This window comes from Rhododendron vialii, chromosome 6a, assembly GCF_030253575.1.
Source record: "Rhododendron vialii isolate Sample 1 chromosome 6a, ASM3025357v1".
NCBI classification, from domain to species: domain Eukaryota; kingdom Viridiplantae; phylum Streptophyta; class Magnoliopsida; order Ericales; family Ericaceae; genus Rhododendron; species Rhododendron vialii.
The window spans coordinates 27,578,952-27,694,980 of NC_080562.1; the positions used below are offsets into that span (position 1 = coordinate 27,578,952).

At 38.9% G+C, this 116,029-nt stretch overlaps 2 protein-coding genes, 1 long non-coding RNA gene and 1 pseudogene across 9 annotated transcripts; 3 read left to right on the forward strand and 1 right to left on the reverse strand.

Annotated features, from left to right (window-relative positions):
• The first annotated feature begins 6,544 nt into the window (after positions 1-6,544).
• Positions 6,545-86,712, forward strand: LOC131330030 (probable LRR receptor-like serine/threonine-protein kinase At3g47570). Of its 4 annotated transcripts, none has more exons than XM_058363502.1 (3): positions 6,545-9,415; positions 39,674-40,102; positions 86,696-86,712. In XM_058363502.1, exons 1-2 carry the CDS (start codon positions 6,721-6,723, stop codon positions 40,090-40,092), a joined length of 3,114 nt encoding a protein of 1,037 aa, XP_058219485.1. In that variant the 5' UTR covers positions 6,545-6,720; the 3' UTR covers positions 40,093-40,102; positions 86,696-86,712. The 4 variants fall into 4 exon arrangements, with proteins under 4 accessions (XP_058219485.1, XP_058219484.1, XP_058219483.1 ...); XM_058363501.1 differs by lacking the exon at positions 86,696-86,712 and adding an exon at positions 60,264-60,380; XM_058363500.1 differs by lacking the exon at positions 86,696-86,712 and adding an exon at positions 40,762-40,894.
• On the forward strand, positions 42,545-91,827 carry LOC131328569 (probable LRR receptor-like serine/threonine-protein kinase At3g47570; annotated as a pseudogene).
• On the forward strand, positions 84,308-102,090 carry LOC131330031 (probable LRR receptor-like serine/threonine-protein kinase At3g47570). Of its 4 annotated transcripts, none has more exons than XM_058363506.1 (4): positions 84,308-84,366; positions 97,896-100,108; positions 100,997-101,431; positions 102,009-102,090. In XM_058363506.1, the coding sequence occupies exons 2-3, from the start codon at positions 98,344-98,346 to the stop codon at positions 101,419-101,421; spliced, it is 2,190 nt and encodes a 729-aa protein (XP_058219489.1). In that variant the 5' UTR covers positions 84,308-84,366; positions 97,896-98,343; the 3' UTR covers positions 101,422-101,431; positions 102,009-102,090. The 4 variants fall into 4 exon arrangements, with proteins under 4 accessions (XP_058219489.1, XP_058219487.1, XP_058219486.1 ...); XM_058363504.1 differs by lacking the exon at positions 84,308-84,366 and having other exon boundaries at positions 97,373-97,978; positions 98,069-100,108; XM_058363505.1 differs by lacking the exon at positions 84,308-84,366 and having other exon boundaries at positions 97,374-98,644; positions 99,257-100,108.
• Positions 102,091-104,020: 1,930 nt separating this feature from the next.
• On the reverse strand, positions 104,021-104,196 carry LOC131330036 (uncharacterized). Its single transcript, XR_009200939.1, has 2 exons — positions 104,108-104,196; positions 104,021-104,065 (listed from the first exon to the last, which is right to left on the reverse strand). It is a non-coding gene; the product is annotated as an uncharacterized LOC131330036 (long non-coding RNA).
• Positions 104,197-116,029: the final 11,833 nt, after the last annotated feature.

Here is a 116,029-nt window from a genome sequence, read left to right on the forward strand (position 1 = left end):
TCTTGTCGAGACGAATCAATAAGTCACAAAAGGTTGGCGCAAAACTAATAAACGTGACAAAAAAAAACTAAAATAAAAATTATAGAAATCAATAGAGTAATGTGTTTTCCCCTCAAAATGTATATTGGTTTTCCTCCAACTGGTCAGGTGTAGGCCATTTTAGCATTTCCGTCTGTTTTTAGATGGAAAGTTAACGGCAGGTGGAAAATTGATGAATTTTTAAGTCGGGTATTTTTTTGATAATATTAAAAGATCAAGTACATATGCGTGATTTGTGTGAAAAATCATGTGTTATTTTGAAATTTTCTCATAAAGTAATAATGTTTGGGGGCGATTATTCGCAGCCTCGTATTTTCTCCCTTAGCCCACTACATTTCGGCAAATAGTTGTTAAAAATCATACATAACATTTCGGTAAATAGCTGTTGAAAACAAGATTATATTTCGGTAACTACATGTCGAAAATGTATTCAACCTTCGGTAAACAACTGCCGAACATACATTTTCGGTAAATAACTGTTGAAAAAAATATTATATTTCGGTAATTGTATGCTGAAAATGTATCTCAATTTCGATAACTAACTGTCAAGTATAATTGAAATTTTTTAATGGACTAAGGGAAAAAATACGAGACTGCGAATAGTCGCTCTCTAATGTTTGTCACACTAACGCCTATTGAATTCAACCGCTTCTCCAGTGTCACTTTTATTGACAAGTGACGACCCGCTCCAGACGATAAGGAAGTTCTCTTTCGCAGTTGCCCACAGCCCAAACTCTGTTCCTGCCGGCTTTCCATTTCACACAATAAGCATTCCCCAACTTTATTAATCTTCCGCTGCAATTTAGATCATGGCAGAGCTGGTCATAATAAACTCTTATTGGCCTTAACATGTTTGATAAATTGCTTCTTCCAGAAGCAATAAACTCAATTCCCCCTTTGTCTTGTTGGTGGGTCGTCTCATTTTGGTTTTCCTCAGAAAATTTTTCAGTGTTGAGCGGGTACCATGGGGCGCTCGCTCGCACATCCGAGCCGTCCATTACGTGTTTGAACGGCTCAGATTTAGAGAGAGAAAAAAGAGAGAGAAAGTGTTGGGGTGAGAGGAGAAAGAGGGTTTCAATCTGAACCGTCCAACAGTGTATCGGACGGCTCAGATGCACCGAACGGGTACCACATAGGATATACCCACTTGGCACTGAAAAATCACTCGGTTTTCCCTTTTTGTTAGTAAGTAATCTTTCTTAACAAGTAGATAGTTACTACTTGATCAGAGGTCAGAGAGTAGTTATATGTCATACAAAACTCATTTGCCTATTAAACTAAGTTGACCAATTGAGTTCCGTCTGAGGTCATGTAGGCGCAACTGAAAACAAGATTTATGATCATTTCGACATAAAAAGTTTTTTTTCCTCATTAAGCTAAATGGCTAATGCAGGAGAGAGAGAGAGAGAGAGAGAGAGAGAGAGAGACGTAACAGCCCACAACCTAAAATTCTCAATTCTGCTAATTCAAGACAAACTAATACTATGGAATTAAGGGTCATCATTTGGCCCGAAGGCCCGCGGCCTGCCCTGAGCCCGCCCGCTCTATCGAGCTTTTACCCGGCTCGAGCTCGTGAAACGGGCGGGCCGGCCCGGCTCATAGTTTGTAATGGGTGGGCTCGGGCTTATAAATTTTTACTCGGCCTGCCCGTAGGCCCGACCCGTGAGCCCGCCCGTGGTACCCGTCCAGAAGCCCGCCCACGGGCCCACCCATTAGCCCCAAATTCCACAAAATCCTTTCTTTTTTCCCTTGCCCAAGGAAATTTAAGCCCGCCCGGTTTTTGGCCCGTAGCCCGTCAATTGGGCTAGCCCATGGGCCGGGCTTGGGCTTCAATTTATAGTAGGTAGTCCGGCCCGCCCAGCCAGCAAAAAAGAAAAAGCCCGATCAGCCCGGCTCGTGGGCGGGCTTGGATAGTGCCTTAGCGGGCTTGGCCGGCCAGGCCCGGCCCCCGGCCCGATGATGACCCTTATATCTACTTGACCTGAGATTCACTTGTTCGTATTTTGTAAGAGAAACTTGCTTTTGTTTATTAGAATCAAACCAAGGATTTTATTGCTAGAGGTGTGTACTTGAGATGAGGATCCCAAGATGGATGGATCCCAAGATGGATGGATGAAGAGACCCCCCCCTCCCCCCCCAAAAAAAAGTTAGAAAAATTGGCTGCTGCAAATTTTGATATGTTGGCGAAACCTCCACAAATGCTTCGAGTCACGACTATGTCGCTTTTCTAAAGACAGTATTTGCCCCCACCAGATGGTATGCCAAGGGTTACAGCAAATATGCCTTCAAGATAAATCGAAACCCGAACTCGAAGTTCTTTCCGTTTGCGTTTGCACTAACGAAACGGATAGAATACCTGCTTGAACGAATATAAGAACCGAGAACCACTGTGTTCTATTTTCTGCAGCAAAACAGAACACAGAATGAATGCTAAAAAATATAGAGAGAGATGTGGGAGAAATTCGGATTTTGTGTGTATATTACGAGCACTGGATTCTGCTAAGTAGTGGTGTAGAGACCCGTAAATTTTTTTATTAAATTTAATGTTTTATAAAGGGATAAGTGATGGTTTAATGTGAAAATAATGGTTGTGGGTTCATGTGCAAGGATTTGGGAGATGTGGGTGTCAGTGCAATTTGGTGTATATATGTGTGTGTGTGTGTGTGTGTGGCAGGGGATTTATTTCCCCTCTCCACCTCTCCACCTCTCGGTCTCTCACTCTCTCTCCCGATCTCCCTCTCTCGGTACCTTCTCCATCTCTCTTTCACTCTCACTCAAAATCCAACAAATCAACTTCAACCCTTCATCAATCAACCTCAAATCCTTCACCTCTATGCGTATTGGAGCTTGAATCGCGTTGGTAGGAGCTCGGTGACCCGTAGTTGGCTTGGTTTGGAGTTTGAAGTTCTAGGGCTTGTTCGATCTCTTTGGGTTCGGCTTGGGTAATCGAGGTAGGAAATTCTACCTCTCTTTATATGTTATTTGAGTGTTCTTGTATCATGTTCGAGCTTGTGTTGTTGGTTATTGAGATTGGATCGAAATCTGAAAATCCTGTCAAAAATCGTCTGGAAAACACTCTCCCTACCGGTAGGAACTTCTTGCCTACCGGTAGGACAAGTAAAAACTTTTTCCCTCAACCAGCTCAAACGTACTGCAGCAGCTCAAAAGCTGCTCAACGTAACAAGTTTCTACCGGTAGGAACTTCCTACCTACTAGTAGGTCAAGCTGCTCAAGCTGCCCCACGTATTCATCCACCTACCGGTAGAACTTATTTCCCTACCGGTAGGCTAAGTACAAAGTCGTTTCGTTCAAAATGTTGGCTCTTCTGTTTGCAGTTTCTACCGGTAGGATTTCTTTACCTACCGGTAGGTCAAGTGCCGAATTCTTCTCTTCTACCGGTAGGATTCAAGCACCTACCGGTAGGTGGTTGAGCTGCTACAGTCTTCCAGCAGCTTTTCAATACGTTCTTCCAAACCACTTTTTGGAGCCTTTCTTCGACTCTATTGGGTTCGTTTGCGCATTCTTTCTAGTGTTTGAAAAATAATACCTATTTCATACATAAATCGTGTCCGTTGGACTTGAATGAACTTATCGAGTTAATTATCATGGAAACTAGGATCAACGGATTGACTTTAATGGATTACGAATATAATGTGATATGTTACCGCCTAAAATAAACCGAAAACCGTAGTGAGTAGTTGATGCGTGGGTCATGGGTTTAACTTGAAGTGAAAGGTTAATAGAATGCCAAAAGGGGAATTAATGACGGTTTCAAAACAGGTGAATGATAAGATGACATAAAGGGTAGCTATTCAATGAAACGAGAAACATGTAATGTAAGGGTTGATTTCTGTTGAACCCAAAGTTGAGAACCAAATGTGTGATTTGGATATACGGGGTCTCGAGCACCCGGAACATGGATCGGATATACGGGGTCCTAAGAACCCGGAATGAGAATTGGATGTACGGGGTCATGATCACCCGGAATGTAAATTGGGTATACGGGGTCCTAATGCTCGGAATGTCTTTTGATTGATATCGTGATGTGACGATGTGAAGGATTTCTTGTGTGCCCATCAAGGATCCATAAGGAACTTATGATATACTAAGCGGTTGGAATGTAACCAAATGAGGTGGATGTGTGAAGATCGAAATATGAGTAAAAAGGAATTCAAAGGACAAAGATAGGGTAATTGACAAGAGTGAAGTGTTCGTTTACGTTCTGAATTTCTAATATAGTGCTTGTGTCTTATCCATGCTCCTTTGTTATCCGAAAGTCTATGTTTCATCAGCATCTGCCATCTCATTTGCATATAGAGTTTGCGTAGACTTTTTTACTGGGCTAGTGTAGCTCAGACCTTATATTATTTTCAGGTGCTAACCCGGATCAGTAGCTTGCATGACTGGAACGCTTGAAGTGTGGACATACCCCTTTTTGAAAGCTACTCGACGGAGTTACCTAGTCATCTTTGAAAATTTATTTTGAAAGGATGTATTTGTAACTTAAGTTGTGATTCTTTTGATTAAGGAATATTTGTAAACTCTCAACTCTCTTGACACTTGATGCCGTTGAGCCAATGATGTAATATTTTGGAAACTATTGGACTTTGAAATGCAATTACGGAAATGGGAATACTGGACTCTTTTGGGTATTGTACGAAATAATTGTGAGGTTTTATTTATGAAAATCATTTGTAATTATGTTATAAATTGAGGACGTGACAAGTGGTCTATTTATAGGCCACTACGCACCCATTGAGAATGGGTATGCACCCGATCTAATCTGACTGTTGGATCAGATCCTACGGTCTAGATCGATCAGTCACACTCAGTCACACCAAACTGGTGTGCTGTTTCACTGACACCCGATCGGATTTGATCCAATCCGTTGGATCGAGCCCATTCGCGGCTGACGGCTGCGATCGCAACTCCAGGGACCAGTGCACCCGTACGCACGAGTCGCACCCGATCGGAACCACCCCGTGTGACTCACCTGCCACGCGTGTGACACGTGTCATCCACGTTAGCGCCACCTTACTGCCAACTCGCAATAAGAAATGGCGCCAATAAGGCGACTAGCGCTGATGTGCTAAGTGCGCCGCTAAAGCGCCACAGTCCACGCCACACAGCCCACGCCGCGCGCGTGCGTGCTTGTGTACCGGCGGAGACCAAAGGGCTGCACGACACTAGATCATTAGTTACTTATATTTGGAATGTTTCTTAATATATACCACTTCAACATCTCTCAGCTAACCAATGTGAAACAAAGCTCACAAAGAGGAAAAACAAGCATTCTAAGGAAACAAAGGAATTTTACAAAACCAAAACCGACGACTCTTTTATTTTGAAAATCTCTAACAAAAAAGACGTAGACGAAAAACCTCAAAAGTCTAACAAGGATAAACATAATAGGCTAGAGTGGAGCTCTCTTTACTCTTCAAGCTCCGCCCCCTTACTAAGCCCCTCTCTCTCCATTAAAAAAGAATATATATATTATATGTGGCAATCATGCAAGACTTGTCAAATGACCTGAATACCCCTCAAATTGGAGAACTCAAGTAGCAAACAACAAACAAAACCTATCATTCAACCAAGGTATATTTTCGGGAAAACATGCCAAAGAACAAGCCATCCAAGAAGTAGTTTAATTTGCTACGGCTGGTGTCAATTTCAGAGGATTGCAGACTTGACTTTTGGGGCGTTCAAAAAAAGAAGATTGACTTTTGGGGCAAGTGGGAAGAGTACTCATGGCTTAGGGTCATAGGAGTTTCAACTTTGGTGTGCCCAAAGACTTGAAGGAATACAAAATCATGCTCAGAACATGCACCAAGGGGAAAATGAAGTTATCACCACCTTAATCATGAAATATGATCAAGACTTCGTCAAATGGGCCTTTTTTTGTGAACAGTTTTTTTCCTCCCCTGAGGAAAGGATTTCATAAGCTTAATCGAATTAACAACAAATTTGACAAGAATTTTTGGAGAGGAACTAGTGGTAGTATACTTTCCTAAACCCGAACGAAGTTTGCAAGCAGGAGTGCTAAACAACCAAACCCGCGGGCCTTACTTTTAACTTTCCTAAGGGGCTCTCTGGCCTAACTTTTTGGCATGTTTTTATTTGTTAATCAGAATTTTTACGAGTTTCGAATCAAATTTTTACAGTGCCATTCGCCTAAATGAGATGACTCGAAAAAGTATAGAAAATGTAGACCAAAGGTGAAAAAATACATATAAGATGACTAACTTTAAGGGTCTTTTTCATCATCTCATATGAATTTTTCCAATTCACATCTATAGTCTACCTTTGTTTAATTACTCCCACTAAGATGAATGATGTGGAGCAAAAATTTAACCCAAATCTTGTCAGAATTGAAAGAAAATAATAAAATATGAGAGGCATTCTTGTATTTTTTTTGTGTTTCTGGTCAATAATAAAATTGTCTGGTCAATAACAAAATTGTGGGACCCATCACACACTCGTCTAACTTTGCAACTGATATTAGTGTCTTCCAAAGACAAGATTTTCTATGCTTGTTTTCATACTAGCTATGTTCCTGAACATCTAAACTAAACATTTCTTTTAAGCTTCTGACTAAATTTCCCTGCACCAGCCTGTTCTTCTTCTTCAGATTCAAAACCAAGCGAGAAGCAAAATTTGCTCCACCGCACACCTCTACAACACATGGGTCGCTTACTGCCACCTTCATTTTTACTTTTTCTTTTCATGCATTTCGCTGTTCTCTTGCTTGTGGGCTCAGTACCCGACTCTGTGCACGGCGGGAACGAGACAGACCGACTAGCCTTACTAGCATTCAAGGCCGAGATCACTGGCGATCCTCTCGGGACACTAAACTCTTGGAATGAATCAGTTCACTTCTGTCAATGGGCTGGCGTAACATGTGGCCGTCGGCACCAGAGGGTCACTCAGTTAAACCTTACCAATTGCAAACTAACAGGGTCCATTTCGCCTCACATTGGAAATTTAAGTTTCCTTATGAACCTAAGATTGGATAACAATAGCTTGAGCCATAACATCCCCCAACAAATCGGCCACTTACGCAGACTGACATTCATGTCACTGTATAATAATTTAGTTACCGGAGAAATTCCGGCCAATATATCTCGTTGCTCTAATCTTAATAACCTTTGGCTTCATGCAAACAGCCTAACTGGAGAAATTCCAACAGAGCTCGGTCGCCTATCCAAACTCCAGAGATTGTTTATTGCAAGAAACAATCTAACAGGAGTTGTGCCTGCAACTATTGGTAATCTATCATCTCTGACATACCTCTATTTAGCCAACAATAACATTGGTGGGAGTATACCTGATAATCTAGGCCGATTGACAAACTTGGAAAGTCTTTCGATTGGAGTGAACAGGTTAGTCGGTATGGTTCCTTCCTCGTTATTTAATATCTCTTCCATTACGGGCTTCGATATCTTAATGAATCAAGTCCAAGGGATTCTTCCCTCAAACCTAGGAACTTCACTTCCTAATCTCCAGTTCCTTGGACTGGCTTATAACTCGTTTACTGGACCCATACCTAGTTCAATATCTAATGCCACCAACCTAGATTTCCTTGGCCTGTCGTATAACAATTTCACTGGGAAAATGCCAGCTTTGGATAAGCTGCGTAATCTATGGATGTTAGCTGCTTCTTCGAATCATCTAGGAACAGGGGAAGCAGATGACTTGAGTTTTCTGTCCCCTTTGATCAATGCCACCAAATTTGAACGGTTGGTACTGGACGACAACGGTTTTGGAGGCATGTTTCCAGAAGCAATTACCAATTTCTCCATTCGGCTTAGTAATGTACAATTGCAGAACAATAAGCTGTACGGAAGCATCCCAAGAGGAATAGGGAATCTGGTCAATTTGCAACTATTTAACGTACAGAACAACCATTTGACAGGTGAAATTCCTGCTAATTTTGGGAAGCTTCAAAACCTGAATCTCTTGGTGCTCGGAGGTAATAGATTCTATGGTGACATCCCGTCATCTTTCGGAAACTTATCCTTGTTACTAAATCTTGATCTATCTGAAAATAATCTTAATGGAAGCATCCCGCCGAGTCTGAGTAAATGCCAAACGTTGCTGAAGCTTACACTCGCAAAAAATAGTCTTAGTGGCACCATACCCATGCAAGTTGTTAGTCTCTCATCACTGATAAATCTTGACCTATCCTATAACAACTTGACTGGTGTCGTCCCTATGGAAGTCGGGGGTTTGAAAAATCTTGAAACACTAAATATTTCCGAGAATATGTTGATTGGTAATGTTCCAAGCACCCTTGGTAGCTGTGTGAAATTGGTATCGCTTATTTTGAAGGGCAACAAGTTCTCAGGAATCCTTCCATCAACTTTGAATCAATTGAGAGGCATGGAGGAACTAGACATTTCTATGAATGATTTTTCGGGCAAAATCCCAGACTATGTAGAGGGCTTTCATTTCTTAGAGAAATTAAACATATCATTCAATGATTTTGAGGGAGCAGTACCAAAACGAGGCATATTTATGGTTGCAGCAGCTATTTCTGTTGAGGGAAACAAGAAGCTTTGTGGAGGTATTCCTGATTTAAAACTGCGGAGTTGCCAATCCAAGGGATTTGCAAGGAAGAAATTCGCTCACGTCGTGAAATTGGTGCTTCCAATGTCTTTTGGGCTGTTATGTCTCGTTTTGATGATTTATTTTGTGTATCTTCGTTGGTTTAAAAAGAGAACAGAGGTACCATCTTTTTCCTTTTTCGGCCAATCGCTTGCTAAGGTTTCCTACTGGAGTCTAGTTAAAGCGACCAATGGGTTCTCTCCAGCCAATCTAATAGGCATGGGTAGTTTTGGTTCAGTGTACAAAGGAGTTCTTGATCTTGATCACGATGAAAAACTAGTTGCTGTGAAGGTATTAAACCTTCAATCCCGGGGATCTACCAAGAGTTTCTTTGCCGAGTGTAAAGCGTTAAGGAGCATTAGACATCGGAATCTTGTAAGTGTCCTCACGGCATGTTCAAGTGTTGACTATAAAGGTGATGATTTCAAAGCTCTGGTTTACGAGTTCATGGTCAATGGGAGCCTAGAGGAGTGGCTGCATCCAAATGCGAAAGAAGATGATGCGCGCGGCCAGTCACGGAGTTTAAACCTTCTACATAGGTTAAATATTGCGGTTGACATCGCTTCTGCACTTTTTTATCTTCACCACCATTGCTCGGAACCAATAGTTCATTGTGACTTGAAACCAAGCAATGTTCTTCTTGACGATGATATGGTTGGACATGTCGGTGATTTTGGGTTAGCAAGATTCCTTGTAGATGCGACCCCTAATTCTTCTGCAAATCAATCAAGTTCTATTGGCTTACGGGGGTCATCCGGTTATGCAGCTCCCGGTAAATGTACCCCTTAGACTCATTTTGTGTTTCTTTTCTCGTTCACATCCAACTGTTTTTAGATTTAATTCACTTATCCCTTGAGTCTAGTAACCCATACACAGAAATAGAGCTGCTGGTTCTTATGTTTTACTCCTCACTGCATCATATTGCTTTCAAAAGTGTTAGAGTTGTGTTAAGCATATGGTGTCTCGATTGTTTCTGGAAATCGAAGATGGAGTAAGATTTCTCCTTTGTTATTTCCAAGACACATTATTAGCCTACAAAATAGGTAACCAGAAATTTTTTCTTCTTAACTCCACTGGTACTTTCTTGATTACAGTATGTACCATTCCGATTTGTAATTCACTTGGGTTTCAGAATATTTTTGCCACAGATGGGCGACGTGCTAGTGCTAGAAATTACAATAGCTTACTAGGGGGTGTGATGCTTAGTATTCCTATTTCAATTTGGGTTTCTACTACGATTTTAGAAATGAATTAGCCACCATTCGTAAAACACAGCCTACTTGGGTTTCTACTACGATTTTAGTTTCTTAATTTATTTTGTCCAAAAATTCCGTGAACATCACCACAGTTCTGGTTTGGGCTTTTTAATGAAAGTGCATTTACCAAAAAAGAAAATCAATGTGGACCAATCAAGCATGGTTCAAATTAGGCGTCTCTAATGACACAAGCAGAATCGAATGTTTATTCTAGAAGGAAGCAACGAGACATAACTCTTTGTAATATTGCTCGACACGTAAAATTAGGAGTCTCCATTCAAGAATTGTGTTCTTTCTTACTATTCCTTGAGAGGCTACTTAATTACCAAGCAGATTTGTAATCTTATTTTCCTGTATGATGAATGAATTGTAGAGTACGGCACGGGAAATGAAGTATCAACGTCGGGTGATGTGTATAGTTACGGTATTCTGTTACTGGAGATGTTCACAGGGAAGAAACCTACAGATAGTGTGTTCAATGGTAGTATGACCCTCCACAACTTTGTAGAGATGGCTGTGGCTGAACAGGTAGCAAACATTGCTGATCCAACTTTGTTTCAACAAGTAGTAATGGGAGAGACAAGCTCAAGCATCAAAAGCTCTCAGAATCAAAGCCCGGCTAGCATTCATGAAGTTCAGCAGTGTTTGACTTCAATTCTGAAATTGGGAATAGCCTGTTCAGAAGAACTACCAAGAGATCGACCAGATATCAAAGAAGTTGTTACTCAGTTGCATGTGATCAAGAACAGTACTCTTCTCGGAGTTCGGAGTACACAGAAGGTAGGAGAGCTAGATATGCAGCTTGATCATGTGCAGGTATGAACCCTTTTACATTCCTGTAACTGCTGGAGAAAAATTCTGTATTTGGCATTCAAACCACCACAAGGCCGGCAAAACATTTTAGTTCTGCTCAACTACACTGAGGTTCCTAACAAGCATGATGTTTTAATTTCCACTTTTTTTCGTCAGATAATAAATTGGGCATGATGTTTTAATTTCTGTTGCTATGAACACGACATCAGATAATAAATAAAAAAAATTCCGTTTTTATTCAAACTTAAGAAGCAAAATATATTGAACTAGAACCTCAGGGTAAGTTTTTTTCAGAACAATAGAAAGGAGACAACAAATGAAAAGTTTAGTTGACCTCTATTGCCCCATTCCCATTCATGATAAACAAACCTTTAATTTTTGCAACGTCAATGAGGCGTGTTCTTGATTAACCTCTGCAGCTATCAATTGGGCATGTGTATGTGTTTTTCTCCTTCTTTCTTTTACTGGAAATTGGTAGACAATAGCAATTTTTTTCTATATAAATTCAATTGTGGGCAAAGATCAACTCATTATTCAGGCTGCTGCAACTTCCAACAAATTTGCATATTGTGCAAGTGATTATCTTCTGCCATCAAACTTCGTCACTGACTAATTTTCCTTCTTCCCTCGTAGGTGCTTCAGGTTTGATGGTTAGCTTGACGGTACGTATCTGTTGACACCACAACTTTGGGATGTTGCATATCGCTTTGGGTACGTGTTACATGTGCGAGTTTGTTGTTCAATTTTTGTATTTTTTTCAAGTTTATGTTCCTCTTAGGTTTTTAGTCTATCTCAAGCATGCATGCGAATTTTCTCATTTAAGTAATGTACTTTAAGTAAGACCACATTTCAAGTGGGACTCCGATAGCAGAGGATACATATTATTATTATCAAATAAAAAGACGTAACCGGCTCACGAAACTCCCGAATGTGGGGCCTAGAGAATAGTTAATATATGCAGGCTTAACCTTGCGAGTAGTGATCGAACCATTTGCTCACGAAACTCCCGAATGTGGGGCCTAGAGTCGAACCATTTGCTTTTATGCCACAATGGGCTAGTTCATCCTTGCGCTGGTCTGCCCATCAAAGGCAATCCAAATTGTGCAAGTGGAAATTCATCGACTGAAAAAAAAAGAAAAAGAAAAAGAGTGGAAGTTCTCCAAACAGCATTAACATAGTATAGATGAAGCGGCAGCCATGTGAAAATTAATTTCTACTATGTATTTCAAGGTTGTCTCGGGGTGAATCCAATTGCTTTCTCTATGCGTAGAGATGTGGTATTTATTGATTTCATCATTATATTGAATTGAATATTCCAGTCAATTAAACAATTCGGCACTAATTAAGGTGCATGCCATGTGTTATAATTTCATCATTACTGCACCGCATATTCCCGTCAATCAATTGCCCTGCCCCCAGGTACATGCCCGATGATACATGAGCAAAAAGTAAATGTTTCTTGATGATCTCTAATTTCTGGCATGTGCAAGGTTGTCTTTACATGAGTCCCACAAGCACCAGCCATATTGAGGAATTGCAGCAATATTCAACTTCTCCATTTGGTTACAAGCCTATATTACCAAGTTAGGCATTATTACTATAAGCTACAAATTCTAATTAACTTATTATAACCGTGGCAGTTGACACAACGGTTGTGTAGTTGTACTGAAGTACGGTTGTGAGTTTAAGTCCTGTAGAGAGGATGTTCATACTCTTGTTGATGGGTTGATTGATGAGGGGTTGGGGAAATATAGTTTCTTCAAAAGTACGACGATACACACACAAAAAATAAAAAAATTACTTATCGTGCCATAATTTACCAATGTGGGAAACAATACAAAAGTTTTACCGAAGCTGTCTGGGAACACTCAAGTTCCGCAATGAGTTAATTCCAGCGGTCATCGAATGAACAGCAATAGGTTCAAATATACCGGATATTGGCTTCTCTTTCCAATTATCTTTTGCTTTTGCATTTCAATCCCTCGATACGATGCGTATCAAAGCCACAGTGGGGCTTGGCCAAATTCCATGTCGATTCATATGCAACTGCTGAAATCTGAATTGTTTAGACAAACAAAACTAAAAATCCATATAAGTGCCCTTCTGCCTCCAGCTACCTATAATTAGGCTAAGTTACTATAACCCCTTTTGAGTCTTTGACTTCCCCTATAAGCCCTAACAGCTATGACCAGCTACTGTAAGTTGTTTTCACCAATCTATAAGTTATAGATGGTATATGAATGTGTGAAAGGAAAAAAGAGAGGGGAAAATAAATAGAAAGAAGTTGTGGGTTAGTGGGAACAAAATGGCAAAAAACAATAACTTGTAGTCCCATTTTTTTAGTGGAGACGCCCCCTTAGTTTTCATGACATATATGGTAAGTAAACAGTGCATTAATTCGAAACAAATCTTCAGAATCTTAGATTGTTAAATTGTCTCTAATGTTTAGTTGTACTAGATTTAATGCGATGGCTATTTTGTCAATAATTGAGAAGAACACAAAGCAGCTGATGTCTTTTTTTATTATATTTTTTATCTGTTCTTCACTAATTCTTCCCTTCACTAATTAAGAGTAGAGCCGTAAAGTGTTGGGATGTCATCCTATGAATTGAAGCGGAAAGTTTGGGACTGGATACTCCCCCAGGAGGTTGGGCAATCATGATCAATTAATGCAAAGAAGCCAAATAGGAGAGAATTTATCAGCACCACATGAGGGTTTTTTTTTGTTTTTTTGGGGTAATGCTAGGTGTCCCGCCATCTTGTGCGCACTAATCAGATTAATCCTTACAACCGTTTCATGAGGATGATGAGATGACCCCAAGAATTTCTGACAATGGTAATCGAAGCATCACATGAGCTATTCGTAGCCTGATTTTTGATTGGGCCTCACATGGGTTATTCCTAGTCTGATTTTCGATTAGACCTGGCCCATTTGATTTTTGTGTTTTTAATGTATGAGTTGGGCATTTTAAGGCCCATTATAGGTGTGGGCTTGTCCAAAATGGCGTGTATCCAAGGGCGGACCTACTCAATGGCAAGAGGGGTCAGGTGACCCCACTGGGTTGAAAATTATGCTGGGATATCTATGTGTAGTTTGGATATTTTGGTAATTTTGCTCCAAGAGAAGTCATACTTTACCCAAATTTCTCAAGAAAATTACAGCCTTTGCCCCAACATATGATTGTCCCATAAATAAAGCTGATCCAAAGTCTCTCTCTTCTCCCGAAAAAAACTTGAGAATTATTATCTTCTAGTCCACTTTTAAGTACAAACTCACCCACACTTTGTACTCTCTCTCATTTTGAGGAAGGCAAAATAACACCATGATCATTATCTAGTAAAATTTAATTCCTGGGCTCCAATTTGGAAGCTATAAACTGGAAAAAAAAATTTGAACAACAAATATAAACTTGAATTTTAATGGGGGCAACTTTGATTATCGCTCAAATTGACTTTGGGGGGTTAACTTTAGGAATTATATATAGCTCAGCAAACTTGAATGATTTGTGGATTAACAAGTCAAACTAAATTTTGCATAATGGGTAAGTTTTTCTCCTAAGGCTCGATTGGATGCATGATGATTACAAGTTTTTAAAAATCTAATTAAAAGTATTACTAAAATATCACTCTTCTGCATTTTTAAAAAGCAGTATTAAGTTCTCTTACTACTTTTATGTATAGGCATAGTATATGTAAGAGTTTGAAAAATTAGGAGCCCTCAAATTTAGATAAAATTGGGCTTCGAATGTGATTGCATTCTCGGCATATGCTTAAAATGGGCAGTGGTTCCATAACAAGTTCACAGAGTTGTTGAGTTATATGCGTTATATTGTGAGCTATTTTTATTCTTTATGTTTAGTTTAAAATTTGACCCCAGTGACCTAAAATCCTCGGTCCGCCCCTGCGTGTATCCTTGGTTTGTTTCTTGTTAACCCCTGATTTGGGTCTCGGGCGGGCATACGATTATTTCTTAGCTTTGTTATTCTGTTGGGTCTCGGGTTAGAAATATGATACCATCAATCATTGTTCCTATTAATTTTTGTAACAATTTCATAGATTAATAAAAAATAATTGCCTTAAAAAAAAAAGCTTTTGTTGATCAAGAGGGTTCCAAATCACCAACTAGCGAAGGAAGAAAACTGTAATTCATGATAATTTAGAACTTTATTTGACGTGTTTATGGGAGCGGCAAACTTGACTTGTGATTTTTGTGTGGGGGCGAATAGACAATGGTGTTTATGGGAGCGGCGAACTTGACTTGTGATTTTTGTGTGGGGGCGAATAGACAATGGATGAACGGGAAAGAAATTAGAAGAGAAAAGAAAAGGAAAAAAAGAGAGGCTACTTGACTTGACCATAGGGTACAAGTACATGTCATGTGTTACTATTACTATTAACTCCATCCTTATTTCATATTCCCGACACAAATAAACAAAGCGGGGGCATGTTGTACACAAGCATTTTGTTCACAATTCAAGCCGTCGGATCATGTAATAATTTGCCAATGTGGAAAACAATACAAATATTTTACCGTTGCTGTTCGGGAATGCAAGTTACGCGATGACCAATTCCAGCCGGCGGTCATTGAATGAACAGCAACAGGTTTAAATATACCGGAAATTTCTTGTTCTACTGAGTATTTTTTGCTTTTCATTTCAATCCCTCGATATGGCGCGTATCAAAGCTACAGCGGGGCTTGTCCAAATTCATAGTTTATTCATATGCAACTGCTGAATTGTTTAGAAAAAAATAAACTAAAAATCCATGTAAGCACTCTTGGCTGGGCGTTACAATTTTGTTCACGGGCTGGCCGTGATGAAGTTATTCTCTTTCAAGATAACTTGAGCTAGACTAGTGGCTTATGTATAGATATGCGTTTTTTGAGAACCAGGTGTTTGGGATAGCTAGCTTGCGCACACTTCGACTATCAATGATTTAAAAAAAAAAACATTTTTGTCAAAATATTCAAGACACGATGTCCAGGCTACAATAATGCTACAGACGTATCTCAACTTTTATAATAATTTTAATGCTACGATGTTCACACTTTACTTTTGACCGGTTACCTTTTTTTTTTTTTTTTGTCGGTTGATGTTACAACATTACTTATCTCTCAAAGTTGGGGATATCCACCCTCCCCCTTTAGTAAATAGAAAAAGACTTGGACTGACTTCTTCATGAATCACTTTATGGGTGGGGAGTACCAATTATAAAAAGACCTTACCAAGGACTTTACTAATTAAATGTTTTCTTGCTTCCCTCGTTTCACAATGTAGAACCCAGTCATCAAGGCATACAATTTGGTCCACTTTTGATTTCTGTGGGTCCATCCGGAGTTCACAACATTAATGATTAGGACGGTTCAATTTATAGAGCTAATTAAGTTATATATAGGTACGAGAAAATTCATGTTCCTCCTAATTACCGATTTTTATGACATCGAAAGACATTTATATGAAATTTATCTTGAAAAATACAATGTGCACATTTATTTGGAATTTCGTTGGTTTTAGTCTATGAATTTTTCGTACTAGACAAACATTTTGATTACGGTGTGGAAATAAAAGCTAAATATAGATCCCCCATAAAGTAATTTTGGAAAAGGAAAAGAAAATACAAGAGCGACTTTTTAATATTTTTTATGCTTCATCTCAATAAAAAAAAATTGTGGAATTCACATCTCTAACTTTTTACTAGGATTACTTTTTCTTTAAATTTTCTTGCAAATTTTTTAATAAATGAATGAAAAAAATAGGGAAAATGACGGCCCATGATGTATTTTGATAATTAATAACTGCCAAGAACATGCTAAGAACATTTATTAATGCTGAAAATTAGTATGAATCTGTCCACTTCTGCCAATGGAATGATATAACGTGTGGCTATCTGCACCAGAGGTTCAGTTAACTGCTGGAGAAAAAAATCTGCATTTGGCACTCAAACAGCCACAAGGCCAGCAAAACATTTTAGTTCTACTCAACTACACCGAGGTTCCTAACAAGCATGATGTTCATTTTCACTTCTTTTCGTCAATTCAAATAGTTCTAACTTGGTCTGTAACTCAGAACATGACATCGGATAATAAATAAATAAAAATTCCATTTCTATTCAAACTTAAGAAGCAAAATATATTCAACTAGAACATCTGTGAAAGGTTTTTTCAGAACAATAGAGAGGAGACAACAAATGAAGAGTTTAGTTGACCTTTATTGCCCCATTCCCATTCATGATAAACAAACCTTTAATTTTTGCAACTTCAATGAGGCATGTTCTTGATTAACCTCTGCAGCTATCAATTGGGCATGTGTATGTGTTTTTTGATCTCCTTCTTTCTTTTACTGGAAATTGGTACACAATAGCTAGCAATTTTTTCCTATATAAATTCAATTGTGGGCAAAAACCAACTCATTATTCAGGCTGCTACAGCTTCCAACAAACTTGCATATTGTGCAAGTGATTATCTTCTGCCATCAAACTTCTTCTCTAACTAATTTTCCATCTTCCCTCGTAGATGCTTCAAGTTTGATGGTTAACATGACGGTAAGTATCTGTTGACACCACAACTTTGGGCTGCATATCGCTTTGGATACGCGCTATATGTTCAAGTTAATTTGTTGTTCAATTTATGTATTTTTTCAAGTTTATGTTCGTCTTAGGTTTTTAGTTTGTCTCAAGCATGCATGCGAATTTTCTCGTTTAAGTAATGTACTTTAATTAAGACCACATTTCAAGTGGGACTTCAATAGCAGAATAGTTAATATATGCAGTCTTACCCTTGCAAGTAGTGATCGTTGTTTCCTAGAGTCGAACCATTTACTTTTATGCCACAATGCGCTACTTCACCTGTAGAGGCCCGTGTTTAATTTCAATAATTTTAATGTTAGAATAAAATTAGAATATTGAGGTAAAGAGAAAGTGTGATTTGAATATGTGATTTGGGTTGAATGTGATAGAATTTGGAAATTTGGGGTGAAATTGTAATTGATGTGTGCGGTGGTATAAATAGGTGAGAGTGAGTGGTAGAGAATCATTCTCACACTCATGTCTCTCTCTCTCTCTCTCTCTCTCTCTCTCTCTCTCTCTCTCTCTCTCTCTCTCTCTCGGTCTTCTCTCCCTCCCGCCCGACTCTCTCTATCTCTCTCACTCTCTCTCTCGAAATCAAGCCTATAAACTTGAGACCCATGAAGATTAACCTTCATTCCACCTTCCACACGCGATCTTGAGCTCGTATTTCGTTAGGTTTAACTCGGAGAGGAGTATTCGGTTGATTCAAGATTTTCGGAGCTAGGGCTTGCTTGATTGAGCTTGGGCTTCGTTCTTCGACTTTGAGGTAGGGATTTTTCACTTCTATTGTATGTTTATGTGTTGATTTGGTGTTTGAATCGTGCCTTAGATTGTTGGTTTGGTTGTTGAAATTATTCTGGTGAAATCTGAAAGTCGTGCACTGAAAATCCAAGTCCTACCGGTAGGAGTTTTGGCCCTATCGGTAGAAACGTTGTCCAGTGGTGTCACTTTGTGAAATTCTGGTCTCCTACTGGTAGGAGATTATGTCCTACTGGTAGGAAATCAAAAATCTGCATTTTTGGCAAAATTTCGAACGAGCATAACTTTTTCATCCGAACTCCGTTTTGGGCAAATTTTATATCGAAATTCATGTACCGGAAATTTACTTTCCAATGGTGGTGGTCTCATCTCCTAATTCTTCACCGATAAGGTTTGGTAGCCAAAATAAGATGGATATGTTTGTATACATTGGATATTCCTTTTTTCTTAGAAACGTTGAGCGAGCCACGTACGGACGTTCTTAAGTACGCCTGAGTACATAATTGAATGATAAGATGAGGTTAGTGGTATGCTTAAGGCTTTATAGTAGTCGTTGGGTTCCGTATGAGCCTATTGATACCGAAACGAGGGTTTAGAAAATATATGGAACATAGGTGAGCGAAGGTTGTGTGTGTTGACATGCTATGTGAAAAGCGAACACGTGGAACACCCCTTTGAGTTAAACAACGCTAGGCATGGATATATGAGACATTTTCTTATATTTGATATATATGTGGTACATCTCTTGTGTAACTGGTACGGTTTTATGAATTGCAAGGTGAAGATCTATGAATCGTTGTTAGGGAATATCCCTTGATATGTAAGTGCTTGTATGGTGATGAGAAACTAATTACGTAATGATAGCTAGTTGACTGAGATGAAATTATCCCTACTACTTCTTTGTGAATAAGTCTTTGTTGTGAATTCATTATATGTGATTGAGATGAATGGCTAAGTTGTGAGGTGTATTGGAGGAATTATGGTATGGTGATCTATACTATATGATGTGATTCAATTCCTTTAGTGAGGAAGGTATTTGTAGGGAGTAGGGAGACTCCATAAACAGCCCGGAAAGAGTACTTGCTTATGACGTGTGATGTGGGATTGCAACGGTGATGTATATGAGTAAACGACAGGGTTTGTTTGATGAATATACGAAAGAAATGATTGGTTGTCGAAACAACACCATAGAGTCATGTATCAACAGGTCCTTTTCTTTAAACGTGGGACGTTATGACTAAAGTGAAGTCAATGAGCGGATAGAGTATTCGGAATAGGGTGTGGTGGTTAGCCTAGAGTCTTGGTGTGTAGTCATGGTACTTCATTTATGTCGTCGACGTTGGGAAAATTACTAGTCGTGTTTTGTTTCTCCTTTGAGATACCGTATGTTGCCTCTGTTATTCATTCTACCTGTCATCCCATTTGCATATAATAGTTGTGTAGATTTCTCTACTAGGCTAGTGTAGCTCAACCTATCATTTTCAGGTGTGAACCCGGAGCAGTAGCATGGAGCGAAGTGCATGCATTCAAGTGCATATTTTCGAAAGAAATGGCAAAAGAGACTCAAGGACTTTTTGATAAAACATGTTTTGGAAATTTAATTGAATCTTAACTCTATTTCTTTTTATGATGTAATCTATTCAAACTCTTGGAGTTGGATCTGTAATTTAATGATTAGGACATGGTGGACTCTTTTGGGGTAATATGTAAGAAAATGTGAGTTTTATTTATGAAAAACTATCTTTATTTATATTGAAAATCGAGGGCGTGACATCATCCTTGCGCTGGTCTGCCCTTCAAAGGTATTCCAAATTGTTCAAGATACGAGGAAAGAAAGAGTTGAAAGAATGAGTCCATGTGGAAATTCATCGACTGGAAAAAAAAAAGATTGGGTCTCGGACTCAACATACTTGCCATTCTCCTTGCCGTTCAAAAAACAAAAAAAAAAAAAATAGTATAGATGAAGTGGCAGCCATGTAAAAATTAATTTCTACTATGTTCAAGGTTGTCTCGGTGTGAATCCAATTGCTTTCTCTATACGTAGAGATGTGCTATATATTATTAATTTCATAATTATTGAATATTCCGGTCAAACAATTCGGCTCTAAGGCACATGCCATGTGTTAGAATTTCATCATTATTGCATATTCCCATCAATCAATTGGTCCCCGCCGGATGACACATGAGCAAAGTAAATGTTTCTTGATGACACCAAACGAGAACAAACAGCCATATTGAGGAATTGCAGCAATGTTCAACTCCCCATTTAGTAGCAAGCCTACATTACCAAGCTAGGCATTATTACTATAAGCTACAAACTCTAATTAACTTATAATTATAACCGAGGCAGTTGGCCCAACGGTTGTGTAGCTGTACTTAAGTACAATGAGGGTATGAGTTCAAGTCTTGTAGAGAGGATATATTCATACTCTTTGTTAATGTTTTCAATCTCATGCTTGATTCTTGGCTTGGTCAAGATTTCCTATGATCAGTATATTAGTTTGGTAGGTTGTGATGAGTGTACGTAGGTGAGGAAAATTGTATGAATGCGGAAAATGTGACTAATTGACTTCAAAGTTCTTTTTGGGGGCGACTATTCGCAGCCCCGTATTTTTTCCCTTAGCCCACTACATTTCGGTAAATAGTTGTTGAAAATCATACATAACATTTCGGTAAATAGCTGTTGAAAACAAGATTATGTATTAGTAACTACATGTCGAAAATATGTTCAACCTTCGGTAAACAACTGCCGAACATACATTTTCGGTAAATAGCTGTTGAAAAAAATATTATATTTCGGTAATTGGATGCTGAAAATGTATCTCAATTTCGGTAACTAACTGTCGAGTATAATTGAAAATTTTTAACGGGCTAAAGCAGAAAATATATTTGCAGCCCCCTTCTTTTTAGGTGAGAGTACATGGAGACCCCCTCAACTATCATTTGTTGTCACGAAGACCTGCTAACATTTAAAACCACCCATACAGACCTCCTCAACTATATGAGGGAAAATGATGATTCTATCCCTTAAAAATCGCCTGCACTGACCCCCTTATCTATAAAAAAAAAAAAGGTCAACGCTGACCACTTCATACTAATGGTCTTTTTGACAGAAAACCGTTAATTGGTTAACGGTTATAGTTGAGAGGGTCTATATTGGCAAGTTTGAATATTAAGGGGTCTCCGTGAGAAAAAATGATAGTTAAAGGGTCTCTTTGTACTTTTAACCTTCTTTTTAATATCCAAATTTGGGGGGAGATGAGGCTTAATGGGTGCAGCTATTCGCAACCCTTTATTTTCTCCCATAGCCCACTATATTTCGGTAAGTGGTTGTTGAAAATCATAAATAACATTTCGGTAAATAGCTGTTGAAAATAAGATTATATTTCGGTAACTACATGTCGAAAATATGCTCAACTTTCGGTAAACAACTGCCAAACATGCATTTTCGGTAAATAATAGTTGAAAAAAATATCATATCTCGGTAACTAGATGCTGAAAATGTATCTCAAATTCGGTAACTAACTGTCGAGTATAATTGAAAATTTTTAACGGGTTATGGGAGAAAATAGAGGGTTGCAAATAACGGCGCCCGGCTTAATTGGTTAATTGGGGAAGGAGTACAATTTATGAAAAGGGTACACCCTGTCCTTTTTTTTAGTGAAAGTATACACCCTGTTCATAAATAATAATTGTTCCCTGTCAAAATTTCTAGTGTATATGTCAAGGTTGCCTCCATGTGAACCATTGCTTTCTGTACGCTGAATCTGCTTTCTGTGCATGGGAGTATGTTAGGGATACCAAATGAACTTCACTCCACTTGCAACTAGCCTTAGGCTTAAAAACAACCGAAATGTGTTTCTCCTTCTAAATAGTATCTTATTGCTCTGCCTTCCAATCCCACGTTATTTTGCGCGTTAAAGTTGAAGTGTGAATTGTCTGAATGTACTGTTCAAAAAAAAAAAAAATTTGTCTGAATGCAATGCCTCCACCAACCTATGATCAGCCTAACTTTCGATCATCTTTGACGTTGTCACGCCCTCGATTTTCAACATAAATTAACAATACCATTTGAAATACAAAGTCCTCACAATCGTACGTACAATACCCCAAAATACAATACAGTTTCCGATTCCATAAATTGGTCTACAAATACAATCTTTCAAAGTAGGAATTTCATAACAAAGTCGTTTGTTAAACAAGAAAAATAAAGTGCTCTCCAAAATAGCTTTAATCGATAATGTCAGCATGCACTCCAAGTACTCCAAGACCATGACCATGACCTGCAATGAACCTGAAATGGTAGGTTGAGCAAACACGTGCCCAGTAGAGAAATCTACACAACTATTATATACGAATGGGATGACAGGTGGAATGAATAACAAAAGCAAGGTACGGTATCTCAAATGATGAAACGAAACACAACTAGTAATTTTCCCAAGGTCGAAGACATAAATGAAGTACCGTGACTACACACCAAAACTCTAATTCAACCACGAGGACTTACTATCTATATGATTTTCTCATGACTGCCACTGTCCCTCATATCACTTCGAATCACCAATCCGATATCTTGACTTATGAAACTATCGTAATCAAAGAACCGCAACACCAATGTCTTTCGTATCACTTACTTACAATTTCACAATGATAGCCCATTTCCATTCACATCGTGTCACAATTTCCTCATCATTCTGTATCATGAGCAAAAGCTCCTGCCAGGCCAATTAAGAAATCCCGATACTCCCCACTAGTTTCGTCCTCACTGATGGAACTAATTCAAGTCACACATCAAAGGTCACCATACCACAATTCCTTCGATACACTTTACAATTTAGCCATTCATTCCAGTCACATATAATGAATTCACAACGAAAACTTATTCACATAAAAGTAGTACAGATAATTTCATCTCAATCAACTCGCAATCGTTACGTTAGTAATTTCTCATCACCATACAAGCACTCACACATCAAAAGATAAACTCTCATAGCGAGTTCATGGACTTCCACCTTGCAACTCGCAAAATCGTATAAGTTACGCAAGAGGTGTACCACATATCAAACACAAGGAAATGTCTCGGGTATCCATGCTTAGCATTGTTTAACTCAAGAAGAATTCTATGTGTTCGTTTTTCACTTCGCATGTCAACACATACAACATTTGGCCACATATACTCCTTATATTCTCTAAACCCTCGTTTCGGTGTCAAACGACTCATACGGAACCCAACGACCACTACCAAGCATTTAGTATACTACTAGCCTCGTCAAACCATTCAACTAGTACTCAGGGGAACCTAAGAACACCCATGTTTCACCCAAACGATTCTAAGGAAAAAGGATTTCCCAACGTATACGAATATATCTATCTTATTTTGGCTGCCAAATCTTATCGGTTAAGAATTGGGAGATGAGACCACCACCATTGGAAAGTACATTTTCGGTACATGAATTTTGATATAAAATTTGCCCAAAACAGAGTTCGGATGAAAAAGTTATGCCCGTTCGAAGTTTTGCCAAAATGCTGAATTTTTCATTTCCTACCGGTAGGACACATTTTCCTACCGGTAGGAGACCACAATTTCACGAAAATGACATTACTGGACAGCTTTTGTACCGGTAGGGCCAAAACTCCTACCGGTAGGACATGGGTTTTCACTGCATGATTTTCAGACTCCACCAGAACATTTTTAACAACGAAAACAACGATCTAGGGCACGATTCAAACACCAAATCAACACATACACACATAATAGAAGTGAGAAATCCCTACCTCATGGGTTTTGAGCAAAATCCGAGCCTTTGACCGAGTCAACCAAGCTCTAACGAGGTCCGATCATGAATTTTCTTGGATATTTGGAAAGCTCGTGCTCCGTATAACAACTTTAATTCTCTGGCCTTGTCCGGAATCACACCCTAAGTAGATGAAATCGAAGAGAGAAGAGAAGAGGGAGTTTTTCGGAGGAGAGGAGGAGAGAGAGATAGCCGAGAGAGAAAAAGAGAGAAAAAAAAAAATGGGAGAAATGATTCTCCTGGGAAAATTATTGGCATGGGGATTAATCCCATGCTCCCACCCCCCACACACACATGTGCACCTCTCGCACAATTACCGTTATATCCTCCCACGAAGATGTCACACCGAATATCCGCACCGTCTATCTCAACGAGCCGTACGATTGCAAAAGAAAAAATATAGTCTCAAAAATACGGGTCTCTACACCCTGCCCTCCTTAAAGAAATTTCGTCCTCGAAATTTGCCAACCCAAACCCAGCCGAGTCACCAATCGTACTACCAAACCTCATGTTGCAATTTCATACTTATAACATCATTCTTTCTTTTCTACGCAGATTCTTCCTTATCTCGTTTGCTCCTCAGAACCCTCACTAATGGTATGGTCTTATCACTCAACACTCAGCCACAAACCTCCATCATCTTTATCATATTTTCAAATCCTAACATCTATACCAAAATACTAGTCCCCACATATCTTCATGACAATCCCACCGAGATTCAACAGTTTATAATCTCACGTTCGTCGAACTCTAGAATTCCTCATTCTCATTCTTTTCAGTTTATTCCACTAAGTATCTCTTGAACTTCCCAGAAGGACATACTAAACTGCTTATAATAACTATAATTCTAATACTCATAAGCTTCATTTTCCCAATACCAACTGATAGATCAATCCATCAATATTTTTTTTTGAATACCCAAATACTCTCCACTGTAATAAAACCAAGAAACCCAAAACTCAATCACTACATAACGATCATCACCATTTGCTCAATTTTAACACCAACTCACCCTCGTTGAACGTCTCACATTTCAAAGCTATTAATACATCTTTCGTCTCCAAAAATAAAAATAAAATAAAATAAACACACCCCACAATTGATTCAATTCTATCAATACCATTGATAATAGATAGTTGCATTATTCTCTTTAACAATCTCAAATTATTTCACGCACCTCGCTACTCACTTCCCTTTCTCAAAGACAGGGTTCACCTCCCTTGGTACGACGAAACACACCTAACACAAAATCATCAACCTTTATCTCTGACTCACATTTCTGTTTACCAACACAACTTTTATATCGACTCTGCACAAATCTCAAACATTTTTTTTTCGGCCATTTAACACTCAAACACAACTAAGAGTTCAACACTACTTCATATTCTCTAGCCCACTCTGAATCACTATCGGTTTCTATTTTCGAAAATCCAAACTCTCCCCTATTGTAACGCGTCCCTTTTACATAACTCTTCACAAGACACATTAAAACCATTCTGGTAAACTATCAATCCACTATTTCCTTAAACCCAATTCTCCAAACATCGTTGTTGCTACTCAAGAAAGGCATACACTCATAGCAACTACCCACATAAGCATCACTGTTTATTCTACATCATATACTTAAAGCAAATTTCACGCATTGAGATTACATAATAAATCAAATATGTAGGTTAGAACTAAACAACAGCACATTTCATTCACGAAATATTTCAACAAACCCACAATGCAATTTAATAGCTTACACAATGCCAGACACATCCACGCATTAACAGGCTCACTCAGTATCCAGCAGATTCACCAACTCACAAAGTATCCAACGGACTCACCAAGTATCCAGCAATCTCACAAAGTGTCAATCAGACTCACAAAGTATCCAGCGGTCTCATAAAGTGCCCATCGGACTCACAAAGTATCCATCAGTCTCACAAAGCATCCACGGACTCACAAAGTATCCAACAACCTCACAAAGTGTCCATCGGACTCACAAAGTATCCATCGAACTCACAAAGTGTCCATCGGACTCACAAAGTATCCATCAGTCTCACAAAGCATCCACGGACTCACAAAGTATCCAACAACCTCACAAAGTGTCCATCGGACTCACAAAGTATCCATCGGACTCACAAAGTGTCCATCGGACTCACAAAGTATCCATCACTTCACATTTCATCACTCTAGAAAGCCCAATGGTAATCTCGTTCCTTTCAACTTCACGATACCTTTCACATTTTCTGTTTACCCATCAATCTCGAACACTCTCGTCAATTAGCCTACTCAAGTCACATGTTTCCCATTTTCACAATCTCGAATATCATGTAACCAATACGCAACATCAATATTAATCATTTCTCTATCAACTTTACAATCACACGATATTTCATCGCCCAAATACCTACACAATGTATGCAATAGTTGCACTAATAAACTTTTACTGCTATTGATTTTCTCGATACTAAAATTTTAAACACCAATATAAATACAAACAAATTGATAAACCTCTTCTAAACACTAACAAGACTCTGGGGTTACAAATAACATGTCTATATTCCTCTTTATATTCTAAGACTCGTACTACCTCATTACTCAAGAATCAATTTCACTCGCACCAAGAACTTCTAATAGTCTCACTTGCCATGAATTTCACACCATTCCAACTAAGGATGCCAACTACACTCCACTTCATTATTAGCCTTAACAGTTCACCCTTATATCGCCTTTACTTCAAACAATTTTCTTACTTTGCCTTACATTGACCACTTGACTTAAATCACATCACTATCTTTCTCCTTGTGTCTTATTTTCCCTATCTCCGAATAACACAACTAATATTCTCCTATCGACCCCTCATAACACTACCGCTACGGCAATCACCACAATGACTACGACAACACCACAGCACATCATTTTTCTACGAAATTTCTATATATAGTTATCTGCCTCAAGCCTAGAGATCTTACCCCTTAATATAAACCTAGTATCCGATTGACTTCCCGAGACTTCCATCTAGAAGGAGCGGTGATCAAGCGCCTCTTCCAACTGGATCTCTTCGGTAGTCGCCTGGGTGTCCAGAAGACACATACTGTTTCTAAACACCCTACCTACAACTCTCATCTTCCTAAGTCAATCTCAGATACTTACAAGGGTTCCACCTGTCTTACCTATTCTTAAAACCACTACCCCTATAACTACCATAACAATAATAAACACAATCATTACCACAACAAGACATCATCTCTTCATACATTCAAGACACTCACTAGTTCAATCCTTTAGCTATGATACACCTCGCATCACATGAAAATTACTTAAGGTATTTAAACTTAACACATAATCTACACAATTCAAATAAAACGCATCAAGTATTTAGCTCACAAACCTTGTTAACAATACAACACTTCTTTTACATACTAACGGATATCATCTTTCACATTTCAACCTCGCCACTACGCATAACCACTACAACAATCTCGACTTTTCAAAATTTTTTTTTTTGTCTAACATCTCATCTGAAAGGATACCTTACCACAAACGGCTCAAGATCAAAACTAATAACAGTAACTTCGCAACCGTAGTCACTACAAAGAGGTCAAACTTCTCTTCTTCTTCTTCTTTTTCTTTTTTACATGAGTCAACCACATTCCACCAATTCGCATAAACACAGATGCAATGCCACATCAATGAACACACATCAGTCAGGCAAGCACACTCATGTTTTGTTAAAAATATGCAATGACTTTTTTTTTGAACCCCTGAGACTAAGTCTCCCCACGGTCTCTAGGTATTCAAACCTAATGCTCTGATACCAAGTTGTCACGCCCTCGATTTTCAACATAAATTAACAATACCATTTGAAATACAAAGTCCTCACAATCGTACGTACAATACCCCAAAATACAATACAGTTTCCGATTCCATAAATTGGTCTACAAATACAATCTTTCAAAGTAGGAATTTCATAACAAAGTCGTTTGTTAAACAAGAAAAATAAAGTGCTCTCCAAAATAGCTTTAATCGATAATGTCAGCATGCACTCCAAGTACTCCAAGACCATGACCATGACCTGCAATGAACCTGAAATGGTAGGTTGAGCAAACACGTGCCCAGTAGAGAAATCTACACAACTATTATATACGAATGGGATGACAGGTGGAATGAATAACAAAAGCAAGGTACGGTATCTCAAATGATGAAACGAAACACAACTAGTAATTTTCCCAAGGTCGAAGACATAAATGAAGTACCGTGACTACACACCAAAACTCTAATTCAACCACGAGGACTTACTATCTATATGATTTTCTCATGACTGCCACTGTCCCTCATATCACTTCGAATCACCAATCCGATATCTTGACTTATGAAACTATCGTAATCAAAGAACCGCAACACCAATGTCTTTCGTATCACTTACTTACAATTTCACAATGATAGCCCATTTCCATTCACATCGTGTCACAATTTCCTCATCATTCTGTATCATGAGCAAAAGCTCCTGCCAGGCCAATTAAGAAATCCCGATACTCCCCACTAGTTTCGTCCTCACTGATGGAACTAATTCAAGTCACACATCAAAGGTCACCATACCACAATTCCTTCGATACACTTTACAATTTAGCCATTCATTCCAGTCACATATAATGAATTCACAACGAAAACTTATTCACATAAAAGTAGTACAGATAATTTCATCTCAATCAACTCGCAATCGTTACGTTAGTAATTTCTCATCACCATACAAGCACTCACACATCAAAAGATAAACTCTCATAGCGAGTTCATGGACTTCCACCTTGCAACTCGCAAAATCGTATAAGTTACGCAAGAGGTGTACCACATATCAAACACAAGGAAATGTCTCGGGTATCCATGCTTAGCATTGTTTAACTCAAGAAGAATTCTATGTGTTCGTTTTTCACTTCGCATGTCAACACATACAACATTTGGCCACATATACTCCTTATATTCTCTAAACCCTCGTTTCGGTGTCAAACGACTCATACGGAACCCAACGACCACTACCAAGCATTTAGTATACTACTAGCCTCGTCAAACCATTCAACTAGTACTCAGGGGAACCTAAGAACACCCATGTTTCACCCAAACGATTCTAAGGAAAAAGGATTTCCCAACGTATACGAATATATCTATCTTATTTTGGCTGCCAAATCTTATCGGTTAAGAATTGGGAGATGAGACCACCACCATTGGAAAGTACATTTTCGGTACATGAATTTTGATATAAAATTTGCCCAAAACAGAGTTCGGATGAAAAAGTTATGCCCGTTCGAAATTTTGCCAAAATGCTGAATTTTTCATTTCCTACCGGTAGGACACATTTTCCTACCGGTAGGAGACCACAATTTCACGAAAATGACATTACTGGACAGCTTTTGTACCGGTAGGGCCAAAACTCCTACCGGTAGGACATGGGTTTTCACTGCATGATTTTCAGACTCCACCAGAACATTTTTAACAACGAAAACAACGATCTAGGGCACGATTCAAACACCAAATCAACACATACACACATAATAGAAGTGAGAAATCCCTACCTCATGGGTTTTGAGCAAAATCCGAGCCTTTGACCGAGTCAACCAAGCTCTAACGAGGTCCGATCATGAATTTTCTTGGATATTTGGAAAGCTCGTGCTCCGTATAACAACTTTAATTCTCTGGCCTTGTCCGGAATCACACCCTAAGTAGATGAAATCGAAGAGAGAAGAGAAGAGGGAGTTTTTCGGAGGAGAGGAGGAGAGAGAGATAGCCGAGAGAGAAAAAGAGAGAAAAAAAAAAAATGGGAGAAATGATTCTCCTGGGAAAATTATTGGCATGGGGATTAATCCCATGCTCCCACCCCCCACACACACATGTGCACCTCTCGCACAATTACCGTTATATCCTCCCACGAAGATGTCACACCGAATATCCGCACCGTCTATCTCAACGAGCCGTACGATTGCAAAAGAAAAAATATAGTCTCAAAAATACGGGTCTCTACACCCCTCCCGCCTGTTCAAGTTCAACATCATACATGAGAGCATCTCAAAAGGAGATAATAAAATACAATTAGAAAAAAGAGAGAACGTCTACAGTGCAAACTTGCGTGCTATATACACCGGTAACATTTATCATTGAGAGGCGTAACATTTACCACTAAGAGACGTAACATTTTACCAATAGGCGTAACATTGACTTAACCTTTTACCAATAGGCATAACGGTGCATATTGTATGCACCCTTAACCATTAAAAGGTGTAATATTTACCACTTAGAGACATAACATTTATCCGTGAGAGGCGTAACATTTTCAATATTTTTCCAACATAGGCGTACCATTTAATTTTCAAAGGTAGGAGGTGTGTATTAGAGGTTTTTCCAAGGAGCTAGAGAGAGAAAAAATTTGACATTGCGTTGGCCAGTTGAAGAGTGATCACTTGCAAAGGAATCCTAAAAATTCAATAATCCATAAAAGTTAGGAGAATAAACGCGAAAAACAAATTGAATAAAGACAAAACAATAAAAAGTCAAAAAATCTTAACAGAACTTAACCTTAATTTAAGGCTTTATTTGATGCGTGGGGCAAATAGACAATGGATGAGCATGAGAAAAGTAAAAATAAAAGGAAAGGAAAAAGGAGAGACGTCTTGACTTGACTAATGAGTCATGAGTTGCTATGGAGCACAGAGCAAGCTGCTGTGAGCCTTGTGCAGGTTGCCTTTCTGAGTCACGTAATTTGATTGGTACTCCCTCCGTCCCATAATGTTTGTTCGGTCCGCGTAACGAGAACGTAAAAATAATATATTTTTTGCAAGAAAAATTTAATTTTTTTTTAACAATTCACTAGATATCGATGAATTCTTTTAATTTATGAAAAAAGTTTGGATTTTTTCTTGAAAGAAATGCATTATTTTTAAGTCCTCGTTTTGCGAACCGGACAAATATTTTGGGACAGAGGGAGTAGTTCATTTTATTCAACTTGAAAAAAAATTGATACCTTATGTGCATATTCCGAAACATGTTTCACGAACATGTACGTATTTTGTTAATATGATTCAAGGTCACACGAAGTTATAGTTTTTGGGTTGGTTAATTTTTCATACGACACAACAATGACACAACGATCCGACAATAATATTAAAACGAGATAAATACGGACATGACTTGCATAACCCGAGAAAGATATGTATAACCATTCCATTTCTGTATTGGGGTTGACTTGAAATGACATGACTCGAATACGACACGGCACGATCCGTGTACACCAAACAATTTGTCATGATTTGGTTATTGTGTGCTATTTTTTTATGGTATAATTGGTGTGGTTATATTGGTAAATGACAATATATGCAGTTTTTATATGGACGTTCAATTCCTCATGTATATCATAGCTATGTGGATAATTACACGTACATCTTTTAAAAATTCTAGTTAAAGGGGTTAGCAGTGTCAATCCGACCAAGACATGATTTTAAATGGACCGGTTTAGAGTTGATCTAACCAAGACACGATATTAAATAACATCGGTGTTAGTATCGATCCGATCAAGACACGATTTTAAGTAGGCCAGATACGTATAATAAGGCCAGTCACTACAATCAATCGCTCTGCCTTGTCACTACACCAATTGCTCTGCTCGAAAAGTTTCATCTCGTGGATTTCAGAGTGGTAGCAAGTATTTTTACAATTAGAAGTGGTCTTGCCGTTGAGAGTTTCACCTTTCTTGTCTTAAAAAGCAACCAATCAAAAAAAAATTTGTCAGAATTTTCAAGACACGATGTACACACTTCATTTGTAGCCTGTAAATACTTCTTTGTTGATTGCTGTCAAATACTACATTACTCAAAGTGGATGATACCTCACCCCAATTTGTAAGAAAAGACGGACCGAATTTTACTCGATTAAAGACTTATTTACCTTAACGAACAGGGTCTTACCCAAAGTTGAGGATACCAGTTTAGCGGAGCCATTAGATAGGGCTGCAAACGAGCCGAACCGAGCCTCAGAGTGTTCAAGCTCGGCTCGGTCATTTATAGGGAGGCTCGAGTTCGGCTCGTCAATCATTGCATCGCTTGGTTGACTGGAAAGTGGAAACAAAAAACCCTTGGCATTAAGGCAAAATATGAAAAAACCCTAAACTTCAAGTATATATATTCCGGCTCGTGAGCCGACTAGAGACGAGCTTATCCTAGCTCGATCGAGCTCGGCTCATTTACGAAATGAGCTGGCAAAACCGACTCAAGCTCTTTCGTTAACCTTCCGAGCCAAACTTAAACGAGCCACTAACAAAGCCGAGCTGCGAGCCGCTCGAGAGAAACTCTGTTCGTTTGTAGCCTTGATACCCCACCACTATATTTGAAAAAAAAGACTTGGACTGACTTGACGAATCACTTTATGGGTGGGGAGACTGTGAATAAAAAGATCGAGCCAATGACTTTATGAATCTCTTTACTAGTAGTTGTTTTCTTGCATGCTTCTCTCGTCTCACATTAGAAACCAGTCGTCATGGTCTCAAGTCTAATTCAGTACGAATCCCATACAATTTGGTCCGCTTTTGATTTTCGTGGGCAATTTCTGGATTTATAACAATGATCAGAAACAATCATTTTGTAGAGCTCGTCAAGTTCTTCGAAAAATAGAAAAATAATGTTAATTGAATACTAATTAATGACATATCGAAACACATTCATATAGTATTTAACTTTTTACGTATCAAATTTTGAGTTCAAGTATAGAAATGGTAAAGACATGAGAGGCTCTTAAAGGACGTTGTTTTTCTTTTAGTTCAAAAACTATGGACACAATTTTTAAAAATAAGACAGTCACCTTGGCAAAGTAAAGTCATAGTATCAATTTCAACGACATTTGCTCTTCGACTGAAACAAAACATTTCAACTTTTAATTTGTAAATGACCCCATATATACTTGTAAATTCCTAGAGTCGCCAACTCCTGATCGAACGGATGACATCATACCGAACAAGTACGTACAGTTATAACGTGGTGCATACCACGGGACAAACACTATAATTATAAAGAAAGCGGCCCGTAACGAGTATGGAAGTGAAGCCTGACAGATACAAATTGCAAGTCAGTCTTCCTTGACTTATATATATTGGAAACTTCATTGTAGAAATTAATACACCGGACTGAATCAATGGACTTATGCAAATTAATTGCAAGTCAGTCTTCTTTGGCTCTGTACTGAAATTTCATGCTAGAAATTAATACACCGGTACGGTTAATTTCAGTGAAGACCGACTTGGGGCAAGTGGGAAGACTCAAATGTCTAAGTCATGGTTCATGGCTTATACGAAGACGTTCTTGGGTTCACGGACGGACATGGTCGGCTCATAAGTTTTGGAGGCCGGAAGCGAACATCTTGAATGAGGCCTTTCTATATTTTTCATACAAAAATGGTCTACAAAGAGTCTCATAAAAGAATATATTACAAAAGATTTACCATTACAAAATAAAAATATATAATTATTCAAAAAAAAAAATGCAACTATTACAATACCTCAAAATCTATAATTTGAAAATTAGTCATCTCACACTTTTTGTTGCAAACATACTTATTAAGTCTTCATAGTTAAGCTGTTTCACTAGTGACTCAGTCAAGCTTGAAGCAACGTTTATTTCTTTATTTCTTTTTTTGGATCGGCTCATGTATTCTTTTATCCCTTGAATTGGTGTTTCTTTTTCTTTCTTTCTTTTTTTCGATCACCCCGGTGATTCTAATGAGTAATTTCATCGTTTGGGCCTATTTTGTGGCTCCCAAATTTCAATTGGCCTATTTTGTGTAAAAAAGATTTAGTGCAAAAAAATTTTTGGGCCATATATATATATAGATCCAAGAATTTTAGGGGGCCCTCATTTTAAATATTTTTGGGGGGCCCGAAGCCCTTGCTTCTCCCGCCTATGCCATAAGCCGGCTCTGCGGACGGACCATAGCACCCTGCTAGATCTATTGCATCAAAATTTTAAAATTCTTCAGATTGTGTATGTGCTTGTGGTGCTAGACTAATTGTTAGGGCTATTGGAGTTTCAACTTTTGTGTGCCTTGCTTAGAGGGATACAAAATCATGCTTAGAAACATGAACTAGAGGAAAAATAAAATTATCACCACATTAATTAAGAAATTTCGTTAAGGCTTCATCAAATGGGTCTATTTTATGGGGACTTATCTTTTCTTCTTCTTTTACTTTTTTTTTTTTTGGAGAAAAGAGATTTCATAAGCTTGAGTGATAATAACAACTATAATTTAAGAAGAATATTTGGAGAAAATCATCATTGTCAAGAATGAATGTCCAAGGCGACTGGTTATATGCTTGGCAGAGGTGCCGAGCGGTCGTTCATCTCGACAATCGACAACTCAGATCATGACCGAAAAATGGATGGTTTAGATCGATCTGTATGCGCTAAAATTTAATCCGAGTCATCCGTGCTGAGATGAACAAACAGATGCCGCTGGGGTGGGGGAGGGGGGGAGGGGGGAGCTTGGCACCATCCCCGGGTCCGTTGGCAAGTAACAGACAACCAAACACGCATGCCATACTTTCCTCATGGCCTCTCTGACCTATTTGGCATGGTTTTTTCATTAGTTCTCTTTATTCTAACAAAATTGGAGTCAAATTTTTACATCACATCATTAGTCTCTGAGAGTAATCGGAAAAATATAAAAATACAAACTAAAATTTTGGATCTTTAGTGTCGCCTTATATGATTTTTTAAAAGTTTTGGTCCATATTTTATACTTTTTCGATTCTTCTCTTCAAGACGAACAATGTGGTATAAAATTAGACCCAATTAAATCTTTTCAGGATTAAGAGCAAATAATAAAAAAGACCGTGCTAAAAAGTTAGGAAGATTTTGTAGAAAATCCTGTTTTTTGTAATGGCGAAAAAGTTTTATTAATCTTTGAAAGATTACAAAGACTAAAAGAGCAAGGAGAAAGACAACAAGTGCTTATCAGAGATTCAAACTCTTAATTGACAAGATGCCAACCAAGAAAAAAACCCCAAGGGCCAAAGCCCAACATCTAAAAGGCCATAAGCCCAGATAACACAATAAAGAGCAAACACCAGAAAAGATCTAAAAGTCCAAATACAAGGATATTGGCCCAACAATAAAGCCCAAATACGTCCAAAATCCTATATGCAGATGTGGAATCCGAAGCGCCAATTTAGAAAATCCTTTTTTATATAGGCTCCTGAACCTCTAAACAATTTTTTTAACCTCCTGAAAAAAATTCTTTGATCGAAAGAATGCCAAAAAAAAAAAAGAACTTTTCCTTTTCGCTTACTTCATTTCGCCAAAACATTTCTTCAAATAATTTCTCCCCCTCAATTTCTCGTAAGGGAACACGCAAGGAAAAATAGAGGGCTCCACCACTTGGAGAAGTGCAAGCTTATATACTACTTAATTAGCTCAACCCAACATCCCTCTCATTCAAACAACTCCACCAGAAATATTTCAGCCTTTCACTTCCAATTTCCTTGCATCACTCTCCTCCTCCTCTTCTTCTTCTTCTTCTTCTTCTTCTTCTTCACATTCAACACAAAGTAAGCTGCCAAATCCGCTCCACCGCAGACCTCTACAACACATGGGTCTGTTACTTCCACCTTCATTTTTCCTTTTTTTGTTCATGCATTTTGTTCTTCTCTTGCTTGTGGGTTCAGTACCCGACTCTGTGCACTACGGGAACGAGACCGACCAACTAGCCTTACTAGCATTCAAGGCCGAGATCACCAGCGATCCCCTCGGGACACTAAACTCCTGGAATGGATCCGTCCACTTCTGCCAATGGGTTGGTGTAACGTGTGGCCATCGGCACCAGAGGGTCACATGGTTAATCCTTAATCATGCAAAACTAACAGGGCCCATTTCGCCTCACATTGGAAATTTAAGTTTCCTTATGAGGTTAGAATTGATGAACAATAGCTTGAGCCATAACATCCCCCAACAAATCGGCAACTTACGCAGACTGACATTCATGTCACTGCTTAATAATTCAGTTACCGGTGAAATTCCGGCCAATATATCTCGTTGCTCCAATCTCATTGTCCTTGAGTTTTCTAACAATAAGCTGACGGGGAAAATTCCAACGGAGCTTGGTCACCTAGCCAAACTCCAGAGATTGTATATTGCAAAAAACAATCTTACAGGAGGAGTGCCTGCAACTATTGGTAATCTATCATCTTTGACAATCCTCTTTATATCCTTAAATGATTTTGGTGGGAATATACCTCATGATCTAGGCCGATTGACAAACTTGGAAGTTTTTGCGTTAGCAGGGAGCAGGTTGCTCGGTACGATTCCTTCCTCGATATTTAATCTCTCTTCCATTACGGAATTCGATATCGCAGTAAACCAAATCCAAGGGATTCTTCCCTCAAACATAGGATTTTCACTTCCTAATCTAGAGTACCTTGGAGTTGGTGACAACTCGTTGACTGGATCCATTCCTAGATCAATATCAAATGCCACCAATCTATATTACCTTGGGCTGGACACTAATAATTTTACCGGGAAGATGCCTGCCTTTGATAAGGTGGGTAATCTTTTGCGGTTAGTTGCTCCTTAAAATCATCTAGGAACAGGGGAAGCAGATGACTTGAGTTTTCTCTCCTCTTTGATCAATGCCACCGATTTGGACTTGTTGGCTCTGGGCGAAAACCGTTTTGGAGGGATGTTTCCGGAAGTAATTACTAATTTATCCATTAGTCTTACTAAGATATCCTTGGGGGAGAATAACCTGTACGGGAGCATCCCAAGAGGGATAGGGAATCTAGTCAATTTGCAGCTATTCGAAACAGAGAACAACCATTTAACAGGTAATATTCCTGCTGATTTCGGGAAACTTCAAAGGCTAAATGTCCTGTCGCTCAAAGGTAATAGATTCTCTGGTAACATCCCGTCATCTTTGGGAAATTTATCCACGTTATTAATTCTAGATCTATCCAAAAATAATCTTCGCGGAAGCATCGCATTGAGTCTGAGCAAATGTCAGATGTTGCTGCAGCTTTCACTCGCCAAAAACAGTCTTAGTGGCACCATACCCAAAGAAGTTGTTAGTCTCTCATCATTATTTTATCTAGACCTATCTCATAACAACTTGACTGGTGTCATCCCTTTGGAAATCGGGGTTTTAAAAAATCTTGTAGCACTAAATGTTTCTGAGAATATGTTGAATGGAAATATTCCAAGCGCCCTTGGTAGCTGTGTGCAATTGGCATCAATTAATTTGAAGGGCAATGAGTTCTCGGGAATCCTTCCATCAACTTTGAGTCAATTGAGAGGCTTGGAGGAGCTAGACATATCTATGAATGATTTCTCGGGGAAAATCCCAGACTATTTAGCAGACTTTCGTTTCTTAGAGAAATTAAACATATCATTCAATGATTTTGAGAGAGCAGTACCAAAAAGAGGCATATTTACGATTGTAGCAGCTATTTCTCTCGAGGGAAACAAGAAGCTTTGTGGTGGTATACCCGATTTAAATCTGCGCAGTTGCCAGTCCAAGGGGAAATTTACTCACGTCGTGAAATTGGTACTCCCATCATCTTTTGGGCTTGTATGTCTATTTGTGATAATGTATTTCGTATATCTTCATTGGTTTAAAAAGAGAATAGAGGTACCATCTTCTAGCTTTTTTGGCCACTCATTTGCTAAGTTATCCTACTGGAGTCTACTTAAAGCGACCAATGAGTTTTCTCCAACCAATCTAATCGGCATGGGTAGTTTTGGTTCGGTGTACAAAGGAATTCTTGATCTTGATTGGGGTGGAAAACTGGTTGCTGTGAAAGTATTAAACCTTCAATCCCGGGGAGCTGCCAAGAGTTTCATAGCCGAGTGTAAGGCATTAAGGAGCATTCGACATCGGAATCTTGTAAATGTCCTCACAGCATGTTCAAGTGTTGACTATAAAGGGGATGATTTCAAAGCTCTGGTTTACGAGTTCATGGTCATTGGGAGCCTAGAGGAGTGGTTGCATCCAAATGAGAAAGAAGATGATGCGCACGACAAGTCGCCTAGTTTAAACTTTCTACAGAGGTTAAATATCGCATTTGACGTCGCTTCTGCACTTTTTTATCTTCACCACCACTGCTCGGAACCAATAGTTCATTGTGACTTGAAACCAAGCAATGTTCTTCTTGACGATGATATGGTTGCACATGTAGGTGATTTTGGGTTAGCAAGATTCCTTGTAGATGCACCACGTATTTCTTCTTCAAATCAATCAAGTTCTATTGGCTTATGGGGGTCATCCGGTTATGCAGCTCCAGGTAAATGTACCCCTTAGACTCATTTCGTTTTTCTTTTCTCCTTCACTTCCAATGGTTTTTAGATTTAATTCACTTTTCCTTTGACTCTGGTAACGCAACACAGAAATAAAAGCTCCTGGTTCTTATGTTCTACTCCTCACTGCATTATCTTGCTTTCAATAGTATTGGAGTTGAGTCAAACTGAAAGTCTAGATTGTTTCTTGAAATGGAGATGGAGTAAGTTTCTTTCTTTATAATTGCCAAGACTCGTTAGCCTAAAAAATAAGGGAATTGATATTCGCGCTCCAAGATTTACTGCAGGCGCTCCATTTTTTGTTTTTACACTGTGATGTTGCCAGCAACATCACAGTGTAAAAACAAAATATAACAAAATATACACTGATGTTGCAAGCAACATCACAGTATAAAAACAAAAAATGGAGCGCCTGCAGTAAATCTTGGAGCGCGAAAATCAGTTCCCAAAAATAAATAACCAACCATTTTATCTTCGTAACTTTACTGTTTTCTTTATTACAGGACGTATCCCAATTTTTTATTTTAGAGTATTTTGTAAGCATTTTTCTACGGTCTTTCCAATTCACTTGGGTTAGGGAATATTTTCACCACAAATGGGCCACGTGTTAACCTCTAAAAATTATACTCCCTCCGTCCCTTTTTAAGTGTCCTACTTCGTAACTCCAACTTATTAAAAAGACATCATTATTACACCTTTCACATCAACTTTTTCCTCCACTTTCCTTACTTACCCATCATCATTACACTTTTACTCACTAACTTTTCAAAATAAAATCTACTTTTAGGGACAAAATAGACAATACACCAACTTTTACCCCCCTAACTTTACAAAATGGACACTTATTAAGGGACAGCCCAAAATGGAATACTGGACACAAAAAAAGGGACGGAGGGAGTAATAGCATACTTGGTATTAGGAGTCAAAGCATTAAGCATGACATCTTAGGGGATGTGATAATGTGGGGAAATGTACGTGTAGAGCTAGTATATAATCCTAGTTTTATTTTTACATGAAGTAACCAGAATTCAAAAAACACTATCTACTTAGGTTTCTGTTACTGAGTAAGTATCGCAAGGGAGAGACTTTTTAATTTCCTTATTACTTGAGTAACACAAACCTACAGCAAATAGGAGTACAAGGATAACTGATAAGTTTATGATTTGGTAATAGCTACTAAAAAGGATTTAGACCCCTGTTCTCTTTGTTTTGATGCTCTAGTAATTAAGGGTTCCTTCTTGTATGCTCGGGTATGACCCTTGGCTTTTGTTATATCTTCGCTTCAGACTAAAAAATGGAATATATATTTACCCAAACAAAATCGAAGTGAACCAATCAACAATGGTTCAAATTAGGCATTTCAGATAACACAAACAGAACCAAATGTCAGTTATTCTAGTAGGATGCAAATAAAGAGACACAATTCTTTGTAGTCTTATTCGAGACATAAAATTATGAGTATCCATCAAAGAAGGTTTGCTGAGGTTTCTTTACTATTCCTTGAGAAGCTACTTATCAAGCAGATTTGATGGATGAATTGTAGAGTATGGCATGGGAAATGAAGTATCAACATCGGGTGATATGTACAGTTTCGGTATTCTCTTATTGGAGATGTTCACAGGGAAGAAACCAACAGATACCATGTTCGAGGGTCGTCTGACTCTCCATAACTTTGTTGAGATGGCTATGGCTGAACAAGTAGCAAACATTGTTGATCCAACATTATTTCAACAAGTAGTAGTCGGAGAGGCAAGCTCAAGCATCAACAGCTCTCATAATCATAGCCCGGCTAGCATTCACGAATGCTTGAGTTCAATTCTTAAAGTGGGAATAGCTTGTTCGAAAGAACTACCAAGAGATCGACCAGATATCAAAGAAATCGTTACTCAGTTGCATGTGATTAAGAACACTCTTCTCAGAGTTGGAGTACACGGAGGAATGAGAGCTAGAATTGCAGCTTGATCATGTGCAGGTATGACCCCTTTTACATTCCAATAACTACTGGAGAGAAATATCTGCATTTGGCACTTAAACCACAACAATTGTGCACTCGCAGGCAAAACATCGGTTTGTTTAGTTGTTGCAGACTTACATTAGTTACATAAACCTTTTAGTTGTGTTCAACTTCACCCTGGTTCATAATAACCATAATGTTTTCATTTGCTCCTCTTTTTGTTAATTCAAATTAATAGTTCTCACGTGGCTTGCAAGTATGAACAAAACATATGATTTCCATTTCTAATTCAACCTTAAAAATCAATAAATTCTACTAGAAGTCTAGAACCTCAGTGTAAGTGTTTTTCAAAACAATAGTAAAGAGAAAGTAGGAACTCTAATGCCACATTCCAATTTAGGATAAACAAACCTTACTTTCGTAACTTCAATGAGGCAAGTTCTTGAATAACCTCTGCAACTATCAATTGGAGGATGTGGATGTAATCTTTTTGCCTTCTTTCTTTTACTGAAAATTGATGTATATGCTAGCGTTTTTGTGTATATATTCAATTACATGTGCACAAACCAACCCATTTTCCAAGCTGCTGTAGCTTCGACCAAAGTTATATATTCTGTAAGTGATTATCTTCTCCCATCAAACGTGTTCAATAACTAATTTTCCTTCTTCCATCGTAGGTACGTGCTTGAGGTTTGATGGGTCTTGAAGGTATTTCTTGAGACCAAACCACAACTTTGTTATATTGCTCCATATTGCTTTGGGTACGCATTACAGATGCTAGTTTGTTGTTCAATATGTGTGTTTTTTTAGTTTCAAGTTTATGTTCCTCTTGTGTTTTTAGTTTGTTTCAACTTTCAAGCATGAGAATTTTCTCATTTAAATGTACTATAAGACTTACATGTAAAGTGGGACTCCAGTAGCATATGAGCAAAAAGTAATTGTTTCTTGTCACCAATTTCTAGTCTATATGTGTAAGGGTCTCCATTTGAACCCAATTACTTTCTTTACATTTAATTTGCTACCGACCCGTAGTGGGTTGGGGGCCACATGACTGAGAACAAACCCCAGATAGTTGTTAAGGATTTGCAACAATATTTAATTACTCTAACGCCCCATTTGGTTAATAGCCTACATTTTAAAGATCCCACGTGCGTAGGAGTGCAAATAGGGTGACCAATTCTTTGGCTATGAGAGGTAATAGTAGTCTGGGTGATTATTACCTTAAACGTTTACGTAAAATGCTTGTTGGTAAGCAATTCAATAACGTGCTTTTCAATGAAGGAGTAGTGATACACATTCATGTAACATCATTTTTTCCAAATAAAAAAAGGGGGCCAAAATTTCATGTTTTAACGTCTTCTATAATGAAATAGAAGAAATAAAAATAATTTGATCATTGAAAGTGTATCTTTTAATTTGATTTTGTTTTGTGTGCTGTGATTCCCTTGCATAGTACGGGTTTTCTGCTAGTATCATTGTAAACGAATTAGACAACATTCAAAATCACAGTCTGCTAACGTTTCTATTACTAACTTTCCTTGGATGAAATCTATGAGCTTCATATTATCACCAGAAAGAAGGAATTTGAATCCAGTATCAACTGGAATGTATCGTATTTGAGAAAATTCGCGGTATCCTAAACTGTATTTCCCTTTCTGCTCAAATACTATTTGGTATCGGTTAGTACTGGCCAATATTGGTCGGCGCCGAATGAGTTTAATTTTACTTTCCTTTTAGATAAATGTAGATGTGGCAAAACGACACTAATAGCAATGAATTCGGAATGATACCTCATACCCGGTCTCTTACGGACAGAAGTGGGGGGCTGCCGTGCCCATCTCACGTACAGCAGCGTGCAGCTGTGTAATATCCCGTATTTTTCTAAATAGTATTTTATTTGAGTTGGGTAATTAGACAACACAGGAAAGGGAAAAAAAAAAAGGGCCACTCGGTGCCTTGTGTGCAACGTGTAGGCTGGAAAAAAGGGTTGATAAGTGTTAACCTAGTCATCTTATGGCTGTACACGTGGTATTCTAAATAACTAGTTCACTAGACTTTGGTTCAAATAGGGTTATTTGTAAGGAAAATCCTTAATGCTCTGGAGAAATAGAAAAAACGTGAAGGGCAGTAGGCTTGTGGCATGGCAAGTTCTTCACAGTATCTTTTGTGAGAAATTCCACGGCGAGGTGATATATATATTCAGGCATAATTTGAGGTACCGGGTAGTGTGCAATACATTCCTAGCTGAATCTCTTTGCAAAGAGTATTATTTGATTCTCTCATATTTGTACTCATTTGATGTCTAAGCTTGTTGATTCAGTTATTGTCACTTTTTGTTTCGTGACAGAGAAAGTATTTGGCTAAAAGCCATGGAACAGATTGGTACAGGTTTAAGCCCATTGGGTCATAGAGTTATGAAAGATGTACGATTGACTGACCCACGGGGAGTCCAGTATGTTTATGGGGCCCATGTGCCCAATACAGAGTTTTGACTTGGGTGGTGCTTGGCATGTTATCGAAATGAGCCGGGTATGAGGCTATAAATGAAAAGCGTTCGGAATGATCCTACTTGATTTGTTATCCTCGTTTATTGAGCATATTCTTATTGCTAGCCATGTTATTGTCCTCGTATTGCATATACTACCCGGGCGTTTTATATTTTTTAGGTGCAGAGAAAGTTAGTGGGGACCCGAGTTGGAGTATTTGAAGGATTAAGCTTTATAGAGATTGTTCAGAAAATCTGTATCATTTTGAAAATTTTTAGGGCCCACCATGTATATTTGTTCTTGAGGACTTGTAATTACTGGACATGTATTATTTTGGAGGCAGTGTAAAAATTCGGGTCGTCACAAGCTGTGCCATCCAAGTCGTCCAAAAGTTCATTGGACGGTCCTACTATTTATTACCGCTATTAGTATTCTATTAACGGTCATAAAATAACTCGACAATTTCAAGTGTTCCCTCATCCACTCGACAATTTCAAGAGAGGGCACAGTGAGGTTTTTGATAAGTGTTTATCCTCCATGAGATCGAATGTTCAAATCTCACGGAGGCTAAACATTTCAACCCTTGGGGCCACAGAAGGGTTTATCCAATCATTATTTTCAGGGCCCCGGAATTAGCCGATCGAGGTGCGCGTAAATTAGTCCGGACATCTAGTTATTGAAAAAAGAAGAAATGTGTACCTTATATCTTTTTCCTTTTGTCGTTCAAAAAAATAAACCGTCATTTTAGAATACACTGGTGTCATCATGAGAAGAAAAGAGAAGAATCCCACTGGTGTCAATTTCACTGCAGACGAGCTTAAACCAATTCTGGTCATTGATCGAAGTTTCAACTTTATTGACTATGGACTCTGGGAAAATGAAGTTTAGAAATATCAGCACATCAATTAAGACTTTATTGATTATGAGTAGAAAATACAAGATTTTAATAAGATTTTTTTTTTTTCTGAAGAAAAACATCGTAGGTACGTACGTTGTTGGCTCATCAATCAAACACAACTAATCGTATGGGTGGAGTTGTCAAGTAATTAACCAACGGCCAACTATTCGCACCTTAAGCTAGGCTGGTACGTTGGGTATGCAGACAATGACCTTAGCAACGTTAGAGCCCGGGGTGTCGCACAACGAATTGAAGCAAAAACGGCATTTTGTGTTTTGCCAGGGGCATTTTTGGCCATTGGCCTTTTCTAATTATAATGCAGTTAGCTGGTAATTAGAGTTACGAGAGTTTTCAGAGAAAATAGAGAGGGATGCAAGAGAAAACCGCTCTCAGAGAGAAGACTTGTACTCCATTGATTTTGAATATTAAAGTGGACTTATGTCGCTCCCGTGATTTTTTCCTCACGTTGAGGTTTTTCACGTAAATTTGTGTGTTCTTTATTTTCTATTCATTACGCATTGTTTTGTTTTGCTGATTGATTTATGTGAACGTAGTTTCCAAGATCCGCAGGGACGTTGTGGATTGAACGTGTACTTTGATTAATTCCTAACACGGTAGAGTTGCGGGGAAAGGAAAACAAAGTATGAAAATGTCTGATTTTTTTTAATTTTTTTTGGTCATTTTGATTACCCAAACGTTATTATTTCTCTTATTTCTTACAAGGTTGGAGTCATATTTTTACATCACATAATTTATCTAAAGGAGAGGATTCGAAAAAGTATAATATATAGGCCAAATTTAAAAAAAGCACATACAAGATGACGAAGAAATCCGAAAAAAAACTGTCTATGTCATATAGACTAAATTGTTCAATGTTTTTCTTCTTTTTAAATGCTTTTTTTTTTAAATTTTGGTCTATGTTTTATACTTTTTCAATTCCTATCATCAAGAGCAACAATGTGGTGTAACAACTTGACCCAAATCTTTTTGGGATTAAGAGAAAATAATAAAAAGACCTCGCCAAAAAGTCAGGAAAAGTTAGGGCAAAATGAGGCATTTTTGTATATATATTTTGTGTTTTCGGTCAATAAAAAAGTTGTGAGACCCATTACATGTCTAACTTTGCCACCGGGAGTAGTTTTCGCAAAAGTCTTAGGTTCCTCCATGGGTGTTGTTTTCAATCTTAGGTGTCAGCCTGTCAGGCGACTCTTTAGAGAGTGGTGTTGTGTTGTCTTCGTTGGCTGTAGGGAGGTATTTCCGAACAGGTACAAAACGAGCCCGAGCACGGTCAAAGAAAAGGTCAACGCATTATGGACCAGTGATATGAGAAGTCAATGGTCCAGAGAGGTTGTACGATTCTCGGTGCAATAACACGAGACGTTATTGGACCGAATACAAGGAAAATTACAAGAGATGCCACTGTTCAAGAAACTTGTTCGGCAAGAGAGAGCCGAACAGGAGGAGAGCTCCTTAGAAAGGATATGGTCCAAATTGTTTCCTTAGGACCAGTTACATGTGAAGTAACTGGTCCAGGCCGTCTGTTCGGCCATGAGATGGCCGAACAAAGAGAGAAGTCCTATTAGAGGGAACATTCTAGAAGTGTCCAGAATCACTGGTATTCCGTTACAGGATGAGATCCCAAGAATATAGGATCTAAGAAAGATACCCAACGAGTATGGGATGTTCGGCTTGTTATGGAAAGAGTCTTACAAGGATTAAGGAAATAAACTGATAAGGGAACGAGAATCCAAGAGATCCTAGTTTTCCTATACGAGGTAGGAAACCTAGGGCAATATGGATACTTGGGCAGCAAGCATCCATAAATCTATAAATATGAGGTAAACCTAGAGGAAAGAGGTATGCAATACACTGCATTCTTATTGCTTTCCTACTGATAATTAGGGTTTGATCGCTAGTACGAAATACTAACAAAGGCATCGGAGGGCCTTTGCCACGAGAGGCAAAGGTGCACTCACTCCTTGTCTGTTTTGCAGGACAAGGGTTTCTTTGACAAATTAGGGTTACGTTCAAGAGGCACGTGAAGCCGCTGCATTCCAGTGCTGTTCAGAGCACTACTTGAATTTGTCCCCCTACAATTGGCGCCGTCTGTGGGAAACGAAAGAGTTCCCTTTGAAATACGACCATTGTGGAAATAGATCCAGCAACGCCACACGACCCAAAGGATGTGTTAATTGAAGGAGGGGATAAGTCTCCACCCGGGGCTCCGAGAAAGCCGGAAGGAGGACACAAGAGGACCACGAGTAAGGGCCACCCCCTTGCTATCCACGGCAACTCCAAAAATAGAGATGGAGAGACGGCATCGAAGTCCACGAGAAGGACTAAATCCCATCGAGGGGATGAATCGATTGCACACTCCAGAAGTGTATACCGTGGCGAAGACATTCTTGATAAGAAGAGACAAGAAATTGAGGAGTATGCTCGTTTGATCAAAAAACGAGAACATGAAATCAGAGAACTAGAGAGAGTCAGAGAACATCCGGAGGACTCTGGACTATCTCGAAGAAATTCTAGAGGCAGTAAATACGCTTTGGTACAATACCAAAAGGCTCCTTCACGAGGAAGGAGGAGCAGGAGTAGAAGTCTGACCCCGAGGCGACATAAAACTTCTCCACGAAAAGGGAGGAGCAAGATCCGAACACCCGAGCGAAGGAGGGTATCTCCAAGAAAGAGGAGAAGCAGAGGTCGAAGCTCTACCCCCGAAGAGGAAGGTAGTAGAAAACATCATAGGGACAGGTACGAGAGACCTGATTCCGATTGGGAACGAATTAGATCCAAGAAAGGACCAGAGGATGAAGCCATGACTGCACGGGAAGCAGCACGGAAAGCACTTCAGAATATAGCATCCTCCCCTTTTGCAAAAAAGTTACAAGAGGCTAGATTGCCGACCAGGGTAAAGCACGGAACATTCATCCTCTACGAGATAGATGCTGATCCCGTGGCCCATATACAGCATTACCAGCAAGCAATGTTTATGCATGAAGGGGATGATGCAATCATGTGCAAGATGTTCCCGTCGAGTTTAGGGAAGGTTGCTTTGTCGTGGTTCCACAAATTGGGCTCACGCTCTATCCGAACATGGGTGCAGTTGGCCGAGGAATTCACTGCACTGTTCTTGACGAGCAGGAAAGCTCCCAAAACCTTTGAGAGTCTTTCTTTTATGAAGCAAGGAGAGGACGAGCCGATCAGGACTTATGCAAAAAAGTACTGGGAAACCTTCAACGAGATTGAAGGATGTAGTGAAGAATACGCAATAGCCACATTTAAAACAGGCTTACCTGTTCGGGGGGAACTGCGTAAGTCTTTAAACATGAGTCCCGTGCAGACATTGGTAAAATTGATGGAGAGAATTGAGCAGCACGCCAGGAACGAGGATGACATCCTACGAGAGGATGGAAAGTTGGCCGCCGAGCAAGTAAAGGGGCCTATAAAGAAAGCTGACAAGCCAGAGCCCAAAACTTATCGTGAAAGAAAAGATTATGGGCAGGCGAAGAAAGAGCAGTTCAAGGATAAACAAGCCCCGGATCCCAAATCATTCTTTTCGATAAACACGGTTTGGAAAGAGCCCATTTACAGGATTCTTTATCGAATAAAGAATCAACCATATTTCAAATGGCCCCCAACTCTTGGTGGGAATAAAGATGTAAAACGTGCTACGAATCAGCACTGCAGTTACCATAAGGATTGGGGTCACATGACAGAGGACTGTGAGATGTTTAAACGACATCTTGATGATTTGGTCTTACGAGGCTATCTCAAGGAATTTATCCAAGAAGATTCCAAGGATAAAGACAAGGAAATGGAATTGGATTACGAACAGAATCCAAAAGGGGTAATCCATATGATACATGGATTAGCCGAACCATATACGAGAAATGAGGTGAGATTGCTTCAGAGACAAGTCAAACACGACCAACATGTGATGCAGTTGGGGAAGAAAAGAGGGCGCAACGAAGGGGCAAGCAACGAAGGCATCGTTTTTACGGATGAAGATCTGGGAGGAGTCCAGGTACCACACAACGATGCTTTAGTCATAACCCTACGAGTTGGGGAATATGATATGGAAAGAATCCTGGTGGATTCAGGGAGTTGCACCGAAGTGCTATACTACGATGCATTCAAGAAACTAGGGCTCACACAAGAAGATTTGGTACAATCAGTAACTCCACTGGTCGGATTTGGGGCAGGAGCAGTTTGGCCGTTAGGCAAGGTAACTTTGCCTGTTCGGGCTGGGACAGTGGTGCTACGAACCGACTTTTTAGTGGTGGACGTACCGTCTTCCTATAACGTGATTATAGGGAGAACATGGTTGCACAGGATGAGAGCAGTCTCTTCAACTTTCCATCAGATGGTAAAGTTCCCAGGGTCTAATGGGATTGAGCACATCAAAGGTAACCAAAAGATAGCTCAACAATGTTTGGTATCCATCATAAAAAGAGTCCATAATGCCCACCATGTTAATACTGTGGAAATTTCGGATCTGCCGACCATCGAGGATATTGGAAAAGACCCAACCGAAAGGGTAGTTGAGGATTTGAAGAAAACGCAGATCAACGAGACTGATCCAGATAGGTATTTTTTAATTGGGGAATCACTGCCAGAAGAGGAAGAGAATGAATTGATAAGTTTTTTGAAAACTTATGTCGATGTATTTGCTTGGACACCAGAGGAGATGCCTGGGGTAAGTGCAGATGTTATTTGCCATCATTTAAATATAGATCCACAGCATAAACCGGTCATTCAAAAGAAGCGAAGGGCAGCCGTACAGCACGTTGACGCTGTAATTGAAGAAGTGGATCATTTGTTGGAAGCCAAGGCAATAAGGGAAGTTTATTATCCAGAATGGCTATCAAATACTGTTGTCGTCAAGAAAAAGAATGGAAAATGGCGTGTGTGTGTTGACTTCACAGATTTAAATAAGGCGTGCCCAAAGGATAGTTTTCTGCTTCCAAGGATTGACCAGTTGGTTGATGCAACAGCGGGATATGGACGGATGAGTTTTCTCGATGCATATCGAGGATACCATCAAATTGCAATGTTCGGGCCAGATCAGGAGAAGACGTCTTTCATTACACCACGAGGGTTGTACTGTTATAATGTCATGCCTTTTGGATTAAAGAATGCAGGGGCAACGTATCAGAGACTGACAACCATCATGTTCAGAAAATTGCTCGGCAAAACTATGGAGGTTTACATAGATGACATGGTGGTGAAAAGTAAAGCTGGGCAAGGCCATATTGCAGATTTGAGAGAAGCTTTTGAGATTTTGAGGAAATACAAGTTGAAACTCAACGCCTCGAAGTGTGCGTTTGGAGTCGGCTCTGGAAAGTTTTTGGGCCATCTTGTAACTCTAAGGGGAATAGAGGCGAATCCTGACCAAATAAAGGCCTTACAAAATCTGGAAAGTCCTCGGACAACGAAAGAAGTCCAACGATTAACTGGGATGGCAGCAGCTTTTAATCGATTTATTAGCCGATCAAGTGACAAGTGCAGACCTTTCTTTCAGCTGTTGAAGAAAAGGGAAGGGTTCGAATGGGGAGCAGAATGTGAACAAGCCTTCCAGGATCTAAAGGGATATTTGGCCTCTCCTCCCCTTCTTTCGACTCCAGAAACAGGTGAGTCTCTAGTTTTATACTTAGCTGTTTCTGAGCATGCTGTGAGTGCAGTACTTTTAAGAAATAAGGGATCCGAGCAAATCCCAGTTTATTATGTGAGCAAAACTTTGTTAGATGCCGAAACAAGGTATTTTCCCCTCGAGAAATTGGTCCTAGCATTAAGGACAGCAACTAGAAAATTGCCACATTATTTCCAGAGCCATAAAGTTGTGGTTTACACTGAGTTCCCATTAAAATCACTGCTCCGAAAGGCAGATTTCTCGGGAAGGATCTCGACTTGGTCCGTTGAGTTGAGCCAATATGACATCGACTATCAGCCGCGCACAACAATCAAAGGCCAAGTGTTGGCAGATTTTGTGGCAGAATTCTCACCTGCGGTTGCACCTTTGCCTCCTACGAGAAAGGAGTGTGAAGCAAAGTCTCCTGTAACGAAGAAACAGGCATTAGCCGAACAAGATCCCCTGGAATGGAAGCTGTTCGTTGATGGGTCAGCTTGCAATACCGGATCAGGGATAGGGGTAGTTCTTTTTCCCCCTGAAGGATCAATGTTGGAACTATCAGTTCGGCTTGGGTTCAATGCATCCAATAACGTGGCGGAGTACGAGGCACTTTTAGCTGGTTTGAGAAGTGCAAAAACCCTAAGAGTCGAACATGTTAGGGTATATTGTGATTCACAGCTTGTAGTTCATCAGCTGTCCGGGCAATATGAAACCCGGAGCGAGAAGATGGCGGCATATGTACAGGTGACCAGAGATCTGCTCGATACCTTCGAAAGGGTGTATATTGAGCAGATAAGTTCTGGAAAGAATGCTCATGCAGATTCATTGGCATGGTTAGCCGCAGCTGTACCATCTGAGTTTAAAAGAAAAATAGCCGTGGAGTATCTGACTGAGCCGAGCATTGGGAGAAGTGTGGAGATGGTCTTGGACGTGAACCAAGAACCAAGTTGGATGGACCCAATAGTGGAGTTTTTACGAGATGAAACACTCCCTTTGGACAAAAAGGAGGCTCATAAAATTAGGACCAAATCTGCTCGGTTCTGGTTATCCCCAGAAGGAAAACTATATAGGAAGTCTTTTACAGGACCCTACTTACTTTGTGTGCATCCTGAGATGGTGCAAAAGTTCCTCCACGAAATTCACGAGGGAACTTGTGGAAGCCATGCTGGTGGTCGGTCCATAGCCCACCGAGCAATCACCCAAGGGTATTGGTGGCCGTACATGCAAGAAGATGCTAAGGTGTACGTAAAAATTTGTGAGAAGTGTCAGAAATTTTCACCAATGATTCGAACACCAGCCGAGGACCTGGTGCCGCTGACAAGTCCCTGGCCGTTTGCTCAATGGGGAATGGACATAGTGGGTCCACTACACAAGGCAACTGGGAATCAAAAATTCCTACTAGTTGCAACAGATTACTTCACTAAATGGATTGAGGCTGAGCCATTGGCCAAGATCACTGAACCTATGATAGAAAGGTTCGTGTGGAAAAGCATCATAACTCGCTTTGGGGTACCTTATTCGTTGATTACAGACAATGGGTCACAATTTCAGAAGAAATTCAAAACTTTATGTGCCCAGTATGGGATAAGAAATTATTACTCAACTCCAGCCTACCCTCAAAGCAACGGACAAGCAGAGGCTTCAAACAAAACAATCCTTGATGGGATTAAGAAACGTTTGGATAAGGCAACGGGGAAATGGCCCGATGAATTGCCATTGGTTCTATGGGCATACCGAACAACGCCTAGGAGGTCTACGGGAGAGACCCCCTATTCATTAGCATATGGAACAGAGGCTGTTATTCCATTGGAAATAGGTCTGCCGACCAACAGGACCACTTTGGTTGAAAGTGGAGGAAATGACAGAGCCTTGGAGATTGAGTTAGACTTTGCCGAGGAACGACGAGAGCGGGACCTGGTGCACTTCGCCTCATACCAAGAGCAGCTCATCAAAAGTTATAACAAGAATGTACACCCACGAGAGTTCGGTGTTGGAGACCTTGTGCTACGAAAAGTGCTCTGCAATACTAAAGTGGCTAATGAGGGAAAGCTAGGGGCGAATTGGGAAGGCCCATATCGAGTTACAGAAATCGCGGGCATTGGGGCTTATCGATTGGCAGACTTGGATGGGAACCCAGTGCCAAGACCTTGGAATGTCCATAATCTGAGAAAATTTTTTACATGAATAAAATTTTCTTTATGCACATCGTGATTGTGTGAAGAGTTACGAATAAAACTCTCTTGTGTTCTAGTTTTGTTATTTTAGCTACAAGGGGTACGAGTAACGCCCTCTTGAGTTTTACAGTTTATGAATGAAGTTACTTTTTTAGTATAAACTGCTGTTTTCTTGGTATTTGTTTTAAATATGACTTACGAAATTGGTTTTCCTCATTCGTATTGGGGAGCAGGGTATAGGATATCCATTTAAGTACGTGACACTTGAACACAAGTTCGAAACACTTGTGTAAATTTCAAACATTTAAGTACGTGAAACTTAAAATAAACGTTTAAGTACGTGACACTTGAACACAAGTTCAAACATTTAAGTACGTGAAACTTAAAACAAAAGTTTAAGTACGTGAAACTTAAACTCAAGTTTAAAGTACGAAACTTTTAAGTCCGTGAAACTTAAAACGCAAGTACGAAACACTTGTGAGAACGCAAGTACGAAACGCTTGTGAGAACGCAAGTACGAAACACTTGTGTGATGTTCTAAGTACGTGAAACTTAAAGTGTGAAAACACTTGTATGGAATTTAAGCCACGAAATATTCAAGTACGAGAAACTTAAACCCTTGCGATGCATACGAATACATGCATAGAGCATACGAGAATATGCACAAACAGTCCATAGCATATGAGAATATGCACAAAACTTGGAAGCATACGAATATATGCATAAGTACGTGAAACTTCAAAAGATTAAGTACGAAAGACTTACATAAGTACGAAATAACTTAAACATTTCAAATACCCATGATAGAAACATTTGGAACAGGTATCTTGAAGGGAACAATTCAAAACAGATGTAAAGAAAGACAAACGAAGACAGAACTCATTCATCTTCAGTGAGATCTTGCACAGGCACAGTTGTAGGAGCTACTGGTGCAATCACGTCTTCTGTGGTATTTTCATCTCCAAGTTGACCACCACTGACTTCCTTTTGGCCAGGGTTGGTCATATCATTATGAGGCTCCACTTCAGAAACAGGTTGCTCAGACACGTTCACCATCTGCTCATCATCTCTCTCCTCTACAATATCTTCCTCTTGTCTAGCAGCACTAGGCAATTCAATGTTGGTCCAGAGAGGAGATGATTCAGGAATCTCAGCTTTGGCAAGGCAAGCTGTCCAAGAGGCCACCCAGACTTGGTCTTGTATCCCAGGCATCTGGTTTGTATAGCTTTCCGTAGCTACTTTGATCCCTTCGTTGTATACCTTCTCAATTGCAGCTTTGGTTTCATTCTGGCTTGCCTCGAGTTCCTTCAGCGTTTGATTTAGACTGTCCTCAGTCCCCTTCAGTTGTCCCTTTAAACCGTCTGCTACTCCCAAGGCTTGGTTCCTTTCTTTCTCGAGCCTGATGATGGTACGTTGAAGCTTGGTGTTCTCACTTACAAGCTTGACACGTTGAGGCTCAGACTGGCTAAGCTTTTGAGCCATGGCCACCATTTTTTGCATCACCTGGAACGTTCAAAACAGTTAAACATGGATACCAAACGCTATGGTATGCTATGGTTTACAAAGCGAAATTTTACCTTGGCATTGTGAGACATGAATGAGCTTAGAAGGTTGTCAGGCGAGCTTGCCACCTCCTTCTGCATATCTCCTGGCAGCAGAAAGGCTTGAGACAGGGCAAGGGCAGTGCCTTCTGACTCAACACTGTCCCGAGCAGTGATAGCTCGGCTCCCGTGCGAGAATGGAGGAGCCCAGATAGGAGCAGGAGATGAAGAGAATGGTGGGGGTCTTTCTTGGGATTCTTCCACCCGTTGACGTTTTTCTCTGTGAAGGGCTTCAATTTCTTCTAGAGAAAATCCTGGAGGAGCATCGGTTTGAGTCTGGGGGCGACGACCACGACCTTGAACACTTTGGCCCCGACCACGACCTCGACCAGGAATGGTGAGGAGGCTGCCCAAGTCAATTGGCCGGTTCATCTCTGAAGGTGAGAGGGTATGGCCGCTGGAAGACGAGTTGGATGTGGAACTGGAAGCTTCCTCAGCAAGAGGGATAGGTTCGTCAGAGATTGGAGGAGTCCGGGAACGCCTCTCTTCTTGTTCGGGGATTGGTCTTGAAGGACCAGCTATTGCAGGGTTGTCAGCTGCATGGGTACGCCGATCAATAAAACCCCCGTATGATGCTTTGTAGCTAAGAAGTACCTGAGCCGCTCTTGCTCGGCCAGCAAGGTATGTCCCTTCACCGTTAAATGCAAGTGCTCGTCTGATATCAGCTACGTGAACTTGTGGGGTTATGATGTTATAACCACGGTTAATATTTGATGCTGAAACAAAGCAAAGCACAAGCAATTAGAAGCACGAAAAAGCTTTTCCTATGAAAGAGGACAAAACATATGAAATTAAGGGAGAGCACTAACGTGGGCTCCCGAATATGTGAGGGGCATGAAAACCAATCACTTGGTCGTCCTCATCTCTGGGTTCGAAGTTGCCCGTAACGATCAGAAAGTCGTCGTCATCCCCTCGAGCAGAGTCAGGGAGTTCGAGAACGAGCTTCTTTCTAGAATCCCTACTCTTTAAATAATACGTAAGGGCGTCCCCAGTTCTGGAAATGCTATATAGATGGTGGATATCGTACAAGCCTAGAGAAGTCCCTAACATTTGGTTTAGGGTATTTCTACCCATAACTACTCGGAAGAAATTAGCAGAAACCTGCATTGGTGAAAGCCTGTAATACGCTAAGACTTGGCGGAGCAGAGGGGCTAAGGGAAACCTAACTCCGCCTTCAACGACGGCTACTACTGGAATGTGAAGGGTGTCGAAATCGAAACTCTCACGGATGGCATCCTCAGGAGCCAAAACAGTAGCTACGTTGTCAAGAATCCCATATCGAGATTTGAAACTAGCCATGGTTTGAGGAGTATTACAGTGTCTTCGAAATCTTCCCATTACTAGAGAGGTATTTGAGGTTCTTTGAAGTAAAAAGAAAAGGGGACGATAAAACCCTAAAACGAGATTGTAAACAATCCACTAGAGAAATGGAGTTGTAAGAAGAAGAAGTGATGACTTACGAGAATAGTCGATGGAATCCCTAAAGAGCAGAAAAGAAGAGGCCTTGAGACGATGAACAGAGCTTCAATGGCGGGGAAGAGCTTGAACCGTTTTTTTTTCCTGTAGAAGGAGTCTAAGAGAGAGATTGGGGTTTTTGAAAATGGGACGAAAACCCAAAAATACCCTAAAAGTTGGTGGCGTACGTGAAACGTCACCCCAGACGCCGTTTGAGCGTTCCGTTTCCCAAAAAAAAATGTCTGTCCGTATTAAATATGAGCAATAAAAAGATCGACACGTGTAAAGATTAGGGCTAAAAAGCCTGTGACGGCCAGATGAAAAGATGTTTTTGCCTTGGTAGAATGATGAAACAATGCACCAATATATGAAATAGGGTGCAAGGACAAAATGAATTTGCTCGGTAAAAGAGCTTTACTCGTCATCTGAGTAAAATATAAACGAGCAAAGCTGGGGAGCAATTGTAGGGAGGTATTCCCGAACAGGTACAAAACGAGCTCGAGCACGGTCAAAGAAAAGGTCAACGCATTATGGACCAGTGATATGAGAAGTCAATGGTCCAGAGAGGTTGTCCAATTCTCGGTGCAATAACACGAGACGTTATTGGACCGAATACAAGGAAAATTACAAGAGATGCCACTGTTCAAGAAACTTGTTCGGCAAGAGAGAGCCGAACAGGAGGAGAGCTCCTTAGAAAGGATATGGTCCAAATTGTTTCCTTAGGACCAGTTACATGTGAAGTAACTGGTCCAGGCCGTCTGTTCGGCCATGAGATGGCCAAACAAAGAGAGAAGTCCTATTAGAGGGAACATTCTAGAAGTGTCCAGAATCACTGGTATTCCGTTACGGGATGAGATCCCAAGAATATAGGATCTAAGAAAGATACCCAACGAGTATGGGATGTTCGGCTTGTTATGGAAAGAGTCTTACAAGGATTAAGGAAATAAACTGATAAGGGAACGAGAATCCAAGAGATCCTAATTTTCCTATACGAGGTAGGAAACCTAGGGCAATATGGATACTTGGGCAGCAAGCATCCATAAATCTATAAATATGAGGTAAACCTAGAGGAAAGAGGTACGCAATACACTGCATTCTTATTGCTTTCCTACTGATAATTAGGGTTTGATCGCTAGTACGAAATACTAACAAAGGCATCGGAGGGCCTTTGTCACGAGAGGCAAAGGTGCACTCACTCCTTGTCTGTTTTGCAGGACAAGGGTTTCTTTGACAAATTAGGGTTACGTTCAAGAGGCACGTGAAGCCGCTGCATTCCAGTGCTGTTCAGAGCACTACTTGAATTTGTCCCCCTACATTGGCTTCTTACCAACTTTGGAGATTGTTATCCTCTCCCTCAGGGTCTTAGCGGCATATGATTGTTGGAGTTGTTTGTTGCTTCATGTGGGTTTGCTCTTCTCTGCCTTGAGCCCTTGTGCTTAGGGTCCCTTTAATTTTTGTAATTTGTTTTCAAAGATTAATAAATTATTTTCGCCGTCAAAAAAAAGTGTAACACCTATTGGCTAAAATGCTACGCTTTTCAGTGAAAATGTTACGTCTCTCAACGGTGGGTGCGTGTGGTATCCTCCTAAAAGGGGTTGTGTATGGTAGCATCCCCAACTTGTCATTTTTGTTTACTTCATTTCGCCAAAAAGAAAAAAGAGGGCTCCACCACTTGGAGAAGTCAGAAGAGCAAGCTTATTTAGCTCAACCCAGCAACTCCACCAGAAAATTTCAAACAACTCCACTAGAAAATTTCAGCACTCACTTCCAATTCCCTTGCACCACCATCTTCTTCAGATTCAACACAAAGTAAGCACCAAAATCTGCTCCAACACATGGGTCTGTTACTGCCACCTTCATTTTTCCTTTTTCTGTTCATGCATTTTGTTGTTCTCTTGCTTGTGGGTTCAGTACCCGATTCTGTGCAATACGGGAACGAGACTGACCGACTAGCCTTACTAGCATTCAAGGCTGAGATCACCGGCGATCCCCTCGGGACACTAAACTCTTGGAATGAATCCGTCCATTTCTGCCAGTGGGTTGGTATAACATGTGGCCGTCGGCACCAGAGGGTCACTGAGTTAAACCTTAGCAATGCAAAACTAACAGGGTCTATTTCGCCTCACATTGGAAATTTTAGTTTCCTTATGAACCTAAGATTGAGAACAGGTTGGTCGGTACGATTCCTTCCACTTTATTTAATATCTCTTCCATTACGGGCTTCGATATTGCACTGAACCAAATCCAAGGAATTCTTCCCTCAAACCTTGGAACTTCACTTCCTAATCTCGTGTTCCTTGGAGTTACGCTAAACTTGTTGACTGGATCCATTCCTAGTTCAATATCTAACGCCACCAATCTCGAGTACATTGGGCTGTCAGCAAATAATTTTACTGGGAAAATTCCTTCTTTGGATAAGCTGCGTAATCTTTGGCGGTTAGGCGCTGCTTCTAATCATCTCGGAACAGGGGAAGCAGATGATTTGAGTTTTCTCTCCCCTTTGATCAATGCCACCGATTTGAATGGGTTGGAACTAAACAACAACGGGTTTGGAGGTGCGTTGCCGGAAGCAATTAGTAATTTCTCCATTCGTCTTAGGTTTTTTAACTTGGACGACAATAACCTATACGGGAGCATCCCAAGAGGGATAGGTAATCTGGTCAATTTGCAGGAACTAACAATACCAAACAACCATTTGACTGGCAACATTCCTGCAGAGTTCGGGAAGCTTCAAAACCTACGTCGCTTGTTGCTGGGAGGTAATAGATTCTCTGGTTACTTTCCGTCGTCTTTCGGAAACTTATCCTCGTTACTAATTCTCGATCTATCCAAAAATAATATCCACGGAAGCATCCCGTCGAGTCTGAGCAAATGTCAGATGTTGCTGCAGCTTAAAATCGCCAAAAACAGTCTTAGTGGCAACATACCCAAAGAAGTTGTTAGTCTCTCATCATTGTTTTATCTAGACCTATCTCATAACAACTTGACGGGTGTCGTCCCTTTGGAAATCGGGATTTTAAAAAATCTTGTGACACTAAATGTTTCTGAGAATATGTTGGTTGGTAATATTCCAAGCACCCTTGGTAGCTGTGTGCAAATGGTATCACTTAATTTAAAGGGCAACAAATTCTCAGGAATCCTTCCATCAACTTTGAGTCAATTGAGAGGGTTGGAGGAGCTTGACATATCTATGAATGATTTCTTGGGGAAAATCCCAGACTATTTAGAGGGCTTTCGTTTCTTAGAGAAATTAAACATATCATTCAATGATTTTGAGGGAGCAGTACCAAAAAGAGGCATATTTACGATTGCAACAGCTATTTCTCTTGAAGGAAACAAGAAGCTTTGTGGTGGTATACCTGATTTAAAACTGCGTAGTTGCCAATCCAAGGGATTTACAAGGAAGAAATTTACTCACGTCGTAAAATTGGTACTCCCATTGTCTTTTGGGCTTGTATGTTTATTTTTGATGATGTATTTTGTGTATCTTCGTTGGTTTAAAAAGAGAACAAAGGTACCATCTTTTAGCTTTTTTGATCACTCGTTTGCCAAGTTGTCCTACAGGAGTCTAGTTAAAGCGACCAATGGGTTCTCTCCAACCAATCTAATCGGCATGGGTGGTTTTGGATTGGTGTACAAAGGAATTCTTGATCTTGATCAGGGTGAAAAACTAGTTGCCGTGAAGGTATTAAACCTTCAATTCCGGGGAGCTTCCAAGAGTTTCATTGCCGAGTGTAAGGCATTAAAGAGCATTAGACATCGAAATCTTGTAAATGTCCTCACGGCATGTTCAAGCGTTGACTATAAAGGTGATGATTTCAAAGCTCTTGTTTACGAGTTCATGGTCAATGGGAGCCTAGAGGAGTGGTTGCATCCAAATGAGAAAGAAGATGATGCGCGTAACAAGTCCCAGAGTTTGGACCTTCTACAGAGGTTAAATATCGCAATCGATGTAGGTTCTGCTGTTCTTTATCTTCACCACGATTGCTCGGAATCAATAGTTCACTGTGACTTGAAACCGAGCAACGTTCTTCTTGACGAAGATATGGTTGGACATGCATGTAGGCGATTTTGGATTAGCAAGATTCCTTTTAGAAGCAACGCGTATTTCTTCTGCAAATCAATCAAGTTCTATTGGCTTAAGGGGGTCTTCCGGTTATGCAGCTCCGGGTAAATGTACCTCTTAGACTCATTTCGGGTTTCTTTTCTCCTTCACTTACGAAGGTGTTTTAGATCAATTCACTTCTGCTTTGATTCTTGTACCCACAACAGAGATAAAGATGCTGGTTCTTTTGGTTTACTACTCACAACATAAACTTACTTGGCAGGAGTCAAAGCACGAAGCATAACATGTTACAGGATGTGGTAATGTGAGGAGTTGAGTTGAGCTCATGTTCTTATTTCATTGTAATCGAATTAGTCAGCATCCAAAAAACACAGTCTGCTAACATCTCTGTTACTAACTTTCACTTTTCATAAAATATAGCAATGGATAGAATTTGTAATTCCTTTATTACATCAAAAAAAGCCCTGAAGATTACAAATCTTCAACATTATAAGGGTAACTGATAAGTTATGGTTGGGTAACAAGTATATCATGTCAACCAATCAAGCTTGTTTCAAGTTAGGCCTTTCAGGTTGCACAAGCGAAATTAACCAAATGTTTTTATTCTACCAAAAAGCCAAGAAGCTAGAGACATAACTCTGGCTAATCTTATTCGAGATAGTGTCCATCAAATAATTGTCTTGCTGATGGTTCTTGAATATTCCTTGAGACGGTACTTACCAAGCAGCTTTATAATTATTTTTTTCTGTATGGTGCATGAATTGTAGAGTATGGCATGGGAAATGAAGTATCAACGTCGGGTGATGTACATGTACAGTTTCGGTATTCTCTTATTAGAGATGTTCACAGGAAAGAGACCTACTGATATCATGTTTGATGGTGATTTGACTCTCCACAACTTTGTTAAGATTGCTATGGTTGAACAAGTAGCGAACATTGGTGATCCAACACTTGTTCAACAAGCAGTGACGGGAGAGACAAGCTCAAGCATCAATATCTCTCAGAATCAAAGCCCGGCTAGCATCAACGAAGTTCAGGAGTGCTTGACTTCAATTCTTAAAGTGGGAATAGCCTGTTCCAAAGAACTACCAAGTGATCGACCAGATATCAAAGAAATCATTACTCAGTTGCATGTGATCAAGAACACTCTTCTCAGAGTTGGAGAACATGGAGGCGGGAGAGCTAGAATTGCATCCTGATCTTGTGCAAGTATGGCCCCGGCCTTTTACATTTCTACACAATTACTGGAGAAAAAATCTGCATTTGACACTGAAACCACCACGATTCTGCACTCGGCAAGCAAAACATTGGTGCTGACTTAGAGAAATGTTTTAGTTCTGTTCAACTTCACCCAGGTTCCTAACAAACGTGATGTTTTCATTAATTTGCTCCTCTTTTTATCAATTCAAATAGTTCTCATGTGGTCTGCAGCTATAAACAAACTGTCGGATTTCCATTTCTAATTCAAACTTAAGAATCAAAATATTAAACTAGAACCTCCATGTAAGTGTTTTTCAGAACGATAGTGAAGAGACAAGTACGTAGGAACTCCAATGCCACATTCCACTTCAGGACTAACAAACCTTATTCTCGTAACTTCAATGAGGCGAATTTCTTTATTCAACTTGCAGCTATCAGTTGGAATGGTGGACGATGTGGATGTGTTTTTCTCCTTCTTGATATTTTACTTACTGAAAATTGGAGTATACGGTAGCATTTTTCTACATATATTCAATTATGTGTACAAACCAACACAGTTTTCAAGCTGCTCTATCTTCATCCAAAGTTATATATTCTTTAAGTGATTATGATCAGATCTTCTCTCATCAAACTTCTTTAATAACTAATTTCCATTCTTTCCTCGTAGGTGCTTGAGGTTTGGTGGATCTTGAAGGTATCTGTAGAGACCACAACTCTGTTGTTCAATTTCTGTTTTTCTTTTTTCAAGTTTATGTTCCTCTTGTGTGTTTTGTTTGTTTCAAGCTTGAGAATTTTCTGTTTTTCTTTTTTCAACTCTGTTTGTCAAGTACTGGGACTCCAATAGCATATGAGCACAAAGTAATTGTTTCTTGTCACCAATTTCTAGTATATATGTGCAAGCTAGGTTGTCTCCATGTGAACCAAATTGCTTTCTTTACATTGAATTTGCTACTGACCAATAATGGGTTAGGGGCTACATGATTGAGAACAAACCCCAGATATTGAGAAATTGCAACAATATTTAACTACTCTAACGCCCCATTTGGTTAGCCTACATTATAAAACTCCGCAATATTTCTAAAAATTACAAACTATAATAGACTTACTTATCGTGTCATAATTTACCAATGAGGGAAACAATATAAATATTTTACCAATGTTGTTGGAGAATGCAATAAATATTTTCTATTGAGCATATGCGAATGACTAGCAATAGGTTTAGAGTTCGGTTGCCTCGATGTACCTTTTGTCGAATATTAATAAAATTTTGTTGTCTACAAAAAAAAGAAGAAAAAGAACAGCCAAAATGTTGTTTCTCCCTCGATATTTGCGCGTTAAAGCTAAAGTGGAATTGGCCATGTAGAGACCCGTATTTTCAACAAAAAAAAAAATCGTTTAAAGGTTTTATTAATGTTAGACTATCGAGTAAATGTGAAATTTGTTGAATTTATTTGATTTGGGGTCAATGTGATAGGATTAAAAATGGAGGGAGTGCAAGTGTGGTTGGTGTGTGTGTCCTAGTATATATATGTGTGTGTGTGAGGGTGTAGAGGAAAAAAATCCCCAACTCTCTTTCTCTCCTCCCGATCTCTCTCTCTCTCGGCTTCTCTCGTTCTCTCTCTCTCTCACACTCGAACACCCCAAAATACCTCGAACCCACCTCAATCCGCCGCAAAGTTCTCGCATTCAAGTGTTCTAGAGCTTGGAAATTCGTGGGTTTGAGCTCGGAGAGGAGTATTCGGATGATTCGAAGTTTTCGGAGCTAGGGCTTGCTTGGTTGGGCTTGGATTTCGTTCTTCGACTTCGAGGTAGGGATTTCTCACAACTATTATATGTTTATGTGTTGATTTGGTGTTTGAATCGCACCCTAGATCATTGGTTTTGTTGTTGGAATTGTTCTGGTGAAATCTGAAAATCGTGCACTGAAAACCCAAGTCCTATCGGTAGGAGTTTTGGCCCTACCGGTAGAAACGCTGTCCAGCAGAGTCATTTTCGTGAAATTGTGGTCTCCTACCGGTAGGAAAATATGTCCTACCGGTAGGAAATGAAAAATTCAGCATTTTGGCAAAACTTCGGAAGGGCATAACTTTTTCATCCGAACTTCGTTTTGGGTAAATTTTATACCGAAATTCATGTGCCGGAAGTCTACTTTCCAATGGTGGTGGTCTCACATCCTAATTCTTAACCAATAAGATTTGGTAGCCAAAATAAGATAGATATGTTCGTAGATGTTGGAAAATCCTTTTCCTTAGAATCGTTTGGGTGAGACATGGATATTCTTAGGTTCTCCTAAGTACTTAATTGAGTGGTTTGACGAGGCTAGTGGTATACTAGGCTTTATGGTGGTCGTTGGGTTCCGTATGAGTCTTATGACACCGAAACGAGGGTTTAGAGAATATAAGGAATATAGGTGGGCGAAGGTTATATGTGTTGACATACGATGTGAAAAACGAACACGTAGAACACTCTTTTGAGTTAAACAACGCTAGGCATGGACACGTGAGACATTTCTTTGTGTTTGATATGTGGTATACCTCTTGCGTAACTTATACGATTTTACGAGTTGCAAGGTGAAAATCTATGAATCGTTGTGAGAGAATATCCTTTGATATGTGAATGCTTATATGAAGAATGAATGGTGTAATGATTATGAGTTGAATGAAGTCGGATTATCCTTATTACTATTACAACTACTACCTCTTGTGAATAAGTCTTCGTTGTGAAATCATTACATGTGATTGAGATGAATGGTTGAGTGGTGAGGTGTGTTGGAGGAATTGTGGTACGGTGACTTATGCTACGTGATGTGATTTAGTTCCTTTAGTGAGGAAGGTATTTGTAGGGAGTAGCGGGACTCCATAAATAGCCCGGAAGGAGCACTTGTTTACGCCATGTGATGTGGGATTGCAACGGTGATATATATATGAGTAAACGTAAGGGTTTATTTGATGAATATACGAGAGAAGTGATTGGTTGCTGAGACAACACCATAGAGTCATGTATCAACAGGTCTTTTTCTTTAAACATGTGACGTTATGACTAAAGCGAAGTCGAGGAGCGGATAGAGTATTCGGAATAGGGTGTTATGGTTAGCCTATAGTCTTGATGTATAGTCACGGAACTTCATTTATGTCGTCGATATTGGGACAATCACTAATCATGTTTTGTTTCTACTTTGAGATACCTTACCTTGTCTCCGTTATTCATTCTACCTGTCATCCCATTTGCATATAATGGTTGTGTAGATTTCTCTGCTGGGCTAGTGTAGCTCAACCTATCATTTTTCAGGTATGAACCCGGAGCAGTAACATAGAGCGAAGTGCATGCATTCAAGTGATATTCTCGAAAGAGGTGGTAAAAGAGACCTATGGACATTTTGATAAAATGCATTTTTTTGGGAATGTAATGGAACCTATTTTTTTTTTATGATGTAATATATTCAAACTCTTGGAGTTGGATCTGTAATTTAATGATTAGGACATGGTGAAATCTTTTGGTGTATTATGTAAGATATCGTGAGGAGTTTTATTTACAAAAAAACTATCTTTATTTATGTTAAAAATCGAGGGCATGACAACTTGGTATCAGAGCATAATTTTAGAATACCTTGAGACCGTGGGGAGACTTTGAGTCTCATGGGTTCAAAAAAAAAATTTATTGCATTTTGACATGACTTGTGTGCTACTGAGTGATTGACATGCATCCAACTAGGTGGCATTGCAATTATATTACCGTATATTGGCATAGAGTTATTAGACTGGATTGGTGGAGTTGGAGATTCGAAGTTTATCCGTTTGTTGATGATCTTTTCATTATTTCTTTGTAGTGAGATGCCTCCGAGACCTGAGAATAGACGAGGTAGGATTGGGAATTCGAGAATGGGGGCAGGACAAAATCAACTTGCTAGGGATATTGTAGCGGCACTTGCGGCAGCTAATCTTTTGCAACCACCTCCTAGGGATAACGCGGACAGTCGGGCCATAGTAGCCATGAGAGAATTTAGCCGTAGAAATCCACCTCAGTTTGATGGGGAGAGTAGCGATCCCCTTGTGGCCGACCATTGGCTTTCACAAATTCGTAAGATCTTCAATGCCCTTAAGATTACGGAGGACGACCTACGGGTGAGTATAGTAGCTTGTCAACTTATCGGTGAGGCGAACGAGTGGTGGGAATCTGTTTTAGGAGTAAGGAGAGATGCTAGGAGGGCGGCTGGAGTTGCAAATCAGGAAATTGAGCCGGTTGAGGAAAGTTTGACATGGGCTAAATTTGAGACACTTTTTGAAAACCAATATTTTCCAGAGTCGTATCGCGAACAGCTTAGAAACCAATTCGAAAGGTTAGATCAAGGTGACATGACCGTTTCAGAATATGCCACTAGGTTCCAAAACTTGTCCCGTTTTGCGCCAGAGTTAGTTGCAACCGATGGTAGGAAATGTAGGCGTTTTGAGAAAGGGTTATGTCTGTCTATCAAGAAGTTTGTGGTAGGTCAACGAATTGAAAGGTTTTCTGACATTATCGAGTGTGCTAGAAGCATTGAGTATACGGAGGAAATACCAGAGGAGGCGAAAGTGCGGGAGTCGAGGAAACAAACCATTAGCAAGAACATATCTATAGAAACATCTGGGAGCCAAGGCAGGAAGAGACAAAGAGATCAATTTTGGTCCACCTCGGGCCAGCATAGTTCAGAACCACCTAATCTTTCCAGAACGTCAGGAGTTCCGTCGGGATCAACAATTGTGTGTTATCGATGCCGCCAGTCGGGCCATCGTGCAGTAGACTGTCCTCAGGAGAAGGAATATCATGGTCAGAGACCACCTCGGGTTTGCTATCGGTGTCGTCATCCGGGGCACTTAGAGGTAGATTGTCCACAATCGACAAGCAGAGGGAGCGTACAAAGACCCACGGGGTCGGGTCATGCGTTTTATACCGCGTTGCAAGGTAAAGTGAATTTATATGTTATGTTGAGATTACTTATGCATATACAAAGTGCTTATTTGCCAAATGATTGTTATTATGAAGTGTAAGGTCTATTCTAGTGTTGGATAGCATTGCGGAGTTGTCTCTATGAACTTGTCTGATAAAATCTAAGTGTTATGACAACTAGACTAGTGGGATGAAAATACTCAAGATTGATAAAATGAATAGAAATCGTGTAAGGTCTTGTGGGATTGAAATGAACTAAATTACTATTGGGCCTCGTAGAGCCACGAGTTATGAAGTATTGGGCACTATGTGAGCCCGTGGTTGTGTAGGGTACTGTATGAACTCGTGGTGAGATAGGGCACTGTGTGAGCCTGTGGTATCTGGGCACTCTGTGAACTCGTAGTGTATAGGGCACTGTGTGAGCCCGTGGTTGTATTGGGTACTATGTGAACCCGTGATGGTATTGGGCACTGTGTGAGCCTGTGGTATTTTGGGCACTATGTGAGCCTATTGTCGTGTAGGGCACTGTGTGAGCCCGTAGTGTGTTGGGTACTATGTGAGCCCGTACTATATTGGGTACTGTGTGAACCCATTGTATTGGGCACTATGTGAGCCCGTGGTCGTATTGGGTACTGTGTGAGCCCGTTGATGCGTAGATGTGTTCGATGATGTGTAAACCATTAATTCGTACAGTGGGTTTGCAACTGGTTAGTCTATTATGGTAATTGTATATGAAATCGGTTGCTGTTTAGTTTTAATCTACATGCTTGACTTGTAATGTAAGCTTAGCGTGTGGAATTTGCTTTTGGAACACGATACTGGATAGATGATGATGTGCGTATAGGTACTTGCTACGTGTTAAATAGATGATCGATAGGAAGTGTTTGAATGGGGTGACCCAAAGCTCGTAGTTAGATGTAACGTTACGTGATGCTTGAAATCTCTAATCTTAACTCCTTATTTTGTTATACCTTATGATTTGATGATTTTTTTTGCATGCCTTTCACTTTATAGATTATGGTCTTATTGAGATTTTCAATAGCCTAATTAATCCTTCGTGAGATATTGAATAAGTAAGACTACATGGATGTTGTGGACATATGCCGAACATGAATTGAATTCTTTACTTGGAGCGCCGCGTAAATATAGTGAAATGTGTGGAGTGGTGGGTCTTGGTTTAGAAAGTTGTTACACTTACGGATGTACATATTTTGAACTCAAAAATTTTCGGAAAGGGATAATGCTTGGTGAAAATTGAATCTTTGCATAGTTCATTTTCAAAATTATAACGGTATAGATCATTTTCAAAAATGATAACGGTATAGACTTGGAGTCGGCTACATCATAGTCCATTTCCATGTTGACAAAATTGTCATTATTTTCAAATGACCAAGTGCGCTGTTCGTAATAAATTGTTGATAATGTCGTTCCGAAATGAACATTTCCTTTCAAATTCTATAGAATTTTGTCACACATGGGCATGTTTCAATGGTTTGGCAACTACTTGAACAAGAGTTTTCAAGGAGGGGGCAAAATTTTCATCAAAACTAACACTTCACCATGGCTTTGGAAAATATAAGTTGGAAATTCATGATCATTTTTAGTTTAGACTTCATCGTGTTGGACACTTTAACAACTACTCGGCATTTGTCTTTTGAGGGAATTTGTCTTGAGTTAGTATTAAGAACTATTAGAGTTCTACTTGTGCGAGTCTTAATAATTTGAGTAAGTCGGGGAGTAAAGAAATGAGGTGAAAGGAGAAATGTATGAAAGTTGATTTCCCTGTAAGCGTGCGCGAAGAATCTAGTAAATCTTGGGATGGATGAGTTAATCTTAGAACTTTTCGATTACGTATTGCTTGACAAGATTGTTGAATTACAACGTTATGAAATTCTCCTTTGTGTTTGGACACGGTCCATGGAACCAAAATTGGTTAGTCGGAAGTAATGAGAATGGATATGGTTTGTGAGACTGGAATTAGTTGGTAACATGACTATGATTTGTATGAATACGACAACTTCGTGATTTGACGTGTATGAACATCGGAACTTGGCAATTGTTTAGTAAGAAGCTAAGCTAGTTAGTTGTGGCATTATAGAGTTTTCTACTTTTCTTGCATTTTGGACACGGAAGTGGCGGATACGAAGCGTTGTGTGATGAACACGGCCCTTAGGACAAGAAATCCATTGATGGTGTGCTTTCATTTATTCTATGCAAATTTCGGGACGAAATTTCTTTAAGGAGGGTAGGATGTAGAGACCCGTATTTTCAACAAAAAAAAAATCGTTTAAAGGTTTTATTAATGTTAGACTATCGAGTAAATGTGAAATTTGTTGAATTTATTTGATTTGGGGTCAATGTGATAGGATTAAAAATGGAGGGAGTGCAAGTGTGGTTGGTGTGTGTGTCCTAGTATATATATGTGTGTGTGTGAGGGTGTAGAGGAAAAAAATCCCCAACTCTCTTTCTCTCCTCCCGATCTCTCTCTCTCGGCTTCTCTCGTTCTCTCTCTCTCTCACACTCGAACACCCCAAAATACCTCGAACCCACCTCAATCCGCCGCAAAGTTCTCGCATTCAAGTGTTCTAGAGCTTGGAAATTCGTGGGTTTGAGCTCGGAGAGGAGTATTCGGATGATTCGAAGTTTTCGGAGCTAGGGCTTGCTTGGTTGGGCTTGGATTTCGTTCTTCGACTTCGAGGTAGGGATTTCTCACAACTATTATATGTTTATGTGTTGATTTGGTATTTGAATCGCACCCTAGATCATTGGTTTTGTTGTTGGAATTGTTCTGGTGAAATCTGAAAATCGTGCACTGAAAACCCAAGTCCTACCGTTGGGAGTTTTGGCCCTACCGGTAGAAACGCTGTCCAGCAGAGTCATTTTCGTGAAATTGTGGTCTCCTACCGGTAGGAAAATATGTCCTACCGGTAGGAAATGAAAAATTCAGCATTTTGGCAAAACTTCGGAAGGGCATAACTTTTTCATCCGAACTTCGTTTTGGGTAAATTTTATACCGAAATTCATGTGCCGGAAGTCTACTTTCCAATGGTGGTGGTCTCACATCCTAATTCTTAATCAATAAGATTTGGTAGCCAAAATAAGATAGATATGTTCGTAGATGTTGGAAAATCCTTTTCCTTAGAATCGTTTGGGTGAGACATGGATATTCTTAGGTTCTCCTAAGTACTTAATTGAGTGGTTTGACGAGGCTAGTGGTATACTAGGCTTTATGGTGGTCGTTGGGTTCCGTATGAGTCTTATGACACCGAAACGAGGGTTTAGAGAATATAAGGAATATAGGTGGGCGAAGGTTATATGTGTTGACATACGATGTGAAAAACGAACACGTAGAACACTCTTTTGAGTTAAACAACGCTAGGCGTGGACACGTGAGACATTTATTTGTGTTTAATATGTGGTATACCTCTTGCGTAACTTATACGATTTTACGAGTTGCAAGGTGAAAATCTATGAATCGTTGTGAGAGAATATCCTTTGATATGTGAATGCTTATATGAAGAATGAATGGTGTAATGATTATGAGTTGAATGAAGTCGGATTATCCTTATTACTATTACAACTACTACCTCTTGTGAATAAGTCTTCGTTGTGAAATCATTATATGTGATTGAGATGAATGGTTGAGTGGTGAGGTGTGTTGGAGGAATTGTGGTACGGTGACTTATGCTACGTGATGTGATTTAGTTCCTTTAGTGAGGAAGGTATTTGTAGGGAGTAGCGGGACTCCATAAATAGCCCGGAAGGAGCACTTGTTTACGCCATGTGATGTGGGATTGCAACGGTGATATATATATGAGTAAACGTAAGGGTTTATTTGATGAATATACGAGAGAAGTGATTGGTTGCTGAGACAACACCATAGAGTCATGTATCAACAGGTCTTTTTCTTTAAACATGTGACGTTATGACTAAAGCGAAGTCGAGGAGCGGATAGAGTATTCGGAATAGGGTGTTATGGTTAGCCTATAGTCTTGATGTATAGTCACGGAACTTCATTTATGTCGTCGATATTGGGACAATCACTAATCATGTTTTGTTTCTACTTTGAGATACCTTACCTTGTCTCCGTTATTCATTCTACCTGTCATCCCATTTGCATATAATGGTTGTGTAGATTTCTCTGCTGGGCTAGTGTAGCTCAACCTATCATTTTTCAGGTATGAACCCGGAGCAGTAACATAGAGCGAAGTGCATGCATTCAAGTGATATTCTCGAAAGAGGTGGTAAAAGAGACCTATGGACATTTTGATAAAATGCATTTTTTTGGGAATGTAATGGAACCTTTTTTTTTTTTATGATGTAATATATTCAAACTCTTGGAGTTGGATCTGTAATTTAATGATTAGGACATGGTGAAATCTTTTGGGGTATTATGTAAGATATCGTGAGGAGTTTTATTTACAAAAAAACTATCTTTATTTATGTTAAAAATCGAGGGCGTGACAGGCCATATGCAAATTCTCTTCATATTCAAGTGCTGATTTTATAAGGAGATAAAAAAACAAAAAATCCATCTAAATACTCTTATGATCAGACTAACTTGTGATCGATCACCTTTGACCTTTCCCTGTTCAACATCATACGGGATTATTATATTTATCAAAAGAACTAAAATCACAAAATCAGCTAATTAATTGAATATAATATCAATTTATGTTTGAGCCATAGTATTTTCGATTTTATTAGTTGCCCTTTTCCTTTCTCTGAAGTGAAAGAAGGGACTTTAGGAGAGAGGCTAAGGGGTAAGTAGGTGCCATATGAATTTCTGAAATTTTTAGAAAAGAGAGAAAAAGACTGTATTGTTCCTTTTTTTTTTTTAACTCAAAAAGAAAAGAAAAGAGAGAGACAGTATTGTACTATATGAGGGGTTATTTAGTGTTTCTGGAGCAATGCTCCTCGCCAATCAAGATACACCACGTGTTATTTTGTCTGATATGCTCAAAAAATTATTCTTTCTTGATAGCAATTTCTAGTATCTGCAAGATAGTATCTGTAAGAAACCCATTATTTTCTTTATAATGAATTTGCTACCAACCAATGGTGGGTTTGGGGCCACACCAACGAGAACAAACCTCAGCCATACTAAGGAATTGCAAGCGATATTCAACCACTCTAATTATGGGGGTTAATCGAGCCAAATAAGTCAAGCAAAATATTGTTCAGGCTTGGCTTGATTCCATATTACATGTGCTCAAGCTTGATTCGAGCTTGAAAACTTTCTGAGACTAATTGTTCAAGTTTGGCTCGAGCTTGAAGTTTTGTGTTCGTGATACGCTTGGCTTGACTCGTAAAAGATACAAGCCAATCTCGAGCTTTCAAATATTAGCTTAAGCTCATAAAGTTTCGAGCTTTCAAGCTTGAGTTTAAGCTGAAGCTTATTAAGTTCCAAAATAAAATGGGCAAATTTAAAGCCATAAAGAAGAAAATTAGCATCATTAATCTAGGTCAAAAAAACTCATAAATATAAAATTTAGTTGCTAGCTACATTTATTAAATTAAAAACCATCAACCCTTAAATTTTCATCTCACATAAGAGATTTTCTATTGGGATGCTATATTACTGCAAAACTGGTAAAAATATCTATATAAAATGCCGACACAGATGTCAGATTGTGGGATATTTATTATTCTACCCCTATCTTTGTAATATTTACAGAATGACCTTTGTGTTGACGATCCTATCAAGCCAAACACCTATATGTTCAAGCTTGGCTTGAGTTCCAATGGTGGATCTAGGATTAGGACTCCAGTAGGGGGATTGGGTGGGGGGGGGGGGGAGGGGGGGGTCTGAATTCCAATGGCGGATCTAGGATTAGGACTCCAGGGGGGCCTTAATAGACAAAATAATGTTGCCTTATAAGATCAAATATGAAAATATTTCAAAATGGTAACTGACGCTTTGTAGAAATTACAACTATTTCGTAGAACAATCAGGTAATACGGACAATTTATTTAAGTTGAGACTATGATTCAATTGACGTGCCTTTAGGCACGGGCATCCGCTAGTAACCTTACATAACACTTGAAATATATCTATCGCACCCATATTAGTACTACAGTCATGCGTAATTGAATCTTTTGGTTCCCAAAAGACACCAAAATGCAAAACAATGCAACGTCCACTCCCGCCGCTCCTAAACGAAGCAACGTTCTGAACATTCTTCCCGTTTGGGAGGAAGTTAATTATGGTACACAGAATGTACCATATGTCTAAATTATGACAATTTGTGATTTTCATTTTGTCAATTTTTGGGTTTCTAATGTATATTTATGATGCTAATTACGACTTCTACTTTAAAATTAACTTGTTGAATAGATCATTAGCAGGTTATCCATAATTAAAAAATATTATTATTATGTAACTTCAATTATTTGTACCAGAATGCATAATACTTATACCCCAACCAAATATATGTGTACAAACCACAAATTAAATAATGATACCCACAATTGTTATAAGAACACCATAAATTGTCATTATCTTACCACAATGGGTCGTATCAAAAATTATTTGATAGGTATGATATTCCGTAACAAAAACAAAATATGTCGTACCGGAATCAATAATTGCTATGCCTAAACAAAATACATGTGTAAAAAACCACAATTGTTATGACAACACCAAAAATTATCATTTTCTTACCACAACGTGTCGTATCAAAAGAATACAAGTGTAAAATGCCACAAATTACATAATATAACCACAATTGAATATAACCACAATTGTTATGACAACACCAAAAATTAACGTTTTCTTACCACAACATGTTGTACCAAAATAATCGATCAAAGTATTCCGTAAGAAGACCAAAATATGTCGTACCACAGTCAACAATAGTTATACCCAAGCAAAATACCAGTGTAAAATATCATAAATTAAATAACATAACCACGATTTTTATGACAATACCATAAGTTGAAGTTTTCTTACCACAATGTGTCGTACAAAAAACGTCAATCAAAATATTATGTAATGAGACTAAAATATGTCATACCACCATCAATAATTGTTATATCTAAGCAAAATGCATGTCTAAAATATTGTAAATCAAATAACATGACCATGATTTTTATGACAACACCTTAAATTGACGTTTGCCTACCACAACGTGTTGTGCCAAAAGAAATTCATCCAAATATTCCATAGCAAGACTAGAATATATTGTACCATAATCAAGAATAGTTATACGTAACAAAATAAATGTGTAGAATATCGTAACACAATTAAATAATATGTAAAATTCTGAATTTTAAAATTATAGTCACGTGATCCGAATAGAAACTCGACACTCTAATTTAATTCTAATTGTAAGTTAGGCTACGCGAAGTGTATCGTGATCCGAATGAATATGTGAATTCTGATTTAATTTTGTAAACACTAAGGGACAATTGAGTTACATCTGATCCATGGTACGAGTTATTCTATGTTAGGATTTTTTCTTCAAAATCGAACAACGCTACAATGATCCTCATATTTTTATTTGTTTATGTCGAAATTATGAGAATTTTTGGAGACCGGAATTTGTACGCAAACGGACCAAAATAGTGACGATCAGATGCGAAGCACCACGTGGTGCAATGCGGTGCTTTGGGGTGGCATGTGGCATGCATGGGTGAAATGGGTGCTGATTCAACTTTGGAATCCACCGAAGTATATATACTCATGTATAAGGATATTATATGAGTTAATTACTCTTAGTAATTAGGATATCAACCCCACCCTTGTTTTCTTCCACCGTTTATACAAAGTGAGAGAGAGTGAGTGAGTGAGAGCGAGCGGGAGGAGAAGGAGGCGGCCTTTTTTCTCCTTTAAGGTCTGGTCCAACCATGGCCATCACTGTTCAACATCAATTTCTTTTGGGAAGTCAAGGAAACTTAACCGGTATCAATTCAATGGAGTAGTTCGCACGCGTGATGAGCTAGACGCTACTTTTTGGTGAGTTGCGCATACCTTAGTTACATGTATTTTCTGAAATTGTGAAATTGTGGAATGAGATGCCATTGCTTGATTTTGCTGGAAAATATGAAATTTGAACTTCCTACTTGGTTTAATTGGTGTTAATGCATGCGATGGCTGGTTTATAAATCTTTTGAGTTTCAGTTAAATTAGACCATGGCAATTTGTTTTGGAAACTTAATTTTACTGGTTGCTAGTACATACTCGTGATAATATGATTCATTTGAACGGTGTGCCGAGCGATAGGAGACGGGTAAAGATACTTGTGGCGTGAAGTAATATGGTAGGAGATGCAGCCATGCATCACCAGGTAATGATATCTTACCACTCTCCAATGGGGTCGCTCTCCAACCGACTGGCAATAAATACCGTTGAATGCTATTATCGCTCAAAAGTGCAAAAGTTGAAAGAAAAATGAAATGAAAAGGTCCATCTCTTAGACCAAAAAAATGAGCTTACGGGCTAAAATGCATGTACTGGATGTTCAAAGAAATATTTGGATTGTTGCTTTGAATTGTTTTATAATGTGGGGTATTTCCATGGTCAAACTTGTAACTTTAGTATACGTTTCTCATCCGAGCTTCGGCTTATGAAAACATTTTTCCAATTTTTCAGGTTAAGGTAGATTGCAAGTTGTGGTTGAACGAGGTGTTAGAATAACCGTGGAGAATCGTGTATTGTTTAATGGTTTGTAACTATTATACTTATACACTTAGAAGCTCTGGATATATTATCTTATTAATTCTACGCTTCCGCATACTTGAATTCTATTGTTTAAAATGACGCCGATGTTAGAAATCCCTAAACTAGAATATGAGCAGGCCTTCAGTGGCTTAACACCCGCTTAGCCGGTCACGACTTCCAGGGTCGGTTTTGGGTCGTGATAGAAGTGGTATCAGAGCATTAGTTTACGGATTTCCTTAAAAAAATCCAGAGCTTTAGGGGTCGCCTACACTGTTTGAGCACACAACTTTATGTGTCTTATGTGCTTATCTTTCTATCTTTAACGTAACCTCATCTTTACAAATGATGGCCTAAGTTTGACCGTGGTTGATGGAGAATTATTATCTTGGGTACTACAAGAAACGAAGCTAGTTAAGAAGAAAGATCCTAAAGGGAGATACCATCTGTGAATCTTTGGTCATGACATATTTTGATTTAAATTAGCAACCTAATATTTAAATGAGTAAATCAACCGTGATAACTTGTAGTTGGAAAGTAACCAAGAATAGTTATGAGAAAACCCTTGTGGACACTAAAGTAGCATCATGCCTTGCCTTGATACTTATTCTAGACTCAACACTTTACATTGGAGAAGGCTCTTGTGAATATGGGTAATGAGAACTGTTAAAATGTAGTCAAAAATTACATAAAAAGCAAGGAATAGATTGTGTGAAATTATAAGATGTGGATCCTATAAAGGAGTCAGCATTAAGGCGTTATTATGTGGATCTTAGAAAGCAGTCAGCTTTAAGGCGTTATTTGTATTTAACGGAAGGTATGAGATAGGATGTTAAATTCCCATATGAGATGACTTGCGTAAATTATATCTCCAAAATATATCATAAAAAGAGAGAAGAAATGACTTGAAAAAAAAGAAGTAATTAGAGTGCGCAATGGAAGCGTAGGTATTGAGTGTACCTCTCCCAAGAATCTAGAGCTACAAGATCACACACATTATAGATGAAGCCTATTTGCTTTGCTCATTGTGTCATCTGTCAACATTGTTAGTAAGTCCTCTTGACATAAGATATTTTTGTTCGATCTTTTTGATGATATACAATATTTCTCTTGATTGATGAGTCTCATTTGTTTCATTGGCTTCACCTCCTCCTTTGGGTTCTTGTGACCAAACATGAATTTGGTGAGCACATTTTGAGTCAGCGTTGCCTATTTCTTAGCATCATTTACTCTGTTGAATTTCTTATTATTGAACATGGACCAAATGAATCTAGATCGTATTCATTGCCTTTACCTTTTTGAAAATAATTGTCTCTACTATTGTCTGTCCTTTCGAAATGAGATAGGAGAATTGTCCCATTGATCCTTTGAACTCCAATAACTATTTGCAGCTCTCACATTGCAAGATGAAAGCTATCACTCTCTGATTGTCCTATATAGCCCTTGAGCACTATTTATTATTCTTCAGATTATATTTGTGCCTTTATCAGATGACTAATCTTGGATATTTGGTTTGAAATGTGTTCGGCCGATGCAGTTTCATGAAAAATATCTAGACTGGTCATTGAATTATTCCCTACAATACTATTTCCGATTTCCTTTGGGACTCTATTGTGAAACTTTGAATCTATTGCTTCATGTGATATTCTTTTGAAGTCTATGGTGAAACTTTGATTCAATTAGTCCTTGTGGTCTTCTTTTGAGCCTTTGTACAATTTTGTTTCGGTAGCTTCTTGTGAATTCTAATGGTGAAATCTCAGAAATTCTTTTGTTTTGCCCTCTTCATGTATTCTAAGATGTGCATATGAGTACCTTGATTAATTCCTAGACTCTTTGCAATTCTCTTTTCAGCTCCTTTCAAACTCTTTTGTGAACCTGATTTCATTCGGCATATGTGGGTTCAGTGTATGTACAAATCAAAAAAATTGATCATGCTTTTCTTCCATGCCCCTCACTTCTGAACCCTATTCGTGTTCTAACAAAGTCCAAGTGCAAATCCAAAGTAAGAAATTTGTTGCAAACAAGCTGAGAACTTTCTTGATTTCAAACTTTGGGGCATGCTCATATTTATGCTTGATGCTCCATCTGATAAATTTAAAAATATCTTCTCTGTTGTCATTGTACTCCGTTTAACTTGCCCATGTCCGCTATGAATACCCTCTTTCTCCTTGAATTCTTGGCTTTTATGAAAATCAGTGCTTGATTCGTCGATTTCTTAAACTTTTCATATGAGTGATTGAGTGGAAAATTGGTAGATTGCAGGAAAAGGACGAGGCTCTAGTTATCAATGACGATAGAGTTTTGTATTTTTCTCTACTCGCTGGATAAAATTAGAAGTTCCAAGATTTCTCTTAGAGAGTATGTTGCTATCAAAGGTGGAAAAAGAAATGTACAAAGCTTTGGATATAGACACATGAAAAAGACTCTAAAAGCTAAAGCAGGGAGATGCGACAGCACCAATCCTCACTCTTTCAGATGAAACAAAAAGATTTGGGCTTAATGACGATAAGTCATGATAAATCATAGGAAGCACACCGATGAAGAAAAAGAAAGTATTCACCTAGATGTGATGATAGTTCAAGCCACGATAGAAAAAAATAATATTCCTTGCAATAAGTATTAGATGTAACTTTTTGCTTAAAAGACTAACTACTCTCTACCTCAACCTTTTGAACTCCATGTCCAAGTAATCGTACGAATATTGATATCTAAATTCTGAGTTTAGATTTGAAAATTTTCCATCACTTATGAGCGAATGATTCTGAGTCCAGAAGACTTGATCGATGCAAGTTCGTTCGACAATTTTCAAGTCAAAGGGAGCATCGACTATCAACGGAGTTCACCTACGTCAATAGCAATTATAAGCCACATGTTCTTCAAAGCTTTATACGGGAAGTGTTATAGAATCTAGATATGCCTCGCTTAGAGCAACGATGGAAAGGGGACAACGTACCAGGAACAAGTCAAGCGAATTTGGAAATGATGCGTGCCAAACGTGACAAACGTGTTGAACCAGGCAACTAGCAGCTGATCAAGATATAAGAAAATTGACTATTCGCAAAAGAGGGGGAAAAATGCTACTCAAGCATTGGGAAGACGCATTGCTTATTCGATTATTATCAACTATATACAAGTTTGGAGGACCAAACTTCCTAAGGTGGGGAGAAATGTAAAATCCTGAATTTTAAAATTCTAGTCACGTGATCCGAATAGGAACTCGACACTCTAATTTAATTCTAATAGTAAGTTAGGTTACGCGAAGTGTATCGTGATCCGAATGAATGAGTGAATTCTGATTTAATTTTGTAAATACTAAGGGACAATTGAGTTACATCTGATACACGGTACGAGTTATTCTATGTTAGGATTTTTCCTTGAAAATTGAACAACGCTACGATGATCCTCATATTTTTATTTGTTTATGTTGAAATTATGAGAATTTTTGGATACTAGAATTTGTACGCAAACGGACCAAAATAGCGATGATCGGGCGCGACGCGCCATGCGGTGCTTTGTGGTGGCATGTGGCATGCATGGGTGAAATGGGTGCTGATTCAACTTTGGAATCCACCGAAGTATATATACTTATGTATAAGGATATTATATGAGTTAATTACTCTTAGTAATTAGGATATCAACCCCACCCTTGTTTTCTTCCACCGTTTATACAGAGAGAGAGAGAGAGAGTGAGTGAGAAAGAGCGCGAGGAGAAGGAGGCGGTCATTTTTCTCCTTTAAGGTCTGGTCCAGCCATGGCCATCAGGCCCATCACCGTTCAATATCAATTTCTTTTCGGAAGTCAAGGAAACTTAACCGGTATCCATTCAATGGAGTAGTTCACACGCGTGATGAGCTAGATGCTACTTTTTTGTGAGTTGCGCATATCTTAGTTACATGTATTTTCTGAAATTTTGGAATGAGATGCCATTGCTTGATTTTGCTGGAAAATATGGAATTTGAACTTCCTACTTGGTTTAATAGGTGTTAATGCATGCAATGGCTGGTTTATAAATCTTTTGAGTTTCAGTTAAATTAGACCATATATGGCAATTTGTTTTGGAAACTTAATTTTACTGGTTGCTAGTACATACTCGTAATATTATGATTCATTCAAACGGTGTCCCAAGCGATAGGGGACGGGTAAAGATATTAGTGGCGTGAAGTAATAAGGTAGGAGATGCAGCCAGGCATCACCGGATAATGATATCTTACCACTCTCCAATGGGGTCGCTCCCCAACCGACTGGCAATAAATACCGTTGAATGCTATTATCGCTCAAAAAGGCAAAAGTTGAAAGAAAAATGAAATGAAAAGGTCCATCTCTTGGACCAAAACAATGAGCTTACGGGCTAAAATGCATGTACTGGATGTTCAAAGAAATATTTGGATTGTTGCTTTGAACTGTTTTATAATGTGGGGTATTTCCACGGTCAAATTTGTAACTTTAGTATACGTTTCTCACCCGAGCTTCGGCTTATGAAAACCTTTTTCCAATTTTTCAAGTTAAGGTAGATTGCAAGTTGTGGCTGAACGAGGTGTTAGAATAATCTTGGAGAATCGTGTATTGTTTAATGGTTTGTAACTATTAGAAGCTCTGGATATATTATCTTATTTATTCTACGCTTCCGCATACTTGAATTCTATTGTTTAAAATGGCGCTGATGTTAGAAATCCCTAAACTAGAATATGAGCAGACCTTCAGTGTCTTAACACCCGCTTGGCCGGTCACGACTTCCAGGGTCGATTTTGGGTCATGACATAATATAACCACAATTGTTATAAGAAAATCATAAATCGACGTTATCTGTTCACAACGTGGTTTAGCCCAAAAATGGGCCCCACGTACGATGAAGTATTATATAATTAATAGTCTTTAGAAGTACAATTTCTCAACTATGTAACAGTGGTAAGGTATTGGAGTTTGGACATTTGCCTACAAAATCATGGGTTCAAGTTCCACGCATTTCATTTACCTTCTTCTTCCTTGTTTTTTTTTTTTTTTGAAAAAAATGACTCATCATCAAATTTTACATATTGAGATTCCAACCCAGCTGAAAAACAAGTTTCGGTGGTAAGGCTACATCCAACTATAGAAGAGACTAGGTCATTCTAAATGTTGTTAGCGAGTATATTTTTAGAATGACTGATCAGAACTGTTAGAATATCAAGTCATACGTGTAAAGACCCGTAAATTTCTTTATTTAATTTTAATGTTCGTAATTGAGAAAAAGGGTGAAAATGACGTAAATGTGAATGTGGTGGTTAAATGTGCAAAAACGTGAAAAATATGGGTGTTAGTGTATATTGTGCATGTGTGTATATGTGTGTGCCAGGGGAAAATTTTCCCATTTTCCTCCTCCTCTCTCTCTCTCTCTCTCTCTCTCTCTCTCTCTCCCACACTCCCACAACCAAAAACTCATCTCCAAACCCAAAACCCACAACAATCAACCTCAACACCACCTTCTATTTGCATATTCAGGCTCGTATCGCGTTGGATAGAGCTCGGTTTGGTGTATTTGGCTCGGTTTGGATTCTAGAAGCTAGGGCTTGCTCAATCTCTTTGATTTCGGTTTGGATGCTCGAGGTAGGGAACTCTACCTCTCTTTATATGTTTTATGAGTAGTTTGATGCTTGAAATTGTGCTTGTAATGTTGTATTTGGGTTTGGATTGAAATCTGTCGAACTATGAGAATCGCCTGAAATTTCCAGGTTCCTACCAGTAGAACTTCTTCTCTACCTGTAGAACTAGCCTCCTACCGGTAGAAAACATGTGTGCCCGAGTTGTGTCCTTTCTGACTTCATTTTACACCGGTATAACCATTTCTCTACCAGTAGAACTTTAGTGTTTTTTCAAAAATCGATTTGATGACTCTTCTGGATTGGATTTGAACCGGTAGAACTTCTCACCTACCAGTAGAGCTTCTTTGTTTTCCGAAAAACTTCATACTCCATGTAGAGACCCGTAAATTCATTTTATAATTTTATTGTTTTATAAATGAAATAGTGATGGATTAATGAGAATATTAGAGTTGGGGGTCAAAGTGTGAGAAGTTGAAAGCCATGGGTGTTTGTGTGATTTGTGCATGTGTGTGTCGTGTATACCAGGAAAATATTTTTCTTCTTTTTCCATTTTTCATCTCTCGGCTCTCTCTCCATTTTTCCTCCAAGTCTCTCAAAAAAACTCATCCAATCACTCAAAACCCACAACAATCACTCTCAACTCCATCATCAATTTGTGTATTTGGGCTCGTATTGCGCTAAATAGAGCCCGGTTTGGTGTGTTTTTGCTTGGTTTGGGATTCCAGAAGCTAGGGCTTGCACAATCTTCTTGATTTCGGTTTGGATACTTGAGGTAGGGAATTCTACCTCTCTTTATATGTTATTTGAGTTCTCCTATGTCTTGTTTGAGTATTTCCATGCTTTGTTTGAGCTTGTGTTGATTGTTGTTTGGTTTGGATCAAAATCTGTCATTTGATGAAAAATCGCCAAATTCCGTATTCCTACCGGTAGGATATTTTCCTCTACCGGTAGAACTTTGTTACCGTAAAAATGTGTGCTTACTGTTTTGAATTTGTACCGGTAGGACTTATTCCCTACCGGTAGGATTATTAATTTTTTTCCCACCTACCGGTAGTAATTTTCTTTCTACCGGTAGAACTCTTACCAGCTGAAACTTTGTACCCACAGTTTACAATCCCTACCGGTAGCTCCATGTTCCCTACCGGTAGACCACCGGTGAAAAGCAAAATCCTCCTGTACCGTTCTACTTTTTCTTTTCCAAGCCTAAAGGCCTTTCCAGGGGATTCAATGATTAGTTTATTATATATGATGATGGCATGGACAATCATGCATGGTACCATGATCATTGAGACATCCAACTTGGATTTGTCCGAAAATGTAATTTCCTTTTTTTTAAAATGTTAAGGATGAGCTTCGATGCACAATGTTTTACGAACGGTACACTTGAACTTGCAAATGACGCGCGAACATTCAGGGCCCATCGACGGGTGGGTGCCTGGCAGGAGATATCAGGGTCCCATAATTAGCCTGGCAGGAGCTAATGCTCAAAATAATTACTCAAGGCCTAACCTTCAAGGTGGGTGCTTGGCACGGGATATCAGGGTCCCAAAATTAGCCTGGCAGGAGCTTCGGCTCAGACACACAAACGACATGACATGTTGAGACATGAATTGAACGGGTGTGATTTATGGGTTGAATAAAAGAAAAATTGGAGATTTTGGGACACTTGTTCATGAAAATTGTGCTTCCTCCGTTGTCTTGTGATCTTTTATCATTCGTTCATTCGTCTCGCTCATTTGCATATAGAGTTTGCGTAGACTTTTCTACTGGGCTAGTGTAGCTCAAGCCTTATATTATTTTCAGGTGCTAGCCCGGGACCATAGCTCGCATTGCTTGGCGTGCTTGGAGTGTGGACGTTATTTTTGAAAGCTAACCGAAGGAGTTACTTATTCATCTTTGTAAACTTATTTTGAAAGATGTATTTGTAACTTAAATTGTAATTCTTTTGACTCGGAATAGTGTAACCACTAATTCCTTTTGAACTTCGCTACTTATGATAATTTGGGGCCGTCGAGCCAATGTTGTAATATTTTGGAACCTTTTGGACTTGGAAGCGTAATTAAGGGAATGAGAACACAGTGATCTTCTGGGTACCGTACGGGTATTTGTGAGTATTTTTATTATGTAAATCACTTATAATTATGTTTAAAATCGAGTACGTGACACTCCATGTTCCAAGGTCGTGGTCCATCTCATGGGGTTATTATATGCTTGTTCTTGGGTTTAAGAATAATTTCTCATGCTTTAACACTTGGTACCCAAATGTTTGGACATATGAGATTTAACAGAGCTTTGAAATGAAAGTTATGGAACGATAAATATGAGCCTCTCGCATGCTGAAATCCGAACGATACACTTGAGCATGTGATCAACGCGCGAACAATCAGGGCCCATCGACGGGTGGGTGCCTGGCAGGGGATATTGGGATCCCATAATTGGCCCGGTAGGAGCTTCGGCTCAGACACATAAATGATATGAGATGTTGTGACACGAATAGAATGAACAAGACTTAAGAGTATGTCGAGAAGAATGATCGGTGATAGTTGGACACTTTGATCATGATAAGTTGTGCTTGCATCCGTGGTCGTTTGGTTTCTATCATTTGTTCTTCCGTATTGCTCTTTTACATATAGAATTTGCGTAGACTTTTCTACTGGGCTAGTGTAGCTCAAGTCTTATATCATTTTCAAGTGCTAACCCGGATCATTAGCTTGCATGACTAGAATACTTGGAGTGTGGACATACCCCTTTTTGAAAACTAACCAAAGGAGTTATCTATTCATCTTTGTAAATTTCTTTTGAAAAATGTATTTGTAATTTAAAGTTGTAATTCTTTTGACTAAGGAACATTTGTAAACTCTTAACTCTCTTGATACTTGATACTAATGTCAATTTGGGGCCGTTGAGCCAATGATGTAATATTTTTGGAACTACTGGACTTTGAAATGCAAACTACGGAAATGGAAATGTTGAACTCTTTTGAGCATCATACGGATTAATATGAGGATTTTTATTACGAAAATCATTGATATTTATGTTGAAGATCGATGGCGTGACAATACGATATTCAACATTGTCACCAAAATCAGTGATTATCAGATATCGACAACTGTATAATTGAAATTTTTTTGATGTATCCAAATACAATAAAGTCTATAATGCACCACCCAAGCCCCATCTAAGAAATTTTTTTTCCTCTTAGAACCGTCTATCTTTTACATAATATGAATAGATAATATATATGTACCAAGAATGAAATTGATCACTTATCGTTAGACACTTAGTCAGACGAAAATATCCCTTTATTATTGAATTCGCGTGCCGATGAAAGGGTTTTCGAACCCGATCTAGCCAAAAATTGACATGGATTATTTAATCAACAAACATAACAAAATCAATAATTTTGATTGTCATTATTGTGTCCCGATTGCAAGTCTATCGTACATTCAACTACAGCAGAGAAATTGGTTTCATATAAAGTATATTGAATGTACAAAATCTAAATGTTTTTTTTGAAGGACAAATTCTAAATGTTGTTACCGAGTATATTCATATAATGATCTATCAAAACCTTTAGGATGTGAAGTTCTACAATATTCAACATTGTCACCAAAATTAGAAATCATGGGATATCGACAAATATGTAACCGAATGACATTTAACGTGTCCGAATGCATTAAAGTGTATCGTTGATTGTTGTACGATATATTTTAGTCTTGCTACGAAATATTTGGATTAATTTCTTTTGGTACGACATGTTGTGGTAAGCAAATGTCAATTTTTGGTGCCGTCATAAAAATTATGGTTATGTTATATAATTTGTGGTCAATTTTTGGAGAGAGAGAGGGAGAGAGAGTCAGGGAGGAGAGAACAACCAGTTACTTGCTAAGCTTTTTTTTCATTTTATTAATTGATTTAATAAATGGGTGGTCCGGATTCATTTTTAAATCCAAGGACTTAAAATTATGGTGCTTACAGTACACCCCCTAATAAGGGGTGTGTACCGTAGGACTTCCCGCGTGCTTGACATAAACGAAGCAGTAAATAAATTAAGGAAAAATATCAAAATAGCACATAACCTTTCACACAAATTACGCATAGGCACTTGACCTTTTAATATTATCAAAAAAATACCTGACTTATTTAAAAACCCATCAATTTTTCACCCGCAGTTAACTTTCCATCCAAAAATAGACGGAAATTCTGAAATGGCCTACACCTAGCCATTTGGAGGGAAACCAATATACATTTTAGGGGAAAAACACATTACTAAACTGATTTCTCCCGCCAAAATCCACCTGTGGGGCCATAGAATTCCAATAACAACTATTTTTACTTTTTTGTATTATTTTTAGTTTTGTGGAACTACTTTTTGTGAAGCTGCATCTGTAATGTTATGATTATGCAGTAGACAGTATTTATGATTTTTTGTTTTAATGTGTTTTGAAAACTTGGCTAGTTTGGACTTGGATGAATGTAATATGTAGTAAACTGATACTAGTGTTTTGGATGGGCATGTGGTCCATAAACTGATTATGGTAGTAAGTTGGTACTGCTATTTTGAATGGGCATTTGGTCTATAAACTGATTATGGTATTAACGTGTTATTGTAATGGTTTGTTACGGAAGTAATACTTATAAGACTTCATCTTGGTTATTGTAACTGTTTGTTTTTGTTGAATTGGTTATTGCACATTTTAGGGATCAAATTTGTGTGCCATTTTTTTTAGCAGAGCTTGAGATGGTGTGAGGCAAATGAAGGAGAATAAAGAGACGTTTGAGAATTTTGGGACATCCCCATTCCACTTAACTTTTTCTATAACTTTTAGTTTTGTTCTTATTTGAAATTTTTTTCGTGTTTTTTAATTTTGCTCCTCACTTTTTTGGTTTTCTGATTCGTCTCGTCAAAATGAATTGAAAAGGTTAAAATATTATATATTTACCCAACTATTTTGGGAAATAGTCAATTTTTTTAACTTAAAAGTGGTTATTTCCTAAAATATTTGGGTAAAAATATATATATACTTTTCCGATTCGTCTTGTCGAGACGAATCAATAAGTCACAAAAGGTTTGTTCAAAACTAACAAACACGAAAAAAGAAAAGAAAAACAAAAATAAAAATTATAGAAATCAGTAGAGTAATGTGTTTTTCCCTCAAAATATATATTGGTTTCCCTCTAAAATGCCCAGGTGTAGGCCATTTCAGCATTTTCGTATGTTTTTAGATGGAAAGTTAACGGCGGGTAAAAAATTTATGAATTTTTGAAAGGTCAGATGCATATGCGTGATTGTGTGAAAGGTCAGGTGCTATTTTGAAATTTTTTCATAAAGGCTGCTTATTTTGTCACTCTTTTATTTGTTAATGTCACTCCTCTACAATTGTACTTTTGGTACAAAAATACACTAACGTTAATAAAAAATGGAGTGAAAATCATTTCCATAAGTTAATACACCGTAATGTTTCTCACACTAACACCTGTTGAATTCAACCGCTTCTCCAGTGTCACTTTTATTGACGAGTGACGACCCGCTCCAGACGATCAGAAAGTTCTCTTTCGCAGTTGCCCACAGCTCAAGATCTGTTCCTGCCGACTTTCCATTTCACACAGTAAGCATTCCCCAACTTTATTAATCTTCCGCTGCAATTTAGATCATGGCAGAGCTGGTCATAATAACTCTTATTGCCCTTAACATGTTTGATAAATTGCTTCTTCCAGAAGCAATAAACCCAATTCCCCCTTTGTCTTGTTGGTGGGTCGTCTCATATTGGTTTTCCCTTTTTGTTAGTAACTAATCTTTCTTAACTTTGTAGTTCGGCATATGTGTACTCGATATCTACAAAATGGCATTTTGTTGGAGAACTAATATGGAAAGCAGGGAATAGATAAAAGAAAATGACCAAAAACTGAGTCAATATTGGATTCACTTATTCTTGGATTAAATTGCCAAGTCCATGAGGTTGAATTTTTTTTTTTTAGTAGTAGAACTAGAGTTTTAATTTTCCTATTTTGTTCTGTGACTAGCCTGTAAAAAAGATGCATTCCATAGTATTAGTTTGGCTTGAATTAGTAGAATTGAGAATTTTAGGTTGTGGGCTGTAATCCTTAGCTCTCTCTCTCTCTCTCTCTCTCTGTGCTGCATTAGCCATTGAGCTTAATGAGGAAAAAAACTTAAAATATTATTGTTTGGTCTTTAGCATTTCTTGGCCTTCCTATATATTTTAGCTTGGCAATAAGTCAAAAAAAGATGGTTTTATGTCGAAATGATAAATCTTGTTTTCAGTTGCGCCTACATGACCTCAGACGGAACTCAATTGGTCAACTTAGTTTAATAGGCAAATGAGTTTTGTATGACATATAACTCTCTGACCTCTGATCAACTAGTAACTATCTACTTGACCTGAGATTCACTTGTTCGTATTTTGTAAGAGAAGCTTGCTTTTGTTTATTTGAATCAAACCAAGGATTTTATTGCTAGATGCGTGTACCTTTTTATTGCTAGATGCATGTACTTGAGATGAGGATCCCAAGATGGATGGATGAAGAGACCCCCAAAAAAAAATGGACGTAGACGAAAAACCTCAAAAGTCTAACAAGGATAAACATAATAGGCTAGAGCGGAGCTCTCTTCACTCTTCAAGCTCCACCCCCTTACTAAGCCCCTATCTATTAAAAAATAATATATATATATATATATATATATATATATATATATATATATATTATATGTGGTAATCATGCAAGACCTGTCAAATGACCTGAATACCCCTCAAATTGGAGAACTCAAGTGGCAAACAACAAACAAAACCTATCATTCAACTAACTAAGGTGTATTTTCGGGAAAACATGCCAAAGAGCAGGCCATCCAAGAAGTTGTTTAATTTGCTACGGCTAGTGTCAATTTCAGTGGATTGAAGACTTGACTTTTGGGGCGTTCAAAAAAAGAAGACTGACTTTTGGGGCAAGTGGGAAGAGTACTCATGGTTTAGGGCCATTGGAGTTTCAACTTGGTGTGCCCAAAGCCTTGGAGGAATACAAAATCATGCTCAGAACATGCACCAAGGGGAAAATGAAGTTATCACCACCTTAATCATGAAATATGATCAAGACTTCGTCAAATGGGCCTTTTTTTGTGAACAGTTTTTTTTTTCTTTCCCCCCCTGAGGAAAGGATTTCATAAGAAAAAGCGAATTAACAACTAATTTGACAAGAATTTTTGTAGAGGAACTAGTGGTCGTATACTTTCCTAAGCCTGAACGAAGTTGGCAAGTAGGAGTACTAAACAACCAAACCCATGGGCCTTACTTTTAACTTTCGTAAGGGGCTCTCTGGCCTAACTTTTTGGCATGTTTTTATTTGTTAATCAGAATTTTTACAAGTTTCGAATCAAATTTTTACAGTGCCATTTGTCTCAATTAGATGACTCGAAAAAGTATAGAAAATGTAGACCAAAGGTGAAAAAAATACATATAAGATGACTAACTTTTAGGGTCTGTAGCTATGAACACAACGTCGGATAGTAAATTAAAAAATATTCCATTTTTATCCTAACTTAGGAAGCAAAAATTCAACTAGAACCTCAGCGTAAGGTTTTTTTAGAACAATAGAGAGGAGACAACAAATGCAGAGTTTAGTTGACCTCTATTGCCACATTCCCATTCAGGATAAACAAACCATTAATTTTTGCGCTTTCTATGAGGCATGTTCTTGAGTAACCTCTGCAGCTATCAATTGGGCATGTGTATATATGTGTTTTTCTCCTTCTTTCTTTTACTGGAAATTGGTATACAATAGCCAGTTTTTCCTAAATAAATTCAATTAGGGGCAAAAACCAACTCATTATTCAAGCTGCTGCAGCTTCCAAACTTTCATATTGTGTAGTGATTATCTTCTGCCATCAAACTTCTTCACTAACTAATTTTCCTTCTTCCCTCATAGGTGCTTCAGGTTTGATGGTTAGCTTGAAGGTATCCGTTGACACCATGACTATGGGATGTTGCATATCGCTTTGGGTATGCGTTACATGTTTGAGTTTGTTTGTTCAAGTTCTGTATTTTTTCAAGTTTATGTTCTTCCTCTTGGTTTTAGTCTGTCTCAAGCATGTACGCGAATTTTCTCGTTTAAGTAATGTACTGTAACTAGACTATATTTCAAGTGGGACTCCAATAGGATAGGATACATATTATTATTGAATAAAAAGGCGTAACCAGCACACGAAACTCCCAAATGTGGGGCCTGGAGATGGGTTAATGTATGCAGCATTATCCTTGCAAGCAGTGATGGTTGTTTTCAAGAGTTGAACCCTTTTACTTTTATGCCACTATGGGCTACTTTTTCAAAAGTAATGCAAATTTTACAAGATGCGAGATAAGAAAGAGTTGAAAGAATGAGAGCAAGAGGAAATTCACCGATTGAAAAAAAGAGAGTGGAAGTTCATGCATGGTTCTCCAAACAGCATTAACAAAGTAAAGATCAAAGGCCAGTGCGCTATGGCCTTTTAATGTATGTGGTATGTGGTATGGGGGCCTTAACTAGTTTAATTTATACTCTTTTTATTCAAAAATTGAAAAACAACTACAAAGAGTTCAGGATTTATTTGATTGCAGAGGAAGGAAAAGGATTTGAAAAGGCGTTTGTTTATAAGCCAACTTCGAAAGGTAGTTTTGATTACGAGCTTGTTTGTTAGCCGGACTAGCTTTGGAGAGAAACATAAGAAAGAGAGCATTAGTTAAGAATGGGGAGTAGTTATAGTATATTGGTTTGGTTGGCAGTGAGTGTAGGTGCGGAATGTTGATGAATGCGGGAAAATGTGACTAAATTGACTTCAAAGTTCTTTTTAGGTAAAAGTACACGGAGACCCCCTCAACTATTACTTTTTTTGTAGAGACCCTCTAATATTTAAAATCGCTCATACAGACCCCCTCAACTATATGGAAAAAATGATGATTCTATCCCTTAAAAATCGCCCCCACTGACCCCCTTATCTAAAAATAAAATAAAAAAATGTCCACGCTGACCTCTTCATACTAACGGTTGATCATTTTAACAGAAGGTCACTGATTGATTAATGGTTATAGTTGAGGGGTCTGTATCGAGGATTTTAAATGTTAGGAGGTCTCCGTGAGAAAAAGGAATAGTTGAGGGGTCTCCGTCTACTTTAATCTTCCTTTTAAGATCGAAATTTGGGAGATGAGGCTTAATTGGGTAATTGGGGAAGGAGGACAATTATGAAAAGGGTACACCCTGTTCAGTGAAGGCCAAGTTGATAGACCCAAGGTCTGAGTCAATGGACTTGTGCAAATTGCCGAGTTTTATTTCTCCACCTTCCTTGGCTTATACTGAAACTTCATGCTCGAATGATTGTCAGGGCCATTGGAGTTTCAACTTTTGTGTGCCGTGCTGATTAGAGGAATACAAAATCATGTTCAGAAGCGTGGACTAAAGGAAAAATAAAGTTATCACCACCTTAATTAAGAAATTCCATTAAGCCTTCATCAAATGGGTCGGTTTGGTTGCAAGTAATAGAAATTTCCTGAAGGCCTCTCTCACCTATTTCGCATGGTTTTCTTTAATTAATTCCCTTAATTTCTAACAAGATTGGAGTCAAATTTTTACATCACATCATTCGTCTCTGAGAGGAATCGGAAAAATATTAAAATATATGCTAAGTTTTTTATCTTTTTTTACAAATTTTTTAACGTCCTGACAAAATTCTTTGGTCAAATGATCGCCCAATTTTCCTGACTTTTGGCAAGGTAAAAACAGAGGGCTCCACCACCTGGAGAAGTGCAAGCTTAATTGGCTCAACCCCAACAATCTCCCATTCAAACAACTCCACCAGAAATATTTCAGCATTCGCTTCCAATTTCGTTGCACCACCCTCTTCTTCTTCCTAAGATTCAACACAAAATAAACAGCAAAACCCGCTCCACCTCAGCCCTTTACAAGACATGGGTCTGTTACAGCCACCTTCATTTTTTCTTTTTTTGTTCATGCATTTTGTTGTTCTCATGCTTGTTGGTTCGGTACCCGACTCTGTGCACTACGGGAACGAGACCGACCAACTAGCCTTACTAGCATTCAAGGCCGAGATCACCAGCGATCCCCTCGGAACACTAAGCTCTTGGAATGGATCCTTCCACTTCTGCCAATGGGCAGGTGTAACATGTGGCCGTCGGCACCAAAGGGTCACAGAGTTAATCCTTGATCATGCAAAACTAACAGGGTCCATTTCGCCTCACATTGGAAATTTAAGTTTCCTTGTGAGGTTCAAATTGAGAAACAATAGCTTGAGCCATAACATCCCCCAACAAATCGGCAACTTACGTAGACTGAAATACATGTCATTCATTAATAATTCAGTTACTGGTGAAATTCCGGCCAATATATCTCGTTGCACTAATCTCATTTCCCTTGAGCTTACTAACAATAGGCTAACGGGAAAAATTCCAATGGAGCTCGGTCACCTATCTAAACTTCAGCGATTGTATCTTAGAGGAAACAATCTAACAGGAGGTGTGCCTGCAACTATTGGTAATCTATCATCTCTGACGATCCTCTATATATCCGAAAATAATTTTGGTGGGAATATACCTGATGATCTAGGCCGATTGACAAACTTGGAAACTTTTGCGTCAGCGGATAACAGGTTGGTCGGTACAATTCCTTCCTCGGTATTTAATATTTCTTCCATTACGGGCTTTGATATCGCACTGAATCAAATCCAAGGGATTCTTCCCTCAAACCTAGGAACTTCACTTCCTAATCTCGAGTTCCTTGGATTGACTTCGAACTCGTTATCTGGATCCATTCCTAGTTCAATATCAAATGCCACCAATCTATATATCCTTCAGTTGACAGACAATAATTTTACCGGGAATTTACTTGGGTTCTACTAGGATTTGAATTTCTTTATTATGTCCAAAAAACTCCTTGACTACCACAGTTCTCTTCATTTGATGCTCTGGTAAGGGTTCCTTCTTGTATGCAGGGGCATGACCCTTGGCTTCTGTTGTATATTTGCCTTAGGCATTTTAATGAAAGTACATTTACCAACAAACAGAATCGATGTGGACCAATCAAGCATGGTTCAAATTAGGCGTATCTGATAACACAAGCAGAACCAAACCAATCAAGCATGGTTTAAATTAGGCGTATGTGATAACACAAGCAGAACCAGATATCATTAATATTCTAGCAGGAAGCAAAGATGAGACATAACTCTTTGTAATCTTACTTGAGACGTAAAGTGTCGACTGAAGTTTCTTTTCTATTCCTTGAGAGGCTACTTAATTACCAAGTAGATTTGTAATATTATTTTTCTGTATGATGGATGAATTGTAGAATATGGCATGGGAAATGAAGTATCAACGTCTGGTGATGTGTACAGTTTCGGTATTCTCTTATTGGAGATGTTCACAGGGATGAGACCTACAGATAACCTATTTAATGGCAGTCTAACCCTCCACAACTTTGTTGAGATGGCTATGGCTGAACAAGTAGCAAACATTGCTGATCCAACTCTGTTTCAACAAGTAGTAACGGGAGAGACAAGCTCAAGCATCAGAAGCTCTCAGAATCAAAGCCCGGCTAGCATTCACAAAGTTCAGGAGTGTGTGACTTCAATTCTGAAATTGGGAATAGCCTGTTCAGAAGAACTACCAAGAGATCGACCAGATATCAAAGAAGTCGTTACGCAGTTGCATGTGATCAAGAACGGTACTCTTCTTGGAGTTGGGAGTACAAGGAAGGTAGGAGAGCTAGATATGCAGCTTGATCATGTGCAGGTATGAACCCTTTTACATTCCTGTAACTGCTGGAGAAAAAATCTGCATTTGGCACTCAAACCACCACAAGGCCGGCAAAACATTTTAGTTCTGCTCAACTACACCGAGGTTCCTAACAAGCATGATGTTTTCATTTTCACTTCTTTTCGTCAATCAAATAGTTCTAACTTGATCTGTAGCTATGAACACGACATCAGATAATAAATTAAAAAAATTATGTTTCTATTCAACTAGAACGTCAGTGTAAGGTTTTTTCAGAACGATAGAGAGGAGACAACAAATTAAAAGTTTATATAGTTGACCTCTATTGCCCCATTCCCATTCAGGATAAACAAAGCTATATTTTTTGCAACGTCAATGAGGCATGTTCTTGAATAACCTCTGCAGCTATCAATTGGGCATGTGTATGTGTTTTTCTCCTTCTTTCTTTTACTGGAAATCAGTATAAAATGGAAACTTTTTCCTATATGAATTCAATTATGGACAAAAACCAACTCATTATATTCAAGCTGCTGCAGCTTCCAACAAACTTGCATATTGTGTAAGTGATTATCTTCTTCCGTCATCAAACTTCTTCACTGACTAATTTTCCTTCTTCCCTCGTAGTTGCTTCAGGTTTGATGGTTAGCTTGAAGGTACCTGTTGACATCACAAGTTTGGGATGCTGCATATCGCTTTGGGTAAACGTTACGTGTTCGAGTTTGTTGTTCAGTTTCTGTATTTTTTCAAGTTTATGTTAGCTTGAAGGTATCTCTTGGGTTTGTTGTTCAATTTTCTCGTTCAAGTAATGTGTTTTAATTAAGACTACATTTCAAGTGGGACTCCAATAGCATGGGATACATAATATATTATATATTATCAAATAAAAAGGTGCACCCGAAACTCCCTAATGTGGGACCTGAGGAAGAGTTAATGTATGCAGTCTTACCCTTGCAAGCAGTGATTAGGGCCATATCGCACATTAGCTCCCACACAAGCCCTTCATATATATGCAACCACTTCTTGAACAACCGGCCTATTCCTATTCATGCAGCAGCGTAGCAAAGGCACAATGAAAGCTGTCAAGTTCAGTCTATCTCTTTTCTTTCTTTCTTCTTTGACTTTTTCAACTGAGAAGATTCCATTCTCGGCGTATGATCAGCCGTTGTTTTCGAGAGTTGAACCGTTTACTTTTATGCCACAATGGTCTACTTTATCCTTGCGCTGCTCTGCATGCCCTTCAAAAGTAATCCAAATTTTGCAACACACAAGGAATGAAAGAGTTAAAAGAATGAGAGCGAGTGGAAATTCATCGATTAAAAAAAAAGAGTGGGAGTTCATGCAGAGTTCTCCAAACAGCATTAACACGGTATAGATGAAGTGGCAGCCATGTGAAAAGAAATTGATTCTGAATATGAAATTTGCCTATCTTGTGGGGGCAATCCATAATAAATAGCATTTTGTTGCAATCCGGCCACTTAATTAAAGTGGCCTGAGTTTAATTTATACTCTAGTTATACAAAAATTGAAAAACAACTGTAAAGAGTTCATGATTGCAGAGAAATGGAAGGAAAAAGAATTCAAAAGGCGTTTGTTTATAAGCCTACTTCGAAAGGTAGGTTTTGATTACGAGCTTGTTTGTTAGCCGGACTAGTTTTGGAGATTAACTAAGATGGGGATAAGAGGGGAATAGTTAAAAATGGGGATTGGTTTGGTTGGTAGTGAGTGTAGGTGAGGAAAATTGTATGAATTCGGGAAAATGTGACTAAATTGCCTTCAAAGTTCAGAACATGTCAGGCTAACTTTTGATCTCCCCTGGCCTGTTCAAGTTCAACCCATACATAAGAGCATCTCAAAAGGAGATAATAGAACATGATTAGAAAGAAGGGAGAACGTCTACAGCGCACACTTGCGTACGATATGCACGGGTAATGTTTACTATCAAGAGGCGTAACATTTGCCACTGAGAGACGTAACGGTGCATACCGTATGCACCCTTAATCATTGAGAGGCGTAACATTTTCCATTTAGAGGCATAACAATTATCCGTGAGAGGCGTAACATTTTCAACATAGGCGTACCATTTTTCAAGTGTAGGTGGGGGTGTGTATTGGGCTTTTTCCAAAGGAGAGAGATAAAAATTCTACATTGCATTGGCCAGTTGAAGAGTGATCACTTGCAACTAGTGCGCGCACTCCAGAGGAAATCTAGTTTGATAGCTTAACTCTTCAGGAGACTTCACCTTTGACTTTAACAATGCACTTCTTATCTGTCTTCAATACCTACCATTTGAATACAAGGGTAATGTAGTACCGTGAGCGATTGACGCTCAATAGCTAAAGCCCACATGAAACCCATAACTTTATAGAGAGTTAAGCTTGCATGCTGACAATGAGAGTTAAGCTTGTTTTTCTTAGTAGGAATCATTTGATTTGAAAGGTAGTTTCTGGTCGGACCTGGTTTTCTTAGGCAGACTATAGTTTTTTTAACATGAGCGTTAATTAGGTATCTTCTCCCACTCTCTAGTTTTTTAACCTCCACCAACTCAATAATCTGAGAACGACAAAGTTGCCTTTTTTTTGGTAATCGCTAGTCATTATTCTTAGTTTGATGTAATCACAAATTGTGTGGCACCATGTGCAGGTTCTAATGTCCCTGTTAGGAAAGGTCGGTTAGTCTGAACTTAATTTGTTTTGATCATTATTAGTATCGCCCAGCTTGCATTATCTCTTGGGCATGTGACCGTCAATTTAATAGGAGCTATAGTCTGAACTTAATTTGTCTTGATCATTCTTAATTTTGTTATTGCCGTCAACTTTCATTTTGTTTGGGTTGCAGCCAAATCCTTAGGCTGCAGGCGGAGGATGGTGCATGGAATTAATCTTTTTCTCTCTATTTTCTGTTTTATGTGGTGAATTTGTTCAGTTCCGAGGTGGACCACATACAGGTTCACGTACCGTTCACCCTTTGTCCATTGCGAAGAACGTCCAACTGAATAGGAGCTATAGTTGGAAGGATATGAGGCAGCTTTGACGTACGGTATGCCAAATCAGCTTTTAATCTACAATCCACAATCAAAATCTACAGAGTTTAGCTGACTTGACTATCACAATTGCTTTGGCACCGTGGTCAGATAGAGGGGATGTTAAAAACTTTCAAAATAAAATGGGTTTTAGTTTGGGATGTTTTTGAAAAAGCTTCATGAATCATGGTTCCTTTTACTAGCTTGGCTCTAAGGTGGCTAGGCTCTTATGGTACGAGACACCCTTAAATGGCAAGGCCAATGGGCTGTGCGGCTGCAATGTGGTGTGACAGTTAGCAGTTAGTTAGTTAACCATGTGGAGTGTGACGGTTGGAATTGAAAAATGAAAAATGAACCCTTGACCCTATCATGGAATGCCAAACGCCCAATAATTTATCGCATTACTAAAACGAACCAACACCTCTGTCTTGTTGATCTTTGCTTTGTGGACATCTCTCTATCTCTAACGGAAATCTGTAAATGTTGCATTAAGTTCTTCAAATTATTGTGTTTGTTTCAATTTTAGGATTCAATAATCCGTGGACAGGTTAGCGATGTAATACTTGGATTCGGAATTACGATTTGGTTAATGAAAAGGACATTAGTTATTAATTAAGATATTAATTCCAGGAGTCTTCTATTTTTGTTTTAGTATGTATTGTATATAAATAATATGCATGTATGCTCCAAGTGAAAAGCTGTTATTATTAGTAATGTGTCTTTTTAAGTATTATCTCAGTGTAAATTTGAGTCGCGGGTTGGAATGTATATTTATAGTTTTTACGTATCAAATTTTGAGTTCGAGTATAGAAATGGTAAAAGACACAAGAGGCTCTTAAAGGACGTTATTTTTCTTTTAGTTCAAAAACTATGGACACAATTTTTATAAATAAGACAGTCACCTATGGCAAAGTAAAGTCATAGTATCAATTTCAACGACATTTGCTCTTCGACTAAAAGAAAACATTTCAACTTTTAATTTCTAAATGACCCCATATTTGTAAATTCCTGGAGTCGCCAACTCCTTATCGGACGGATGACATCATACCGAATGAGTATGCACTGTTGTAACGTGGTGCATACCATGGGACAAACACTATAATTATAAAGAAAGCGACCCGTAACGAGTATGGAAGTGAAGCCTGACAGATACAAATTGCAAGTCAGTCTTCCTTGGCTTATATATATTGGAAACTTCATTGTAGAATACACCGGTGTCAATTTCAGTGAAGAGTGACTCATGGGGCAAGTGGATAGACTCAAGGACCGAATCAATGGACTTATGCAAATTGCAAGTCAGTCTTCTTTGGCTTTATACTGAAACTTCATGCTAGAAATTAATACACCGGTACTGTTGATTTCGGTGAAGACTGACTTGAGGCAAGTGGGAAGACTCAAATATCTAAGTCATGGTTCATGGCTTATACGAAGGTGTCATTGGGTTCACGGACGGACCATAGAACCCTGCTAGATCTATTGCATCAAAATTTTAAAATTCTTCAGATAGTGACATATGTGCTTGTGGTGCTAGACTAATTGTTAGGGCTATTGGAATTTCAACTTTTGTGTGCCGTGCTTAGAGGGTACAAAATCATGCTTAGAAACATGAACTAAAGGAAAAATAAAGTTATCACCACATTAATTAAGAAATTTCGTTAAGGCTTCATCAAATGGGTCTATTTCATGGGGACTTTTTTTTTCTTTTCTTTTCTTTTTTCTTTTTTTGAGAAAAGAGATTTCATAAGCTTGAGTGATAATAACTATAATTTAAGAAGAATATTTGGAGAAAATCATCATTGTCAAGAATGAATGTCCAAGGCGACTGGTTATATGCTTGCCAGAGGTGCCGAGCGGTCGTTCATCTCAGCAATCGACGACTTGGATCATGACCGAGCAATGGATGGTTAAGATCCGTACGCGCTTAGATTTAATCCGAGCCATCCGTGCCAAGATGAATGGACGGATGCCGCTCAGCAGGGGATGCTTGGCACCATCCCCGGATCCGTTGGCAAGTAATAGCTAGACAACCAAACACGCATGCCATACTTTCCTCAGGGCCTCTCCGACCTATTTGGCCTGGGTTTTTTTTTATTAGTTCTCTTTATTCTAACAAGATTGGAGTCAAATTTTTACATCACATCATTTGTCTCTGAGAGTAATCGAAAAAATATGAAAATAGGGACAAAATTTTTGAAACTTTTGCGTCGCCTTATACGATTTTTTAAAGTTTTGGTTCATATTTTATATTCTTCTATTCTTCTCTTCGAGATGAACAATGTGGTATAAAATTCGACCCAAATCTTTTCAGGATTAAGAGCAAACAATAAAAAAGACTGCCAAAAAGTTAGAAAGATTCTGTAGAAAATCCTGTTTTTATATAGGTTCCTGAACCTCTAAACAATTTTTTTAACCTCCTGACAAAATTCTTTGATCGAAAAAATGCAAAAAAAAACAAACTTTTCCTTAAAGCAAGTGGGAAGAACTCAAGGGCTGAGTGAGTCAATGGTTTATGGTCATTGAAATTTCAACTTTGGTTTGATGTGGCGTGCTTGGTGGGAGGGAATGAAGTTTAGAAATATCAGCACATCAATTGAGACTTTATTGACTATGAGTAGAAAATACAAGATATTAATAAGATTTTTTTTCTGGAGAAAAACATCATAGGTACGTACGTTGTTGGCTCATCAATCAAACACAAGTAATCGTATAGGTGGAGTTGGCAAATAATTAACCAACGCCCAATTATTCGCACCTTAAGCTAGGCCGCTATGTTGGGTATGCAGACAACCTTGACCAACGTTGGAGCCCGGGGGTGCACAATACAAAACTGTTCTTAGAGAGAAGAGAGAAAACATGTACTCCATTAATTTTTTCATTATAATGGATTGGTGTGGCTCCCATGGTTTTTCTCGCGTTGAGGTTTTCCATGTAAATCTGTGTGTTCTTTCTTTTCTATTCATTACGCACTATTCCGTTTTGTTGTTTGATTTATGTGGTCGTAGTTTCCAAGATGCGTAGGGACGTTGTGAATTTAACATGTAGTTCGATTCTTAATAAGGTAGAGTTGCAAGGAAAGGTAAACAAATTAAAGTATGAAAATGTCTGGTTTTTTTTTTGTATTTTTTTTCTTTTCGGTTTGTAGGAAAACTTTGGGACTCCCATCTCTAACTTTTCCACTATGATTAATTTTTCTTTAAAACTTGTCATGTAAAAGGCACCATATTTTATATAAAAATAATAATCTTAGTTTCCTACGCGATAAACAATTTTTGTTCAAAACTTTCTCATGAATGCAAAATAATAATAATAATAATAATAATACAGACTTGGACCGACTTTACTAAATGTTTTCTTGCTTCCCTCTTCTCACAATGGAAACCAGTCATCAAGGACTCGAGTCTAGTCAGCCCAGTGCGAATCCCATACAGTTTGGTCCACTTTTGAATTTCGTGGGCCAATCTCGGGCTCACAACAATGATCAGAAATGTTCATTTTGTAAAGCTCGTCAAGTTCTTCGAGTTCAAGAAGAATCATGTTCATGGAATACCGATTAATGATATATCTAAACACCTTTATATAGAATTTATCTTGAACAAAATGCAATGTGCACATTTATCTGGAATTTCATAGCTTTTAGTCTATGAATTTTTCGAACCAGACAAACATTTTTGGACAAGCTAGAATCAAAAAATGGACAAACAAATTGGGACGGATGGAATATATAATTGGGTGAATGTAAGCAGATTTAATAGATTTTAACTTTGGAAAAGTTGTTCCTCCAAAATTTCAGCATTTACATTCAATTTCCTTGCACCAGTCTCTTCTTCAAATTCAAAACAAAGTGAAATTTGCTCCGCCACATACCTGAACAACACATGGCCCTGTTGTTGCCGCCTTCATTTTTTCTTTTCATGCCTTTTGTTGTTTTCTTGCTTTGGGGTTCAGTACCCGACTCTGTGCACGGCGGGAACGAGACTGATCGGCTAGCCTTACTAGCATTCAAGGCGGAAATCACTGGCGATCCCCTCGGGATACTAAATTTTTGGAATGAATCCATCCACTTCTGCCAATGGGTTGGTGTAACGTGTGGCCGCCGGCACCAGAGGGTCACTGAGTTGATCCTTTTGGATGGCAAACTATCAGGGCCCATTTCGCCGCACATTGGAAATTTAAGCTTCCTTATGAGATTACGGTTACAAAACAATAGCTTGAATCATGACATCCCCCAAGAACTCGGCCGCTTACGCAGACTGAAATTCATGTCATTGTATAATAATTTAGTTACCGGCGAAATTCCAGCCAATATATCTCGTTGCTCTAATCTTATCTCCCTTGAGTTTACTCTAAACAGGTTAACGGGAAAAATTCCAACGGAGCTCGGTCGCCTATCCAAACTCCAGAGATTGTATATTGCAAAAACCAATCTAACAGGAGGTGTACCTGCAACTATTGGTAATCTATCATCTCTGACGATCCTCTATATATCCGAAAATAATTTTGGTGGGAATATACCTGATGATCTAGGCCGATTGACAAACTTGAAAACTTTTGCGGTATCGGTGAATAGGCTGGTCGGTACGATTCCTTCTTCAATATTTAATCTCTCTTCCATTACGGAGTTCGATATCGCAAAGAACCAAATCCAAGGGATTCTTCCCACAAACCTAGGAACTTCACTTTCTAATCTCGAGTTCCTTGGAGTTGCTGGAAACTTGTTGACTGGATCCATTCCTAGTTCAATATCGAACGCCACCAATCTATATAACCTTGGGGTGAACACCAACAATTTTACTGGGAAAATGCCTTCTTTGGATAAGCTGCGTAATCTTCAGAGGTTAGTTGCTTCTTATAATCATCTAGGAACAGGGGAAGCAGATGACTTGAGCTTTCTCTCCCCTTTGATCAATGCCACCAATTTGGAATGGTTGGAACTGGCCGACAACGGTTTTGGAGGTGTGTTTCCGGAAGTAATTACTAATTTTTCCATTGGGCTTAGTTATGTAAACTTGTACGACAACATGATGAACGGGAGCATCCCAAGAGGGATAGTGAATCTGGTCAATTTGCAGCTATTCGCAATAGGGAACAACTATTTGACAGGTAACATTCCTGCTGATTTCGGGAAACTTCAAAACCTGAAATTGTTGTTGCTCGGAGGAAATAGATTCTCTGGTGACATCCCGTCTTCTTTCGGAAATTTATCCTTGTTACTAACTCTCGATCTGTCCGGAAATGATCTTCACGGAAGCATCCCGTCGAGTCTGAGCAAATGGAAGATGTTGCTAGAGCTTACACTTGCCAAAAACAGTCTTAGTGGCACCATACCCAAACAAGTTGCTAGTCTCTCATCATTGATAACTCTAGACCTATCTCATAACAACTTGACTGGTGTCGTCCCTGTGGAAATTGGGGTTCTAAAAAATCTTGAAACACTAAATGTTTCCAACAATATATTGGTTGGTAATATTCCAAGCGCCCTTGGTAGCTGTGTGAAATTGGCATCACTTAATTTGAACAGCAACAAGTTTTGGGGAGTCCTTCCATCAACTTTGAGTGAATTGAGAGGCTTGGAGGAACTAGACATTTCTATGAATGATTTCTCAGGAAAAATCCCAGACTATCTCGAAAGCTTTATTTTCTTAAAGAAATTAAACATATCATTCAATGATTTTGAGGGAGCGGTACCAAAACAAGGCATATTTACGATTGCAGCAGCTATTTCTATTGAGGGAAACAAGAAGCTTTGTGGTGGTATACCAGATTTACAACTGCGCAGTTGCCAATCCAAGGGATTCCCAAGGAAGAAATTTGCTCAAGTCGTGAAAGTGTTACTCCCATCGTCTTTTGGGCTTGTATGTCTATTTGTGATGATGTATTTTGTGCATCTTCGTTGGTTTAAAAAGAGAACAGAGGTACCATCTTTTAACTTTTTTGGCCACTCATTTGCTAAGTTGTCCTATGGGAGTCTAGTTAAAGCAACCAATGGCTTCTCTCCAACCAATCTAATCGGCATGGGTAGTTTTGGTTCGGTGTACAAAGGGATTCTTGATCTTGATCACGGTGAAAAACTAGTTGCCGTGAAGGTATTAAACCTTCAATTCCGGGGAGCTGCGAAGAGTTTCATTGCTGAGTGTAAGGCCTTAAGGAGTATCAGGCATCGGAATCTTGTAAATGTCATCACGGCATGTTCAAGCGTTGACTATAAAGGTGATGATTTCAAAGCTCTGGTTTACGAGTTCATGGTCAATGGGAGTCTAGAGGAGTGGTTGCATCCAAATGAGAAAGAAGATGATGCTCACAACAAGTCACAGAGTTTAAACCTTCTACAGAGGTTAAATATTGCATTTGACGTCGCTTCTGCACTTTTTTATCTTCACCACCATTGCTTGGAACCAATAGTTCACTGTGACTTGAAACCGAGCAACGTTCTTCTTGACGATGATATGGTTGGACATGTAGGTGATTTTGGGTTAGCAAGATTCCTTGTAGATAGGACACGTATTTCTTCTGCAAATCAATCAAGTTCTATTGGCTTACGGGGGTCATCCGGTTATGCAGCTCCAGGTAAATGTACCCCTGAGACTCATTTTGTGTTTCTTTTCTCCTTCATTTCAAACGGTTTTTAGATTTAATTCACTTCTCCTTTGAGTCTAGTAACCCATATACAGAAATAAAGCTGCTGGTTCTTATGTTTTACTTCTCGCTGCATCATCTTGCTTTAAAAAGTATTACATGCAGTTGAGTTACGCAGAAAGCTTTAAGTTTCTAGATTGTTTCTTGAATGGGGATGGAGAAAATTTCTTTCATTGTTATTGTTAACATTTTTCTATCGTCTTTCGTGCAATTCGTAATTCAAATGGGCCACGTGCTAACGTCTAGAAATTATAATAGCTTACTTGGTAGTATTAACCAGCATTCAAAAAACAATGTCTACCTAGGTTTCTGTTACTATCTTTCTTTTTCCAGAAAGTATCGCAATGGAGATAGACTTTTTAATTTCTTTATTACGTGAGTACCACAGACCAAACTGGAGTCGGACCGAGTCATTCCAAAGGAGAGCCAAGTTTCCAAGAACCCACAACCGAACCTGATAATTAAGGGGCTATGGTTAGGTAATACCTACTAAAAAGAATTTAGATCCCAGTTCTCTTTGTTTTGATGCTCTGATAATTAAGGGTTCCTTCTTGTATGCACGGGTATAACCCTTGGCTTTTGTTATATGTTTGGTTAAGGCTTTTCAATGGAATATACATTTACCCAAACAAAATCGAAGTGAACCAATCAAGCCTAATTCAAATTAGGCATTTCAGATGACACAAGCAGAATCAAATGTCGTTATTCTTGCAAAGAAGAGATGTTTGCTGATGTTTCTTTACTATTCCTTGAGAGGCTAATTATCAAGCAGATTAATTTGTAATATTTTTTTTTATCTATATGATGGATGAATTGTAGAATATGGCATGGGAAATCAAGTATCAACGACAGGTGATATGTACAGTTTCGGTATTCTCTTATTGGAGATGGTCACAGGGAAGAGACCAACAGATACCATGTTCACTGGTAGTCTAACTCTCCACAACTTTGTTGAGATGGCTATGGCCGAACAAGTAGCAAACATTGTTGATCCAACATTGTTTCAACAAGTAGTAATGGGAGAGGCAAGCTCAAGCAACAGCTCTCAGAATCAAAGCCCAGCTAGCTTTCACGAAGTTCAGGAGTGCTTGACTTCAATTCTTAAAGTGGGAATAGCTTGTTCAAAAGAACTACCAAGAGATCGACCGGATATCAAAGAAACAGTTACTCAGTTGCATGTGATTAAGAAAACTATTCTCGGAGTTGGAGTGCACGGAAGAATGAGGGCTAGAATTGCAGCTTGATCATGTGCAGGTATGACCCCTTATACATTCCAATAACTACTAGAGAAAAAAAAATTATTCTGCATTTGACACTAAAACCATCACAATTCTGCACTCGCCGACAAAACATCGGTTGTTTCAGTTGTTGCTTATTACTTACATAAACGTTTTAGTTTTATTCAACTTCACCCAGGTTCCCAACAACCATGTATAATCAGCGTACTCTAATTATTTTCGTCAATTCAAATTAATAGCTCTCACGTGGTCTGCAGCTATGAACAATAAGAGACATCTAAGTTAGAACTCTATTAATGCCACATTCCAATTCTCAGGATAAACAAACCTTACTTTCGTAACTTCAATGAGGCATGTTCTTGAATAACCTCTGCAACTATCAATTGGAGGATGTGGATGTGTTCTTTTTTCCTTCTTTCTTTTACTGAAAATTGGTGTATATGCTAGCGTTTTTGTGTATATATTCAATTATGTGCACAAAACCAACCCATTTTCCAAGCTGCCGCATCTTCAAGTGAAGTTATATATTCTGTAAGTGATTATCTTATCTCATCAAACTTCTTCAATAACTAATTTTCCTTCTTCCCTCATAGGTGCTTGAGGTTTGGTGGGTCTTGAAGGAATCTGTTGCGACCACAACTTTGTGATGCTCCATATTGCTTTGGGCATGCATTAATACAGATGCTAGTTTGTTGTTCAATTTCTGGGTTTTTTTTTTCAAGTTTATGTTCCTCCAGTGTTTTTTGTTTGTTTCAAGCACAAGAATTTTCTCATTTACATGTCATGTCAAGTGGGACTCCAATAGCTTATGAGCAAAAAGTAAATGTTTCTTGTCACCAATTTCTAGTATATATGTGCAAGGTTGTCTCTGTGTGAAACAAATTGCTTTCTTTGCATTGAATTTGCTGCCGACCCATAGTGGGTTAGGGGCCACATGACTGAGAACAAACCCCAGATAGTTATTGAGGAATTGCAATAATATTTAATTGCTCTAATGTTCCATTTGGTTGCTAGTCTACATTATAAAGCTCGGCAATATTTCTAAAAAACACAAATTAACTATAATAGACCTACTTTATTGTGTCTTAATTATAAGGCACGGATCTGAAAACATAGGCTCAATTGGAATCCCCAAAACAAGTAGTACAAACTACTCGTATTTTTTACTATTTACAACAATAACTTTAACCCCTTTTTTATTTTCAAATTTTACAACCCCCCCCCCCCCCAAAGTGTTAGCCCCAATTTTAAAAAATTCAAAATTACTTTTTACTTCCAACTGCAAAGCACTAGCCCCAATTTCGAGAGAGATAGCATGGGGGGGGGGGGGGGGTGTTAATTTGAAAGTAAAAATGGGGATTAAAATTATTTTTAAAAAATAGTAAAAAAAAGGAATTGTATTGTATATTTATTTACAACTAAAAAAGAGTTAAAAGTAATTTTTACAAGTAAAAATTTAAAAAAAGAGATAGATTAAAAGTAATTTCGAATTTTTGAAATTGAGGTTAGGGCATTGGCGGTTGGTTATGGGGTTTATCGGTGGTGTGGGGTTGAATTTCTACAGAGAGAGAGAGGGAGAGAGAGAGAGAGAGAGAGAGAGGGGAGGGGGAAAAGGTAAAATTTGAAGGGAAAAAAAAAGGGGGCATAAAGTTATTTTTGTAAATAGTAAAAATTGGGTTAAACTAATTTTTGGTAAATAGTAAAAAAAATTATTTTATATTCCCTTCGTCCCATAAAGTTTGGCATTTTCACTATTCCAGCCTTATGAAAAAATTAACTATATCTTTTAATCCATAATGTTTTTATAAGAAATATGAATCTTGTTTGATAGAGCTTAATTTGTTCTATTAAACAAAGTTCAAAAAATCGGCTAAAACATTATGGATTGAAAGATATATGCAATTTAAAAATAGCACGCATTCCTGAAATGCCAAACATTATGGGACGGACTAAAAAAAGAAAGAGTTCAAAAAGTAATTTTTGAAAGTAAAACCCAAAAAAAAAAAGAAAAAAGAAAAAGACAAAGGTTAAGGCCTTTCGCTAGCTCCATCCGTTACAAATTGACGGAATTGGACAATGGCGGCCTAATTGTTAACAGAATGATAAGTTCATGTGTCATTTTGTCATTAGTTCAAATTCAAGTGTTTTTTGCAAATCAACTTAAAGTTTAGGGGCTTTTTTAAAATTTTCCCTTAAAACTGTCCAAACTAGGATCTGCAATTCCCTTTGACCTACCCAAATGAAATCAAACAAAAGTAAACCTTATTTCCTATCCAACTGGAATATTTTTTATTTATTTTTTTACCAATATTGTCTACAACGAGAGTTAGCGGGGTATTAGTAAGTTAGTCCACAGGAGGTCTAGAGGCTGCCCATAGCACTAAACCCCAACCAACCGCTTCTCACGGGGCTCGAACCCAGGCCTCCACTAAGGAAAGCAGTGGATGATGCCAATTGAGCTCCTTTTTGTTGTTCTACTCTATCAGAAACAATATGTTCAACAGAATGTGATGAATTCTTAACGTATCCATCAACCAAACAACAAAACAAAGTCCATGTGCGTCTCGAGACTATATTTACACCCTTAAATCCATGTATACATGCAGAATACCAAACACCACACGCAGGTATTATTAAGTGACTTTTCAAACTAAAACACAAATAAATACTGATTAATGGCCACTGATACAACATAAAACAACGCTAATTCTAATCTTACTTGGTGTCATATTGCAAGTCTTGAAGGATATTTCACACAAAAGAAAATCCCTAGTACTGCATCTTCACAGAAAATTATACTCTCCGACTGAGAACGTGACGTTGCATCATCTGCGTTCTCCCATTTTCTTCTCTTACAATTACCGTGGCTGGCCGATTTGCATTTGAGTAGAACTGAGGAGGAAACAACAAAGTTAACCGCTTAAATTAGGGTGTTCCAATGCTAAATCAGCAATTCTGGGAGAGCTTGCACTTGGTGGTAGTATGCATCCGAAAGAGAGTCCTCAATCAGTCAACGAAACATCAGGACGTTTTACCAAGCTGCCAAACAGCAGTCTTGGTAAACCTGCGATTGCAACAACAAAAATCATTTTCCATTGCTTACCCTAAGGCTAGCTGTACTTGGGTAAGAAAAATGAAATAGAAAAGTTCAAGAATCTAACGGCTCAATTAGTCTCCTCTGCCATTGTTCATAGCACGCACGCACACAGAGACACTAAATTGAACATCAAGATACAACAGATCATATATTCTGGTTACCTTTAAGTACGAAGCCACAGGGGTTTCAAAGTCACAGGCTTCTCACTGCGTGTGTGAATTCCTGGAGTCCCCACAGGAGGTGCATGTACAGTTATTGGAAGCACCCACTCGCACTTGTCTCTTCCCTCTATCAGAAGAGGATGCTCGAATCTACCATGAAAGGGGAGGAAAAAAAAAACAAATAAAGGGAGAGAGTTGAGAGATAATTCACCCCACTACAGAATTATAATTCACCCCACCAGGATTCTATTTCTTATTTCACTAATTATAATTCGTCACACTACAGAATTATAATTGCACTCTCATCATTATCTCAATTATATTACGAGCTCCATGAGATTAAATACTTATTAATCTCCCCACGTTAAGATTACAGATACCCATTGATTAAAATAAATTACTTACAATTAACGTGTTATACCTAGTCCAATTGTTTGTCTATTTTTCACTTGTAGTCGACTAATCGACTAAGGATTGTTGAGCGTGCTGGAAATGTGGGTGTTTGTGGTGGTGGAGTTTGGTTCCTTGCCGTATTTCAGGACTTTTTTGGAAGCAAACTTAATGAAGTGAATGGAGATGGAAGAAGAACAACAAAATGGACTTTATTATTCCTCGAGGTAGAAGTCAATCGACTATGAGAACACAATCGAACAGACAGTTACGTTACAAGCTACTCCTAGAGCAAGAAATGTAAAGTACAGATAAAAGTAGAAGCCTTTGGGCGATTGATTGGGGGTTCTAAATATCTTCTATTCTTGAATTTATAGGTCGTCTTCGACTTGAAATTCAAATCGGGTGGAATTCCCTCCTTTGATTTGAATTGAGTGGTTACCTCCATGTTTCCTATTCTTGCTCCACTACGAGGCGGTTGCTTCTCCATGATCTCACATGTTTCCAACGTTGTAATTACTTCAACTGCCTGCCTGCATTAACTGTCCTGTCCACGATCCGTATGGAACTCATGCTCTAAAACGTGTTCTGAAGTTGAATATTAACCATCGATCAGTCCATTTGATTTTCCTTAATAGGCTTCATATTGCATTTACATTAATTAGTCTAAAACGTGCTGACACGTGTAATATTTTGACCGAATCGATCACATTAGACTAAAATACTAAATTATGGTGTAAACATTGCCGCCCTATTTACCTGAGTTAAGGATTAACTTTGGTAAATATTTCTCTTAGAAACTTACCGCCTATATAAGGCAGGGCACTTCAAATTTTACGGCACGAATCGAGCTTCTTCTCGCACAAAACTCTGAAACAGTTCCCAAACCCTAAAATAGCTCTCGAGCCCGAATGGCACCGAAATCCAAACTACAGATAGCTAGTGATCCAGTTGAAGATCTGGCCACCGAGTCAGTGACGGAGGATTCCTTTCGATTCCCCGAGTCGTACCGAAATGGGGTTAACCAGAACACTAAAGTCTTGATTCCTGATGATAACGTCAGTTCGCACTGTATATTGGGCCCAGTTTTTTCATCAGCTCTTCCGAATGGCTTTCCAGAGGTTTACCCAGTGGGGGAACGTGATCCACTCCTCCTACAACTTCCGTCGCTGGAATGGTCAAGCTGGGGTAAGAACACTTGCCTTCGTTCCTGGCCTTATACCGTCGAAATGGGATGGGTAGACTGGGTAAGGCGCATGATGAAGTTTCTTTTCGAGGATTGGAAAACAATGGAAATCCGTGAGACGATCGAACTCTCACAATTCCCCTTAGACATGAATTCTGAACTCTTAGCTGCTAGAGCTTGTTTTTGGTCTAAATCATCCAATACCCTAGTTCTGCATTGCGGTTTACTGTCCCCGACAGTCTTGGATATCTCTCATCTGACTGGCCTTCCTTCCTTAGGCCGTGAGGTAAATGCCCTACTTTCTCTTGATCCATATGATCCCCCATTCATTGTTCCATCATCCGGGGTTAGTTACTCGAGATGGCTTAAGATTCACTATAAAGCCAAAGCATCTGGACCCTGCTTTCATGAGAAAGTTGCATTTTACCTGTTTTGGATTTGTCGATTTCTTATGGCAGTTCCTGGGCTTAGGGTTACCAAAGAATATCTCAACTTGGCCATCTGTATGGCCCAAGTAAAAAGGTTGGCCCTGCCCCCTTTGTTCTAGGATCCTTGTATAAGGGCCTTTTTACTTTTGTTGACAAAAAGATAGCAGATTCTTGTGGTGGTCCTTTTTGGATCTTTCAAGCTTGGTTATATGCATACTTTCCTCAACTAAAACCTAAGCTGGACAATCCTCTTCGATTAGATGAAGCCTTGCAAACATGTCGTAGTTATGCTGAACATCTCTTAGGTTTCCAGACTCAGACAGAGGAATCCTCTTTCCAAAGGTATTTTGCCTTTTTCAATGAAAATAACAAAAAGAATTGGCCTGTTTTCTGTCCATTCAATAAATTTGAATTCGCATCTGAAAGATTAAGGCCATGCTTTGAGGACATTCCACCAGCCTCTCCTCAACTTGTAGAGAAAATGACTCAGTCCAAACGGTTATTCTGGGCCAGCGTCCTTCTTCCTAGACTCATCCCAGTTGGCTTTGCTCTAAATAACACCCCTTTTGGGAATTGTGGTTTCGAGAATTATTCTCCTTGTCAATGTGCTAGACAATTTGGCCTTGCACAAGGCATTCCAATGCCTTTCGTTCACCCAAACATTGCTGAGATGTCTTCAAATAGGCCAACGATTAAGGCTAAGGACTCGCAAATAATATCCTTGATGGTTAGCAATTTTCAACATCGTGTGAAAGCCTTTCAGTTCGTTGACTTCAAGACCAATAATGTGACCCTGCCTGCTTTTGATGAATGGTGGTCGACCATGAGGGCCCTTTATTTCAGTGCTCCACTTTCAGACTGCCTGTACAGGCTTGACCCTGAATACAAATTCCTCCAGGATAAGGCTGGTAAGCATAGCTATTCATTGGTTTTTAATTCAATTAGTCATGCTTCTACTAATCATTGTGATATTTCTCCTTGACAGAGGTAACAGCTCGACTGCCCGATGAACCTTCTAAGGCCATTGTGCCTCATGCAGGAGCAGTTCCCATATCATCTGTGCCAAGTGGGAACACCAGGAAAAGGAAAGCTGAATCGATCAAGGACTCCGAAACCAGGCCACGGACGCGGACTCTCAAAATCACGTCAGGTGTGAGCCAAAAGGTTTCTAAAAGTCCTTCCACTGGTAGACCTAAAAGACAGGTTGGTGAAGTATCTACCCCCACAAAGCAACCAACAAGAAAGCCCACCAAGAAACAAAGCTCGAGTGACAAAGGGTTGGCTCCAAGGGTACACTATCATCTTCTCTTTTCCCTTATTGATTTCATTCTTTTCAAAAGTCTTTCTATTCTCATTTTCTTTCTTTTACAGAAAGGCAAGGGGACCAAAATTGTAGATGCCTTTGAAGAAATGGAGGAAGAGGAAAATTCCTCAAAATCCTCACAAATCCAAAAATCTTCCTTTTCAGTAGGAGATACAGTTGATACTGAATTGGCAATTGATCAATATGAGTCCTTTGATACAGCAATGTCAGACCCTTTGGATCAGGCTGATTGGTTGCCAGAGTTACAGGAACAACTGCTACACCAAGAAAATCCTTTGCTGTAGGATGACAGTCCTTTTATGCAAGTTGGTGAGGGCTCGGTTCTGATGCCAGATGTTGCTGAGCTTGGTGTACAATCCACTCGACAACCCATTGTCACAACAAATCAGCCTGCAACAGATGTGGTCAATGCTGTACCAGGGCGAAAAACCACTGTTGACCCCAATCCTCAACAAACTCAGAAGATTGATTTAAATCAACAGGGCGACGGTATGAAGGAAATGGTTTCTCCACGGGTGGCGAATGTACCTAATTTGGAGGCTCCATCAGCACCAATTGAAAAGGATTTGGAAAAGAAAGGACCAGTAGAGGGTCTTGTTCAGATTGCCCCCATTGCCCAAACCAGTCCTAACCAAGGAGGTGGGCAAGGTGCAGAGGATGTGGCCTCTAGTCCTTCTGGTAATCCCTCTGGGAATCAAGTCCTATCACCAGCAGGTATGATCCCTGCAAGTATTCCAAAGGTCCTTGCTCTAAACACATCTCCTCGTTCAGTGAACAAAACGGCAACAAATCCTGTGGGTGTTGAGGATTCAGCTCATGTTAAGTCTTCTAGTGATTCACTGGACCATCTGATGGAGGAGATAGAGTCGACTTCTCAAGTCTTTCGATCCCTCACTGAAGTCTCAGAATCCTGTAGCTCTCTCTTTTTCCTTCAATTCAGTGCAGAAACCCAGAAAGAAATTCAAGTTTTCTTTGACTTCCTAAAGCTTCCTTTTGAGGAATTGATGACAGTGAAGTCTACAGAATTCAATGCCTATGTTGAATCCCTGTCTCAAAGACATGTCTTCCCTCTCAGGGAACAAATCATCCTGGAAAACTATGCATCATCCCTGGGTGACAACATTAGCCTCTTCCGATATTACCAGCAAGAAATAAGCCAAAAGCAGGATTTGATTGGTAACCTTTCCAACCTGACAGTAAAATTATCGACTATGCATACTGATGCTTTGACTTTGAAGTCGAGACTTGTGGCTATTGATCAGGAAGAAAAGGAATTGTTACATCGATTGGGTCAACTGCAGACTGAAAAAGAAAATCTTCTGGTAACAGCAAGCCAACTTGACAAAGACTTCAAACACTTAGCGGAGGAAGGCAAAGGAGTTTCAGTTCACGTCTCTGCTGCTCGTGAGGACTTGCAGAGGAACAAAATTAAATGTGATGAACTTGTAGTCAAATGGGAGGCTTTTAGGTCCTCTTTTCTTCATGAATGACTTTAGTTTTGCAGTCAATCGACTAGTTTATCAGTACACAATTATAAGTACTTTTGTTTATTACCTATCACCATGTGGTATGCCAATATTTTGAATGGCAATTGAACGAGTGTTAGGCCTTCCATGGCCCTTTTCTTGCTTGGAATGACTCTGGACACCACTTTGTAAATGTTTGGATTGGATCAAGGAATACTCACATGTTTGAATTAAGGACTAAACTCACATAAATGTTCAAATAGGAATAAGCCTCACATAATTGGTTCGTATTCCTTTACTTACAAATGTGATGTGAGCAAACCATACAATCAAAACCCTTGGTCCCTATATATCCGGATCGTGGGCACCTATAATCATGGCAACACTACGTTATGATTATGGTGACGTTTCCCTTATACTTTTAGGGAACATGCACAGTAATAAATGACGGTTAAGTACAACAAATGATGCCATGCTGCAGTAATTCAGCCGCCTTACTTTGGGAAACAACAACAACTGAGAGCCCACTAACCCTATCAGTTGTCATGTCTCTTCATTTTACCTTGGGATAACTGTCCACGACCCACGTCTTTAGATCTTCCTTGGTCTATAAATACCAACACTGAGTATAAGCTCAAACACTTGTGTTTCTACACTATGGCCACCAACATCTCCTCTACTCCTCTTTCTACACAAATCACTCCCGCTCACATCAAGCAACTGGCCACCGAACTCTCGTGGGCACTCATGGAAGATCATAATGAGTGCAAACGAAGGATCCAGGCTATCCACGATCGAGTGGAGGCATGGCTCTTCAACTGGAAAAGATGGAGTCCGCCATCAAGCTTGTGGTGGCCAACTGGGACACCATCGACTACAAGCCTCCTCCGATCGATCCTGCTGACATCAGGTCCTCCATGGCTGGCACCTCTGGTCAGTGGAAAGAATGGCCTAAAGAATAGGCCTTCTTTTGTGGGGGAGTCTTGGTGTTTTTTTTTTTGGTTAGATCTCACTTGAGATCTTTTCCCTTTGTAGGTTGTTTTTCTTTTGAGTTCTCGCTTTGGGTTCCCTTTTTGTTCTGTTAGATCCTTCTTGGGATCTTTTGTTTTTTGTTTCTTTTTATTAGATCCTTCTTGGGATCTTTTGCTTTTGTTTGAACTGCCTCTTGTAATGTTGCCCTACCCATGGGCAGCCTCTGACCATGGAATGAAAATTTTGTTTTAACTTATGCTCTCCCACATAGACGGAAAGTAATGCTTCAAATATTTACCATTAATGGTTCTTTCTTGAAGAACCCCTTCGATTGATGTCAAATGATATGCACCCCCTCGTAAGATTTGAGCAATACGGAAAGGACCTTCCCAATTTGGAGACCATTTCCCAAATTTCCCTTTCTTCCTTCTTGAATCGATTGGGAGAATTGTTTTCCAAACTAAGTCCCCGACTGCAAAAGATTTTTGTTTCACTCTTTTGTTGTAAGCCCTTTCTACTCTTTTCTTTTGGGCTTGAATCAGGTTTAGGGCATGCAACCTTTTTTCTTCCAGCCCATCGATGTCCAAAAACATTGCCTCTTCATATTGCAAGTCTGGATCATAATGACGTGCCACCCTTAAAGACTGAACATTAATTTCGACTGGCAAAACTGCTGCGTGCCCGTACACTAATTCGAACGGTGTTACCCTAGTACTCTCCCTTTGTGATGTTCTATATGCCCACAAAACTCTGGGCAACAGATCATGCCACTCGCTTGGGTTATCATCGATTACCTTTGCCAAGGTATTCTTTATAATTTTGTTAGTCGACTCGACTTGCCCATTAGCTTGGGCATAATACGGAGTAGAATTCAAAATCCGTATTCCATATTTTTGTGCATACTAGACAACTTCTCTACCATCGAATATAGACGCCTGATCAACAGTAATGGTTTCAGGAATTCAAAATCTACATAAAAGATATTCCTCAATAAAATCAATCACTTGTTTCTGTGAAACACCTTTCAAAGGTATTGCCTCTGTCCATTTTGTGAAATAATCAGTTGCCACTACAACAAATTGGTGCTGTAACGAAGATGCTGGGCGGATTTCTCCTATCATATCGATTGCCCAACCTCTGAACGGCCAAGGTTTAACAATCGATTGCAATTGATGAGCAGGTATCCTTTGGATTGGTCCATGCTTTTGACATTGTTGGCAACCTTTAGCATACTGAATGCAATCAGCTCGGATGTTTGGCCAATAATACCCGTGTCTCTTAATTAACCATCTCATTTTATCACCAGCTTGATGGGCACCACAGGTTCCTTCATGGACCTCTCCCATGATTCTCATCGATTGGTCTTTGCCAACACACAACAGTAGTAGACCATCAGAAGTTCTTCTATACAAATCCTGTTCTAGCAAAACATAATTGATGGACCTGCATTTGACAGTCCTTTCTACTTTCTCATTAGGATTTAGAAGGCAATTCTTTATTGGAATCATCCAATCATCAGAAACATCGATTACAAACACATCCAATCGATCTTTTTCCCTCTCCATTGAGAAGGGTAAATACTTCTTTTGGATTCTAATTACTTTCTCTGTGTCCCCTTCAGGAATCTCAACTCCCGAAGCTGCTTGAGCCATTTGATTGGCATCACTATTTTGAAGTCTCAGAATATGCTGAAAGCATATCTCATCAAAGTTTTGAGCAAGACATCGAACTTTCTCAAGCTGTAAACTCAATAAGGGGTGATTGCACTTATAATGCCCTGTAACTTGTCGAATGATCAATTGTGAATCCCCAGAGACTTTCAAATATCGTATATTTAAATCTTTTGCTATTTCCAAACCTATAATTAAGGCTTCATATTCTGCTTGATTATTTGTCAGAATTCTATTTTCGTCGAGTCGGAAAGAAAATTGGAACATCTCTCCTTTTGGAGATGTCAAAACAACACCTGCCCCAACTCCATTGTCTGTTTTTTAACCATCAAAAGACAATTGCCAAGGTCTAAGCTCCAAAAAATGCACCTCAAAGGTGTCCTCTTCCAAAGGTAAATTTGGATGCTCAGATAGGAAATCTGCCAAAGCTTGTCCTTTTACTGCCTTTTGAGGCACGTATTCAAAGTCATATTCGATTAGGGCTAATATCCATTTCCCTTGTCTCCCCCTTAAAATGGGCCTAGACAAGATGTACTTTATTATATCGGTTTGGGAAATGATCTTTACCCTAGCTAGCAAAAGGTAATGCCTTAACTTAATTGTTGAAAAATATAATGCAAAACAAATCTTTTCAACACATGAATACCTTCCTTCACAACCATTTAACCTTCTGCTTAGGTAGTAAATTGATTGCTCTCGACCTTGTTCATTATCCTGGGCTAACAGACTTGCAATCGAATGGTGTGTTGCTGATATATATAGCTTCAATGATTTTCCATTTATTGGAGGCATCAGAACAGGAGGCGTCACCAATGATTGTTTTAAAATATCAAAAGCTTTCTGATGCTCTTGTTCCCATTTGAAATCCTTTTCTGACTTCAATTTTAATAATGGGGAGAATACCATTGTCTTCCCAGATAGATTGGCAATAAATCTTCGAAGGAAATTAGTCTTTCCCAAGAACTGTTGGAGCACTTCTTTATTGGTTGGGGCTTGTGCTTTCAAGATAGCATCAGCCTTAGTTTTATCAATCTCAATCCCTTTTTGATGCACCAAGAATCCCAAAAAGTTTCCTGCTGTAACACCAAACGCACATTTCAAAGGATTCATTTTTAAATTGTAACGCCTCATCCTTTCCAGAGTCTGTTCAAGATGATCTAAGTGCTCATCAACTGAATTTGACTTTACAACAACATCATCTATATAAACTTCCAAGAATTTATGTAGAAAATCATGGAAGATCAAATTCATAACTCTTTGATAGGTTGCTCATGCATTTTTCAATCCAAAGGCCATAACCACCCATTCGAACGTCCCTATGTATCCAGGACATCTAAATGCTGTTTTATGTGTATTTTCTTCAGCTATATATATTTGATTATAACCAGCATTACCATCCATGAAGGACAGCATTTGGTACCCTACTGTTGCATCGACTAGCAAATCAGCAACAGGCATTGGATACTCATCCTTTGGTGATGCGGTATTAAGATCTCTAAAATCAACGCAAACTCTAACTTTCCCATTCTTCTTTAATACTGGGACCACAATACTGGGACCACATTTGAGACCCATTCAACATATTTGACCGGTCGAATGAACTTTGCCTCAAATAAACGTTCCATTTCTTTTTTGACTTGAGGAAGGACGTCATCCTTCATTCTCCCAGGTGTCTGTTTAAAAGGCACATAATTCTCTTTTATAGGTATTTTGTGCTCAACTAAAGATCTATCTAAACCTGGCATTTCATCATAACTCCAAGCAAAACAATCTTTAAATTTACGCAACAAGTACTTAAACTTTTCATTTATTTCATCAGGCAAAGTAGCATTTACATATGTGATCTTAGGATCTTTTAGAGTTCCCAAGTTTACTTCTTCCGTGGGATCCTTTACCTGGGCCCCATCATCGTCTAGCTTAGCCGGTGCTGGTTTCAAGTCTGCTAAACCTAACTCTTTCATGTTTAGTGGGCTATCATCAAAAACACATTCAGCCCAATTACAAGAAATAGGCTCATCTGCTTGCAACTTTCTGTCAACAAGAAAAGAAAATAACCTTTTAAAAGTGGCTTTAACAGTAGCCAACTCTTCACTTCCTCTATTTAATAGGTTTTTAAACATTAAAAACTTGTTGATCAACTTTGGCAGGCCTTGATATAATGTTAGGCCTGACGAAATCCTTGCTCAACTCCTGGAACCCTTCCTTAATGTATGTGAGGAATTGGCTCTCAGTTACCCCAACTTGATTAGATCTGACTTCTGAGTCTTCTATTCTTGTTGGCCACAAATGTTCGTTGTAGAGATCTGCTTCTACATTGTTAGTCTCTGCTTTGAATGGATGTCGGTCTGCCCAAAAGACCTCCATTCCCGCTGCTTCTTCTTGCTTCAGAAAGATCAAAGCCTGATGCAAAGAAGATGGCACACAACTATTTATATGGATCCAATCTCTGCCTAGTAAGGCATTGTAATTAGATGAAGAATCGATTACAAAAAACGTTGCATTCATCCTCATATTCCCAATTTGCAGTTGCAAAGATATGACCCCTTTAGCAGGAGAACATCCCCCAGCGAAATTGCCAACTGTAACTTCTGTTGGGATCAAATCATCATTGGTTTTGTTCAAGACTTTCAGCATTCTAGAGGGTAAAATATTGACTACTGCCCCATTGTCGACTAACACTTTTGAGATAGGCTGGCCATTCATATGAAGTTTGATATATAATGGTCTCAAATACCTTATTGAGGCATCATCAGGTGTTCTAAGAACTACAATACTGTTTCCATGTTCATCCGTCTCGACGTTAATGGGCTGTGACTGAGAATGCTTCTCTTTATCCATTATTTTTACAATCGATTGGGTGGTATCTTCAACATCACCTGCCAAGTTCATAGGCTGATTTGGTTTTGCCTTGAACTGTTTTGGTAGGACTAAAATCATATTACACTGATAGTTTATAGGTACTGACCCGAATTGGATTGCGGCCAGACTTTCTCCAAATGTTGTAGATTTCTGTGGAGATGGTGAAGCATCTTTGATCAAGTCTTCCTGTTCTGACCCTTCGTCAAAGAGATCATCACCGTCTGCTTCCATGAGTTTATGGAATTCCTCCATCTTCTTCTTCAAGCTCTGCTTCAATTCTTTCTTACCCTTTGATTGGGCAGTCGATTGGGGAGGAACTGCAGCACTACTTTCTTGCCCCCCATGCTTAAGAGTTGGCTGTTTTGGACCACTGATTTCCCCTTGTTCTCGGGTCCATACCATGTTTGAAACCTTTGATGGTTCCAATCTCTCTCTTGGTTCGAACACATGATCCCATGGGTCACCATAAGCCCTGGCTGCAAATTTCCTTTGAAGCCTTCTCTTCTGTGAACTGGACACCTTAGTATACCAACCCTCTGCTGGAAACTTTGGGTGACTAAGCATACTCCAATCCTCATGATCACGATTAGGCGGCATTACCATTCTAGGTTGGTGCCATCCACGTCCATAAGGTCCTCCACCTCGTGGTCCAGTGCCTCTTTTGAAACCAACACCCCTTTGATTATGGTACCTCCCTTGATTGGGAAATTGGTATCCTACTGCTTCAAGGTCTTGGCAAGATGGCACCCCAGGCCTTGCAGGCACCACCGGGTGTCCTCTGAATAAGAAAGGTCCATCATCTGGCCCATAGCAATGCTCTAACTCGATTCTGTTGAAAAGCCCTGGGTCTATACCTTCATAGATCAGTTTGGCCCCAACATATATTTGGAGATCGTTTCCTCCCATTGTGTTGAACCTGATTCCAGATTTGGAGAATGCACTTTTCTGTTCCTTTTCTGCTATAATTGCTTCTCCATACTGGACTTCATGTCCACACCTGATACAGAGGTAATCGTTTGGGAATCTGGAGGTATGAGACTTTGCTGACTCTTCTTTAGTCT

Coding starts and splice junctions, on each gene's coding strand:
- LOC131330030 (XM_058363499.1), top strand. CDS start 6,721: ATGGGTCGCTTACTGCCACCTTCATTTTTACTTTTTCTTTTCATGCAT. Junction 9,416..10,272: donor ATCCGGTTATGCAGCTCCCG/GTAAATGTACCC, acceptor AATGAATTGTAG/AGTACGGCACGGGAAATGAA.
- LOC131330031 (XM_058363503.1), top strand. CDS start 97,420: ATGGCCCTGTTGTTGCCGCCTTCATTTTTTCTTTTCATGCCTTTTGTT. Junction 100,109..100,996: donor ATCCGGTTATGCAGCTCCAG/GTAAATGTACCC, acceptor GATGAATTGTAG/AATATGGCATGGGAAATCAA.